This window comes from Lacerta agilis, chromosome 3 (genome assembly GCF_009819535.1).
Source record: "Lacerta agilis isolate rLacAgi1 chromosome 3, rLacAgi1.pri, whole genome shotgun sequence".
Taxonomy (NCBI): domain Eukaryota; kingdom Metazoa; phylum Chordata; class Lepidosauria; order Squamata; family Lacertidae; genus Lacerta; species Lacerta agilis.
Genome location: NC_046314.1, coordinates 85,283,770 through 85,414,385, shown reverse-complemented (window position 1 = coordinate 85,414,385; position 130,616 = coordinate 85,283,770). Strand labels below are relative to the sequence as shown.

Genomic DNA, 130,616 nt, shown 5'->3' with positions numbered 1-130,616 from the left:
GACCAATCAATCTATCCCAGTGGCTATCTGTCCATAAGTCTTGGTGGCTCACCACTCCATTCATGTAAGGCCCTCTTAGGCTGCAATCCTATGAATGGTTGTTGTTGTTGTTGTTGTTGTTGTTCATTCGTTCAGTCGTGTCCGACTCTTCATGACCCCATGGTCCAGAGCACACCAGGCACCCCTATCCTCCACTGCCTCCCGCAGTTTGGCCAAACTCATGCCAGTCGCTTCGAGAACACTGTCCAACCATCTCATCCTCTGTCGTCCCCTTCTCCTTGTGCCCTCCATCTTTCCCAACATCAGGGTCTTTTCCAGGGAGTCTTCTCTTCTCATGAGGTGGCCAAAGTACTGGAGCCTCAACTTCAGGATCTGTCCTTCCAGTGAGCACTCAGGGCTGATTTCTTTAAGGGTGGATAAGTTTGATCTTTTTGCAGTCCATGGGACTCTCAAGAGTCTCCTCCAGCACCATAATGGTTCTTTAGCCCTGCTAAATTCTATGGATCTTCTAAGTAAGCATGCATTGTATTTTGCTGCCAGTCACATACCGTCTACATCAGATGCACCCTTGCCATTGCCGCCCAATGCTGAGTTACTTGAACAAAGGCCTTCTTTGTATCAGAGGCAAACTTCCGTGCCTGTAGTGCCAAAGCTTGTTGTGTTCTTGCCCTTTTATCTAGCTTCTGGTCTTCCCCTTGTTTCCTCCACAATCCATACATCTGCCCACAAACTTCCACCTCCCCCGTCCCACCTTCAGTAGGTCAGGTGTCCCAGTGTGGGAGAAATGAATCTCAACCACAATTGAGAAATGTGTGGTTTGAAAGGCTTCGTTTCATCTATTTCTTTCATTTAGGTTGTCTGCATTCGGTATGATTAATACTGAAAGGTTATGTGCTACCGCCAGCTCAGATCAGAGCTGCAATCAGTAAAAGCAAGACTTGGAGATGGCTGCGGGGGGCTTGTTCGTGCATCTCATGCAATGCAACATTCCCTTGCCTGAACTTGGGGAACTTGGATCTCACTGCCTTGGAAAAACGAAACGAAACCGTGTTTATTTTGACTGATTTTATTTTAAGCAAGTCAAGGTTCGGGACTCAGTGTCTTACGGCCAGTCAGCTAGTAAAATCCTGAAATAGTGGCGCTCAATGTGGTATTCCTGTTATTTGTAAATACCCCCTTCTATGTTTTTCTGCGTCTGCAATCCCTGACACAGTTTGTGACTGCTAAGCTCTTGTTTCCAACTTGTGATCAATTCTGTGCGGCAGAGATACAGCCCGTGACTCACAAGCACTGAGTCACTGAACTGGAGCTCGGTGGTGTTCCAGCAGCAACACTTCAGCAGTGACGGAACAGGCTTGGCAATAAGAAAGCAGCCGCTACTCACTCCCAGCATGAACATGCCACTAGTCAGTGGGGGATCCAAATCCCCTTTCCTCTGATGCTTCCTGCACACCAGCGGGCTCCTAAGGTAGCCTGAGGAGAACTTCAATAACCACTGGGCAGGAGATGATCAGCTTAGATTTTACCTGCCTAATGCTTAGCTGTCTAGCTGCCCATTCCCGACCCCCGACCCCCGTTTCCACATAGCAGTTTATTCTCAGCTGGGTGCTGCTCATGCATGCAGATTTTGCTTGTTGCCCACATGTAAAGGTTAAAAAATAGGTAAAGGACCCCTGGACAGTTATGTCCAGTCAAAGGCGACTGTGGGGTTGAGGTGCTCATCTCTCTTTCAGGCCGAGGGAGCAGGCGTTTGTCCACAGACAGCTTTCCGGGTCATGTGGCCAGCATGACTAAAATGCTTCAGGCGCAACAGAACGCTGTGACGGAAACCAGAGTGCACGGAAGCACTGTTTACCTTCCTGCCACAGTGGTACCTGTTCATCTACTTGCACTGGTGTGCTTTCGAACTCATAGGTTGGCAAGAGCTGGGACAAGAGCAACGGGAGCTCACCCTGTTGCGGGGATTTGAACCGCCCACCTTCTGATTGGCAGGCCCAAGAAGCTCAGCGGTTTAGACCACAACGCCACCCACATCCTACATGACACTATCTTTATCATTTTTACAGTTTAACCCAGATTTACTGCTTCCATGGGTTGGAGGACACCCAGCCCAAGCATCTGAGGAAACTCTGCCTGCGTCCCCCAGTCAGGGACTGTGCCGTCACCTGCAGATGGACGAGCTGATGAACTCATGACAATGCAGACACAGTGCTGCGTCTTCACCACCCCTGTCCCCTTGCATGACAACACCACAGGGCCATCAGTTCATCAGCCCCCTGACACAGCCAGCAGTGATCCCACTATTTAAAGTCCCTAGGCATGGATAGGGGTTCAAAACCCCTTATGTTTTATGCACAGCCACTGTTTTGGAGCAAATCACATAAAAGGAAGGCAGGAGAGTTCTCATGACACATGTGCCTTAAAGGGAGGTAAGGAACCACAGAACTGTAGAGTTGGAAGGGGCCACCAGGGTCATCTTTTCCAACCCCCTGCAATGCAAGAATTTTTTGCCCAATGTGGGGCTCGAACCCACGACCCTGAGCTTTAGAGTCTCATGCTCTACCGACTGAGATAACGGGGGCCATTTCAAATGGGCCCAGCCCCCAGTAACCTGCTGACCTTTTGCGACTTGTAAAGAGATGATGTCCTTTGCATTCCCCTGCAAACTATCCTAAGGCTTGCAGTTCTAGGGGGATGTGAGAATAAGCTGCATTGAACTCGGTGGCTTTTGCTTGTGAGTAAAACATGTGCAGGATTAGGAAGCACGCGTGAGTCATTCAGCAAGCAGGCACTCGGGATAAAATCGAGGAGACCTGCTTGGCAGTCCTGTGCGCCCCCAGCCCCTTTTGCTTTCCATCTGCGTTTCTTCCTGTAAAGATCTGGTGGTGGCAATAGTGGCAATGAAAGTGGGGAAATAAAATCTCTCCTTCCAGATGGCAGAGAGGATGCATGCTCTCCGTTATTGGCAAAAACAAGCTCTTCTCAGGATGTGCAAGTCACAGTATTGCAGCTGGAATAATCCCCCCCTCTCTTTTTTTTCTTTTTAAGGACGAGCACAAGAGAAAGCGAGAAGCAAAAATGATAATTAATTATGAACATTACTGAATTAATATTTGAAATCTCAAGGGATTAATTTCACCAGAGCAGGGGATGTGCCTACTGGTATCTAGTTTATAATTAAAGGCTCAAACAGATAATATTTTTGTCTGTTTAGTTATCTTCCTTCCTCCCCTACCTTTCGCCTTCTTACATTCTTAATCTGCGGCTGGGTTTTCATCCAGAGGAAGCTGAGGCAGGAAATATATTTAGACACTTCTCCTAAGTAGGTGTTGCATTTGGGTGGAAAGACAAAATACTAAGAGCCAGTTTGCATGTTAACACTAAGCCAAGCCGGGCTGGGGGTGGGCTACGGATGAGCCGCCCTGCTGTAGGTTTATGAATCTGGCAAACATGTCCCAAGAATGGACACAGCCTTACAATAATATCTCCAAGGGCTGCACATGGAAGAGATCCACCTTTAAAAACCGATATTGCAAAATACTTTTGTGTGAGAAGAGGCTTGCAATAGTAAATTTACTACCATAATCCATGTGAAGTCACACTGAAAGTAGCATTCTAAGGGGTGGAGTGATGACTGTAACACTTGGGGGGGGTGAAAAATGGATAGCATGGTAGTACCTATTCCTGATTATTACTCCAAACTGAGATAGCACAAGATGTAGCCATGCCCACAAACGTGGTGGCTTTAAAAGGGGTCATAGACAAACCCGTGGAGAATAAGGCTCTCAGAGGCTGCTAGCCAACATGGCTGTGTTCTGTCTACACTGCTGGAGGCAGCACCCCAGTTGCTGTGCCTGTGAAGAACTTATAATTTTATTGTATCGTGTTGAACATATAGTACTATGAACTGAAAAAGCTCTAGCAAAACCTGATTAGCACCCGGAATTCAGGTCTTCTGATCCATTTTCGCTGAGGGACGGTGAGGAGGTGCCTGTCTGCGACCGCCACCACGTATGACCATGTCCTGAAGCCTGCCTTGCGACCGTTCCCTCTTATATGACTTTGCACGTCCAGTTGAGACCTATCTGCGGCACTTTTTGCGTATTTGCACTGCGCTAGGACACTATTGTTATTGGCAGAATTGTGCCGCTAGTTTACTATTTGTTCATAAGTATCTCCAGGCTTCGACATGCACGCTGCACTTTAGTGTGTTTATTTTAGTGTGTTTAATTGAGTAAAATTGTTCCTTATATCTACTAGCCGGTTTGACGTTTTGGTTTTGTTGTATGGGAATCACAAGTGGCAGGAGTGCTGTTGTGCCCAGCTCTTGCTTGCGGGCTTCCCTTCCGCATCTGCTTGGGCCCTGTGAAAAGAGGTGATGTATTGCCTGAAACCGGTCTAAATGTAAAATCGTGAGAGCAATTTTAGAATTTCCGACCAGGCAATGTATCGTGAATCCCTGGCCCCACTCGCTGCCAGTATTGTCCCCTTCAATCAGGCCTCCTGATGGCCACCTGATACCCGCCCACACCCTCCCTCTGCAGCCTAGCCGCCAGCCTCAACAGTGGGGCTTGCCTGCCTGCCAGCCGGTGCCTTTGTTTCTTTGCCTGGCCACATGAAGGCTGGCAGGCTGCCTCCTCCCTCCGTTCCTCCTTGCGCCGAGCGGAATGGTGGCTCCAGGTAGCCACCGCTTGCATGGTGAGACTATCGTCAGGACGAGCCACAGTTGGCAGTTCCGGGGAGGCTGGCGGCTCTGTGGTGCATAGCTGTCAAGTTTCGGATTTGAAAATAAGGGATCAGCACCCTCACCCGTCTACGGTTCTCGGGGACAGTCCACGCCGCGGTAATCCCCCCAGGCTACAACTTAATTTAACCCAGGAAAGAGCTCCCAGGAAAGAGAAATCAGGGCAGAGAAAAGAAAGCACTTATTCACGCAGCACACGGTTAACCTCTGGGACTCCCTGCCACAGGGAGCAGCGATGGCCACCAGCTTGGATGGCATTAGAAAGGGATTAGTCCAATTCATGCAGGAGGAGAGGACCACTGATGGCTTCTGGATAGGTTGGCTCTGCTCTGCCTCCAGTTAGGGGCAGCAATGCTGAATCTGAGCCCCTGTTGCCGAGAAACCTTCGTCTATTTTATCTTCATATATATATATATATATATATATATATATATATATATATATATATATATATATATATATGTGTGTGTGTGTGTGTGTGTGTGTGTGTGTGTCTGTCTGTCTGTCTGTCTGTCTGTTATTAGGTATTCATATTCCACCTTTTTCTCCAAGGAGCTCCCTGGTGTCCTAGTCCTCATTTAATCCCCACAACAGTCCTGTGAGGTAGGCAGGCAGGGCTGAGAAATGCAGGGACCCAAGGAGTCCCCGGACTCCAACTCTCCTTCCCGGAAATAAGGGAAATTTAAGGGATATCAACAATAAGGGATAGCAGCGGGAAATGGCTTGGAATAAGGGAGTTTCCTGCAAAAAAGGGAGACTTGACAGCTATGCTGTGGTGCTGTGCCTGCTGCATTCTGCCCAGGGCAGCGCCGCCCACCTGCCTTCACAGGGAAGAGGCAAAAGCTGTACATGGTGACGCTAATCTGTGGCCAGCAATTGCCCTCTTCCTCCTTTCTGACATCGTAATATACCACTGTATCGCAAAGTTTAGCTGGCGATATTTTACAGTGTTGGGAAGCAGGTATTTAAAGCACTCCTACCTCTTTAGGAGTCATGGCTTCTTGCAAAGAATCCTAGGAGCTGTCGGTTGTTAAGGGTGCTGAGCGTTTCTATGAGACCCCTAGCAAATGAGGGCTTGCTGGATTTCTTTGGGGGAAGCCATGGCCGTTGAAGTAGTGTATGTGTTGTGGTTGTGACCTAGGGTGCCGGGCTGGTGTTAGCTTCTGTGGGTAGCAAAGGAGGAGAATAGGAAAGACAGGTTTGGGCTATCAAACCAGACTCACACCACGCAAGAAAGGTATTTGTGTGCGTCTTGCTGCAACAGGGACTTTTCTCCTTCCTGGGACAGGAAGTTGCGAGTGCGTATCCTCCCACTTAATACTGTAGGGTGAAAGGAAAAACTCGCACAGCCTCCTGCCATGTTAGTTTAAAATACAGCCTTGGCCTTTAGTGCTCTTTGTTATATAAACACAAGTAGCACAGACATATTAATCAGCCTGCCATGGAGGGCGGAACTGAGCAGCAACCTCAAATGCCACCCACTCCTCATTCTCTCTCCCATTTGATGTTGCTATTTTAAGAAACACATTATTTCCTGCTGTGATTTTATATTTTTACCCAGCTTCTAATTCGGGCTCTGAGGTAAGCAGTGACATACATATCCCTCCTCTTTACCTCTCCGACCTCCTTAATTTTGTTCCTCTCATTCTCTCTCTCCCATCACCCACTCTCGACTTCTTTTTTATGCTTGGAGGGGGGAAATTGCTGCCCATCTCCCGGGCAGCTGAGTGTTTCACAGGTCTGTTTGTTCCTCCAGGCCACAGAAGCCAAGCCATACGGTTGTAGCAGAAACCTCTCTCTCTCTCTCTCTCTCTTTTTAACTTCAGGTTCCATCATCCCTGATCATCAACCATGCTGGCTGGGCTCCACCAACAGCTGCAAGGCCACATTCTCCATCCCTGCCCTAGATGCAATGGATTCTTTTAGAACCAGAAAGCTCCAGATCTGTCCTCTAAAGGAGAGGTGGAGAACCTGGGGCTTGCCAGATGTTGTGAGGACTACAACTCCCATCAACCCTGACGGTTGGCCGCAATGGGAGTTGGAGTCCAACAACGTCTGTTCAAAGGGGACACTGGCTGCTGCGAGCAGAGCTGTAAATATTTCCAGTCAGACCAGGACTGCGTCAGACCAGGTTCAAATCCCTTCTCAGCCATGAATCTCACTATTAAATAGTGTGTGGTCATAGCAGACGACACAGTGATTCTCCAAGCAGCTCTGTTTATTCTCAGGCTGGAACAGAACTGAGCTGAAGGGCTCAGCAGCCTGCTTATATAGAACTCAGCTACAAGCAACAGTAACAACTTTCTTTAGTTACCCAATCCCTGAACGTCACTTTCAATCCCTCATTTGCATGTGCGGACCTGAGTGAAAACTGCAGTAGAATGAACTATATACACACACACCCTAGTGGCCTAGGGTGAGAACTTCAATACATAACACTCACCAACTAACCTTAGGCTGGTCACTGTCTCTCAGCCTATTGTACCTCACAGGATTGTTATGAATGTAAAACGGGGAGGAGAACCGTGTATGCCGCCTTGGAGAAAAGGTGGCTACAAATCTGTGATAATAAATAAAATGCAGGAAATAGTGATTCAGCCTAGTAAAGGGTGCCTAACAGTGTGGGAACGATCCAAGAGGTGCAGCAATAAAAACTGCAAGCACATTTGCAAAGTTAAGTAGGGTCCAGTATGACTGCAAACTACTGGTAGATGGGGGACTGCATTGCAAGAGGGTTGCACTAGATGACCCTCAGAGTCCCTTCCAGCTCTACAATTCTATGATTCTTATCTGATTTTACTTGGATGTAAGTGCCATCAAGTTTGATGGGGTTATTTCCCAGTGACTGTGAACGGGATTGCAGCTGATGTAGGCGTCATTTCACACTTTGCACCCTGGCTGTACCTTAAAGGGAAGCTGCAGCCAGTCTTGGCTCTATAATAAGTGTACCTCTGTGATGCACATATTCCTATACCTTGTAGCTTCATATCTTACCTTTTAAGGGTATGTTTCTGAAATAAATATATAAAAAGTAGTATGCCTACAAAATGTTTATTTTTATGAAGAAGACCTAAAATGCTGTCTCGAGTCTGTCCTAACATTCCTTGCTTCCACCAATGCAACATTTTAACTTGTGAAAAAAACTGGACTTGGTTTTTCATGATTAGACTTTAAAGCAGCCTTTCTCAAATCTTTGGTCCCCAGGTGTTGTTGGACTACAACTCGCATCATCCTTACCTAGTAGGACCAGTGGTCAGGGATGATGGGAGTTATAGTCTAACAACATCTGGGGACTGAAAGTTGAGAAAGGCTGCTTTAAACTGTAGATCTGATGCCTGCTGTCATGCAAAAAAAAAAAAAAAAGGATTTTAATAGTCATAAATCAGCCTTTGCCACTGTTGTACCTTCCAGAAGTTGGACTACAACTCCCATAATCCCTTACCATTGGCTCTGCTGGCTGGGGCTGATGGAGGTTGCAGTCCTACAACAATTGGAGGGCACCGGGTTGGGAAAGGCTGCTATAAGCTGTAGGTCTTGTCCTCAAGCAATAGTATTTGTGATGGCAAATGATGCAAGGTCTTCCTACTGATAACACCAGTGTTTCCTGCAACATCCAGTATTTTGGCATAATACCTCCAAACCGGCCAGCTTGTTGACCACTAGTGCCTTCTCTGGAGACAATTTTGTCTACTTCTGAGAAAGACTTGGGGCTGTTCCAGATGCTCAGTTTATTCAGTATTCATTCTGATTTGCTTACATAAAGCTTAGGCGGAGTTTAGATGGTGCCCAGTTTTATTGAGCGTTTGATTTGTTTGCAAAGTGTTTATATGTTTTTCCGTTGATCATTTGTTTGTCCCACACTTCCTGGTCATTTCCTTGTCACTTTCCGAACCACAAAAAGTTGATTTCTTTTGTTAAGTGTATTTTCTGCGCTGGGTTGACAGAGTGTTTTAATCCACTTCTATTGCACAAAACTACATTTCCGTGATGCACCAGAATCTTTAGTGACAGTCTGGTGAAGGCACCCTTAGAAACAATGAAGAAGATGAAGTCAAGGAGCTGGCATCTTGCTGCCAAAGGACAGCCTGTTTGGAAATCGCTGCTGCCTTCAAACAGTCACCATTTTGCAAAGAGATTCAAGCTCGTACCAGAACATTTTGCACGACTGAAGTGCTTTGGTTCAACAAACCCACTTAGAAAAGCACACACCATTTTTTTTTGCCAGTTTGGAAAGTGACGGGGAAATGCCCCTAAAGGTATGGGATGAACAAATGATCAATGGGCAGGTGTATGAACACTGTGCAAGAAAATCAGGTTGAATGCTCATTGTCACATAATGTCCTCATAAACAAATCAGAACGGATGCTCAGTAAAGACCAGACATAGTCTAGCCACCCTGTAAGCTTTCTGTAACCAAAAGTGGATGAATGCTGAATAAACAGGTTATCTGGAGGAATAAGAGTTTGGAAGCACCTTTAGGGTACAGAGTGACAAATAAGTTGGTTTCAGTTTCTTTCTATCCTTTTTCCAGTCTTAACTTCCATTCTCAACCTTTTCGCAACACTTTGCAATTTTTCTTTAAAAAGTCCCTATGAATGAGTGTGAATTTCTCCTAATATGCACGTTTGTGATGTGCTTTTGCCTGACATGCACATTTTTGCAAAAAAATCGTTTCCCCTAATACAATGCATTTTTGCATTTTACATTCACTCATGTGTGCATTTTCCATGCACATTTTACCCTACATATTCCAACACATTACATAGCCAAAGACCTCCACTGCAAAATTTAAGGAAGTGCAAATTTCAAAGGCCAGCTGTGTTTCACTTGGTGTATTGCTTTCTGCTGCTCCAGAGGGTAGGACCTGAACCGATAGATTCAAATTACAGTCGAACAGAATCCATTCTGGAAGTCCGTTCGACTTTGAAAATGTTCGGAAAACAAGGCACAGCCTTCAATTGGCTGCAGGAAGCTCCTGCAGCCAGTCAGAAGCCGTGGAACCCACATCGCATGTTCAGCTTCCAAAAAATGTCCGCAAACTGGAACACTCACTTCTGGGTTTGTAGCATTAGGGAGCCAAAATGTTTGACTTGCAAGGCGTTCAACTTCCAAGGTACGACTGTACAGTAAATGAGATCCCAACTCAACATTGGGAATAAATTTCTGACAGCAAGAGCTGTTTGACAGTGGGATAGACTGCTTTGGAAGTTGCTGGACTCTTCTTCTCTGGAGGTTTTAAACAGAGGTTGCATGCCCACCTGTCAGGGATTCTTTAGCAATGATTCCTGCATTGCAGTGGGTTGGACTAGATGCCCCGGGACCCTTCCAACTCTAGAATTATATGAATTTATTCCTCATCCCTCACCTTATGGACAATGGAACAGAAGGAGAGATCATGGAGCATGCATCCTGCTACCAAAGGGCAAGGAGAAATTATTAAGTAGCTCAAAGCTAGAGAGAACAATAAATCAGAATGAGAATCCAGGCAAGGCCTCATTGCATCAACTCTTTTCCCCAAGGCTGCTCAATCAGCCTTTCCTCCTCATTGCCATTTATACTACTGTTTGTAAACACCCGTTTTTCTGTTGCTGCTTGTAGGGGCTTGGAGAGAGACGACGCTCCTGGTGGTTTTATGAGGTCACGGAGTCCAAATGCTGCCTTCATATTGGCATGCTTGATAGTTAATAACTGCGTGCAAGAGTCAGCTTTGGCATGGACAGGTCTCGGCGTAGTCCTCCTGGCTCTTGGGGGCCGAGAGTTGGTTTTATGAACAAGGCAGTCTCTGCGCATGCAAAGGAAGGTTCTGGAACTCGGAGGCAGCTCAGCTGGCATCGGGGAAAGTGCCGCCACTGCCCATTCCACCCACCCGTCCCGGTTCTCAGACTTAGATCACTCCCTGTGTAATGATTGCCAAGACAAAGGACATGCTGTTTGTGCGTGGCCTGGTGCCAGCGAAATATTGACAACATATCATTTCTTTGCTCACGCACTCGCCAAGTCCTGACATGCACAAAGAATCAAACCATTTTGTGGGGCTCTATCTCTCCCATGAGTTTGGTTAGGCACAAGCCACAGCTCAGACAGGAGGGCGGGGTGTGTTTGAGAGAGAGAAAGAGGGGGTGAAGCAGATGTTGTTCATGTTGAGCTGAAAACAAGCTTGAAGGAACTGTACTAGCAGGCAACGTATTTTTCTGAGTTTGTCTTGCAAGAAGCTTTTGAAAAAGAAACGCTTTGGGATTTGACTCCTTAAGTGTTTAGGCTGCCAACCTGTGCAGGCTTCAGAATAAAAATGAACAGGATCAGGCTGCAAATGAAATTCTAGTAATCCCAGTTCCCCGATGAGTGTATTGCTGTTGTACCGGCTATGATAAGAACATATTTGTTGCACTTTACTTTGGGTTTTCAGTTCTTGGGCGCACACCTGAAATGTGTAAAGATGTCCTAAGCTTAATGGTGAAAATGCAGGGGATGCTTGGCCAACACTCCATCACGTTACAGTAGTCTCCTGTACCAGCCCATTCCTCACTACCTTTCGCAACTGGATGGTAGCTAATGCTCGTAAATTGATTTGCAGCAGCCAACGCGATCATACTTGATGCTTGGATAAATGGTACTGGCAGGATCCCAAGTCAGCAGAATGCCAAACTCTGGAGCCCACCCACTTTGAGGTTCCTCCTTCCCAAGAATGAACATGAACATTCATTACAGCAGAGATGGGAAACTTCTCACCCTCCAAATGCAGTTGGACTACAACTCCCACCATCTCTGGCCCATTGGCCATGCTGGAGGGGAGTGATGGGAGTTGTAGTCTAACAGTTTCTGGAAGGACACAGGCTCTGCCAATTTCTTCAAGTGGCAGTCACCTAAAGCTCAGCTTCTCCTAGTCTTCTATATGAGCAAGATTCCTCTAGAGTTGCCATATGTCCTCTTTTCCCAGGACACACCCTTTTTTCATGGGTAAAATTTGAGACAAAATGCAGTTCTTAGCTTTGAATAGCTGTCATAGCGTCCTCTTTTTTGCTCTTCCAAATATGGCAACCCTACGTATCTTTGCAGTCCTCTGTCAAAGGTTGATGGGGTAGGGTTGCCATATGTCCTCTTTTTCCAGGACATGTCCTCTTTTTCATGGGAAGAGTCGTTATAGCAGTCCATAGTTAAAAGTAGAAGTCGGCATTTCTGATCATTTCTGGAGAAGCATGGTGCAAAGTTGAGGGAGGGCGAGGCTGTTTTGCATGCACAGGCCACTCTGATTTCTGTGGGTGATTATATAACTTGACACCGCTGGGTTTAAATCAGTCCTTGAAGAATCAGTCCTTGCCCTGCAAAGGGAGAAAGCGTTGTGTTGCGGCTCCTTTAAAGTGAGAAGCCTGTAGCTGTGGTCAGATTTACCACTGCTGGGAAATGAATCTCTGGAAACCGCATTTTTCTCAAGAGTGCCTTGCGGGCTGGTTACTAAATTTGGTTACTGGGCTTAAATAATGCAGCATGGCAGGGCCCAGTGGGTTTGAACATTGTCACATCCAGATAATCTTCTTGGTGGCTCAGATCTCTCTCTCTCTCCCTCTCTTCAGCCTCCACGCGAGGCCTTGAATCTGACAAGGAACATCATCTTAAATAATCAGTACTAGCAGAGATGAGTCCGAGCTGCAAAGTTCTGTTTGCTTCGGAGAGAGACCTCTCTAATTTCGACAGTGCCTTTCAGCGCGCTGTCTCGTGCAGCGCAGCCTCCCCGCAGCACACACAAATAGATGCAATGAGGGAGACACACCACGGAAGAGATAAATGTGACATTGCTCCCATGAAAGTCTTCCCCACACAGAGAGTCCTTTTCTTCCCTTTCCTTGTCTGCTGTTGCTGAAGTACACACGAATCTAAGAGGAAGGGAGGGCATAGGACCTACAGTCCCGGTCTGGTCTGAGCCCATAGAAATATAGAAATTATAGGAGCAGAAACCCCTGCCTCGGGGTGATATTTCGTGCTCCAGACCTCACCACAGTATTATGCACCAAAGCATGCATGTCTGGCTAGCTCAGTAGATAAACCCTGAATGTGACTCTTGTTCCAAATATTCACTTTGGTCTCCTCCAGAAGATCTTCTTATTCAGCATTCAGTTTATTCAGCATTCATCCTGATTTGCATGCAGGGTGTTTACAGAGTGCCTGGGGAAACCCAGCCACATGGGTGGGGTGTAAATAATAAATTATTATTATTATTATTATTATTATTATTATTATTATTATTATTATTTATTACTACTACTACTACTACAACAACACATATTCCTGTTAATCTTTCATCCACCCTACACTTTTCTGTGCATTTCTCATCACTTTCCAAATGGCAAAAAGTCAGTTTATTTTCTAAATAAGATTTGCTGTGCTAGGGTGACAGAGCAGTTTAATTGCACAAACCTAAATTTCCAAGATGTACTTGACTCCTACCCACAAAATAGAGACAGTCTGGAGGCAGCCTTATGTACTGGCTATGCTTGCAAAACAATGGGGGTGTTGTGCTGGGTGAGCTTTGCTTTTAAAAAGGTAGGTAGGTAGGTAGGTAGGTAGGTATGTGGCTGTCCTGTGTGGATGACTGGGCTCATTACGAGGTAGGAGAAATGAGGAATGAAATGAAATATTGAAAATAATGAACAGCCCCATGACAAATGCCCTTAAAATATTCTTTTTGTAATTTCATCTTGAATGGATCTTCTGAAACGTTGATCTGAATCTCGCCCTTCCACACCTGAAATTGTCCCCCTGCTGCAAACCTCTCAGTTTGTCAATCCACTTTGTGTGTATTCAAGTGTGCCATCAAGTGACAGATCAGACCAAGGAGACAAGATGTGCTTCACAGCTTGACTCCCACTGAGATATTCCTTAATGTGATACTAAGGTCAATTTCAGATGACTTGTTTATTGAGCATTCATTCCGGTTTGCTTGCGGAGAAGTTAGACTACTTGTGTTAAGCAGGTGTTGTCCTGCACTGCCCAGGGCATTTCCTCATCACTTTTCTTACTGCAGGAAGTCTGAACTTCTGGGGAAGCAGCTTTGTTGCGCAAGACTTCTGAAATAACTGGAGTCATGGGGCTTCATTGCCAGGGGTTCCTTCTGTTCTTTTGAGTGTGGTGTAAAAAAAAAGGTAAAGGTAAAGGACCCCTGGACCGTAAAGTCCAGTCAAAGGTGACTATGGGGTTGTGGCGCTCATCTCACTTTCAGGCCGAGGGAGCCGGCGTTTGTGTGGTGTAGTGCTGAGAGTACTGGACTGTAGTCCTGGGAAACCACGGTTCAAATCCCTACTCTGCCACTAAGCTCACTGGGTGACCTTGGGCTAACCTACCTCACAGGGTTGTTGTGGGGTTGAAATGAGGTGAGGAAGAACCATGTACACCCCCTTGAGCTCCTTGGAGAATTCCTTTGCCTGGGATCCTAAAGTAATCTATGGCAGGATTTGCTGTGGGCTCAAGTCTTACCAACTCAGAATACACACAGTTTCTTACATCCAGCACCCACCCACCCAAGCTCAAAGAATTAAGCGTCACCATTACTGTATCCTTAACTTGCAGGTGCTTTTTGTCCTTTTCCTCGCTTTGCACAAATGCAACTGTCAAGCTGTTCAGGGTGGAAAGCAAAGTCAGGTTTTCAAAACCTCCAAAGAAAAACGTTGAACAAACTCATTCCTCCTCAAAGATTTTCAGAGAGAAGCTAAAGGGTGTGTGTGAGAGATAGAGATTGTTGAAAACTGGTAGCCATAAACTGATTGGGATGCAATCATCTTCTCCAGATTGGGCATGAAGACATGCTCAGAATCTTCCTGCAGGCTGTAGAGCTGGAGCTGTAATGTTATAATTTTATTCCATAATCAATCTCTTTCTGCACCAAAGGTTCCTTGGGTGCTTCCACTGACTCTCCCTTTAAATCAGGTAACACTTGGCAGGAGATTGAATTGACAACGTCTCCTATAAGCAGCAGTTTGCACAGCAGGGTACCATCGCAGTGGCTCTTCGGCTTGGTTAGCTCGGAGATCAACACTTGTCAGAACCCCACCAGCCTCTCCACCCTCTCTCCACTTTCCCTTTCTATATAGATGTGTCCTGTAAGCTCACCCTTTGGTCAACAGACAATGGCTCACCAGATTCAATAAGCCACATTTTTAAAACCTCTTCCCCCCAAGAGCAGCCCTGCGAGAGGTCATTGCGCTAAGTGAGGGCTGTTTTACTGCTCAGTCTGATGCATGTTGACTCAGAAGTGTGTCCCCTTGAGGCCAATGGGGCTGACTCTGAAGTCAGCACACACAGGGTGGGGCCCTAGCCCAGTACTAGAGCACCTGCTTGGCATACAGAAGGTCTCAGCTTCAGTCCCCGTCTGGCATCTCCAGGAAGGGCTGGGAATGACTCTCTGCCCGAGAGAGAGAGAGAGAGAGAGAGAGAGAGAGAGAGAGAGACTGTCAGTCAGTGTTGTAGACAGTACCAACAATCTTCCACAAGATACACTGAGTGGCTCTGGCTATGTAAGTTATTTAAAAGGCCTGGATGAACAGAAAGGTCTCAAAGACCACAGAGATGGCACCAAGCCAGCCTCCCAGGGAAGGCTGTTCCTAACTGGGGTGCCACTACTGAAAAGGCCCTCTCCCTAGCGGTGACCCACCTCCATATGGTGCAGGCACTGAAGCAGGTCCTCTGGAAAGGATCTTAAGTTCCAGGTAAGTGAATATAGAGGTAAACAGTATTTCAGGCCACTTGGTGCCAAGCCATTTAGATCTTTACGGGCTTAACCCAGCACTTTAAACTGGGACCAGAAGTCGACATGGAGCTAGAGCAACTGACAAAACACAGGCACCATATGATCAAACTGCCCAGGTTAAAAACCTTGCTGCCCTGTTCTGGATCAATGGTAGCTTCTGGGTCTTTTTTTAAAAAATGGCAACACATTTTTCAATACGTACTCTTAAATCAGGTGTGGAGAATCTTGGCCCTCCAGATGTTGCTGAACTACAACTCCCATCCTCCCTGGCTATTTGGCATGCATGCTAGGGCTCATGGGAGTTGCAGTTCAGCAACATCAGGAGCAGGGGGGGGGAATAAATCCCCTCTCCTGCTCTAAATGGATGGTTACCAGAGCATGGGTACATGCACCCAAGCAATCGCCTCGCAGGTAAGCTCACGTGTGGTGTATCAGTTGATAAGCTGACAGGGTGAACCCAGAAAAGGTTAGGAATAATCCCAGAGGAGGCGATGACTCAGTGGCAGAGCATATGTTTGAAAGGCCAAGTTCAATCTCTGACGTTGCCACTAAAATCCTTTTGGGTGGAAGGGCTAGGAAAAGAACGTTACCTGGGGAGATCTGCTGCCAGTCAGGATAGATAGCAGCAGGTTAGCTAGATGGCCCCTGGTCTGACTCAGGGTCCCTCCAAACATCATTTTTACTGTGCATTCCTGATGATTTCCTCATGAGGGTATCAGGGCAGTTATACGGGGTCTCACTTTTGATAACTGTTTGTGCCTTCAAGTGTTTCGGAGCAGAAACTTTCCCCTATAACTTTCTTCACCATGAACGTCCCCATTTATTTTTCATCCTGCTTTTGTTGCGCTGCAGCAGAAGAGTGCCTCTCCAGACGGTAACCCTGGGGAGGCATCGCAGAACAACTAATAAAGCAGAATGACGTGCGGACAGTCCAGTATCAATCCACCACTATTGCACTATCAATGGCTTTTTGCAGGAAATGCCTACGGAAAGCCAAACATAAAACCCAGTCTGGAGAGCCCAGTGTAGGCTGCTTTATTAGGGCAAATGGAGCATTGCCCCCTCAGCCTCAGTTTGCTCTCAGCCAACCCCAACCTGCCTGCCTTCTTTTTTTACGGGCAACCAGTTCCAGGAGTGGCACTGCTTGTCTGCTTCCTCTTCCTTGGTGTCAGTTTTGCCCTCAATAGAACTCAGCAGGGGTGGGGGGTGGGGGACAGAATTGCTTGACTCTGCTTGTTATTGGCTCTGGTTCCACCTAGTGTTGATCCTCCTACCTTTTGCTATGCCTTCTCCCAATGCACACCAGCAGGGCCGGCGCGTCCATTAAGGTGAACTAGGCAATTGCCTAGGGTGCCAAAATGGAGGGGGCGCTGGCCAGGCTTGGGCGGGGGGTGGGGGGCTAGCAGCAGCTTCTCCGCTGTAGCGGAGAGGTGCTGCTTGCCCCCTACACCACCCTAGGCGAGACCACCTTCTGGCGCCCCCTGCCGCCCACCCCCCGCCATAGCCTGCTTTGGCGGGGGGCAGGGGGCGGGACAGACGAGCAGCAGCTTCTCCGCTACAGTGGAGAAACTGCTGCTTGCCTCTCCACCACCCCCACCTCCCGCTAAAGCAGGCTTTGGCAGGGGGTGGGCGGCAGGGGGTGCCAGCAGGTGGTCTCACCTAGGGTGCAATAAACCCTTGCACCGGTCCTGCACACCAGCCACCACTGGGGGGGTTCAGTAAAAGGAAGCTCTGTAGCTTCTTTTAAGCTTCATGGAGAGAACTCAGGGAGCTATGCTTTTGGATAATTCATGCCTTTTCTAGCTAATGTTTAATATGAGCTGAACATTTTTTTTTTAAAAAAAAGAGGGTGCATTGAAATACGCTGAAAGAACTTTGACCTTGTAGGGCAGGAGTGGCTCACCTGTGTCTCCCTCTCACCCAGTGTTGCTGGAACTGCAACTCCCATCATCCCTGACTAGGAGCCATGCTGGCCAGGGCTGATGGGATTTGAAGTCCAATCACATTTTGCAGGCCACAGGTGAGCCAACCCTGCTGCAAATAGGTATTTTAGGATCATAGAGTTGAAAGGAACCTCAAACGCCACCTAGTTCAACCCTGTTCATGCAGGAAGTTCACGGCTACAGCATCTCCGGCATGTAGTCATCTAGCCTCTGCTTACACAACTGCAACAGGGGAGAGTCTACCACCTTCTGAGGCAGCCTGCTCTGCTCTTGCTTCCAGCTCTGCAACAGGTAACATCACCTTGCAGAAGAAATCAGTTCTGAATGCCCTCTATACCCTCTTCAGCCCCTTTTCTCTTGTAACTGCATCTACTGGCCGCACAGCAGCAAGCATTAATGTTCCTTTGCTGCCCTCTGGTGACAATTACGCATTTCATAAATTAGGAGTGAGTGTGAAGGTGTCTTATGCTGCCCCTTGCAGTTCGGCACTTCTCATAACAGAAACTTAGAATCATAGAATCATAGAGTTGGAAGAGACCACAAGGGCCATCCAGTCCAACCCCCTGCCAAGCAGGAAACACCATCAAAGCATTCCTGACAGATGGCTGTCAAGCCTCTGCTTAAAGACCTCCAAAGAAGGAGACTCCACCACTTGAACTATGCCACAGGCAGCTTATGTTTGGGTTGCCTTTCCATGTTTGCAATTTACCTGGCTGGAGAGCTTTCCAACATAAAAAACATATGCATTTTGCTCCTGCTGTTTCCTTGTCTTGCGGGTCCTTCAACTGTGGCCTACACTTTTAGAGGAGGTATTTCGGAGGGCAGAAGTTAGGGAGACCAAGGGCAGGTGCCACCTGAGCCAATGACAGGCAGAACCACCTCCTGCTTCTGTCCCGACCCTCCTCCTCCGTGCTGTGTTGTACATAACTGAAACTAAAGAGGAGGAAGCTGTCAGTCGGTGCTGCCGCCCCTTGGAGTTATAAGTAAGAAGTCAAGAAGCCAGAGGTGGAGCAGCTTCCACTTAGAGCTGCCACCATTGTTTTGGCAAAATACCGGGGGGGGGGGCTGCAGTGGTGGATTTTCTTTCACCTGCTGCTGACAAAGCAATGCATTACAATCTATTGCAGCCTAACAGGGTGGCCCCTCTGGAATTTGCCACACATACACACACATGAATTTGATAATCTATCTGTGCTTTGCTACACAGAGCTTAAATACATGGCATTTCACGCACCATTTCACATATATGCACATGTACAGCAATGCATGCAGGCCAGGGCAAATAAGTAAATAAATGGGGGGAGGGAATATTCTGATGAGGGAACGAGCTTTGTTAAATTTCTGAAAGAGAGAGAAAATATTAGGTGGGGAGCAATCCTTGTGGAGAGCTATTTCACCGCCCCACCATCCTCTTTCAAATATCGTGACAGAAAGCAGCTTGCTTCTAGAGCCTCAGAACCTGTTGCTCTCTGAAGGACGGGGCCCAGAGCTCACAGGCCGCAGCTCTTCAGACGACTGCCTTATTTCAGCCAAAACTGCAGGGAACTGGAAGCAACAACATGAAAGCCTTGCCCTGGTTTGGTCCTCCTTAGGGGCAGGATGAGGAAAGGATCCCCTGCTTGGCCGAGAGAAAGAGTGCGCAGCAGAATACAGAGATACAGGACAAACTGTGTCCTGCAATGAATCAATACAGGATGTAGCATTTTACTCTGAAATACAGGACCATCCTGTATTATACGGCATGGGTTGCAACACTACCTCCACGGCTGTCGGGAACAGGAAGAGCCCAGGTTCCCCCCTTTCCTTTCCAGCTAATGTTGTCACACAGGAGAGGAAGAGAGTTGTTGTGGAACTGGGGCCAATGGACGACAATTACAAGAAAGGAGATTCTGACTAAAAATTAGGAGGAAATTTCTGACAGTGAGAGCTGTTCGACTGTGGAATTAACTACCCTGGAATGTGGCTGACTCTCCTCAATGGAGGTTTCTAAACAGAGGTTGGGTGGCCCTCTGTCAGTGATTCTTCAGCTGTGATTCCTGCATTGCAGGGGGTTGGACTAGATGACTCCTAGGGTCCCTTACAGTCCTACAGTTCTATGGTTCTAATAATAAACAAGCATGCAAATAAATCACTGCTGAGGTGCACCTACCATTGTGAGGCCTGAGGAGATTCTGGTGATGCATCGCCAGCAGTTGCCATTGGCTACGGACTACCTGTGACATCACAAATGCACATGGCAACTGGGTGGGTATAAAAGTGAGCCCTTTCCTCTTTCCCAACAGACCACAGTGGGCAACAGCTGGGACAGGAAGTATTGCCCACTCTGCTACTTGGAGGAGGGGAATCAGCAGACGGACAGAAGCAATCGTCTGGCTGTGGGATGCTGTGGAGAGATAATAAGGCAAGTTCACTTGCTGAGCAGAGTTGTGGCTTGAAGGTGGCTGGCATCCATGGTCAGAAACTGGCTCACGTCTAGTGATGGACCTAACTGAACCTAGAAGGTGTTAGTGGGTGGAAGCCCATGGGTTCTCATTCAGATACCAGTGAAATGCCATGAGGCTGAAGCAGGTGGATGTTTGTAGATTTACATTCATTGAAATTCACCTTCAGAAGCCAGTTGACGGAAGCCGGTGGATATTTGTGGGTTGAAGTTGGGGCACAAATAGGTATCAGTACATATGAAGGTTGAACTGTAAATATTTTTTAATAATAAGCAACTCACTGCTGTGGTGCCCCCACAACCGTTGGGTCTAGGAAGGTTGTGCTGTTGCCATTAGCTACAAACTGCCTCTGATGTTACAAAAGGACATGGTGGCTGAGGGGAAAGAGGCAGTTATTAGTGGGAGGGGGAGAGAGGGAGGAGCCCCAGGAGAAGGAGACTGAGGGGAAGCTGACCAAGGGGTGGCAAGGCCTGTTGGTTTCCTCCTCCTCGGTCCTCCTCGGTCTCAGTGGCCTTTGTGGCCCTCAACAGGGAGGAGCAGGGGCGGGAAGCCAAGAGGCACCCCTGGGGGTGGGGCATCGCGGTGCGTGCGTCATGACGCCCCGCCCCTGGGGGTGCCGGGCGGTGGCGGCACCCCTTCGTTCGGCAGCTGCTCGTGCCTGCCGCATAAAGGGGTGCCAGGCGTCAGATTCGGGAGTCTCTGTGGGCTGCAAAGACTCCCGAATCCGCCGCCCGGGCTCCCTTGGCGGAGCGCAAGTCGGGGCAGGGAGAGGGACAGGCCAGCGAGGAGGGGTGTCACCCCTCCTCGCTGGCCCGTCCCTCTCCATGCCCCAGCTCTGCAAGCCAGCCAGCGGCAGAGCTCGGCATAAAGGCAAGGGGTGGGCCAGCGAGGAGGGGGTGGCACCACACCTCGCTGGCCCGCCCCTTGCCTCCATGCTGCAGCAAAAAAAGCCGCTGGAAGGGGGGGGGACTATTTTTGGCACTGCCGGGGTGGAGCCGCTGGGGCGGCCAGCGAGGGGGGGTGACACCCCTCCTCGCTGGCCACCCCTGCGGCTCCACCCCGGCAGTGCCAAAAATAGCCTAAAAAATAAAATACAACAAAATAAAAATTAAATTAAATTAAATTAAAAAGCCCAGGGGGTGGGGCCACCGCCCGAAGTGTCACCCCCAGCAAGGGTGCTGCCTGGGGCCCCCCGCCCCCCTTGCTACGCCTCTGGGGAGGAGGATGGGGACAAAACAAGTTTTTTTAAAAATTGAAGGTGGTTTTATTTTTAGTGTTTTTGCATAAAATGCTTAGAGATTATTTTTTTAACTTATGAGTAATACTACTACTATCCCATGCTTCCCCTCTTGGAACATAAACAGGATGATTAACACTTAAATTTAGGCCCAAACTCACCCTCCACCCCAACTGCTACTTCACTTTTTTGAAAAGCTTTTGGAAACCACAGTTAGGGCCAAACACAACTCTAGTTTCTGCCCTGTCTTGATTATCTCAAATCTGTATTCATTTATTTTTGTGTGTTACACACACACAGCTGAATTTGTATTTTATGTGGGGTATAGTTTGTTGCTCACGACGGGTTCCCATTTTGACGCTTCGAACCGTGTTCATTGACAATGTAATGAATGGATGATGCCGCTAGATGGTGCTTGAGCCCTCTGGCATGGAGAAATTCCTCCCCCCGCCCCCGTCACTTTTTAAAATGTATGTTGTTGTCCTGTTCTTCCTAAAGGCAGAGCAGAAGGATTAGTCAAAAAAGAGGGAAAGAACCCTCAACACAACAGAGCTGGGAGCTGATTTGAATTTTACCTTCCCTCTCAAATGAAAATGCTTTCATATTTTCATATACATCAACAGATGCTCTTACCCTTTTTGTCCTTAAAATGGCAACAAAGAATGCCTCTTCCCTTAGGAGTGAAATTTTCTAGACCAGAAGATGCTTGTTCAATTTCACAATTCCTTTGATTCCCTTGGGATTGGGAGGGGAAAATCAATTAGGAGTGATGAAATGGAATGAACTGACCATGGGTGGCTATAAGCATTGTATCCCTTCAAATGCTGTTGGACTCTGACTCCCATCGGACCCAGCCAGCATGGCTGATGGCCAGGGATGATGGGAGCTGGAGTCCAACAACATCTGGAGGAAATGTCCCCAGAGTAGACTTTCCCTCTTCCATGAGAGCTCTTGTCTTCCCACTCACCCTCCATTAGGCTTGCATGATGATCAAGTGCTCTGTGATGCATGGAGAAGCTGCACCTCTTGAATCACCACCTCCTGATACACATCTGTTAGAGGCTAAGGAGGCTTCTCATAGTGGCATGGTGATTGGCTTAGTTAGAAGTGCCAGGGACTGGATTTTAAGTGTTAGTAGCTGGATTTTAAATGCCCCTCTCTGTTCTTTGGCGAGAGGCTTTTTTCTTCTTCATAAAAAAAATGGCACGAAAATAATCTCTTCTCTCTTTCTCTCCTCTCTTTGGCGATCACTCATAGCCGAGTAAGATTGTTTTCCATAAACACGGTTTTAACAGTGAGTCCATAAGTGACTGTGGAGGCCAATTCTGGATCCACACATCCTTCCACAGTGGGGACATTGGTTTCTGGGCAGTAGTTGATCACGGTGTGGATTTGCCAAGCATGTCTTCCTCTTAGCATGTTTCTCCCTTTCGTCCTGAGTTAGAGCGTCTTCAAAACCCATGACACCTTTGGTAAAGGCTGTTCTCCACTAGAGCGCTTGCAGGCCAGTGTTTCCCAGTTGTCGGTGTTTATACTACTATTTTTAAGATTTGCCTTGAGAGAGTCTTTAAACTTGCCTCCATTTTCTTAGTTCACTACAATTTCAAATGTTTATACAGTCAGCTATTTCGTTAAATCTGATTAGCCTTTGGGAACATCTAGCATTGTATATTGAGATATTTGGATGAACTTTACATTGACATGGTCCTACTTGTAAGGCATTAGAAAATCTGAGTATTTATTTGGGGCCTTTGATTTTCTATTTATTGGGGTGTGTGTAGACAGACACCCTGCCCCAGAAGTCTCAGGGTGAGTAATAACAACTAAAAAGCCAATGTAAAATATTCGCTTGAAATGAAATACCAATCCATCTACTAGCTTATGGGAGTGTTTCCAAAAACAGGAGTGAAACTCCTAAACAGCCAAGGCCTGAACAACAGTGCCCTTTATTTATTTTCTTACAATTATTTCCCACCTTTCATCCTTCATGGAATCCAAGGTAGGATGGTTTCTAGACAGTCATCCAACCCAGGCACTACCCAGACCCAGGTTAGTATAGCTCCAGCAAGGCAATGTCCTCATTTGCCTTCAGGCCAAATCTGAACAACAGAATGGTCTTAATATGCTGCAAGGTTTCCTGGAACAGTTCAGTGGTAAGTGCCTTTGTTCTTCAGCTCAAAGGATCTCAGCTCACGACCTGCTGGAACTCGACAGATGAACAGCCATGATAATAATTACAGCATGGAGTTGCTCCGCTCTGCACAGAGTGCCCAACACCCATCAGATAATAACGGTGCTCAGGGAGTATTCGCTAGGTCATTAGCAAATTTCCTTTGGCGTTCCTGCCTGGGTTCTTCAAGAGGGCACACCACAAGGCTTTGTATGACAAATATTTCTCTGGTGTAACTTCCCCTTTTAAGCCTGCTGTACTTTTGCAATCTGTTAGGGTACAAGTGGAACCCTTTTTCAAGGAAGGAGAATGTCCTTGCTCTGTCCTCCTAGGTGCAGCTGGTTGCCATGGGCATAGCCAGGATTTTTGTTAGGGTGAGCCTTTTTTTGAGAGAGATTGACCCCCAAAAGTTGTTGAGCTTTTGGGGGGAGATGACGGGTAAAAATCTCCCCCAAAGAGGACATTACGGGGGGCAGGCTTCGGCTAGAGGGAGCAGAACCTCAGTAAATTGAGTATTTTTTAAATGCTTTTCAATAATTTTTTAGGATTTCCTCCCCCCCCCCCCCAATGCTGGTTGCCCCAGTCTCCTGAATAAGCAAACTGAGTGTGGCAATGTTCTCTGATCAGAATGGTAGTCAGTCTCTGCCTTTAAAAGGAGCACGTGCACACATATGTAGTTATGTAGAAATGTATCCCATCCTTTCATTTAGTTAAATGTGCTTCTTTAGGAGTAGTTCTGGCATCTTTGGACAGGGAGGTGGGGAATCATGCCAAACACAGGTTCAGTTAGATACCATGGTGAGACACCATGCCCAGTGACAGCTCTACCAGCAGTGGAGTTGTAAAGACACTACTGGGCTAGTCAACATGGTGGCCCCCAGATATTTTGCACTGACAACTCCCACCAGCCCCACCCATTGGCCATGCTAGCTGATGACAGTTGCCGTCCAAAACACCTGGAGGGCGCCCTGCTGCCTTTCCCTGCACTAGAAAATAAGCTCTGATGAATGCAGTGGTGCTTACATCTCAGGAAAGATGCATAGAGTATTGCGGTGCCAGTCTCTAAAAAGCTATCATCTGTATACTGCCTCGCCACAGAACAGCTGGTAAAATGTGGGCTGGATGAAGTAACGGATATGTAGTTGGATGACTGATCCAACCCAAAAAGTGCTCACTAAGGGTTGCCCATCATCCTGGGGGAAAGGGACAAGTGGGGTGCTGCAGGGTTCATTCCTGGGCCCATTGCTGTTCATTGGAATTCATATTTCTTGAGAGACAGTGGAGGAGTGCGCCTTTGGGGGTGAAGTCAAACTGTTGGAAGGCTACAACACCCGCTGTGTCTGTAGAGACTGATATGGGAGAGACATGTTTTGTTGCAGCTGGGGCACATAAAGGCGCCTGGTTGTGCTCCTACAGATGCACCATGGCTTTTATTCTATCTGTGCTCCTTCCAATGGTCATTCCTCCTCTGGTCACTGCTATGGATGCACAACCTGACTGTCAATGTCTTCATAAATGACTTGGATGAAAGGATTGAAGAGATGCTCATCAAATTTGCAAATGATACCAAACTGGGAGGGGTAGCCAATGCCGCAAAAGACAGAATCAGGATTTAATGTAACCTTAAACGGATTGGTGAACTTGAGTCCAAGCTAATAAAATGAATTTCAACAGGGACAAATGTAAGTTTTTGGACTTAGGCAGGAAGAACAAGCTGCATAAATAAAAGATGGGGCACACCTGGCTTCCCAGTTCTACACGTGAAAAGGATCTAGGGGTCTTAGTAGACCACAAGCTTAACATGAGCCAACAGTGTGAGACAGCAGCAAAAGAAAGCTAATGCTTTTCTAGTCTGCATCAACAGAAGTATGGTGTTCCAATCAAGTAAAGTAATAGTCCCTCTCTATTCTGCCTTGGTCAGGCCACACCTGGAGTACTGTGTCCAGTTCTGGGCACCACCATTTAAGAATAATATTGACAAGCTGGAACGTTTGCAGAGGACAGTGACCAAGGGCTCATTCAGATCACACCTGGAGTACTGTGAAGAGGAGGGCGACCAAGATGATCAAGGGTCTGGAAACCAAGCCCTATGAGGAGCAGTTGAAGGAGCTGGGTATGTTTAGCCTGGAAAAGAGGAGACTGAGAGGTGATATGATAGGCATCTTCAAGTATCTAAAGAGCTGTCACAGGGAAGTAAGCTTCTTTTCTCCTGCTCTGGAGGGTAGGACCCAATCCAGTGGCTTCAAGTTACAAGAAAAGAGATTCCTACTAATCATCAGGTTAGGAGCTGATGGTAGGAGCTGTTTGATAGTGGAACGGACTCCCTCGGAGGTTTTTTAGTTGAGATTCCTTCATTGCAGGGGTTGGACTAGATAACTCTTGAGGTCTCTTCCAACCCTACAGTTCTCTGCTGGACTGTAGTTCACTGAAGCTAATGCCATAATGAATTTGTTAGTTCTGAAAGTGCCACAAGGCTCTTTACTGTACACACATTCATGAGTGCTATACAGTGGTACCTCTGGTTACATACTTAATTCGTTCCGGAGGTCCGTTCTTAACCTGAAACTGTTCTTAACCTGAAGCACCACTTTAGCTAATGGGACCTCCCGCTACCGCTGCGCCGCCAGAGCACGATTTCTGTTCTTATCCTGAAGCAAAGTTCTTAACCTGAAGCGTTATTTCTGGATTAGCGGAGTCTGTAACCTGAAGCGTATGTAACCCGAGGTACCACTGTACATATCTCAGCGGCTAACAAAATAGATCAGTTATTGCTAGCAAAGCATTTCAGCTTCTGCCTTTCCTTCACATTGTGCTGGAAATAATGAATCTCTGTTTTGTTAGTCTCTGTAATAAATATACCACGTTTGTGATTCACGGCATCCTACCAGGATCCAGAGCAAACTTTCTGAAGTGCTGAATAAAACTTTTAAAATCGTGTATGCACCAGTGATCCCCAGCCCTCGTCTCAAGGGGGGGGGATCCTTTCGGATTTAAGGATCTGCAGCGACCAGGGCTTATTATGGCATCCGGCGCCTCTGGATCTCCAAGCCCGGAGGGAGGGTGCGCGTGCTACGGACGACTTTCCCCTTCTTCCTTTTGGTTTCCCTTTAAATGGAAGCCCCGCCCACTGAAATTGACACAGTCCTGCTCTGCCGGGCCAATGGGAGCCTCGGATGCGTGTTCTGTTTGTTACAAGTTTCACACAGCTCGGAGGCTGTGGAAGAGAAAAAGGAGCCGGGCCGGGTGCGCGAGGGAGGAAGAGCGCGTGTGCCCAGGAGGAGCGATGCTGCCCAGGAACTGCCGGCGACGGGGAAGTGAGTGAGCGGCATGGCACGTTAGAGCCGCTGCCATGAGCGGAGCCCCGGGCCTCTGCTGGGAGAGCTCGCTCATCTCTTCCTAAGTTCTTGCTGCGCGGCGGGCTCCCCTTTTGCCTCTCTTGCTGAGCAGAAGCCCCGCTATAGCTGCTCCTTACCTTGGCTGCCTCTGCAAATGAAAGGATTTGCTGTGTAATATCTATACGTGTTGGAAGAAAAGGAAGGGGAGGGGGGGACACACCAAAGACTCTGCGTGGCAGTATTTTTCATCAACAAAACCCAGACCCATCCGGGCTGTTGTCTGGAAGGAAAGGGGCGCAAGATCGAATTTCTCTCTGCAGATCCTGCCCTCTCCAAGCTACGAGTTGGAGTTGTACCTGAAGTTGCTGAATGCAAGCTATTCTGAGTTCCTCCAAGCGTGGCGACGGCGGCGGCGGCTAGATGTGCGTGGGTGCTTAACTCTTTCCCGGCTCTCTGGATTTGTACCATGCTCAAGATCCTCACGAAGAAGCTCAGGAATCAGAGTTTGAATGAGATCCAGCCCTTCCAGTTAAAGGTAATAAAAAAGGGAGCGCGGAGTTGGTTGTATATTCCAAAGCACGTCTCGTTTATTTTTTATTTTTGCGGGGAGCTGCACTGATTGCCAGAAACTCTATATATACCCCGTTCTTGTTAGCATGGCCAGGGCTCGTTTTCTCCCTTTTTTTTGCATCCTGCTCGTGGCAGGAGTTAACCGTAAGGGCTGCGTATGCACTTGAATAAGGCCTGTTCCTTTCGAGGGCCAGGTTGTCTTTGTCCACACAGCAAGCAGCTCAAGGGATGGAGGAGGCCTTGCACTTCCTTGGACAGCCTCGAGCCTCAAAAAGTGCACTCTGTGGATGCAAGGGATAGCAAAGTGCATATTTTATGTGTTGTGGTTTATATTTGAAGGGAGACATTTTCCGATGTTGAGAATGGCTCCTGCAAAGAGGGGGCTGTGCCACTCTGAAAATAAATAAATAAAACATTTGGGCAACATTTAGAAGTTGGTGAAGTGCTTTGCTAGGTGCAGGTTTTCGACTGCACTTGTCTGTGGATATTTCCAACTTACTTGAGAGTAATCCTATCTCTCCCAAAGGCTAGGGACTCCAGACACATCTGCACCATATGCTTATAGAACATTGCATGCACATTTATTTAAAAGCTTCTCCCAAAGATTCCTGGAAAGTGTAGTTTAAATTTCACAGAGCCACAACTCCCAGCACCCTTAACAAATGTCAGTTCCCAGGAATCTTTGGAGGAGACCGTGTGCTTCAAATGTGGCCTCCCTCCTGTCTGCAGGGCCAGACTTCTTTTCCTGCCCACCCCCAATATAACATTTGTTTAGGGCCCAGTGAGCTGTGGGTGCTCTAGATAACCCTCAGCCAGCATAGGTGTGCTGAGAGATGTTGTCCAAAGCATTTGGAGGGCACCATGTTGGAGAAGCCTGCCGTAGACAAAGCTCTTCCAGACTCCACCGTGAACTTGGCCGTGCTATCTGAAGTCAAAGGGTTTCTAGGCATCTCTAGGAGAGCAGTGTCTGGGTGGGAGCTAGCTGGGGGTGGAATTATGACTGCCTATTCTGAGCAGTGTTGAGGTCCGCCCTTATACCTTGCATGTGTGGGTCTAGAGTGGGTTTCTAGACCCACCCAGTGTCTATCAAGTTTTTGTGCCGAGCTTTGGTTTTAAGCAGCTGTCCTGAAGGAATTAGCACAAGTTCTTGTAAAGCTGCCACTGCTTCTTCTCAAAAGAACACAGTTGGAGAGGAAAAGGCGTTGGAGACTTGCACAAGCTGGAGAACAGAAAAAGTTCAGCATTTGTTCAAACTTGATTTCTCTCCCCTCTTCCCTCCCCCTCCAGATAAATGACTTGGAAGGGGGAATATATGCAGTAGGCCTCTGGTTCTTAGTATAGCTTCTAGCTAATAGCACTGAATCGGGCTTGGAGTGTTGAAACAAACTTCTGAACATAGGCAAGTAGAAATTTGTAACTTTTGCTTTTTTAAAAAAGCAGATGGAAATAATGATGCTACCCACTTCATAAAGGGACACAGTAAAGTATACACTTCTGAGAACAAAATGGTGCCTAATGTTCAAATGTCTCTTCATATCCAGTGGTGGTGGGCTAGCTTGCATATTAATATGCTTGCAGTTTTAGTTCACTTGGATAAAGGATTGCAGTCCTGGATTCAGTAAATACAATTTGGAAAAAAATATATGTTATGGGACAGAATGTATAATCTCTATTGGGTCTGTTTCATGGAGGTGTGCCCCAAAGTAACTACAGTTGTACACCAAAGTCAGTTTATAGGGTTCTCTGTCTCACCTGAGCATCACACCACGAAGCAGAGCCTAGGCCATGATGTTGCAGGCTTTGTTGCTAGTAGCTGCAAAAATGAACAGTTTGCAATCGTCAAAATGGCCAGAGGAGTAGATAGATTGGTGCTCCTTCACAACCAACTGTAGAAAAACTGAACTTTTGACAACGTGAGATTTTAAAATAAGGACAGGGCCCTTGAATCAACTGGTATATTTGCATGGGGGTGTACACCTCCGGGTATAGGGTGGTGTATAAGTTGAAATAATAATAATAATAATAATAATAATAAATATCTGATTACTATGCAAGAGGATAGACTATTTGATGCCTGTTACATGCTTTTGGTTGTCCAACCTCAATCTGGTCTTGGATATCTCCAAGATATAACCTGCAAAAAAGTAATAGATATGAGGAACATGTCTTTACTAACTTCCTATAAACCAATAGCTGGAAAGAAAAGTGTGCCTCTGAGGAATAATCTCATGTAATCTGAAACCTTGAGGGCGGCTAGACTGAAACCATCCTTCTCTCCTAACACCTGGGAATACATGCTTGTATTCGCATAGGGGAAAGAAAAATATAATAAGCATGAGCCATTAGAAAGTGTGCATGTTTCAAAATCTCTCTTTAGAAATTCATGTTTATATACTTTGCCAAAACCTCATCCTGGAGCAGTTAATTCCATAGGTTAGTTTTCCCACATTCATGTTTTGAAGTAATGTTCATCTTTGTATATTTGTTATTTCTCTGCCCTAATAGACAACTGCTTAAACAGAAAGCATGGGTGACTGTGTGATCCCCAAAAGTGCAAAATGAGCTTGGAAGTGTGGTCCAAATCTCCACTTGGCCATAAACTTTCTGGTGGTGTTAGGAAAGCCACTCCATTTCAGTCAGAATGGTTGTTAGAATCATCTAGGTTACCTTTCTCCAACTTGGTATGCTCCAGATGTTTTGGACTACAATTTCTATTGGCCCTAGGAGCTGTAGTCTAAAAACATCAGGATACAGCCCTCTTCCAAGAGTTGTAAAGAGGGCAATGAGAGCATTTGAGGCGGGAAATATGTATAAATGTCACTGTTCTTACTGCTTTTCCACTTTCCATCACAGTGGAGAGCCTTCTGTGTCTCTGGTGGCTCCCTGCATGTTTTAGCATCCCAATTTTCCATGGATACAGAACACTCTCCATCTCAGACACTTGTGTTCACAAGTTGGAAGGTGACGAAGTTGGTGGTGGAAGGGGTGGAGCTAGCACTCATCAAGTCCTCACATAATCCCATTGCTCTCCTTGCAACTCCTTAAGAGGGCTTAGGTTTTATTAAAGATAGCACCCCTATTAATCTGTGCCTCCATTCCTGCGAGGTCATTCTGCAGCCATGTTATCCTTGTGTGAACTTAAGTGGCATAATTGGATCTCTATGCTATCTTAAGGTGTGGATGTTTGATTCCTTGATCCTAGGGCTCTGGTTTATCACAGTGTAAAGGGAGTTTTCCTGAAAAGAGGTGGAGGGAGAGTTGCCAGGTGTGATGGCCTGGGAGTCAGACTCTGATGCTGAACCTGAGGGATCCCAGCCTGCACAGGATTCCCCGCCTCCAGAACCAGCTGAGCCGGGGCCAGGGCTTGAGCCTGAAGGATCCCCACCTGTGCTGGATCCCCAGGTGCAGGCATCAGCAGAGTCTGCTCTGGCTCCTGATGGGAGGGAGGACCCATTGCCTGCAGGTGCTCCACTCCCAGCCTCTTCAGAGGAAGCTGAGGCATCCCCTGGGTCCAGTAACCCACCAGCCTCTCCTGAGCTACAGAGGCTCAGGGCAGAGAGGCGAAGGGAGTTAAGTGTCTGCAGGAGGAGTGCTCGCCTCCAGGCCCGGAGGAGAGGCGAGTCTCCAGAGGATCGGGGCGGCCCTAAGCATAGGGCCAGATAAAAGCCAGCCAGACCCAGCCCAAGTTGCGTGAGCAACATAGTTGCAAGCGTGTGCTCAACCTGCAACCTTGTGCCTGAACCTGCCTTGGACCTTGACCTGCTCCCTGCCTCGCTCCCCGCCGGACTGACCTCCTTTGGACCCCTAGACCCAGGACTGGACTTGGACCTCGCTTCATGGACAAACCCCTGGGGCCAGCACAGTTTGCTCACGCCACACCCGCACTCCCCCTTCGCTGGGGTGCGTTCGGGAGGAACTAATAGCCATGGCTGACCAGGCGGCTGCGCTGGTGGCATTGGCCCAGGAGAACCAGGCCTTGACCCACACCGTGCAGCAGCTAAGCAATGTGGTTACGGCGCTTCAGCAGCGTTTGGATGCCTTACCGGCTCCTGGGGCCGCCGCCCCAGCTCCTGGCAAGTACCCCGTGGCCCTGCCAGAGAAATTTGATGGGTCCCCAGCCAGCTTTCCCATGTTTCTCGCCCAGGCCAAGCTGTATATTCAGGGGCGAGCTCGGGATTTCCCCGACGACCGCACCAAGGTGCACTTCCTGATCAGCTTGCTGAAGGACCAGGCGGCCAAGTGGGCGTTGCCGCTGCTCCGGCAAGACTCCCCCTTGCTGACAGACTATACGGGGTTTTGCAATCTTCTGGAAACCACGTTTGCCAACCCTCAGAAGGGGAGTCAAGCCAATCGGGCAATTCGGCGGTTGAAACAGGGCAAGTCCACAGTGGCCATCTACGCCACAGAATTTCGGCTGCTGGCGCAGGACTTGACCTGGAACGACTCTGCACTGCGGGACCAGTATCTCGAGGGACTTTCAGACGAGGTACTGGATCAGCTGGCCACGTTGGATCGCCCTGCCACACTGGATGCCCTCATCCAACGGAGTCTGCAGATAGATGATCGGTTGGAGGACCGTCGCCAGGCCCGGGGCCGCCGGCACTCCGGGCTCCCAGCGCCGGTGCTTCCCTGCAGTTCCGTGGCCAGAGCTGAGTCATTGGAGGAGCCGATGCAGCTCGGGGCAGCGCGGCCTCGCCTCTCCCCCTCGGAAAAGACTCGGCGTCGGGAGGGGAACCTGTGTCTCTACTGCGGTGGGAGTGGACACTACGCCCGAACCTGCCCTGAGAAACGCCAGCCGCAGGTGAAACGGCCAACCCCAGTAGCCGATGGCCCAGGCTACCTGGGGCCCCAAGCATCGCATGATGGGCCCTCACCAGTGGAATTGCAACACCTCATGATACCGGTGCGTCTATACCCCCCCGGTGGGCCCTGGATTCTCACCCACGCTCTGGTGGATTCGGGGGCAACCCGCTCCTATATGGACTCTGCCTTCGCCACTCAGCATCAGGTGCCGCTTCAGAACAAGCCGGAACCAGTACAGGTGGAGGCAATTGACGGACGGCTCCTACGCTCGGGCGCGGTTACTCGGGAGACCCAGCCCTTGGTCCTGTGCTACCAGCAGCACCGGGAGGTGCGAACCCTGGACATTGCCACCATGCCCCGGTTTCCCCTGGTGCTTGGGATGGACTGGCTGGAGTCGCACAATGTTCAGATCGACTGGGTCAATCGGACTGTACGCTTCCCAGACCCGGGTTCCCATGCTCAGTCCGAGTTAGTAGCAGCTGCCCCCATGGGGCAGGCTGTGTCAACGCTCCCTGCCGTGTACCAGGACTATTTAGACGTGTTCGAGGAACAGGGAGCAGACCAGCTGCCACCTCATCGGTCCTTCGACTGCGGCATAGACCTCCAGCCTGGGGCGCCCCTGCCTGTAAGCCGCCTATATTCTCTTTCGGAGCCAGAGCGTGAAGCCTTGCAGGACTTCCTTCGCAAGAACCTGGAACGCGGGTTCATTAGGCCCTCTACCTCACCCACTGCCGCTCCTGTACTCTTCGTTAAGAAGAAGTGTGGGGAGCTTCGCCTCTGCCATGACTACCGGGCCCTGAACAAGATCACCATCCCAGACCGGTACCCCTTGCCCCTTATTGCAGAATTGCTGGAGCGGGTGCAGGGGGCGCAGATGTTCACCAAACTGGACCTCCGAGGGGCCTACAACTTGATTCGGATCCGTGCCGGGGACGAGTGGAAGACGGCATTCGGGACCCGGTATGGGCAGTTTGAATACCTGGTTATGCCGTTCGGATTATGCAACGCACCCGCCGTGTTTCAACGGTACATCAACCACGTGTTCCAGGACTTGCTAGACAAATACGTGGTGGTGTACCTAGATGATATTCGGATTTATTCCCGTGACCCAGCCCGTCACGAGAGTCATGTTCGGTCCGTGTTGCAGCGCTTGCGGGAGCACCGCCTGTATGCCAAGCTCAGCAAGTGCGAGTTCCACCAGCGGTCAGTGGACTTCCTTGGACACCGACTCTCCCCTGACGGGGTGCAGATGGACCCTGGGAAGGTGGCTGCGGTTCGAGAGTGGGCAGCGCCCCGGAACCGCAAGGACTTACAGCGGTTCCTAGGGTTCGCCAACTATTACCGGACCTTCATTGCAGATTATGCTCATCGCACCACCCCATTAACCCGACTGCTGCGCCCCAAGACACCCTTCTCCTGGGATGAGGAGGCTGAAGTGGCATTTCAGGGGTTGAAAGCCTGTTTCCAGAGGGCGCCGATTTTACAGCATCCTGATCCCTCTCGTCCCTTCGTGGTGGAGACTGATGCCTCCAGTACGGCTCTCGGTGCCATCCTGTCTCAGCAACACGGACCCGATGCGCCGCTGTTACCCTGCGCCTACTACTCCCGGCAGCTCCTTCCGGCGGAGCGTAACTATACCGTGTGGGAGCGGGAACTACTGGCCATCAAGGTGGCCTTTGAGGTCTGGCGCCATCATCTTGAGGGGGCACGACACCCGGTGGAAGTGAGAACGGACCACCGGAATCTGGAGTACCTCCAGACCACCCGCAAGTTGAACCAAAGGCAGATCCGGTGGGCGCTGTTTTTCTCCCGGTTCCAGTTCCGGATCCGCTACATCCCTAGCTCCCAAAACCGGAAAGCGGATGCCCTGTCCCGGAAACCCGAGGACGTCGCAGACACTGTACAGCAGGCAGTACCGACGACTATCTTACCACCAGCCACATTCCTGGCCACTCAGGAGGCCAAGCCACTGCAGGCTCGGGTGCGAGAACAGCAACGGGTCGACGCTTGGGCTCAGGAACGGCTCCGGGAACTGTCTGACGGGTCATGCCCTCGATATCCAGGGCTGGCCCTGCACCAGGGCCTACTGCTGCACCAGGGTCGTCTATACATCCCACCAGGACCATTGCGGGCTGAGGTTCTCCAGATGTCCCACGATGCCCCAGCAGCAGGGCACTTTGGGCGGTACCGGACCACTCATCTGGTAAGCCGGGAGTTCTGGTGGCCCCGCCTGAAGGCTGATGTGGCACGCTATGTTGCTGGTTGCGATGTCTGCCGGCGGGCCAAGGGTCCTACTGGGCGACCCCCCGGTCTGCTCCAGCCATTACCAGTCCCACCACGTCCCTGGCACACGGTCTCACTGGACTTTGTGGTAGACTTGCCCCCATCTCGTCACTGTACCTGCCTCCTGGTTTTCACGGACCATTTCACTAAGATGGTGCACTGTGCCCCCTGCCCGTCCATACCCACAGCTAAGGAGACGGCTCGACTGTACATGCAGCACATCTTCCGCCTGCATGGCCTTCCCGAGCGTGTGGTTTCTGACCGCGGCGTCCAGTTCACATCCCACTTCTGGCGAGCCCTGCACCAGACCCTTGGGACGGAGGTCTGTCTATCTTCGGCCCACCACCCGCAGACCGATGGCCAGACGGAACGGGCAAATGCGGTGCTGGAGCAGTACCTCCGGTGTTACTGCAGCTTCCAGCAGGATGACTGGGTCGATCACTTGCCATTGGCGGAGTTCGCCTACAACAATGCAGTGAACGCCTCCACCCAGCAGACCCCGTTCCAGGCCTCCTACGGCTACCATCCACGTTTGTTCCCGGATGTGCTGCCAGCTTCCGCGGTCCCCGCAGTGACAGACTGGCTTCAGGAGCTTCAGTCCCAGCAACAATTATTGATGGAGCAACTGCGCCAGGCCAAGGACGCATACAAGGCCCAAGCTGACCGACATCGTCAGGAGGGGCCAGAACTCCATGTTGGCGATCGGGTGTGGCTCTCTACCCGTCACCTGCATCCTTCTCGGCCCTCACGAAAGCTGGATGCACGGTTTGCCGGCCCATTCACCATCACTGCGCAGGTGTCACCGGTGGCGTTTCGCCTCCAGTTACCTCCATCACTCAAGGTTCACCCAGTATTCCATCGGTCCCTACTTAGTCCAGTCGCCCCGCCCGACGAGTTCCACCCAGACAATCCACGACCGCAGCCAGTTTTGGTTGAGGGGGAGCCTGAGTACGAGGTGGAGCGCATTCTCGACTCACGATACCGCAGGGGGAAGCTCCAATACCTCATCGACTGGAAGGGGTATGGGCCTGAGGATCGTTCATGGGAACCAGTGGAAAACGTCCACGCACCTGCCTGCCTCCGTGATTTCCATGCAGCTTACCCCAGCAAGCCTGGTCCGGCCCCTCAGTTGAGGGGGAGGCCTGGGAGGGGGGATGGTGTGATGGCCTGGGAGTCAGACTCTGATGCTGAACCTGAGGGATCCCAGCCTGCACAGGATTCCCCGCCTCCAGAACCAGCTGAGCCGGGGCCAGGGCTTGAGCCTGAAGGATCCCCACCTGTGCTGGATCCCCAGGTGCAGGCATCAGCAGAGTCTGCTCTGGCTCCTGATGGGAGGGAGGACCCATTGCCTGCAGGTGCTCCACTCCCAGCCTCTTCAGAGGAAGCTGAGGCATCCCCTGGGTCCAGTAACCCACCAGCCTCTCCTGAGCTACAGAGGCTCAGGGCAGAGAGGCGAAGGGAGTTAAGTGTCTGCAGGAGGAGTGCTCGCCTCCAGGCCCGGAGGAGAGGCGAGTCTCCAGAGGATCGGGGCGGCCCTAAGCATAGGGCCAGATAAAAGCCAGCCAGACCCAGCCCAAGTTGCGTGAGCAACATAGTTGCAAGCGTGTGCTCAACCTGCAACCTTGTGCCTGAACCTGCCTTGGACCTTGACCTGCTCCCTGCCTCGCTCCCCGCCGGACTGACCTCCTTTGGACCCCTAGACCCAGGACTGGACTTGGACCTCGCTTCATGGACAAACCCCTGGGGCCAGCACACCAGGGTAGTTGCAAACTCTTATCCTTGACATGAATGGGCCAGAAGGCAGCCTGTTTCCTTATCCTTGCAAGAAGGAAGAATGTTCCTCTGCCCTTGTGTCAACTGTTGGGTTGAGGACCAGTGAGCAAACATTATTGAGTTAGTGGGCCTCCTCCTTTTCTAACCTTGCATGGTTCCACCTCTGAGTTCTGAAGCAGGAGTGCTGGGTGCTGCCTGTTGTCTAATTGTACTTGGTGCAGTTCAAGTGCTTGTTTTTCTCAAGATAGGGTGGCGCTGTGGGTTAAACCACAGAGCCTAGAGCTCGCTGATCAGAAGGTCGGTGGTTCGAATTCCTGCGATGGCGTGAGCTCCCGTTGCTCGGTCCCAGCTCCTGCCCACCTAGCAGTTCGAAAGCACGTCACAGTGCAAGTAGATAAATAGGTACCGCTCCAGCAGGAAGGTAAACGGCGTTTCCGTGCACTGCTCTGGTTCACCAGAAGTGGCTTTGTCATGCTGGCCACATGATCCGGAAGCTGTACGCCGGCTCCCTCAGCCAGTAAAACGAGATGAGCACCACAACCCCAGAGTTGGACATGACTGGACCTAATGGTCAGGGGTCCCTTTACCTTTTTATGCAACCGTTGCTAAAAACCACCCTGTGTGAATGCAGAGGTGGGTTGGTTAAATCCACCTAAAACCTAATGGGCACAGGCCACTACCGTATATGGGGAGTGAAAGATTGGCAGCTGCTCTTTAGTCTTACAGATGTTTAGCAATATTTCTCCATGCTATGGATTTAGGCAAGTAACAGCAAATTTACAATTATAAGAGTGAACAAACAAGGAAGAAATCCAATGCCAATCCACAGTTGCCTATGTGACAGAAAAGAACTTCCCATGACGATCTGTTTTCTTGGTCTGTACCCATTAAAAAAAATAAATCTCCTTTATCTTCCCTTACTTTTTCTTCCTTTGTCTGATCTCTCTTCACTTTATTCTCAATTGGCTCTACTGGCCATATGCATGTATGGCAGTCCTTCAGAAAGGGTGTCTTCCACCAATGGCACGGTGACCCAGATAAAACTCACCATGACAGCAGTTGAGAATTACGGTCTATGACCATAAGAGGAGCAGTGCTGGATCAGACCAATGGCCCATCTAGTCCAGCATCCTATTCTCCCTGTGACCAACCAGATCCCTGTAGGAAAATCTGCAAGCAGGACCAGAGCATGAACACTACCTGTCGTGTAGTTTCCAGCAACTGGCATTGTTAGAAGCATTTCTGCCTCTGACGGTGGAGGGAGAGCATAGCCATCATGGCTAGTGGCCATTGATAGCCTTCTCCTCAAATGAATCTGTCCATTCCTCTTTTGAAGCTATCCAAGTTGGTGACCATGACTGCTGCCTGTGGGGAAATAGGTGCATGATCTGTGACTTGAGAAGCAAACATGGTGCCTTCTAGATGTCCTTTGACTACAACACTCATCATTCCTGATCATTGACCATCCTGGTTGGGGCTGATGGGAATCAGAATCCCAGCAACATCCAGAGAGCACCATGTCAGCTACCCCTGGCCTACTCCGTAATTTGGAATAGTTTTGTCAGGGATGATTGGAACACTGGCTTCTGCCCACATACTAATTGGACAAAAGCTTGGAAGGCAGCACTTTCAAGGTTAAACATCTTAGCTTGGAGACTCCCTTGCTGTAAACTGTGACCTTTCTAACCATTTACAGCAGTTTGGCTCCCTGTCTCTCCCAATTCCCAGTCTGCTGAACAATCCTTCCTGTGCAGTTTGTTACTTGGTTCATTTGCAGAGTTGAACAGGATGCTTGGGAGTATTGTTTGGAGGAGCAAGAGTGTTCAGAATTGTCTTTTGGTCGGTTGTGCAGTTGTTGCTTGATCTTTCCGCTGGGCTCTAGGCAGCTTTCTCGCTCAGCTGATGAAAGTCTTGCTCAACAGGATTTGTTTCCATCCTCCCATCTCCCAGAGAGGCTATTTCTCTCACCCTTTTCCTTTTGCTCTTCATCTGTGTTCTAGCTCATTCTCATCCCCCTCCTGTTTAGAAAACGAGTTCCCTTAAGAGGAATACTTCCTCCCTCTTTGCTTCTGTTGGATGAACTTGGGGACTAATTTTAGTATTGCACTACCTGTAAACAGTACTGGAGGCAAGGCCCAGTTCACACACCGTTAACTGTTGAACAGTTGGTGTTAAATGGCAGTGATTATAACTTTTATTTACTCTGTTTGACTGTTTTAACAGTCCATTGTGCTTTGAGCACATTGCCTTTGTTGGGCGATACGTAGAAGCAATGTTGTCTGTGGCTGCATCAAGCATTTAGTGTTCTGTTTTTCAATCTGTAGGAACTTATGTAAAGTAGGGAGTATAGAATAATAGAATCAGAGAATGGTAGAGGTAGAAGGGACCACGAGGGTCATATAGTCCAACCACCTGCAATGCAAGAAACTTTTGCCCAACATGCGGATCAAAAGTCTGCTGTTCCCCACCCGCCAATGCTCCTTCCACACAATCTCAGCATAACTCATGAAAGATCCTACAATGGGTAGCCTTGATTCACAGGTTAGGCCAAGTGCACATGTGCAAGCTTTGTTAGCGAAAAACTAATATGAAGGGGGCAGAGGAACCAGAGACCAAATTGCGAACATGTGCTGGATTATGGACAAAGCTAGAGAGTTCCAGAAAAACATCTACTTCTGCTTCATTGACTATGCAAAAGCATTTGACTGTGTCGACCACAGCAAGTTCTTAAAGAAATGGGAGTGCCGGATCACCTCATTTGTCTCCTGAGAAATCTCTGTGTGGGACAAGAAGCTACAGTTAGAACTGGATATGGAACAACTGATTGGTTCAAAATTGGGAAAGGAGTACGAGAAGGCTGTATATTGTCTCCCTGCTTATTTAACTTATGTGCAGAATTCATCATGCGAAAGGCTGGACTGGATGAATCCCAAGACGGAATTAAGATTGCCGGAAGAAATATCAACAACCTCAGATATGCTGATTACACAACCTTGATGGCAGAAAGTGAGGAGGAATTAAAGAACCTTTTAATGAGGGTGAAAGATGAGAGCGCAAAATATGGTCTGAAGCTCAACATCAAAAAAACTATGGCCACTGGTCCCATCACCTCCAGGCAAATAGAAGGGGAAGAAATGGAGGCAGTGAGAGATTTTACTTTCTTGGGCTCCATGATCACTGCAGATGGTGACAGCAGTCACGAAATTAGAAGACGCCTGCTTCTTGGGAGAAAAGCAATGACAAACCTAGACAGCATCTTAAAAAGCAAAGACATCACCTTGCCGAAAAAGGTCCGTATAGTTAAAGCTATGGTTTTCCCAGTAGTAATGTTTGAAAATGAGAGCTGGACCATAAAGAAGACTGATCGCCGAAGAATTGATGCTTTTGAATTATGGTGCTGGAGGAGACTCTTGAGAGTCCCATGGACTGCAAAAAGATCAAACTTATCCACCCTTAAAGAAATCAACCCTGAGTGCTCACTGGAAGGACAGATCCTAAAGTTGAGGCTCCAGTACTTTGGCCACCTCATGAGAAGAAAAGACTCCCTAGAAAAGACTCTGATGTTGGGAAAGATGGAGGGCACAAGGAGAAGGGGACAACAGAGGATGAGATGGTTGGACAGTGTTCTTGAAGCGACTAGCATGAGTTTGGCCAAACTGTGGGAGGCAGTGGAGGATAGGGGTGCCTGGCGTGCTCTGGTCCATGGGGTCACGAAGAGTCGGACACGACTGAACAACAACAAATATGAAAATAAAAAAACCCTTTATTTGCCCCACCCAATGAATAGAGCCAATATAATTGCCCCAGAGAGTTATCTTAGGGCTATTTTTTATTAATTGGAGGCCTGATCATGAGAAAACAATGATGCTGGCATCTTAAACAAGAACTCCCTTGGACCCATTGCCACCAGCTTAACCTGCTCAATAAATATTTGTGCTCAGCAGGGTTCCCTTGGCAAGAGGCCAGTTCTTCCAACGGTTTTCAGCGACTTCCCAGTGTTCCCTGGGCCCAGTGCCAGATTTACGTATAAGCTAAACAAGTTATAGCTTAGGGCCCCACTCTCTTGGGGGCCCCCCAAAAAATTAAAGGAAAAAAACCCACTGGATGTACATTTCCTAAATAAAAAACAAATAAAACCAACATACAGTTAGAGCTTAATAATTATTTTACTATTAATATACTTCTTAATTGTATTTCAGTTCAACAATTACTTTGATAAAATACATACCGGTATTTTGTTATGTGCAAATGGCTTTAGATACCTATTAGGTCCATAAATTACCATATATTCAACACAAAAAAGCCGCAATTTGTTGTTGACAAAGGAGGGCTGGACATATAAAGGGCCCCATTGCCTTCAGTAGCTTAGGGCCTCATCAAACCTCAATCCGGCCCTGCCTGGGCCACACAATCAGAGATTCACAGCTGTTGTGGACTACAGTTCCCATAATCCCTGATCATTGGCTGTGTTGCCTGGGGCTGATGGGAGTTGTTGTCTGTAACATCTGGAAACATTTAAATTAACTCGGCTTCCCGTTTTTCCCTCTAGGCCAGGGTTCAGCAACCTTTTTCAGCCGTGGGCCAGTCCACCGTCCCTCAGACCATGTGGTGGGCCGGACTATATTTTTTTTTGGGGGGGGGAATGAACGAATTCCTATGCCCCATAAATAACCCAGAGATACATTTTAAATAAAAGCACACATTTTACTCTTGTAAAAACACCAGGCAGGCCCCACAAATAACTCAGGGTTGCATTTTAAATAAAAGGTCACATTCTACTCATGTGAAAACACGCTGATTCCTGGACCGTCCCCGGGCCGGATTGAGAAGGTGATTGGGCCGCATCTGGCCCACGGGCCTTAGGTTGCCTACCCCTGCTCTAGGCTTTCCAGCATGCATTCTTATGGGGAAATGGCACCCCCAAATTGTGATTGGAGGAAACTTGGGAATTTTCCAGCCTTGAGCGCAGACAAGGAGTGAACGAGGCTGCAGCAGCAAAGCCCTCCAGCTACAGTCCAAGTTTCTTCCTTAAATAAACACAGCTGCAGCTTTCTGCTGAGAGAAAGCCAATAGCTCAGGGAATCCTGTGAACAGTAGTAGCATTTCCCTGATCCAGCACATGCGTGCTTCTGGATAGCAGCCTCCATCCTATTTTTTTCCTTTCCCGTTTCTGTGCAAAAGTGTGTACGTCTGCACACTTGATATGTTGGTTTTCTTTGACTAGGCCACATATAAGCAATTGCATGCACACTCTCTACTTTGGGCAATATTTATTTAAAGGTTCTGGGTGCCTTTGTGTAGGAGTAATACTAATTTTTTATCCACCCAATAGACCTGAACACTTGAGGGGGTCTGCAGTGAAGAAGGCGGCCTTTCAGATATTTGGGGACTTTGTCACTTTGGGCTTTAGAAACTAACGTGAGCACCTTGAATTTGGCCCAGAAATGAACGTGCCGCCAATGCAGCAGTTTTTGAACGTAGATTATGTGAGATCTAATGGGATCCGAGTTCTTGAAATAGCATCTCTGTTTGGAAAACCACTGTTCTGTGGGTTCTGGTGTGATCATTCGGCTTAGCTAAGAGCCTATCTATATTACACTATGGCAGTTTTATTTGTTTTATGGCTGTATATGGAACCTTGGGGATTTCATTCTGGTGAAAGTGATGGAATTCTTGGCTATCCCCAGGTCATGCAGTTCCCATGGCTCTCCAGGGAGATGGCATAGATATTATTTAGTTCAAAGAAATGTTAAATCTTGTCCTTCAAATTGCACCCCCCCCCCAAGCTGTTGACATGACATAATAAAAACAATAGCACAAGGGAGGGGGGAAATAGATAAAAGTGACTTGCAAAACTGAAGCAGCAGTGGCAGAAATAGAACAGTCATTTAAGATGCTTGGGTGGGTGAGTGTTTTTTGAAAGTTACTTTATTTTTTATTAATAATCAAAATAAGTCAAAGGTAAAGAGCATAAAGAAATACTGTTAACAGCAGGTTGAAAGCTGCATAAGGATGAGGCAGTATCCTTGATTTAATTTGGTGTTGATTACATGCAGATATCCACTACTACTAGCCCTCGTTCCTTAGAGGAACAATAATCCTATTTCCTTGTCTGACTTTAGATTGAACCACTTCATGTTCCATTGTCATATCCAACCAATAATAGCAAGTTGCCACCTGATTCTTTGTTTTGATTCATTGCAAACTATTTTGATTGCTTAACAAAGTTCCAATAAAAAAGAAAGTCAGATGCTATATAAGTGTGATGTGTGCCTTAAAAACACATAAAAAACTGCTGAAACGGGACAGAATGCATGCGAAAGGGACCAAGGTCAGAATTACACTGATCTGTGCATGCCTGTTTTATATTAAACTATTTCCTAATGTGCTTCTCTCCTAGATCTCCTATCCCCCGAGTGATGAGGAAGACAGTGATGACTCTGAGGGAGAGAACCAGGAACTTGCTCAGATTGACAAAGGTAAACTGGGAAGCACGTAGGGTGCAGGGCTTATCCTTCACTATTGATCTGCAATGCCTGCAGGCTTTGCCAACTCTGTTATATATTGTTATGTAACTTCCACCGTACTGTATACTCCTCCTTCCATTGACCCCCTACTACACAGAACTTTCCCCGAGTTTGGTAGCTGTGAGACTGCAAAATGCACCAAGAACACAAAAAGTTTGGCTTGTTTATTGCCTACATAGATTTCTCAGGGCAGTAACTCTATTTTTATCTTTGTAACAATGGAGGTAGCCTGGGCTGTATGATGGTGGTTGGACCAAGGCCCACCCAGTGAACCCAATAGTCGGGTGGAGCTTCCAGTCCTCCTCCCTCGTTTTGCTGCAGTGCTGCACTGAGCTAAGTTTGGCTTAGCGCAGGGGTAGGCAACCTAAGGCCCGTGGACCGGATGTGGCCCAATTGCCGTCTCAATCCGGCCCGCGGATGGTCCGGGAATCAGTGTGTTTTTACATAAGTAGAATGTGTCCTTTTATTTAAAATGCATCTCTGGGTTATTTGTGGGGCTTGCCTGGTGTTTCTACATGAGTAGAATGTGTGCTTTTATTTAAAATGCATCTCTGAGTTATTTGTGGGGAATTGCCACTCTAGTATACTTTATACTTTTTGTTTAGATTCTTCTGGCTGATGAGCTGCTTCCTTTACTCTTTCATATGTGGAGCTTGAATTTCTGTATAGGGAACAATGTGGTGTTTTGTAAGGTATCATATGGGACGTGGGTGGTGCTGTGGTCTAAACCACTGAGCCCCTTGGGTTTGCTGACCAGAAGGTCGGCAGTTTGAATCACCATGACGGAGTGAGCTCCTGTTGCTCTGTCCTAGCTCCTGCCAACCTAGCAGTTCGAAAGCATACCAGTACAAGTAGATAAATAGGTACCGCTGCAGCGGGAAGTTAAACGGTGTTTCCATCTGCTCTGGTTTCCGTCACGGTGTTCTGTTGCGCCAGAAGCAGTTTAGTCATGCTGGCCACATGACCCGGAAAGCTGTCTGTGAACAAGCGCCAGCTCCCTTGGCCTGAAAGTGAGATGAGGGCCACATCCCCACAGTCGCCTTTGACTGGACTTAACCATCCAGGGGTCCTTTACCTTTACCTTTGTAAGGTATCAAAGGTGTATATTGTCTGTGTCGACAACCCATAGTGCAATGGCTTTGATGCAAATACCTGGCCATGAGATACTGATGGCCCAACCATGTGTTATGAAATATAAGTCACACGTCCTTTGCCACTTTGTAGGGGAAGTACATTGCACAAAGAGTCCTTGTAGCACCCTATGTTGGAAATGCAAGGTAGATGCAAAACATCTGGTACCGCTTGTTGGCGCAGTGTAAAAAATATAAAATGCCAAGTTTCTTCTAACAACAATTCTTACTCTTTACTTTACGCCGTATGCGTTTCTGCCAAGTTGGGGAATGTTGCATTGCTGTTCAAAATGGCATTTGACTGAACCTTTCATTTGCCATTCTTTTCATACCGTTTCCTTTATGGTTGCGGTTGCTTGAAATGTTACGCTATTTTGCAAGTTCAGTTGGTAAAAAGAAGGCAGGATGTAATTTCTAAAATAAAACAAATAGCTAACCATCTTGTGTTCAAGTTTCTACTTGACTTCTTCCCCTACCCAGCCTCTCTCTCCACTTTAGATATGCATGTGGTTTTCAAGAATCAGCCATGCTCTTTAAATGTACTGTGGGAGCTCAAACAATGTATGAGGACCCTACAGGCACCCTGGTTATGGGTAAGGCTAGTGAAGTTCAGGGGCAACAGGAATGTGTCTATTGTATGTATATCTGGTGGCCGGGTGGGTGGGTGGGTGGGTGGAGAGCCTTGGGGAACCTCAATGTTAAATTAAAAATTATATTCAAAAGGGATCCCAAAGGAATAGAAAAAGGTTCGTAATTACAGAATGGTCGAAGCTCAGTATTCAAAAGGCTTGGTGTCTTCACTAACACCTGCAACTCTTGTCTCTTCTCTCACTTCAGCTCACTTTCTTCTTCCTCTGCAAAGCTCTTATCTGAAGGTATAGTGAGCAAGTTGCTGGGTCCTAGAAAACAAGCAGGACCTTTCCTTCTCCACACATGAGCCTTGATTTCAACAGCTGTTGCTTTTGCAGGAGAATCACCAGTGGATTCTTGGCCTCTCTGGCCAAAGTGGGGTGTGTGTGGACATTATCATCATAATCAATATTATTTATTCAATTAATAAATAATCTTTCCCCACCTCCCCTTCCAGGGTCCCTGGTGAAGTAGTCATTTGATGGGAAGGAGGGATATTGGCGTGGTCAGTTTCCCAACATGTGACAGCCATGACCGAGATCTCTTCAGTCACTTTTTTAAAAAATCTACTTCTGCAGAGAGAAGACGGAATTGCACCTTGACCCCCCTGGCAACCAATCAGCTGCAGAACCAAGAAAACCAGTGCTGCAAAGTAAGAGCCCATTTTCCTCCTGGGCTGGACCGCCACAGCTCTGAAGAGGAGCTGGAACGTATTAGCTGCGAATTTGCTGCCGAGAAGCGGAAGTGGTCCCAGATCAACAGGCTCTCCTGCTGCGGTGACAGCTGCAATACCTCCTCCAGCGATGAGGAGGTGAAGAACTTGTGTGGTATGTCGTTCCGGCCGGTGGCAGAAGCAGCGGATGGCTTGCATGCCACCCCTAGCCCAGTGCTTTTCAGTGCCTCCCCTCCCAAGAGACTCCAGCCCTTGGTACGGACCCCAACATCCCGGCCTCTCATCTTCACGAGCGTCGGAGCCAGCTATGAGCAAGCGATGCCTTGTAAGCGGCACCGGCAAGGTTATGGAGACAAAGTCAGCCGGCCCAGCCTTGACCTGGAAAAAATGCAGCAGGTAAGGCCATGTTGCATTGATAGTCGGTGGGTTGATCCACAAAATATTCTACAAATTCATTTAGAATCTGCAGAGCTGGAAGCGCCTCTGAGAACCATCCAACCCAACCCTTTGGGTTGAGGAATCTCATCTAAAGCATCCATAAGAGATGGCCACCCAACCTTTGCTTGAAAACCTCCAATGAAGGATAGTCCACCATCTTTGGAGGGAGTCTGTTCCACTGTCGAACAGCTCTTGCCGCCAGAAAGTTCCACCTGGTTTGATTCCATTTGTAGTTAGTTCACAGTTCACGAAAATAAAGCAGCTTGTTGTGACAGTAATACATATAGAAAGGTATACAAATGAAAAGTGGAAATAAAATAAAATGAAACACCACTGACAATTCAACCATTAAGACTCCTTGTTTAAAATTTACATTTACATTAAAAAATGAACGTTAAAAGCTTACAAATAGGCCAGTCAACCCAATTATGTACTTTCTTATTCTGTATCTAAACCCAACAGGTCTGGGAGGCCACTTGCAGTCGTCCTCCTGGCAGAGGCTCCCCTTGGAAGGCTCCTGGGTCTGGGAGGTGGGACGAGGCAGGTGGGAAGAGCCACCCCCAGATGGCACACAGAGCTTCCCTGCCAGTAGTCTCACAAATTATGTGGGAGAAAAATTGCTCAGACTTTCCCTCCTGGAATGAGGCGCAATTGGAACTGCTTTGACTACCCTGAGCTCCCTTGCTCCCAAGAACCCAATAGCCTTTATTCCCAGGGATGGGGAACCTCTGGCTCACCAGATGTAGCTTCACTAGAAATCCCATCGTTCCTCATCCTTGGATGTGGAAGCTCTTGGGGCTAATGGAAGTTGAGGAGCTCAAGAACACCTGAGGAGCACCAGAAGTTCTCCATCCCTGCTTTAGCTCCTGGTGGTCTAGTAACTACCCTCTGCACTGCATGGAATCTGACTTCCTGTGTTCGCTTGTCAGGGGTTTCGTTTTTTCCCCTAGCCTTCTCTCCTTTCTGGAAACGCTTCATGCTCTCCGCCTGTTAGTTTCATCGGCCGAGGCCACCGGTGTCCCGTTGCCTCGCTCATTGGGCTTGGTGGCGTATTGTTTGCCTGCAACCAGTTGGAGAAAGCAGCTGCCCCATCTGCTTGTCATGCTAGGCTGCTTGTGGTGCCTTTGCAGAGGAGCGTTTGGTTCAGTGTGCATGTTCCTTTGCATTTGTCTCTCTTCCCACCTCGGGTCCCTTTCCATTTTGTTTTTGTTTAAATGGGGCTGAAACAGCTTGGCTTGCCTACAAAGGCACTGATACATCTACAGCATATTCAGTGGTCTCTCTTCCACCCCTTGATTGCTGTCCTTGGGCAATGTCCTAATTACACCCGGGACATGCTGCCAGCCACATGCATTTTAATGAGGCCTTTGTGTTCGTGTCCCAGAAAGCTGAGGGCCGCTGCTGGCTTCTGGGTGGAGGGGGGCAGCCTCTTCGTTTCAGGGAAACCTATGGGGAAGTGCTGTAGGACAGGAGGCAGATGGTGTGTGTGTGTGTGTGTGTGTGTGTGAGAGAGAGAGAGAGAGAGAGAGAGAGAGAGAGAGATCAGAGAACTTGTTTTGGTTGACTTGAGCTGATGGCCATTGCAAAGGGGCAGAAGAGGACAAGCACCTGTAGTTCTCATAGTTGCCAGTTTGTTTCCAGGCCCAATTCAAGATACTCACGTTAATGTTTAAAGCCCTAAACTGTGTAGGCCTCAAACACCCGAAAGACCATTTCCTTCCCTATAGACCCTCTCAAGTGTTGGGATTAGCAGAGGGGGCTCTCTTGGTAGTTCCACCACCCTCAGAAGTTCAGTTTGTGGTGAGAGAGAGCATTCTCTGTGGCAGCTTCTAGGCTGTGCGTTTCCCTCTCCACAGAGGTGCATCTTACACCTTCAGTACAGTCGTACCTCGGAAGTCGAACTGAATCCGTTCCAGAAGTCCGTTCAACTTCCAGAATTTTTGGAAACGAAACCGCGGCTTCTGATTGGCGGCAGGAAGCTCTTGCAGCTAACCGGAAGCCCCTTTGGATGTTTGGCTTCCGAAAGAATGTTTGAAAATCGGAACAATCACTTCCGGTTTCCGATCGTTTGGGAGCCGGAATGTTTAACTCCCAAGGCGTTCGGGAGCCGAGGTACGGCTGTATATAGTTTCCACCATATGCTGAAGATGCACCTCTTTGCTTTGGGCTTTGACACCTGAGAGAGAGATTTTTAAGGACCCAGCCCATTCCTGTGACTGTCATTTGTTTTTAATGTTTTTAGTATTGGATTTTAAATGGGTGTAAGTAACCCATCCTGGAACCTGATGGTGGGGAGTGGGGATTAAAGGGAATCCATAATAACAAAAATAAAGAAGTAATAAATTGTGTAGAAGATGACGTTTCAAAACAAAAATAACAAAAATAAAGAAGTAATAAATTGTGTAGAAGAAGCCACAACTTTTGATGCAGGGGAAGAGAAACTTTGTCACCTGCTGGAATTTCCCTCTGCTGTTGCAACTCCTTTCAAAATTGCAAGAGGACGGTCTCCTTGGAGTCTGGTCAGTGGGGAGAGGAAGGAGCAAAATTCCAGAAATTCAACAGAGGCCCTGGTGAGCGCTTGCTCTTGCTCTTAAGAGATGAAGTAGGCTGGTGCTGATCTTGCAGTATAAACAGATGAAGAGGAGCAAGAAGAGTTAGATTCAAGGGCCTGTAACAGGTAGCCGTAGCATAGCCAGATTAACAGAGAACTGTAACCCTCCCTGCACCAGTTGTATTTTTAACGGGAGCAGCAGCAGGCTTACTCTTAAAAGCTGGAGCAAGCAGGTAGGACACAACCAAACCAATGGATTCAAATAACAAGAAAGGAGATTGTGACTAAACTGTTGTATTGTCTTTAAATGCTGCATTGTTTTTAACACTCAATTGGGAGCCGCCCATAGTGGCTGGGGAAACTCAGCCAGATGGGCGGGGTATAAAGAATAAATTATTATTATAAATTATTATTAAACATTAGGGATATCTTTCTTACGGTAAGAGCAATGGAAGAGACCACCTCAGAAGGTGGTGGCCTCTCATTTCTTGGAGGTTTTTAAGCAGAGGTTGGATGGCCATCTGTCATGGATCCTTTAGGTGTGATTCCTGCATTTCAGGAAGTTGGACTAGATGACTCTTGAGGTCCCTTCCAACTCTACATTTCTATTATTATTAATACAGAAAACAACTGAATGTGTTTAAACAAACAACAAAAAGCAAAGAAGATCTAGTCTGCCTGGCCTGTTTTCTACTTATTGTGCAAGACTTTAGTGGTAGGAACTTGTGTTTGCTTTCCTCCAACAGGAACATCAAAAAAATGTATTTTCCCACCTCATTCTCCTGCATGCCTAGGTCAGGCCTGGCTTGAGCTCCTTTGGGCACTTGGTTGGCCGCTGTGAGAACATAATGCTGGACTAGATTGGCTTTTGGCCTGAACAAGTGGTATTTTTAAGGATGTCCTGTCAGACGAAAGGAAATTATTGGTTAATTGCATGAAAATGATACGATTGGAAACTTCTGGGGAAAGCAATCTTGACTCACTAGCACTGTCCTGTAAGAGATCCCAGCATCTGGCAATAAATAATACTTCTGAAGCTGAAGCCATCAGGGTTTTTATTTTATTTTATGGAATTGGCCTGCTCACTGGAATCTTTCCCGGCTTTGTGGCCACCTTTTGACTCTTGAGCTCAGCAGCCTGGTAAAGAGGGTATTAGTTTTGGGCTGCTGCTCTGGCTGTCGTCCAGAAGGAAAGGTCATGCTGGCGGCCCTTGTTGCACATACTCTGGCATCCGGGTGGTGCCAGAGTGGTGTGTCCTCAGTACTTTGAGGGTGTGAACACTCTCCAACCTGCTCTGCAATTCACTCAGACCACTCCACACACAGTGCTCCTTGTTTAATCCACGTAAACAATGTGCCCATTCTTTGGAGTGCTTGTATGTCAGTATCCACAACTGCTTGGGTTAGACTGAATGTGTGCTTGTGTGCCAAACAAGCTGTTAGCTCTGTTTGTTAAAGCCATGAGGAATGCAGCTAGAGATTGGGTTATCTCGATGACTTCAGAAATTAGGAACGGCTGCTTCATCATTCAAGCGAATGTTGGCAGCTTCCTCTCCTAAATCTTACTGGTGGCCAACCCAGTTGGGCCAGCAGGGCTGGTGTAATATGTTCACTCTGGCATGTTAGGTCTAACATTTCATTTGCATCCAACTGCAGAACCCAGATCTTTAGGGGCAATCCTACAGAAGTGTCCCAGGACTGGCAGATGGTGTTCGGCTTTTTTTTTTTTTTTTAATATACCTGCAAGTTTTCCCGTTCTGTTTTCCAGTGATCAGTCAATGTAGGAAGTGAGAAAGATGTGACAAAAACCTATGCAAAACAGATTTCCTAAGCAGTGGTGCACCCATGAAGAATAAGCTTTGTTGTTGATGTCTCCATGATCCTGGACTTCTTCCAGGGCTGATGGCAATACTCTCTTTACTTTGCAACCAAATCATACTTTGCAACCAAATCATACCCGGTGGCAGCCCCTTAATCAAGGATGGGAACCTGTGGCCCACCAGATGTTGCTGGACTACAACTCTCATCAGCCACAGCCAACATGACCAATGTCAGGGTTGATGGGTGTTGTAGTTCAGCAACATTTGGAGGGACATAGGTGCCCCATCCCTGCCCTGGATGCATTTCTCCCCATATGACAGGATAGATTCCTACAAGTGGTGCCTATGTATCTGGCTGGTGAAGTCTATGTACTTTAAATGTGTTTGTGTGAAGGCTCCTGTCAAATGTGAGCCAGACTTTAATTACGTTGTGTTCTATATCTTGTTGCTGTTTTAATATGCTATGAACTGCCCTGATAGCTCAGGTAAAGAGGCACAAAGTAAAATGAGATGGTCCTTTACAAATGAATGGAATATTTAATACGGAATGAACCCAACTATGGAAAGTTTCTGTTGTCTGTTGAGGAACCTATTTATATTCTGGAAATCTGGCTCCAATATGCTTGTCTATAGTGTTTGTTGTAGAAGTCATGAGGAGTTTGGGTGGATGTGAATTAATGAATGGACTCCTTATATTTACATACAGAAACTTTGGCAGGCGTGTGTGTGTGTGTGTGGGGGGGATTTCCTCAAGCATTTGGCAGTCGACTTGCCACTGAATGACTGACTTCTGTGTGAGAGGAGATGGTGCTGAAGACATTGCAAGATTTCCATTTATTTTCCCAAGCATACAGCCTTTTGTAAAGATGCAATTGTCACAGGGAAATAAAAAACGCAGAGTGAGAGCAATAGTCATATTGGCTAAACATTGTTGGTAAGAGTGCTATGATCTGGTGATGGTGAAGGCAAAATTTTCATTCACCTCTCTCAGGGGCACGGTTTCCTTCAGAATTTATAATGCCCGCTGTGTTTCATTGACATAGATTCCCTCCTCTGGTATACCCTGTCATAGCTCACCCAACCCAGCATTTGCGGTTGAGATGCCACTGAAGTTCATAAATCACAAGTTTGACTATTATTCTTGAGAACTCATAACGCTTACCTTTGATGTGCAAGGAACATTATGACCCTGAGTTCTTCTTTGATTTTGATTTTTAACCCAAGCCGTAGAAGAACTTACTCCAATTAACCTTGCACCAATAGCTGGAGGGCGAGCTCTGCCTTCCTCTCCCTGCAAGATGCACTTTATCTCTCTCCTTTGTCCACGATACACGAAATGTGTCTTGGGAATAATAAGCCCTTTTTTGGGAGGAGGAGACACTGAAACATCCCTTGCACATACACAAACCCATCATTGGAGGGAGGAAAATGCAGTCATTTCAAGAGGTTCGGCGCTCATGGGGGCAACAAATATGGGCAAGGGAGGAACTCTTTAACAGAGAACTCTTATGGTGGTTCTCTGCAGTTGCTTGCTAAGGCCAAACCTAGTTTGAATTGAGTCCACGTCTATTTGTGACTGCAGAATCTCCTGTTGAAGGAGCTTCTGGAGTTTGTCTCCTTTGAGAAGCACAGTGCTACACCAGAGCTATTTTTAAGGCCTAGTAAAACACACTCCAAATACAGTGGTACCTTGGTTTATGGACTTAATCTGTTCTGGAAGTCCATTCTTAAACCAAAACTGTTCTTAAACGGAGGTGCGTTTTCCCTAATGAAGCCTCCCGCCGCCGGTGCCCTTCCACCGTTCAGCTTCTGTTTTTAGACCGAGGTAAAGTTTGTGGGTGGTGCTGTGGGGACGTGGGTGGCGCTGTGGGTTAAACCACAGAGCCTAGGAGTTGCCAATCAGAAGGTCGGTGGTTTGAATCCCCGTGATGGGGTGAGCTCCCATTGCTCAGTCCCTGCTCCTAGCAGTTCAAAAGCACATCAAAGTGCAAGTAGATAAATAGGTACCGCTCCGGCGGGAAGGTAAACGGCGTTTCTGTGCGCTGCTCTGGTTCGCCAGAAGCGGCTTAGTCATGCTGGCCACATGACCCGGAAGCTGTACGGTGGCTCCCTCAGCCAATAAAGCGAGATGAGCGCCGCAACGCCAGAGTCGTCCACGACTAGACCTAATGGTCAGGGGTCGCTTTACCTAAAGTTTGTAAACCGGGACACTATTTCCAGTTTTGTTGAGTTTGTAAACCGAACTGTTCCTAAACCAAGGTACCACTGTATGTAGCTGACCCCACTACCTGGCATCAGGAATAGTACAGGCAGTCAAGCAATTAGCTGGTGAGCATCAGGGAGAAAACCCTCTCCAATCGCAGCCGTTTAATTATATGTTGCATCAGTGGATCAAATCACTGGAGAGCAAGATCCCTTTATCCCATTAGCCCCTCTGTGGCTCCCGTGGGCCCCTGTGTGTCACTCAATATATACGTGATGCTCAGTGAGAACAGGATAGCAGAGATGGAAACTGGAGAATGGCGGGATGGTCCATGATGTTTCCTCTTTGTAATTAATTATTATTCTGCTGTCATCCTCAGGAAGCTCCTAATGATATTAAACAGACTCTTCACCCCGTTCGTCGTCTTTGCTGATGGTTCCAAACAACGCTGTTTATTGATGCAAAAACCTGACTTGTTTGCATATTATACCAATGAGTCTAACATGGCAAAAATAAACATAGCGGTGTGTGAAGATATACTGACTCTCTTAGGCATTTATGCTGCTGTGCTTTAGGATCAGCCTTTCCCAGCCTGGTGCCCTCCAGCTGTTTTGAACTATAATTCCCCATGAACCCCAGCCAGCATAGCGATGGTGTGGCCTGAAATAGGAGTGATAAATTTAATCTGTGTGGTAGAAATGCTTGCTGGAGGGTAATCCCCCCCTTTTTACACAATTTAATTAATGTTGAATAAGAGCATTTGCTTGCATTAGTTATGGTAGAAGCTCCAGGAAATAATTAGGGATGTACTAAATGGGCTAGTCCTTGCAAAGGTTCAAAATCCCCCTTAGCAGTAGCTGTTATAGGGAGGATCTTCTGGTAGGGACCACTAGGGTTCCCCATGGAGGAAAAGGTGGGGTATAAATGCAATTAATTAAAACGAGACATGGTTGGGTCAAAAGGGGATTTGCAGGCACAGCTGATTGGCAGCACTTACATAGTGCTTTGCAAGCCCCAACTGTTGATTGTTTATTGGGGTTTGCAAATCACGATGCCTTTGCCCACACTGTTTGATTTCACAGACTTGGGGGGGGGGGAAATGGGTCACCTGATGCCATTGTGATATTAGCGGTCTGGCAGGTAGATTGCTCTGCCCACCTGTCAAGCTTAGCCCCGGGGGTGGGATGGGATGGGGGAGAGATAAGAAATTGGCCACCCTTGCCAGATCCAGTTCCCCACCTGGGGAACCATTTCCTGCCCCATAATGTACCTTAAAAAAATCTGCTTACCTTTAGAAACGTTGCTTAATGGCAGCTGCCTTGTGTGTATCTGTTTTATTGTTTTATTAATGTGTATTTCATTGACTGTTGACTTAAAGCGGCTTTAAGAGCAGGAAATTGTGATGATGATGATGATGGCGGTAGGGTTCAGCCAGTCCTAATCTGCTGCATGCACATTCAGTGGCAAACACAGCTGTTAGAGTTGTTAAGAGGAAAAGTAATCAGAAAATAGAGGCGAAACCGGGCTCTAGTTCACTGGCATTGGGGCTGGCTGTCCGTGAGATGCGTGTTTTGCTGTTGTGAATTCCATACAGTTTGAAGAAAAGATGCACATCTGTAATAAATAAATAAATCTGACTGCCACTAATGCAAACCCACAAAAAGTGCCCTCTCTGCATGACATAGTGGCCAGAGTGCTGGACTAAAGAGTCGAGAGACCAGGGTTCAAATCAACACTCAGCCATGAAGTTCTTTTGGTGACCTTGGGTCAGTTGCTGTCTCCAACATGCCCCACAAGGTTGCTGGGAGGGGGGCTCTGTTTACACCACCTTGATCGACTTGAAGGAAAGGTGGGATGGAAATGTTGGTTAAATAAAATAAATCAGAGGGAGGAGCTCTCCTGTCACATCTTAACAGGTTGTTCAACTTATGCCTGTCATAAATTGTAACTGGGAGCAAAAGGATCTGAGAGTGGGGAGCTGTTCTTATGTGTTTAGGATTGGCTGTGGGGAGGGAGGGAGAAACTCAGCAAAGAATTCTCCACTTTCAGCCAGTTGCTTGCAGGCAAATAATATGTATTTGGCCCCCTCTCTCTTTGAGCATGCGTGTGCATGTGCATGCATATATATGTGTGCGCACAGACACACAAATATTTGCACACACCTTCCCTGGCCTGCTCCAGTTTGCCACGTGGTGAGATTGTAGGTGGGAGGCCATCAAGCAGAAGCCTCTGGCCTCACAATAGCCACTTTGTCTGGTGGCCTGACCTCATTTGCCCACCACGCTGCAGCTGCTCCCATCCCTAGCCCAGGCATTAACCCCCGGCGTGCTGTGTGCCAGACACAACATTAAACAGGGACAGAGAGAGCGGTGGGCAGGATGTATTTCCTTTTGTTTCTTCACTGGCTCTCCTTTCTTGGGTTGGGTGTGTTATTGCTTAGCTCTGTGTTCTGTTCCTAACAACTGTCACCGGCAGGGGTGTTGGGTAAGACTAAGTTGAGAGCTCCTGGAAACACAGAAAAGTCTTGCTTAGTTCGCCTCCTCCCTCTCTCCTCTTGGCAGATCTGCTTATAGCTGTGAGAGAACATTCTCAATGCTGCTGAGAAAAGTGTCACACGAAAATGGTAGAAGGGCAAGAACTCAGACCACAAAAGGAAAATAATACTTCGCATGATACAATTGTTTCAAATAGTCTCTTCTGTAGATGGATTTATTTATAGAAGTATGTAGATGAAGTATATACACCAGCACAGGGCCCTGTTTAGAAAATTCTTCTTCAGCTGGAATATAGTTAAATATACATTCATTAGAGACCCTCTAAGCATATTGAATTATCATACAAACATATCTGCATCGCCATCTAAAAGATTCTTTAACACATATAGGAAAATATAACAATGAAAATGTATTCTTACCAGATAGTCAACGTGTACTGGTAGATCAAAGTTAGATGACTAAGAGTGTATTTGTAATATATAAGAAGGAAATTGGGTGTGTTCTAATGAAGATTTAAAGATTTAAGGAGGCAGTGATACAAAATATAGCAGATTACAGAAAGGAAGTAAAGTCTTGATTGTTATTTAGACCTCGGGGGGAGATAGTATTAAAAAGATGAATGAATTTAGTCTCTTGTTGTAGCAAAAGTTTGTCAATATTCTTGCGATGAAAACGATCTGGGGATGGGTTCCAAATAACAAAAAACAAGAAGTCATCTTCTGTGTGTTTATATTGCATGTAATGTTCTACCAGCGGTGCTTCCACGATTTTGTTATGTATTCTAGATCGATGTTCATTAATCCTAAGTTTTATTTGCCTGGAGCATTTCCCAATATACATCATTTTGCAAGGGCATATCCATGCATAAATGCAGTTTTTTTGTATTACAATTACTGAAATGTCTAATTTGATATTTAAACACAGATTGTTCATTAGAAAATTCCTTAACTTGTAGAGAGTATTTACAGATGCTGCACCCCCCACATCTGAAATGGCCTTTTGGAAATTCATCAACTGGTTTTGTTGGTACAGTGATGTCCAATTTTATCAGGAAATCTCTAAGGTTTGGTTCTTTTTAATCCAAAAAGTGGTGGTTTCTGGCCTCCAGAAACATTAGAAACAAGGTGCCAATGTTTGTATATAATTGCTTTTATGGATGGGGTGTATTGCAGCGTGGAAACAATCCGATTATCCCATTGACTTCTTAAAGTTGGTGCTAAAAGATTTTGTCTGGTTACCTTTTCTGCTCTGTGTTGTGCTTCGTATAGTACTTTGTGGGAATAGCCACGCTGAGAAAGAGAGGCTGTAAGTGTTTCAGCAGATCTTTTGTAGTCCTTGTCTACCATTTTCGTGCTGAGAAAAGTGTGTCATGGGGTGGACTTCTGATGCACAAGTACAGCAGAAGTCGACTTGTGTTCTCTCTGTAGGCTTCTTGCCCTGGACGCTTTGTTGGTGCCACGCTGTGTCTTCCCCATCCTTTGTGCGTGATGTGCTCCAAAACAGTGTGTGAATAACATTGGGATGGGGGTATTTGAACCCCTGTCTCACTGGCAGGCTGTACCACTGGGACTAGAGGACTGGGGTGTCCCAGCATCGTATGTAGTGCTGGGGACATGCCCCCATGGGTGAAATTCATTGTTTGCAATCCCTGATTGTACTAGTGGGCACTAGTGGGCACTAGTGACGTTCCCAAGAACACTAAGGATGTGTCTGTCATTGCTCACCTTCTTTAATTTTTTGCCTTTTCTGGTTTTTGTTTCCCTCCATTCGATTCTGCAGGCATTCTGCCTGCGCAGCAGCAGCAGCATGTCTTCAGAGTGTAAAATAGCTCCGATAAGGTTGGGATTGGGGTTTCCTGCACAAAAGGCAGTGACTGCCGCAGGTTGGATTTTGCTGAAAAACTTTGCTTTAACAAATTGGTAAGGTTCTAAAACAGTCAACAGGCAGTCAGGCTGTTTCCACCTCACATGGCAAAATTTCCCTTGCTTGGTTTCCATGTTCTATGCCCTGTGCAGCTGCTGTAGCAGCAGGTGTGAAGATAACCAGGCAGCAGATTCCTCATGTGAACAGAAAAAGCCTGTGGGAGCAATTTAAAATTGTGCTAGCGTAAAATCGTCTCAGTGCTGTGTGCTTTTTATTTTAGAAGCAGGAGATGGACTTAGGCTTGACATACTGAGCTTGCAGAACAGAACTGCGAGTTCCTGTCCTTTTTTTTCACTTTTTGGTCTGTAACAGGGCTTCACTTCTTTCTAGCAGCAATTACTATCGTAATTGTGGCTTTCCCCATTACAGTATAGCATCTCTTTATCAGATGATTTTTTTTTTGCCTGCTGCATTTCTGTACCTGTTAAAAAGCAGGAAAGCAGTGACACAAAAATGTTGGTAACTCTAATAGAATGCTGCATTGCAACTGTGGGAAGAGGGCAGTCCTGCTGTGGGAAGGTCTGAAGGGGGGTTGAAAGTGTGTTTGATTCAGTCTGGGAAGGCTGTGGGTAGAGTTGGTGGGCATGGAGAATTCTGTCAATTTCTCTTTCACTCTTAAATTCAGTTTGCCACACTTCTTTTCATATATTTTTTTAAATCCTCACAAAAATGTCTGGTGTGCATTTCTGCCAATATATATTTTTCTATGCTGTTTTTTCTAATAAAATGCATATTTGTTATGTTCACCAATACTTGTATTTTTCACACGTTGACACAAACATACACATTTGGTTCAGGAACTTACTTTACAATAGTTGGAGAAGTGTAAATTTCAGAAATAGCCTGTGTTTGGGGTTTTGCGTTGTTTTGGGAAGTGCAAATGAGTTTGGTTCACATTTTAAAATGGCCCTAATTTCTCCCCTTTTTCTGGGAACAGGTGGAGCTTCTGCTCCCCACACCTTCTTCTCATTACTGGAATTCCCAGTTCAGGCATAACGTCTGTCTGTGTACATCTCACTATGAATTCATGGTAGAATCAAAACTGTATTAGACTTGCCAGCTCAGCGACTCAGCTTGAAGAATGCGGGTCCTACCCACATCTGCAGCTAATAATAATAAATAATAGTAATTTATTATTTGTACCCTGCCCATCTGCGTGGCTTGCTCCAGTCACTCTGCGGGGCTTCCAACATATTTTAAAACATAATAAAACCTTAAACCTTAAATCTGCCTTCTAAAAGTTAATATAGTGCCACAGTTTGCGAGACTCATATTGTTTCAGCTATGCCATTTGTGTGCATGCACATAAACCAATGCTGTGCTGCTTCCCTGAGAAGTGGAGAAAGCAGCCGAAGAAAGCTCTGGAGAGGCAAGAGAGAAGAAGCTGCAGCGGCCCTTTAGAGTTTGCAAGGCAAGCTGCGTGTGCTTCTCACTGCTAATCTGTATAAGGCAATACTCTGCCTGGGAGTTGAAATGGCTCAGGGGAAGGGATGCAAATCTATGTCAATGTAGTTGAATCTAGTTTGTAAAGGGCCACACTTAGTGCATCTTGGCCCAAGAGGATTTCCCCGGGGACCATTTTTGCTAGCAAAAACTTTTGTCTGCCAGTTTCGAGGTGCAAAACTACTCTTGTGCCTTCCTCCCCACATTTGCACCAATCTGACTTGCAGGATTCTCACACAGCATTCCGCCCAACTTTTGGAGATGCAAAACCAGGATGTGAGTCTTCCAGGATGCACTTCTGGGCGAGTCGCATGACCCATGCCTCCCTCCGGCCCAGGAAAAAATGCTTTTTTCGGGGCAAGAGCACAGCAACCAAAATGGCTGCCACGATCTCGCCCGGAAAAAAGGGACATCCCCTTTTTCCCGGGGCTCTTGGCAGGTTTGTAACGCAGTAAAAATGAATGGGGTCAACACCTACTGTTTTAAGTTATCTCCGGTCCAAGTAGAGACGGGAAGTGAACGCAATTTCAGACAAGAGCCTGCTTTGGTAACAGAAAGATTTATGATGCAGCTTTGCAGGCCTTGGAAAAGCCTCAATTTGGTTAAGCATTAAGACCTGTAGAACCTATGCATGTTTACTTGGAAGGTAAGTTGGCTGCGTTTTGAAGGGGTTTATTGCCAGATTAAGTGTTCTTATGGTTGCTCCCCTAAAATTATTTGTGGCTGAGGCCTGTGGGCTTCTGGAATTTCTCGCACTTGGAAACTTGGTTGCGGCCTGACTTGCGTGTGGAGAAATAGCAGCGGGGATCCTGTCGAACCGTCAATGACATGCCCTTGTAGCAGCGTCAGGAGCAGAACGTCGAAAGCTCAGTTCCAACACCTGGTTTAAAATAGAAACCGTTAACAGCACAACGAGGATGGATGAGGGAAACCTCTGGCTTGTTTTCAGCCTGGCTTCGGGCTATTGTTTTCAGAATTCGCTGGGGGAAACCAGTGTAGCGAAATTGTTTGAGGGAAAACTGAACTGAGGAGCTGGGAGAGAAACCCTTCTTAACTTTCCCACTTATAGGATAGCTAGTAGCCGGGACGGGGTTGTCTGCCTCCATTATCGAAGGCAGCATGCCTTGAAATACTACTTTCTGTGAATCACAGGCTGGAAGAGTGCTGTTGTGGTTGGGTTTTGCTCACAGGCTTCACATCGGCATTTGGTTGGCCACCATGAGAATGGGATGCTGGGACTTAGGGCCACATAAAGGGCACCATATATTTAATGCACCATAACACCACTTTAAATTCCCCCAAGGAATTCTGGGTGCTGTAGTTTGTGAAGGGTGCTGAGGGTTGTTAGGAGAGCCCGGTTACCTTCCCAAAACTGCAGTTCCCAGAAGAGGGGTTGGTTGCTAAACTACTCTGAGAATTGTAGCTCTAGGCGGGGAATGGGGTCTCCTGACAACTCTTAGCACCCTTAAAAAACCACTGCTCCCATAATACCTTGGGGGAAGCCAGGTCAGTTTAAAGTGGTACCATAGTGATTTAAACATCTGGTGAGAATGTGGCCTAGATGGGCTTTTGTTCTGATCGAGCAGGGCTCTTTTTACATTCTGGAACACCAGAAGCACAACTGGTGTGGCCCAGCAGCCTGTTTATGAGACTTGGAGAAGAAAGGCATGCAGGGCATATGAGAAGGACAGCTCTTCCCTGACATGAGCAACTGGTCAGAACTTTCTGCTGCCACCTTCAACTTTTGTGGTGTAGGCCTGGGGGCAAATGTTAATCATGGGTAGAAGGCATACCGGTAATCCCAAAGAACATGACTACATTTTCCTCATTAGTACACCAAATTTGCTTTCGGTTCACGATTTGGTTGTTTCTTCATCCAGTGAGTAATAGTGTGTTGTGATACAATTGTTGTTTCACATCATGCTCCAGTATCTTTTGGCTACACAGCTAACAGATGGGGTTTGTAATTCTGGTTTGCGGTGTTTAAATATTTGTCTTTGGAATGATGAAAATTGTAAAATACAGATAGGCGTTGGACTTCAGGAATGTTTTGAACTTAATGGGGTTGTAACTTCTTCACGTGACATTGAATGGGAAACATGTAAGGGCTACATTCAAAGCAGGATTCTAGCCTTCCATAAGGAATGCATTAGAACATTGCAGGATGAGAGTTTTCAGAAAACAGCAAAGTCTCTCTTCTAAATCAATTTGCAACATCCTTTTTCTCAGGTCTTTATAGAAAACATCTGCAACACACTTAATATGAATTAAATTAGGGCAGAATTTGGATTTACATGTATGCACCAAATATATTGGGAAAGTGGTGAGAGACTGGATAAGATAATTGACTTTTCATTTTTTTTAAAGTCAGAACTATATGCTGTTTGCTAGAGTTGAGTGTAATATGGTCTGTTCAGTACCAAAAGGAATAAATTCAGAGTTTCAGAAGTATTACTCCAAATTACATAGGAAGGATAATGATCCTACATGGTGTGTGACTTTGAAAGCATTTTTTTCCCCAGTTGGTTCTCCTACATCTTAAATACACAGCAAAAGGAAATTCCTGCAAAACCATTACAGATGGAAGAAATTAAGAATGCCATTTATATAATGAAGATTGGGAAAGTTCAGGGGCCAAATGTCAAGTTCAAAGTATGATGCATATATTTCTGTTTATCCTAAGTGTTGTAAAGATCATACTATCTGGGTAAATTATAAGCCGGTTAATTAATGTAGATGCTACGATGCTAACAGTGAATTTGGCAAATGGAGTTGAAGCAGTGATAACAGCAGGATGTTAGGCAGTGTACGTCAGAATCTACATACATGTCCACCATGCACATGAATCCAACCTACACCCTGAGAGGAATGGAAACGTGTCGGAACTTGTTCCCATTTAAAATAAATGCACCCAAATTCACCTTCTTAGCCGGTAAAGAACACATCACACACATCACGCCAGGAAGCAGGAAAGATTGGTTTATTGCTCAGATAAGAAAAAGAGAGCATATGTGCTAATTTGGGCAGCAAGTTGATTTGCATCGAGTAGAAAGCAATGTGCCTAAAACTTGCCCAGATCTGAGGGACTTGGAGATACCGCAACCCTAGGCAGTGTGCATCATGCTGTTGCGCACAAGAATTTGTGGATAGGAACATAAGAAGAGCTCTGCAGGATCAGACCAAAAGCCCAGCATCCTGTTCTCACAGTGGCCAACCAGATGACTGTGGGAAGCCCATAAGCAGGACCTGAGTGCAATCCCCACTTGTGAGTCTCGGCCGCTGGCTCCAGCCATGGACGTGGAACATACCCATTGTGGCTAATGGCTATAGATAGCCTCAAACTTGTCCTCTTCTCTTTTAATGCCATCCATGTCAGTGGATTAGCTTCATTGGATGACCCTGAGTTCCAGAGAGGGGCAGAACTTCTCCCTACCCGTTTTATCATGTACTCGCCTGTTTTCTAAACTGAAAAGCCATAAGAGTTGTTTTTTGGCTCTCCCCCACCCCCACCTATGTTGAAACACACACAACCTTTGGCAATGCTGTCTCCCTTAGACACTGACCCAAAGGACAGGAACTGAAGATGCTGGGGGAAGAAGCTACTGCTTGATGAGCTCCATTCAAGAACGAGTGAAGGGATCCCAGCAGCTGTTTCCTCTCTCTTTAAAAAAAGCCGCGTTTTGTCTTCCTTTCAGAGTCCCACGCTTGAAACTGCCATGCAGGTGTTTCTCTCTCTCTCCCCATCGCCTAGGCCTCTGGTGTCCACCCAGATTTTGAGATGCCAAGCAGGAGTGAGAGCTGGGCCTTGCCCTTGAGTGACAAAATGATTGCCTTCTCATCCAGGGGAATTTCCAAAGAAGCCCGTGGTTTTGTTGCAAGGAGAAAAAAAATTGTAAGCCTGATGACCTTTTCTCCCGATGATAGTATTAGTACTGGCATTTTTGTAAGGGGAAATCTGCTTCCGACTCTTCAGAATCTCGTCAAATTAATACTGAGGGAGGTTTTATTTATTTACATTGAACAGCTATGGACAGTACATGCCAACGTCAAGTTTCTTCGTTTCTGTGTAATCACCCGCCTTTCCACTATATATGTGTGTGTGTACACTACATAGATATATAGATATAAATACACACACAACAATTTTTTATGTGCTGTAAGCTGCACAGAGTGGCTGGGGAAACCCAGCCAGATGGGCAGGATATAAATAATAAAATTTATTATTATTATTATTATTATTATTATTATTATTATTATTATTATTATTATTATTTTACACTAGGGCCTCTGCCCCTGCTCTCTGTGCCCACAAACCCCTCCTTTGGCTGAGCTTGCCCAGTAAATACCAGCTTGATGATACTTTTCACAGCAGCGCTGGAAACAAAGCCCAAGTTTGTTTTATACAGGCATTTCCAGGAAAATTATGTTCAGAGTTGGCTGGTTGCACGCATGGATTGGGACAGCACTCTTCCCGCTTGGCGTATTTTGCCTGGGAACCCCTTCTAGTGCTGGAAGCTCTGGGGACAAATTTAGCCCGCAGGCTTGGAACTCAAGTTGGGATGAGGGGGAAGAAGCCACTGTTCTTGCTCTAGTGCCTTTCGCATAAGTTTAATTTGCAAAAATCAGTAGGTGAAACTCTGCACGGCGTGGCAAGAGGGATTATCATGTGCCGCTTGTACATACACACCAAGCTGCTGTTAAGGGCACAAGAGCTAGGGATGTATTCAGCTGGCAGTCCTATTTGGGTCCAGGAGCAAGCTATGTTTTGGTGAGCCTATGGAGAGAGGCTCCATTGGGTGATCAGGAGGTGGAGCTAACTGGCAGAGCAGATGTTTTGTGCTAGTAGTAAATGGTTTACTGGAAACTGCCTCGTGAGCCATAGTCTGTCATCTACCCTTCCCTGCCTTTTAGAACGCTGCTAAGGTAATAACTTGATATAAGTTTGAGAACTGATGGGCAAAGTTCCAAATGCTCGTTAATTTGGTGCACACTGATAATTGGTTTTGCAATGCTATATGGGATTCATACTGGGTGGTTCGCATTTCTGGCTGTCAGTGTTGTTTTGGTTTGAGAAATCTTGCTTGATCAGACTTCTAATTAAAGAGACTTCTGAACGCTGAATTGCTTAAGTTTGAAGTAGAGTCTTTTGACAACTTGATGGTTTCTGGCTGTGGAGTTTTCTCTTGTGCTCAGCTCGCTTTGATCCTAATTGGGTAGGGATGTTTTGGGCGTGCCGCTTCTGAAGGATCTCATTTGTATTGGAGTGTTTTGCTGAACAGTACTAAACTGTTCTGTTTCATGCTGAAATGTTGTTATGTCACCTTTGGAATAGGGCTGCCATTTTGTAATGGGCTCAGAATAAAACTGAAAAGGATATATATTCATTGCTTCTGTAATGCTACATTGAGCAGAGGCAACGTGTGGGTAAAAGACAGATGTAGGTTAACCTCATAATAGCAGAGTTTGCGGTTATGCTGGTCCATTCTTGTATCTCTCGAGTTTCTTTTCTCTTTCTCATTATGGGATCAACATAACCACAAGCTCTGTATTTTACTCATGCATTGCAGCGTTGCAGAATTGTTTTTAAATACATCTCAGTTTCACTTGCAGCCCATTATGCTATTCTAAAAGTTACATTAGAATACTTCACAATAGTAGAACTTGCAGTTCTGTTGGTCCCAAAGAATGAAAAAGACAAGATCACACTGCTTTTAGGGTTCCACAGATCAAACAGACAAGTTCCCTGCTCTAGGGAAGGAACAATCTGTGCCTTGAGTATCCATGGTGCTTGTTCAGCCCTTACGTTAAAAAAAATTAAAACAAATGTGTTAAGAGTTTCATCATCACAATGCTAAAATTAAGACTCAATAACGGTAGTCTTGGAAAGGCATTTTAAATAGGTTTTCAGTGAATATATTAACGCGAAACCCCAGTAAAATGTTTCCAAAATTCCTACACAGCTTTTTATTATTGCTGATTCATTCTTACAGCATATCTAAGCCATAGATTTACACGGGTTTAATAGTTCATCCTTCTCCCCCTGAGAACCAAACCATTTGGGATCATTTATGGGTATATTAGGATATCAAAATAAACAACTCTGTGAAAAGGGCTAGCAACATCAGCATTTGCCCAAATAAAATTATCAGTGATTCTTAGGAGAAACCGATACAGTTAACTATATGTCAGTTTTTAATACACTTTTAAAATGTGTCGTGCCTCTGGGTGGTGATGTAAGGGTTCGTGGTGCTCCTCACGAGTAAAAAGGCGGTGACTCAGCATCTGTATATTTACAGCAGTTTATTATACAGATATGTACAAATCAGACCTTGAAATTCCATGACCGTCTTAGTCACTCTCAGATCCCAGAAGTGGTGCTTTGCGAGAGCGCCTCCAGCAGAGAAACCTGGGGACCCCAAGTCTCCTCCTTTCCTCCTTCCGTTTGAGCCCCCTACGTAATTGGGGCGACGGGACTACCAGCTCACCCTCCGTTCCTGAACTGCTTATTGGGTGTTCGGACCCCGCAACATCCGACAGCCCTTCCACCATGGAGCTCTCTTCCTGTCTCTCGCTCTCACAGGATGTCTCAGGGCTTCTCGGGCGGTGCTGGGTACTCTCAGCATCAGGGGTCCCTCCCTCAACCTCCGCTGGCTCTCCGCTGCCTCCAGAGGTTACCCTGACAGGTGGGCATTGCAGGTACAGATCAGGTGCTTTCCGGGCCCTGTGCATCACTCTTACGGGAGAAGCTGCATTTGTGAGCCTAGTACATGTCATGCAGTTTCTGCAACAACATGAACCCATCCTGTAGCTTAATCTCTTGTAAAGACACCACTGTTGGTTGGTAATGAAGGGACCTGTCTCTGGTGGCCTGCTATTCCATAACTCTTTGTTATGAGGTTTCTCAGAAACTCTCAAGCAAGGTTCTTAACCTTTGTGCCTCTTAAAGTTAATGGTCAGGAGAAATTCAGCAAATGCATTCTCCCCCCCCCCCATCAGATTTAGCAGTGATGCAAGTTTGTCCTGTGAAATAACTGCCTGCCATGCACTTGCTCCGAAAACAGCAACTTCCTTTAAGAGCAAAGTATTTAAGGGCTAAACTAAATGTGTAGTTTGCTATTGCAAAACTCATTAAAAAGCAGAATAAAATAGCCAGTATGCCCCCACCAAGCCCCATAAGAAAGAGGGGGAGGATTTTTTTAAAGCCTTTGTTCTGATTGGATGCTACCACCTATTAATAGGAAGAAAACCCCAGTTGGTACCATGGGTCTCTGGAGTGGTTCTTAAATGTTTGTTTGAACTTCCAACTCACTTCTAGCACTCCAGCATTATTTAACACCCAAATTAATTGTGAAGCTACACTGCTTAAATCTTGCATATTTGCTCGTTCTTACCCTATGATTCTGCTTCTTTTTCAGAAGATGCTGTTTAAGAAGAATTGTGGCACGAAGACGAGAATCATCAAAATTCGGGTAAGTGGCTATTGCTTGATAGTTCTCATTTTTGTCTTCTTCCTCCTGGGGTTGGGCAATGAAGTTTCCTTGCTTGTGGGATGGTAATATAGCAATGAACCTTCGTCTTGCATTCATCCTGATTTCCTTGCAGCATGCTTACATGTCTTTCACTTAACTCACACTTTTCATTATATTTCCATGTCACTTTCCAAACTGCAAAAAGTCTTGTGTATTTTAAAGTGGATTTGTTGTGCTCTGGTGATGGGGGCTGTTCAATCCACTTCAGTTGCGCAAACCTAAAGTCCTGGCAGGCAGCTGAATCACTCCCACAAAACACTTTCATATAGTTTGGTTGCTTTGTTCTGTCCACAACTGTTAACCCAATCCCAAAGAAGAGCAGTGCCAAAGAATGTTCCAACTACTGCACAATTGCGCTCATTTCACATGCTAGCAAGGGTATGCTTAAAATTCTACAAGGCAGGCTTAAGCAGTATGTGGACCAAGAACTCTCAGAAGTGCTAGCTGGATTTCGAAGGGGCACAGGAACCAGAGACCAAATTGTGAACATGCACTGGATTGTGGAGAAAGCTAGAGAGTTCCAGAAAAACATCTACTTCTGCTTCATTGACTGTGCAAAAGCATTTGACAGTGTCGACCACGGCAAACTATGGCAAGTTCTTAAAGAAATGGGAGTGCCAGATCACCTCATTTGTCTCCTGAGAAATCTCTATGTGGGACAAGAAGCTACAGTTAGAACTGGATATGGAACAACTGATTGGATCAGAATTGGGAAAGGAGTACGACAAGGCTGTATATTGTCTCCCTGGTTATTTAATTTATGTGCAGAATTCATCATGCGAAAGGCTGGACTGGATGAATCCCAAACCGGAATTAAGATTGCCGGAAGAAATATCAACAACCTCAGATATGCTGATGACACAACCTTGATGGCAGAAAGTGAGGAGGAATTAAAGAACCTTTTAATGAGGGTGAAAGATGAGAGCTCAAAATATGGTCTGAAGCTCAACATCAAAAAAACTTAAGATCATGGCCACTGGTCCCATCACCTCCTGGCAAATAGAAGCCACTGCGAGCATTTGAGCCCCAGAGCTATGTGCTGGTGATAGTCTGGTCCTATCAACACTGTAACTGCAGTATTTTGCACCAAGTGGAGCTTCTGAATGAGGTGCAAAGGTAGCCCCACATAGATCCATAGCTGTCAACTTTTCCTGTTTCTTGCGAGGAATCCTATTTGGAATAAGGGAATTTCCCTTTAAAAAAAGGAAAAGTTGACAGCTATGCATAGATCACATTGCATTGTGGTCACTAGTGCATGAATCACCACCAACAGGCTACCCCTGTCGAATAATGGACGTAGTTGGCACCCTAGCTCTAGCTGATAAAACACACTGCTAGCTATTGAGACTAGTGACAAAGAGGGAAATACTGACTATAATTTTAAATAGAAGCGCAGCACCTCTCATCGCAGGTAGGAAGAAGACTGTAACAAGGTGATCTGTGTGCCTGCTCAGTTTGTTCTGCTGACAGCTGACTGGCAACTTCCAGGGCCCCAGCTGTCCCTTATTGTGGCTTTTTGCCTTTAACCCATACTTGGCTTTGACAAGTGGCCACTCTATTGGTATTATTGCCATTTGGGAATAACACCTGAATATCCTTAGATGGTGGTTTGCATTAATCACAACATTAGTGCTAATTGTTTCATCGTTGGATGCATGCTTAATATGTAGATATGCGGTGTATACAATCAGTTACGCATCAGTTGTGCCCATTAGGAAGAACTGAAATAGATGGTTATCACTTCATTCAATAATAAGGATAATTGGTCGTTGGTAGAGTATCTGATTCACATGCAGAGAAGGCCTCACATTCAATCCCCGACATCTCCAGGCCGGGCTGGGAACGTCCCCATTCTGAAACTTTGGAGAGCTGCTGACATCCAATGTGGACAATACTGAACTAGATGGACAAATCATCTGAATTGGTACCATGCAGCTTCCATTTCAGCCAAGCCACACTCACCTGGCTCAACTGAAATGGGGTTTGCAGCCACTGCTGATCAGCTGATTGACAGTGCCTCCAAAGCTCTGTGCACTGATCAGCAGGTCTTGGGAAGCTTCATTTTTAGCACTCTCCAGGTGCTGATTGGGCAATTGTTGGTGCTTCATGGGCTGTGCTTTTGCTTGCAGAGTCTGACATAGAACCAAGTGGGCAAAAATGAGTCACCTGATGCTATTCTGATGTCAGGTGATTGGTAGGTGGGAGACCTTGCCCACCTGACATGCTTGGCCTTCAAGGGGTGGGGGAGATGACTATCTGCCCCTCCCCCGCCGCCTGAACCAGTTCCTTACCCCTGTGGTAGAAGGAGGGATCTAATTCCAAAAATGGAGAGGAGGGGGTGGCAAGTGCCAGGTGGACATGTGGATGCTGGGGTGAGCTGGAGAGGGAAGTTGGGAAGCTAATACACATTTCTTCAAGGCAGTGTGGATACCTGCGTGAGAGCAGGTAAGAAGGAAAGAAGAGAATAGCTGAGGAGCAGATAATTCCTTCAAGTCCTTAACTGAAGCACAAAAGTGTCTTTTTAAAAAAAGTACTAGATTGGGTTGGTCATGATGGCAAGAATATTTTCTGCAACCCCTTCCAGTTAACTAAAACAATAATTTGTTATAGAGGTAGCATTTTTGTGGCCAGCAATGCCACAGAAGAGTTGTGTTCTTGGAATGTTTCTTTCATCACATAATATCCTCCTATTGTGATAAGGGCGGGGAAGCGAGAGTTAAGATGTGAAAGTAATCTTCTCCTATGCGCTTCCCCAAGAGGAAGAGCATGCATGTTTGAAATGTGCTGGGAATCGACTTGGCAATAGTTTATTTCCTGCACCTGGTGATTTCTGCTTCTTTCATCTTCTCAATGTGTGGTACAGCCCTCCTTAATTTCTGTAAGCATTCTTCTTAGTAACTGACTCACTATTGAGAAGAGTTAACTTAAAATCCCATTTGCTACTTTGCAAAACATTCCCCTGATTTTGCTGAATTATCCAGGCAAAAGATTTGGAAGGACAGATCCTGAAGTTGAGACTCCAGTACTATGGCCACCTCATGAGAAGAGAAGACTCCCTGGAAAAGACCCTGATGTTGGGAAAGATGGAGGGCACAAGGAGAAGGGGATGACAGAGGATGATATAGTTGGACAGTGTTCTCGAAGCGACTGGCATGAGTTTGGCCAAACCGCGGGAGGCAGTGAAAGATAGGGGTGCCTGGCGTGCTCTGGTCCATGGGGTCACGAAGAGTCGGACATGACTGAACGACTGAACAACAACAAAAATTCATGAAGTTCTAGCCAGCATGTACCTCCTGTGTATTGTGGGGGGTGGCGGTGGGTATCCCTTTCACAAATGGCACCAGAAAATAATTTCTTAACTCTGCATATGCACTGAAGCACAAAAATAAGGAAGATGACTGATATGACCTAACTCTCCAAGACAAATAAACAGGAAGTTTGTGGCTCATTCATGTAAATCACATCTCTTAAACAGCTTGTGGGCATAAACTGAGAGATCATAAAGCTGTAAAGTGGCTGATAACCACTAAGCAAACTAAAAACAGTATAACTTAGTACATGATCACTGGCAGTTTCAAAGGATCCTCTGAGAGGAAATGACTATTATTTCTTTAAGAAACTTTCCAATGCAGAATTCTAAATGGCCAACAGTTTAACAACAAAATAGCATTTCATCTTTTTTATCACTTGTTTAAAAACAACAGAAGTCTTTTTTCCAGCTCCTTGTTGCAGACACCAAGAACTGCAAATTATAATGTTGAGTCCACTTGATTTTTCAAAATTGAAGCATGTGTTTCATTGTTCTTTTCCCCCCTGTAAGAAATAAACTCCTTCCACACAGCAAAATTTTACTCTGGTTTTGTGATCCCTTTGATCATACATATCTTGATAGGTAAGCTTTTTTGCTACTTTACCAACTCTTCTGGCGTGGTGCTATCTTCACAGAAATCAATCATATGCCTTATGTTTTAGATGTTTCACATAACACTCTATTCAGCACCTTTCTACCTCTTGACTTTCTAACCAAATATATATATATGTCTCCTTCCCCACCCCACACCCTTTCCAAAAAATTATTGAGACTTCTTCTGCGTGCAAAAGGGTATAGTACCATCTATGTAACATTTTCATAGTATTATTTTATCCAGAATGTATGCCAGTGCAAATTCATTGGCTTCATTACCCACACGTGGGAGAAAAAGTAGTGTAGCAAGATGGGAGCTCTAGCCTTGTGCAGGAGAAAGGGAGAACAGGTGATGCCATTTTGAGTAACCCATAAAATTCCAGGTTTGAGTTGAAATAGCAAAGTTATTGGAAATGACCAAATGGATAAGGCAAGAGCTGAGGAGCCTTGAAAGCAAGAACAAGAAGGATGCAAAATAGGAAGAGAAGCGCCATCTCCTTGATGGATTTACTGGAAATGAGCCCAATCTCTGGTGAGAGTTGATATACAGTAATTATTGAAATTCATTTCATCTTCCCTGGATCCTGTTTTGTAGACCTGCACTCACTTTCAAGCTCTTCATTCTCACAGAATTGCAATCTGTTTCCTGCAGTTCCATGGGTTGCCTTGCAAATGATACGTAGTTCTTGAGCACCAGCTCTAGTTCTTTCTGTTCGGAATAGAGAGCAACTTTAACAAAGCATGGAATCCTTAGTCCTCCAAACAAGCCAACTGGCTAAGTTAGATATGAGGCAGAAACTTCATGTACAAGAGCTGAAATGCTCTTGCTAACAGAGAAATCATCAGTATCAGATAATGCTCCATGGAAGGGGCAAATATTTGGGTGCCCTACTTTGCTCTTCCGAGTTTGAGGTTTGACCTTCGTGGCTTATTTCAACCAGCAAGGTAGTAATTAGACTTTTATCATTTCATTACATGGGTGGAGGATGGGAGTTGAATCTTGTCTTTTATTTAAATTTTGATATTATCTGTCTGCCTAGAGGCTTTTTGAAATTTGTCCCATTTGAGGCCTTGTTAACAATTAAATTAAATGTAGCAATAGAGTAAAAAAAAAAAAAGGTCATGCTGCTGTGGAAGCAGGAGATGTAGATCAAATCAATGGCTCTCATTCATATATATTTTTAAAAAATGGGTTTCCCCGCCAAAGACTGGGTTGCAGGGAGGTTACAGTTTTCCACACCATAGTCTGTCAACAGATCTCTTATATTTGCCTTTCTTTCTGATGAGTGTGGGAACCTGGATCTCCTTTTCATTAATTCTTCTGCTGTACAATGTGCCCATGATTCTCATCCTTGGCCTCTGCCAGGGAAGTGATTTATCCAGAGGCAAGGGCCTAGTGTCGGCATGTGTAGTCCCTGTGCCAACAGCCTTGGTTGGAATAAGATGATAAAGATGCACTTTGTTCTTTTCAGTTTTGATTCTTTCTACATGCATAATATTGCCTTGTGTTGGGTTTGTTAGCTGTGAGCAACTGCAGTGCCTGGAGCCTAATGCAAATTGCAGGGTGTATACAGGGTGCTTGCATATATTCTCTCTCTCCCCCCCCCACCCCCTTTTCACATTTACTCCATAAGGCAACCATTCATTCTGTGTATTGCAGTTCCCGAGGCTAGCATCTGATTTGCATTAGACATAAAGGCTATAAAGTCTTACAAGCACATGTACCAGCAGTACCCGTTCAAAGCGACATGTGCCTGTGTTGGCGGCAGAGTACTGGTGTTCCAAAGATGCCGTAGCTCAGTTGCAGAGGGCACATGCATCACATGCTGATGGTCTGTATTCCAGCTCTCCAGGATCTTTCCCAGCCCTAAGTGGAGATTAAGGGAAACCAACTGCTGATCAAAGTCATTCTGCTGACTGGCAGCAGGTCTCCAGCGTTTCAACAGAAGGATTTCCCAGCCCTGCTTGGAGGTTCCGGGGATGGAAATGGGGACGATTTGCATGTGTTCTGCCACCGAGCTACAACTCTTCTATTGCTGCCACTCCCTACAGATGGTTCAGAGCCAGATGGCTTGACTTGTTGTAAGCAGCTTCCTATGTTCCTATGCTCTATATCCAAGGCAGCTCCATCTGGTACACCGGCTGAGACCCTACCTGCCTGTGCATTATCTCGCCAGGGTCGTACATGCCCTGGTTATCTCCTGCTTGGACTACTGCAATGCACTCTGTGTGGATCTACATTTGAAGGTGGCTCGGAAACTACAACTAATCCAGAATGTGGCGGCTAGATTGGTGACTGGGAGTGGCCGCTGGGACCAGATAATACCCGTCTTAAAAGAACTACATTGGCTCCCGTATAGTTAAAGGTCCGTATAGTTAAAGCTATGGTTTTCCCAGTAGTAATGTACGGAAGTGAGAGCTGGACCATAAAGAAGGTTGATCGCCGAAGAATTGATGCTTTTGAACCATGGTGCTGGAGGAGACTCTTGAGAGTCCCATGGACTGCAAGAAGATCAAACCTATCCATTCTCAAAGAAATCAGCCCTGAGTGCTCACTAGAAGGACAGATCCTGAAGTTGAGGCTCCAGTACTTTGGCCACCTCATGAGAAGAGAAGACTCCCTGGAAAAGACCCTGATGTTGGGAAAGATGGAGGGCACAAGGAGAATGGGACAACAGAGGATGAGATGGTTGGACAGTGTTCTCGAAGCTACTAACATGAGTTTGGCCAAACTGCGAGAGGCAGTGAAGGATAGGCGTGCCTGGCGTGCTCTGGTCCATGGGGTCACGAAGAGTCGGACACGACTGAACGACTGAACAACAACAACACATTGGCTCCCAGAACAATTCAAAGTGTTGGTGCTGACCTTTAAAACTCTAAACTGCTTCGGCCCTGTATACCTGAAGGGGTGTCTCCAGCCCAAGGGACTGAGATCCAGCTCCAAGGTCCTTCTGGTGGTTCCCTCATTGCATGAGGTGAGGTTACAGGGAACCAGGCAGAGGGCCTTTTTGGTAGTGGCACCTGCCCTGTGGAATGCCCTCCCAGCAGATGTCAAAGAGATAAACAACTATGTGATTTTTAAAAGACATCTGAAGGCAGTCCTGTTCAGGGATTTTTTAAAATTATTATTATTTTAGTGTTTGATGTTGCATTGTGTTTTTACTAAAAAAAAATTGTTGGGAGAAAGGAAGACAGAGAGAAAGACTGCAGCCCCAGTTGCATATGCAGCAAGTCTTTGAAGGGGAATTGATCAATTAAAAGCACAATAAGCTTAGGAGCATTGAGTGGTACTTTATGTCAAGTCAGATTATTGGTCCATCTACCTCAGTACTGTCTCCTCTGACTGGCAGTGGCTTTCCAAGCTTCCAGGCAGACGTGTCTCCCAGTTTTACTTGAAGATGCCGGGGATTGAACCTGGGACCTTCTGCACACAAAGCTTATGCCCTGCCACTGAGCTCTGGCTCTTCCATATTGTTGTGCGTTCTACTAGTGCGGCAGTACCAAGAGCTTGCTTTTTGAGAGATCTATAAAGACTGGCCAGATGGAGAGACAAAATAAGCAAGGTCAGTTGCTGTAGGGATGGTGTAGCCTATTTTCAGGGGCAATGCCCCCATTCCCCAAGTAAGGAAAAATCGGAAAGTGAATAGGCCACAGCCCTTCTGATTTCCATGCAAGTCAATGCATGAAAAATTGTTCACCAACAACCAGAGTAATTCATGACTAAATTACTTTTTAGAATGGTGTTCGTCACCTGTACTGCTATGCTCTGTAGATAAGTAAACAGTTTTTATTGCATGTAAGCCTTCAAACGCTCAGCACATGGGGTTTATTTAGCTGAAACATGTAAAGAAAATGGCCTTTTGAAAAGCTTCCTTTGCAGCATAGGACAGTGGAAGTGCTTTATTAATGCAAGAACCATGCCAGAAAGAGGGCATTAGGGGTTGAAATGAGACTATCATGAGTTGGCGTCAGTGAGAACCCAGATCTGGCTAATTTCCTACTATGCCTGGTTATGTGCAACTGAGCATAATGCCTCTCTTTGAAGAGCTTTTCAAAGAAGCTTGAACATTGTCTGGTTGCCCCTTTGTACAGTTGCCAGTGGCCACCTGACAACTTGGTAAACACACTTGTGCTTCTCTCTCCTCACCACCCCCTTATAGCGAGGACACTGGTATGTTTACTTGACCTTTTCAGATGGCGCCACCCCCTAGCAACGTTGCAGTAATACAAAGGGGGAGTTGAGCAGCAATTTGTTCTCTGCTTATGGCACTGGCTTCAACAATTTTTCTAAAGGTGGCAGCAGGAGGGAAAGACACTGGGGTGTCAAACCCGAGAACAGAAAGACCTTAGGATGCTAAACTCTAGGATGAGCCAGAAGCGTTGGGTTGTAGCTTAAATATGCGTGCCAGTGTTTAGAAAGTGTTCAGGTAAGGAATAAGTTGAAGAGCCACGTTATCAGCAGGTAACCAGATTGCCCACAGGAAAGGGAGGCAAAGCACTCTGTGGAACATTGAAAAAGTCCAGCTGTGCAGTTTAGGGATGGAATAACTTTGGGCTTACTAGACCTACTTTATACCTTCTCATTCCCCAGGCAAGCTCAGGGCGGAAGTTAAAACAAATGCCATTCTAAGAGAACATTAATGCTTCCGGTGCCGGCGCCATTCTGAGCAGTCGGAGGTCGTTTCCACGGAGAGACGTCCTCGGTGTTTTTCGGGTTTTGGAGCAACCGCAACCGCGCTGCGGGCTCCCTAAAGCCACTGGTGGAGCGTCCAGTGGACTGGGGTTCTAGCGGGCGCCAGATGTGTCGCCCCGGTTCTCAGGCACCCTCGTAAGAGGGAGGTTTGAGTGAACCGGGCAACGGCACGGCGCTGAAGAACCGAGACAGACCGAAAACACAAAGCAGCGGAAACTGCCAGTTTGGAGCGCCTGCATTTTCCTCGATTGGGACAGAGAAAAAAAGGAAACTCCGTGAGTAAAGGAACCTAATTTGACTTAAATTTTAAAAGATTAGGCTTGTGGAGGGAGATTAAAGTGAGGAAGCCCATCTCCCCTAGCTGCAACAGTGGAGCAACGAGCTTGGAGCTGCAGCCGCTAGACTGTTTTAAAACTTTTACGCTGTTTCCAAAGTTTTTAAAAGTTGTTGTGCCTCCAAGTTGGAGGCTTTTGTGACTTCTATTGCTTCCAATGTGGATTAATTAGCTCAGGAAGACACCGCTTCACCCTCTGGATTAAGGAGAACCGGGTCAGTAAGCGGGCGGCGGATACAAATGGCGATTTTGTTTACTTCTTTGTGTTTCTGACTGGATACTTTTAACTGACTTTTTCTGCTACTATTTAAACTGCTTAAAGATACACTGTGGATTGGATTACAGTAACATTACTTGGATTGACTTGTTTGTAAAACTTTTCTTGACTTTGGAGGACTTTTTAAAACTTTTTTTTTTAAAAAAAGAAAGTCGTCGCTACTTGGGAACTTCTGTATTGGTGGGATTGGCTTGGCTGGCTCTGCTCTCTGGCCTTGGACTGTGGCTAGCCACCTGGTGTTGACTGTAGGAACTGTTTTGGTTAATCCTGGAACTGGCTTATCTGGGAAGTACTGTAACTGAGGTGACCTTGAAACCTCAGCTGCAGATTGTTTTGGAAATGACAGATACAACACCCTCTGTTACTACTAGAGCACAAAAAAGGGGGAGCAAGGAGAGACTAAGAGGAAAACTTCTACCTCTAAACCGCTTGAGGAGCAAATGATTGCTGCAATTGAGAAATTTAATGCCAGCCAAGCTGTTCTGCAGGCTACTGTAGAAAAACTACAATTAGAAGTGAGAGACTCTTCGGACCGGCTGGAAAAATCAATTTTGGCTATTGACCAAACGGTCAAGGAAAACTCTGCAGCGATTGGTCAGATTGGACAAGAGGTGAAGACACTTAAGAAGGACTCAGAAGATTTTAGGGAAAAAATTAAGACTGTGGAACATAGATTGGAAAATTTAGAACCTGATAGAATTCAAAGGATTGAAACACAACAAAGAGATGTCCAAGAATCTCTTGCCTTCTTACAGCTTCAAGCAAGGGAGAACAACCTGAGATTGAGAAATTTGCCAGAGTTGGAGAAAGAAAATTTGAAAGACTTTATCGTTAAGGAATTCTCTACATTCTGGCAATTGGAGGAAGGTGAGCTGGAAACCTCTATTGTGAAAGCCTATAGATTTGGAACCAAAGGGAAAAAGAATCCGAAAAGAGTCAACGATTGTATGGTGGTGTTCCAGAACCGAGTACAAAGAGACAGGATCCTCGATCTACACTACAAGAAGAACCTGGTGGTCCAAGAAAAAGGCGTGGTCATCTATAAAGATATCCCAAGGTACTTTTTAAATTTGAGATTTAATTACAACGACCTATCAACAGAACTGCGCTCTAGAAGAATCCCATTCAGTTGGGAGTTCCCGCAGGGCCTGACATTTAAATATAAAGAGAGAAGAGTGAGAATAAAATCGGTGGAAGATAAAAGGAAGTTCTTAGAAAAGCACGCAGCAGATTTCAAAGGATCGTCATTGGACCCTGCGAGAGTGCTGCCAGCTGGTGGAGGAGGGTCGGATTCAGGAGAATCATCGGAAGAAGAACAAGGTGCGGTAGGAGGCGTTGGAAAATAAGATGGCGTTGAAATTATTAACTTGGAATGTTCACGGCCTGAACCAGAGGCCGAAGAGACGCAGAGTGTACCATGCATTGGAGCAGAAAAAATTGGACATTGTCTGTTTACAGGAGACCCACGTAGTGCGACAACACAGACGGATATTACAAAATAAAAGATTAGGCCAAGAATTCATCTCGTCAGACAAAGTCAAGAAGAGAGGAGTAGTAATTTATGCTAAAGAAAAATACAATCCAAAGCAATTGTTTAAAGATGAAGAAGGGAGATATATCGCAATTGAAATTAACGTTCAAGGCGAAAAAATTCTAATTCTGGGACTTTATGCACCAAATGATGCGAAGGCCAACTTTTATAAAAGAATACATGACATATTATTGGACTATTTGGAATATAATATTGTTTGCCTCGGGGACTTCAATGGTGCAGTTTCCACTCTTATGGACAGATCTCAAAGGTCTAAAATAACTAATGAAGGGAAACTGCCAAGAACTTTTTTTCAGATGGTGGACAATCTAGATTTGGTGGACTCATGGAGATTAAAGAATCCTATGGAGACTGAGGCAACATATTATTCTGATTCTCAATTGTCGTGGTCCCGTTTAGATTACATCTGGATTTCCAGAGGGTTGGCCCCAAAAATACAGAAGGCCGTGATTTGCCCCAAGTCTTGCTCGGATCATAATCCGGTACAATTGGATTTGACAATCTCATCCAAGGGTTCTTTTAGATGGAGAATGGATGATGGACTGTTGAGAGACTCTAAGGTTGTACAAAAAGCTGCAGCAAAAATGAAAGAATATTTTCAGTTCAATTTGAGTACTCAAGTGGAAAAAAGAATTGTATGGGACGCAAGTAAAGCAGTGATGAGAGGTCTCCTCATAAGTGAAAAAGAAAGAACAAAATCAGGAAAAAGAGAGAATATTGAAGCAAATCAATTTATATGAGAAAAAATTGAGAGGACACCCTAAGAACCAACAAATTCAGAAAGAAATAAAAATCTTGCAGTCCCAATATGCTAAGCTATTAAATCAGGAAATTGAATGGAAAATTAAAATGATGAAGCAAAGGACCTTTGAATCAGCGAATAAATGTGGAAAATTGTTAGCATGGCAACTGAAGAAGAGACAAAAATTGAATACCATCACCGATATAAAGGTCAACGGCAAAAATGTAGAGAACCCGGAAGAGATCAGGAAATATTTTCAGAAATTTTATAAGCATTTGTACAAGGAGGAAAAGGTAGAGGAGGAAGTAATTAAGCAATTCTTGGAGAAAAATGGTCTGCAAAAAGTCCCAGAAGAAAAACTGACAACTCTCAACCACCCTATTACGATTCAAGAGTTGGAGGATGATGTCGGAATACGTTTCACGGATCCGCCATGGATTCATATTTAATTGGTTATTCTATGGGTTTTTCAAGGTCTACTTTTGGTATAATTGCGCGCAAAAGTGAAAGTGAAAGCATGAATGAATAGTGTGATTCACTTACAAGATTAATCCGCCTTTATTTTGTAGATCCGGTCATGTTCAAAGTTGTTAATGAGCGTTAAACTTGCTTCCCGCCCTTTTGGAGGGCAGCAACAGTGATTTTATTGGTTAAGGCATTATTGATGATGTCACGTTTGTTCCCTAATAAAAGGCAGAGGCACCCCGCTTAGGCAGAAGAGGAGGAGTAGTAGCACGAGACCGCACGTTCTTATGTTCTTTTAGTTGGGTTTTAGTTGAAGTCAAGTTTAGTTTAAGGGGCTAGGAGCGGGCTGGACGGGTTGGATGGGTTTTTCTTTTAGTTAGAGTTAGATCGCGGAAGATCATTCGGTTTAGCCTTAGTTAGGTTTTCTTTAGGTTTAGCCTAGGGCTAGAATTGCAGAAGATATTTCGGTTTTAGTTTATTTAGTTAGCCTCGCGGAAGATCGGGCGCGCAGGGACGTTAAGCTTAGGAGAACTTAGCTTAGGGGACGAGCCTATGCGGGTTCTGCCGAAGCCACTAAAGATACAACCGGTGTCTGTCTTCCTTTGGGGTTAAAGGGGGGAGTAAAGTAAAATTTTTAATTTCTTTAAACTGGTCCGCCTATTCAGAGTCAGGGTATATATTTTATTTCACGAGGCAACTGTTCTTTAAAGAAGGCAATTAGAAACTCACACTTCATCGGAGTCATCAATGGGCTTACTCAACATCCTTCAGACTGTGAGGCTTTGGCCGGCGACCGTGCTCAAAAGCACGCGGAACGCTGGCCGCTTTCCCCGCAACTGGTACCTCGTGCATAACCAATCCAAGGCCGTGCACGAGGAGCTCCAGCACCCAAACCCCGACAAGTGGTGCCCCGTGTGAGGCAAAGCGCAGTCGAAAATTGCTTCCACGAAGACTCCGGTTAAAGGCAACATATCGGAAGTGGCTCGGAAACAGACATTGAGAGGTGAGGTATAACGGCCCGGTTTATCCAGGATTTCGTTGCAGTAGCGCGAATCCACCGCTTGCCCAAAGTAGTGTAAATAGAAGTCGCGCGCGTATATTTTGCCCCAAGGGGTCCCCGGGTAGAGCGGCAAGGAGTTTAGTGTAAGCCTACGGGCAGAGTAAGGTCTTCCCTAAAGCCTACGGGTGGGAAGGGTTCTGGCAAAAGCCTACGGGTGCCAGGGTCTGGCAAAAGCCTACGGGTGCCAGGGTTTTCGGTCAAAGCCTACGGGTAGGGCCGGTGTCTCCCGAAAAAGCCTACGGGTGGGAGGGAAAGGTTTTCTGGCTAAAGCCTACGGGTGCCAGGGTTTTCGGTCAAAGCCTACGGGTAGGGCCGGTAGCCCCTAGTAGAGGCCCACGGGTGGGGGCGGAGGTTTTCTGGCTAAAGCCTACGGGTGCCAGGTTTTTCGGTTAAAGCCTACGGGTAGAACCGGTGTCCCCTAGTAGAAGCCTACGGGTGGGGGAGGAAAAGTTTTTGGAAAGTGTTAAAAATGGGCTCCTCACTCTCAACTGCTCAAGTTAAATTTTGTGAAGATTTATTGTACCTTTTGAAAAGAAATGGTCACCCTGTCTCTGAATCAGAAGTAGAGCTTTTAGTTAAAACTATTGGGGAAGTTTGCCCTTGGGTCCCTAAGGAAGGAACGAAAGATCTAGCTTCATGGGAAAGGATCGGGTTAGAATTTATGGCCAACCCGAAAATCGGAATTCCTGTACAATTAGTATGGAGCAAAGTAAGAAACTGCTTTCAACAAATCGCTCCAAGAAATGTTTTGCTTAATGGAACAGTGAATTTGGGAAATACTGCTTTTAATAGTGCCCCTGTGCTGCCGCTTGCGGTTGTGCCATTTTCGGCCCCTTCGCAGCAGCCAGTTCAGGCCCCGTTGTCGTACACGCACTCGCCCTTGTCCAATTTGTCATTGCCAGATTCATTGCCGCCTGTGCCGGTGCAGCAGACGCCGTCGGCCTTTCAAGCCCCGCCGCGGACTGCCCCACCGCCAGTCGCTCAGCAGTCATCGCAGGCCCTTTACCAGCCAGCGATCTCAAGCCAGCAGCAGCCGCGGACCTCGCTCCAAGCAACGGTCCCGCTTCCTCCATCGCAAGCCGCGCTTTTGCCAGCGATCCAGCAGCAGCAGCAGCAAGCAGCCCTTTTGCCAGCAAACCCTGCTGCCCTGCAGGCCGCGCTCAAGCCAGCAGCTCCAGTTTTGCAGCAAGCTGATTTCCAATCAACAGCAATCCAAGCTTCAATGCAAGCAGCTCAACAGCAATTTACCAACCCTTCAGCACCTCCAATGCCAATGCAGATTCCAAGACAAGAGCAAAGCCAAACAATGATGATCCAGATGCCAGGACTTGCAGTACAGAGCCAACAACCTTATGCTCCAACTTCAAGTCAGCCATCTTGTCTTCATCCAACTTCAAGTCAGCCATCTTGTCTTCATCCAACTTCAAGTCAGCCATCTTGTCTTCATAGTCAGCCATCTTCAAGGCATCCAGATGTCAAAGACTCTTTAGCACCATCTAGTGGCTCATCATTTGGAAAGCATCAGCAAGATTTAAACTCACTGATGCCACCTACAGATCCAACAGCAATGCAGCCCATCTGCAGAACCCAAGCTTTGGAAGCAGCTTTGGGACAAATAGACTTTAGTGCTGATCCAATGCACATCTTTCCAGTGATTCGTGCCAATGGAGGACAACCTGCAAGATATCAAGCTATTCCTTTTGAAACACTACGTGAACTGCGAAAAGCCATACGCGAAAATGGACTTCAAGCTCCTTACACTAGAAGTTTACTTGAAGGACTGTCCACTAGTAGACTTCTGCCATCTGATTGGAAGTTGATTCTTCGCACCTTCCTGTCGCCTACAGATGCTCTTCTGTGCCTGCAAGAGTGGAAAGAAGTAGCAGCCAGACGTGCAACGCCACTCGCCACAGAAGATATGCTCACAGGATCAGGACATTACTCCAATCTCAATCAACAGCTAGCCATACCTGATGCTGCACTCGTCACCATAGCAGACATCGTGGTCAAAGCTTGGCGCAGATTACCCAATCGCACAGATGCCAGCTCAGTATCAGGATTCGCTGCAGTTAGGCAAGGTCCAAAGGAGCCTTATGGGGACTTCGTGGATCGCCTGATTGTTGCAGTGGAACGCCAGATAGAAGATCGTCATGCCAGAAACATGCTGACAAAACAACTCGCCTTTGAGAATGCTAATGATGACTGCAAGAATGCCCTAACAGCAGTTGCAGCTCGTCCAGATGCCACATTGACTGAGATGCTACGCGTCTGCCAGAATGTTGGTACCCACTCCTACAAAGCACAACTCTTGGCAGCTGCGGTACAGATGCCACGTCAAGACAGCTCTACGCCAGTCAAGAAGTGCTATGGGTGTGGAGGCGATGGGCATTTCCGGTCGCAGTGCACAACAACGCCAAGGCCTTCTGCCAAGCCGCCAGAGAGATGTCCCATCTGTCAGAAAGGATTTCATTGGGCGAATGATTGTCGCTTGAATCCACAAAACACATCACCTACCTCATCTCCAGTTCAGGGAAACGGTTCTGCGGGCCGCGCCCCGGCCCCGGTAAAACAATAGGGTGCAAGTTCAAGAACATCATGAAGGTCAATCATCCCAGAAAGGTGAACAACGCTACTCCTTATCCAGGTCATCATGAAAAAAGAGTGATCCAGAGAGATATCTACTCTTCAGATGTCCAGAGAGAAGATGTGACCTCATCAAACATTCAGGTTCCAGAGGTTTCATCATCTGCCTTACCTATTCAAAGGGTTCCAGTAGAGAACACAGCATTCAGTTCACCTTCTGCTAACCGCCCTTCAGTTCCTACTGATGTCACCCCCGCTTCACAGCAAGCAATCACAGTCAAGTCTCTGATCGCAGAATTGCCTTTAACGTTGAGAAGACATCCTACTGAAGTCAACCTTGCAACACCTGAGCTTTATTCACCTTCAAATCAAGGTCAGCCTATCGTTGAAGAACATTTGCCCTTGGTGAAACAGCAGTGTTCAAATTGCAACCCAGCTGATGATCACTTTCCATGTGGCCAAAGAATACAAGTGAGTGAGCCAGCTCCCTCTTGTGGAAGTTTAAACATCACTCCAGTTAACAATGTCCACACCTTTGTGTCACCTCCAGCTTTTAAGCTCAGCCCGCCACAACCAAGCAATTATCATGAACAACAACTTCGATTGCCTTGTGTCAAAGAAGAAGTTCCATCCTGCCAGTTTGATGCACAACTGACTGAATGCCAGTAGGTTCAACAGCATCAGCAACTCTTACCAACGGAAGAACCTCAAGTTTGCCAACTCAACGCCAAGCAGCTTCAGAGTTGCCAACTTCAGCAGTGCAAAAAACCCGAAGCCAAAAAGATGTCTTCAGACACTACCAACGAAGAACAAGAAGCTTCTTCTGTCCCAGGTATACCACTCTTCTTAACAGAGGACTGTTACTTTTCAAATCCATGGTTTGCTCAGCAATTGCCAACATCCATTCGTGGTCCATTCCCAGACACCTCGATTTGCCTTATCCTGCCTAGGATGGATCGCCTCCCTGCCACAGTCACATTGACTGCAGGCCTAGTTCGAATTACGGATTCGTCTCAGTTGCTGATTCCAGGATTTTCAACTGTTCCTTGTGTCCTAACAAAAGGTTTGGAAATTGCCAGACTCTATTTGCTTACTTCTACGCCTACAGCTCCTGTAGACTCTTTGCCTCCTCAGGCAGCAATGGCGCTAATCAAGATTACAGAAGAACGCCCTCGAATGACTTCCGGCTGGCGACGCCATAGCGGGTGGTCGGGGCTGCTTCGGCTGCGAGGCGCCCGATCCATCCCGGGGGTTAGGAGCCCCGCAGCCGCAAAGCGGGGCTCCGGTTGGGGTGCGGGAAGAGCGTCCCGCACCCTGGGCTCCCCGGCTGCGCCCACGGAGGCTCCGAACCCTTCCCTTGCCCCCCCTGTAAAGGGGGAGTGGGGGTGAAGGGACAACGGAGCCGGGCTTACGGGGATATGCCCCAACCGGGATGCAAATGCGGCGACAAAGCCCGCGGTGAGCGTCTTAGTTCTACCTTTGAAGAATGGAGCCAAAGGAACCCGGTGGTCGTGAGTAACTAATTTGACCAGAAAACGAGCTTTTGGAACGATCCGGGGGGAAGGAGAAAGGCAGCCTGCCTTCTTCCCTTCGAGTTAAAGAAGCTAACCAATTTGAGCAGCTGCTGCTACTGGACTGTTACAATGTGCTTAAAATTGATACATGAGACTGGCAACCTTTTTTCTTGGGAAGTAAATTAGTGGAAAATATCTCCATTTAAAGTTGCGGTATCTGCGCTCCAGTTTAGGAAAATGGCGATGAACAGAGAGGCAGGAGTAGAAATTTGATACCCACTTCCTCCCCCTCTACCAGTATGCTGGGCTTCGTCCTTGAACTGGTACTGAACTCTGGACTAACGGACGAACAGAGGCTCACTGCCTTGAAGGTGGAACTGCTGTACAGGAAAGTCAAAGTCTTGTGTGGGGGTCTGAAAGAGAACCAATTGCCCACAGAGGAGGCTTTTAAAACTTTTAATACTTTGGAAGAAAGTCTTGCCAAAGAGCTGAGAGGATGTCTGGGAAGATGGAGAGAAATGAGTGAGCTACTTCGGAGAAGAAACTCGCCTTTTGGGGGTGGCAGTCCCAAGGCGACGGTAAGATTTGTTATATCCAGTCCCCGAGGTGTGAGCTCGGGGGCCAGGGACAGAGAATTATGGTTTTTACAAGAAGAAAAGGAATGCTACAAAGAACCGGAGAAGCTGAGAGACGACGAGATGGACATCCTGGAGCTCGTGGCAAGGAGAGTCTTGGACTGTGCCTGGATCTGTGGACGCTTGGAGAGGGAAGCCACAGGGAAATTCAGTGTTGATGCCACCAGGAGAAGAATAATGGACAGAGGGGGTGTGGGGTGAAACACTAAGCAAAATTTGAAGTAGCCTATCACGGAATTTTGAAATCGGAGGGTGAATACTGTCAACAATCTTTCTGTTTTATTTTTTGTTTGAATATGAAAGGAGATATTTTGAGTTATTATGTTATTAGCAGCAGTTTAAAGGATAGAAGAGATAGATATGATATAAATGATTGGTGAAGATTTTAATGGAAGAAGAATTATGATGAGATATTACTACGATGATGCATTGTTAGTTAAATGTTGAATATATAATTGTGTGTAACTATATAATTGAATTTGAATTTCAGGAGAAATGGTTATAAAATAGATTAAGGATATGAACTCGAAGGAGAAAGGGCAGGGGAAGTCAATGGTCAAGATATGGAAATAGAAATTTTCTTTTTTTAAGAAAAGATGCAACAAGAAAACTTGACACTGTTTGTATTTGTTTTATCAGTGTATTTGTTTTGTATTTGTTTAATTGTAGGTGTGGGTGTGGGTATATGTTGTTACAAGAAAAAGGTCAATAAATTCTTATAAAAAAAAAAAAAAGATTACAGAAGAACGCCCTCATCTCGTCTTAGAAATGGGTGGACGAAAGATCAAGGGTCTTCTTGATACAGGCGCAGATGTCACAGTGATCGCCAGAAAGGATTGGCCTGACCAGTGGGCAACGACTGTCACCCAGGAAGTCTTCGGAGTCGGAGGTTTCGAACCCGCCCACCAGAGCGTGCATCCGATTACCTTCCAGTCAGACTCAGGCTCCATGGTGCAGCTCCGTCCACTTGTTATGGATGTGCCTATCACCCTTTGGGGTAGAGACTTATTGTCTAAAGCAAGAACTGTTGTCCATACGCATTTTTGATGTGGGCCTTTGCATCAGCGCCAGTACATGCTCTTCCACTCACATGGAAGGAAGGACCCCCTGTATGGGTCGACCAATGGGCGCTGACGTCAGAAAAGCTCGCTGCAGCAGAGGCCCTAATCAAAGAGCTGCTACACCAGGATCGCATGCAACCCTTTACTCTCCGTCAGTACCTCATGGATAAAGCTCCACAGTCATTGACCTTAGAGCGTTCCCTTGATAGTCTTAAAACTGTCCTTTGCAATAAGCCTATTGCAAAGTTCCCCTGGAAAGTTTCACTGCTTGGTAAGGTGAATTCTCCTGTCTACAAGTTCTGTTCAGCAGCATCTTCAAGCGCTCTCACGCCGTTGAAGCTTTCCTTTGTCTCAGTGATCCAATCGTCAACCAAGGGACGCTCCTTGCTATGTTCCGTGCTGTCTTTTGCATGGGCATTCTGTTGGCTGGTTTTGAATGGTACTCACCGTGCCTACAGATTGCTGCCATCACTTCTTGCAGCATACCTGTTTCCAACCAAAACCGCAAACCCTTTTCACCTGCTTTCTGTTGCTCTCTACCTGATTGCAAATATGCTCCGCATCTCCCCAGGTATTCTTCTGGAGTATCTTTTCCTGCATCAACCAAGAACTCTACTACAGGCTCCTCAGGCGGTTCCTCCTTGTGCTCAGAAGTACTGTCTTCCGCAAGGAACTCTTTACCTGAAGATCAAGTCATGTAACCCTGCGTGGTACTTGCCAGCCTGCATCTTCAACGACAGCCCTTGTTGCTTAATCCTTCTCAGCGGAAGACTGTCCTTACTTCTGCGGAAAGAACCCCTATTTCCCACACCTGTTTGTGTGTTCAACTCCTTTCTTCACTCAAGAAACACGCTGGACAAACTTTGCGTGAAATTCGATACTCCCTTTTCATCACAAGCCGTGATGTCTAACTCTGGTTGTTAGCTATTCGCTAACTTCTCAACTTCCTGTCAAATGCAGTAACTCTTCAAAAAGTGCTCAACAAACAGCACCAGTTGAGTTCTAGGCAGTTTGCCTTACCCTCCTACTGCCTAGGCCTTTTGTTTGTCTCTGGGCAGCCCCTTGGTCCCTGGCTGCCTAGATTTGTTCCAGTTATTCCCATACCTGCATTCACTAGCAGATCACCCTGATTTGCTTGCTTAACCTCCTTTCTTCTACAGGTATCGTTGTTTCTTCAGAACTCGATGTTTCAGTACTTTCCTGAGCCCCATGAACTTTTCCTGAGTTCCAGGACTATTTCTTCTACATGGTCGTGTGTAGTCGGAGAAGAAGACGACCGGCAACTCATTCATCGTCTTCATCCTCCTCTCCAACACCATTTTGCAGTTCTAAACCTGTCTTGTACTTTATATTGTACTTGTAAAAATTGCATATTTGCCTTTGTATGCTTCTTGAAATATCCGCCTCGCATATTACATGTGTTTTCCATATAGCTTGGTAATTAATGATATAGATGTTTATTTACATGAAAACTTTTCTGAAATGGTTTCCATTTAGAGCGTCACAATTTTGATGATATGGAAATGTTTATGTAAGGTCAAAGCATCGTCTTTGTGCAGTTCTAGTCATAGACATATTTATACATATATGTTTTATTTCAATAATCCTAAATCTCCACGTTGTGCTTGCAAAAGTTGTAGTTCAAAATGTGGTAACACTTATATGCCTTATTTGAAATATTTCCTTTGGTCAAAGTATTGGTCATTCTCGGATTTGTTCAAGATATATATGTCAAGTCTGGTGGCGTCCTACCCTTTTGGTACCCCTATTTTCTTTTAAAGAATCCCCCTCTATATGCTACCTTTTGGCAGTAAACCAGGTTCCCAGCTTTTCCTTTCACTCTATTTCCTGCTGTTGATGGGAGACCCTTATGTAGTTGGTTTAAATCCCATCTCGTTTCACTGGAAACCCTTGCGTAGATGGTTTAAATCCTCATCGGAGTCATCAATTGGCTTACTCAACATCCTTCAGACTGTGAGGCTTTGGCCGGCGACCGTGCTCAAAAGCACGCGGAACGCTGGCCGCTTTCCCCGCAACTGGTACCTCGTGCATAACCAATCCAAGGCCGTGCACGAGGAGCTCCAGCACCCAAACCCCGACAGGATGCTATAAGAAATATGAAGACTGGAAAGTCTCCAGGACCGGATGGACTAACTGCAAAATATTATAAGACTTTGAAAGATTGGCTAATACAGCCATTGAAAGATATTTGCAATGGATTACTGGAAGGAGGTAGGGCACCAGACACGTGGAAGGATGCGTACATTACATTGATATTAAAACCAGATTCAGATAAAACACAAATGAAGAATTATAGACCCATCTCGCTTTTAAATACGGATTATAAAATTTTTGCAAATGTCATGGCCACAAGATTAAAAAGGGTGTTGAAAGAGTATATCCACAAGGATCAAGCAGGCTTTCTACCTGGAAGATACATTAACAGAAATACAAGAACCATTGTGGATATATTGGAAAGATTAGAAAAGAAGATAAATACGGAAGCAGCTTTGATGTTTATCGATGCTGAAAAGGCCTTTGACAATATATCTTGGACTTTTATGAAGAAGAATTTGGAAAAGATGGAGGTTGGCCAAAAAATTTTAAATGGCATAAATGCCATTTATAAAGAGCAAAGAGCAAAGATTCTCATTAATAATGTGATGTGCGAAGAAATTAAGATTGAAAAAGGTACAAGACAAGGGTGCCCTATCTCCCCATTACTTTTCATTACGGTCCTGGAGGTGTTGTTGGAAATGATCAGGAAGGAAAAGCAAATTAAAGGAATTAGGGTGGGAGAGAAAGAATATAAATTGAAGGCCTATGCTGATGATTTGGTTTTATCCCTACAAGATCCGGAAAGCAGTGTACCTAAAGCATTGGAGATAATAGACTCTTTTGGAAGAGTAGCAGGATTTAAGTTGAATAAAATAAAGACAAAAGTGTTGACAAAAAATATGTCACCATTGCAGAGACAGAAATTACAAGAGCAAACGGGACTTAGTTTTGTTAATAAGGTGAAGTATCTGGGAGTGAATTTAACTTCAAAGAACCTAAACCTGTTCAAGGATAACTACGAAAAACTGTGGAAAGAGATTAAGATGGATTTGGAGATATGGACAAGATTAAAGCTGACTTTAATGGGCAGAATAGCAGCCATTAAGATGAATGTACTACCAAAGATTTTGTTCTTGTTTCAAGTGCTTCCAATTATAGATAAAATGGACTGTTTCAAAAGGTGGCAAAAGGACTTATCGAAATTTATTTGGCAGGGGAAGAAACCGAGAATTAAATATAAAATATTGACTGATTCAAAGGAAAGAGGTGGTTTCTCCCTGCCGGACTTGAGAATATATTTCGAAGCGGCCGCCTTTTGTTGGTTAAAGGATTGGTTTAAGCTGGAAGACACTGATGTTTTAGATCTAGAAGGACATGATAATGTATTTGGCTGGCATGCTTATTTGTGGTATGATAAGGTGAAGGCCCACAAAGCTTTTAAAAACCATATTATTAGGAATGCCTTGTATCAGGTTTGGATTCGAAACAAAGACTTGTTAGAGAGAAAAACCCCCAGGTGGTTGTCTCCAGTAGAAGCGAAGGCGTATAAGAGACCTAATATGTCTGCGAAATGGCCAAAATATGCTGATATTTTGGAACAAGAAGGCCAGAATTTTAAATTGAAAAGTTATGAACAATTGAAGGAGGTTATGACAGACTGGTTGCAGTATTACCAGATTAATGAAGTTTTTAAGGTTGATAGGAAACTAGGTTTCTCAACCGAGAAGTCCAAGTTGGAAACAGAACTTATTGAACCGAATAATAAGAATCTCTCCAGAATGTATAATTTATTGCTAGAGTGGCATACAAAGGATGAAATGGTTAAATCAGTCATGATTGGTTGGGCAAAGGATGTGGGACATAATATTATGTTGGAGGATTGGGAAAAATTGTGGAAACAAGGTATCAGATTTACTGCATGTAATGCTTTGAGAGAAAACATTATGAAAATGATGTATAGATGGTATTTGACACCTGTGAAACTAGCTAAGATGTATCATGGAGTGAGTAACGAATGTTGGAAATGTAAGAAAGTGGAAGGTACCTTTTTTCATATGTGGTGGACATGCCCAAAGGTAAAGGAATTCTGGGAGAAAATCTATAATGAGCTTAAAAAAGTGCTAAAAAGCACATTTAGTAAGAAACCAGAGTCCTTTCTGCTGGGCATGGACAATCAGGAGATTACCAACAGAGACAAAACTTTCTTTATGTATGCCACAACAGCAGCTAGGATTTTAATAGCAAAGAACTGGAAAAGTGAAACTCTACCGACAGTGGAAGAATGGAAGATGAAGCTGATTGAGTATATGGAACTCGCTGAACTGACTGCGAGACTCCGAGACCAGAGGGAGGAAGCGGTGCAAGAAGATTGGAAGAAATTCAGAGACTATTTGAAAAAATACGATAATATAGTGATTTGAATTGGAAATCAGTTGAATTAAAGGCAATAGCATAAAGTATATTAGGAGAAGTAGGATATAATTGTTAGAATTGTTAAGATGTATTGGAATGATATAAGTTGTTAAAGCTAGAAATAAGATGATATAAATAAGGTATAGATTAGTTATGAATGATGATATTAAATTGTTATAAAGTTGCTAAAATTAGAATCACAATGAATGCAGCATAGAAGATGGGAGGAAGCTCATTAAGTAAGATTAAATAAGTATAAGGATGTTTAGAATTTATTTTTGTTGTTGTTGTACTTTTTGATTTTGTAGTGTTTGTATTTTGTTCATGTTTTTTGTATTTTGTCTTTTCTTTTTCTTTTTTTCTTTTTTCTTTTTTCAGTCTTTTTTGAAATATAATAAAATTTATTAAAAAAAAAACACTAAGAGAACATTAATGATAATCCTGTAAATGTAGTCATAAGACGCTAAAACAGCTCAACCAGAAGTTGTGTTGAGTACCAATCAATGGATTGGGGGTTTCAGATACAGAAAAGTACTGAAAACGTAATAGTCCTTATCTCATGCATAGGGACCCCATGTGGCCCTCCAGATGTTGCTGGACATGCCAGCCTTGGGCAGATGGGAATTGAGAAGCCTCTTCAATATCAGAATGAGCACAGGTTCCTTATTCCTGACATAACGTGTTTTACCAATACAGTGGTTTCACTGTTTTGTTTTATTGCTTTGTTTTACTATTTAAGCTATCCAGTTATTTGAAGGCACCTGTTTCTGTTTTGAAAAATAAATTAACAGAAAGCTTTGTTTAAGTTTATCAGTGATTAGTGCGTAGGTGCAAATGACAGAAAGAAGCAACAAAGAGCCTGTAAAGGAGTTTGACTTTTGTTTTAATAAGGAGCTGAGATTCTCTGTATTCCAGTCTAAGAAAACGTTAGCATGGCCACATAATGGCACCCAACTCTTTAGATTCTACATAAGATATTCTGGACCAGCAGTGGCTGTTGTTGACATTGCCATTAAAAGAAAGGGAATTGGTTCAACCTTCATGGAAATTGCAAAAATGCTTTGAGTATTGCTCCACTAATACTCTCAATGTGATGAAGAAATGTTAAGGGTTGTATGTGCAACTGGTCTGTTCTCTAAGGCTGCAGTCTTGCATAGACGTAATGTGGAGCACAATCTTATTCATTCGTGTTACCTTGGAAATAAGTCCTGAGTTAAATGGGACTTTCACATAAGACAATGCCCACTTGGTAATGACCAACTTGTGGTTTTGATTTTAATAGTCACAGTGAGAACAGTATTTGCAAGACATTGGAGGAAAGGCAGCTAAACCCTCTAAAAACTGAATGGGCTACCAAAGGTCTGGGAGGTACTACAAGCGGTGGACTTGACAGCATACAAAACTTTCCAAATGTGGTTATGAAAGGCTGAATTAAAAAATGGGACACTTTGTACAGCGATGCCTTAATAGGAAAGAACTTGAGCAGGGAGAAAATTGGCCTTGTTTTACTTTCTTTTTGAACTTTAAAAATAGTATGTGTATGTAAATAAACAGCTGTTAGTTTTGCATGGTGTTGCTTTGAAATACTGGCTTTCTAAAAAAACAAAAAACTGGTTGTTGCTTAGACTATGTGGTCCTTCACAGTTTTGGCATTCCTAGCTCCTTGTTCCCTTCTACATCTAGCACAAATCCCTGGTTCTTACATTTATAGCCTATAGTCTTGCTCCTTGTTTTCTAATTTATATCCCTGCTAATTACATTCATTCTTCCAACTCCTATTTCATTAATAATAGTTTTATTGTACCTGTTGCAAGTGCTGCAGCATGCATAATTCAGTTTGTAATTTAAGAATTAATTCTACTAGTGTCAAAGTTCTGCTAGCCTAGGGGGTGACAGGTGGATGTGTTGCTTAGCAACCAGTGTGGCATGCTGCTTGCTGATGTAGCACATGCCCTCATTGGCTGTGTGGTTCTCAGGGAGTCTTTCCTCTGTACATTTGATTGAATGTCTCCCTGCTATATACAAGGCCTAAAGTAAGAAAGACAAAACCTCTCTGTTCCTCAAATTATATACTGCTTTGGTTCAGTCTTGCTCAGTATAGTGTTTATCATGATTTCTTTTCTCTGTGGACTCTCTCTGTGTTATACAAGTGGTTTTGCTAACAGTACCTTCAGCGTTTATGACACTTTGCAGTATGAGAGGACAGGTCTCTGTTAAGAGGGCTTGCAGTGTAATCACAAAGAAGATAAAGCAGGAAGGGAAAGGAAGAGCAAACTGGAGAATATGCATAATGTCAATAATGAGAGCATGATGGCTAGGTGAGCTAGGATGTTATGCTACCCAAATGATTCCACTTATTCTTCTTCATTGGTCACCAAACCTAGAATTTCTTTCTAGAACACTTGCCTGGGGCCACAGCCCTTCTCTTCAAAACCACACATCACAATGCCTGTTTCTGTATTTGGCTGTGGCTGTAGTTGCCAGAGAAAAATGCAGGATTGCAACCCACCCCCCCCCTTACTGGGAGTGGGGGTGGTAGAAAAGTAAAACACAAACTGGGAGAGCAGGCTAGTTCCTTGCAAAACAACAAAAAACGGAGTAAAATAGTGCCTGTGCATTTTGCTGTATATGTCAGGGTCTACAAATGATTGAAACCGTAGATTCCTGGCTGGCATAGGTTCTCTCCATTTTCATCTTATTATGGCCTGTTCAGGATACCCTTTGAAATCCTCTGGGGACTGTGGTGTGTTAAAACAGGTGGCCATGTTTTGAAGACTGGAGAGACCTGGTAACCTTCAACATGATGCCCTTGGTGAAGTGATAATTAGCAAAAAAAAATTGAATAGTTGAAACTGTAGAGGCCTGATAAGCAGTTATCATCGCAGGCCGTCTTCTGCTGAAGCCTCTCCTTTGCTTTTGCCATCCCTTTTCACCACAGTATGTGGTTGTTGTTGTTGTTGTTGTTGTTGTTGTTGTTGTTGTTTTTGTTGTTGTTGTTTTGCCAAATTAGATTTCCTGCTGTGAAGACTTGTTTCCCATTATCGGGACCCTATGAGAGCTTCCAGACCTTATTCTGCCTTACGTCTTGGAGTTTTGAGTAGTTTATAAGTGTCATCCTTGCCTTGCTTGTCAGCTACGTTGTCTACCTGCAACTTTTTTTATAAAAAAAAACCCCCACATACTAACAAAAAAACCCACAACCAGCTGCTGCATGTTCACTGATCCTGATTGGTTGGCATTTCAAAATGGAGGGCAGTGCCAGCCTCTTTGTCTATTTCCACCCCCCCCCCTCTCTCTACTGGCAGGCAGCTTCGTTGCTCAGAAGAGGGACAAATCTGTCTGATTAATTCTGCCCCTTTAGCTCTGAATAAAGGTTGCTATGTTACCCTCCCACTCTGAGGCCTGCCAGAGCATACAACCATCCATAATGCCACAGCAGGCAGCTGGTGAGTGCTCTCGAAATGTGCCTCTCCTGCTGTGTTCTTGCTGTTCGTCAAGGATACAGGGTGTGTGCATGTGGGTGTTGGGCATGATTTTGGGGGGCAGAGCTATGGATAGCCAGACGTTGCAGCACTAGGATTTTCCTTCATAAAAATGCCAGTATGGGAGGATCTCGCTCAAAGCAGGTTTCATATCGGAATCCTTATAATGAAAAGCTGCTGCTTGACCATGCTCAGTAGTGGACAAGAGTAGGCCGGATGCCCACTGCCACCCTCGCTGATATTGCTAGTTTATGAAAGCAGGGACCTGTGAGCCCTCAGATAATCTCTCAACATTGGCTGTGGTGGCTGGGGCTGCCAGTAGAGTGGGTGATACTGCTTTGGAATGCAGAATGGGATTATTATTATTATTATTATTATTATTATTATTATTATTATTTATTAAATAAGCTGTAAATTAATAGCAGAACAAAAGATGACCTCGTCACAAGTGAAAAGACAATAGGGAAGTAGCTGAGCCAAAAACATTGTCTTTGTAGTGCTAGATTTTTGCTTGCAGGGAGGTTTCTATGTGGAGGAGCGCTACAAAAATTGCACCCCACCCCATGCTACCTGAAGTGCTGCATTCATTCAGCCATCTGTATGTGCAAACCTATGGTGATTCTAAAGCTGGAGGAAGATTTCCATGCATCAATTTACAGGTCAAATCCCCCTATCAATCAGGATTAAAAATATATATATATACTACTCTGCTTTCAAGTCAGCTAAATTTTTGCAGTCTCTAATAAATCAGGTTTAGTGTAGTTGTAGATTCCTGTTTGGTTCCCAGATTTTAATTATAGTTGATTATTTGCAAATGTTTGTACAGCCATAGCAGAGATAAATGGTATGCTCCCACTGGATGTTACTGAATGCTGTAGTACAGGATGAAGGAAATACTTACAACGTCTTTCAACGATCTTGCGATTACCAGCTTTCGGTGGCTGCAGCAAGTAACTAAAGTGGTGCCCTCCAATTTTTTATTTATTTTACTACAACTCCCATCAGCCCAAGCCAGCATAGCTAAAGGACAGGAATGATGGGAATTGTAGTCCATAACATCTGAAGGGCGCCACGTTAGCTACCCTTGTGCTATAGAGAAATAGACTAATTCCTAGACTGCTTAATAGTTCCCGTTGGATTGCAACGATTGAAAACTTAGACTTAGTTTTAGTTAACGGGGAAATGGGGGGGGGGGGGGGAATGCAGCACATCTTTGACTCTCAGAGCAGGAACAGGTTATTTCCACCCCCCACAAGCTCTTACAGAGAGAAATGGAGACTGTTACTGTTTAATCAATATATTCAATTTATTTATTTTGTTGTACATATTTTCAAAAAATACCCAAGTGGTGCACAAACAGAGAAAGTGAGTCATAGTGTAAATCATAACTGAAAGCCAATAAGTATTAAAAGCTGCAGAAATAAAATGGGCCAATTTGGGAAGACTTGAGGGGCGGGACAAAATGTTTTCAACAAACATAAAAAATTTACGATGTTGGGGCTGACTTCTCTTGTGGTGACCAAAATTCCAGAGACATATGCCACAACACTAAAAGCATGTGTGCTCAAGTCACTGTGTGCTTTACTGCAATTGCGCCACCTTCTGGTGCAGTTTCACACACAACCCCCTTTTACTTCAGATTTAATATCCACTGAAAAAGTCTTAATCTGCAGCTATAAACTCCAAGGATTTACTCCTTTGAATCTGTACATTATTTTTACATGCACCAGCTTGAAGGTTACAGATTTCAGAGACCACTTGGAGGAGGATCAGTGAAGAAAAATACAGCAAAATGCCTCTAACTCAACTATCCACACAAACCTGCAGGAAACACTTTAGAAATTGTTTTAATCCTTGTTATACAAACCTCATTATGTTACATAGAATTCACAAACAGCATAACCTGAATCTGCTGCATAGTGTGTGGACATATGGGCCCTTTTTCATACTTAGTGTGAGTGCCCAATAGCATGAGATTATTGGGATTTAACATTTTATGTAAATGTGGTGAAGATCCAAGGTTTACTCATTGCATCTCATTGAGCAGGATAATTTTCTGAACTCTGGCAAGGACCCTCTATACATTGAGAAAGTACATATTTGTCCTTTCCCCCCTTTGATATGGGGAGCATTATCAAAAATGAATGGATAAAATAGCTATATTGAATCTATTTTTTAATTATTATTAATTTACATCCATACACAAACTTAGGTCTATATACAGCCTTAAATAATTATACCATTAAATATTTAAACTTTTATTTGTACATGCTCTTTTCTTATAATTTCTAACTAAACCAAAGTAAAAATCCAATAAACTAAATTGTATGAAAACAGACTTCCCGTCATTTCCCGATGTAAGTTACATTTACGACATTGAATGTACTTATACTTCTTACCTTACTCTTACTATAGTTTCTAGTACTTTCTTATAACACATTGTACCGTGTTTTTTTTTAAATCTTGCTTTTTATCTTGCTTAAATGTCTCAAAGAGCTGGTGGTATTCTAGCCATCTTGATAATTGATCTTTTATTTCTTCATATCTCTTTAATTTTATTTGATTACCGTCTTGTATTAATAACGAATTATAAGTCAGCCAATTTCCTTTCATATTTTTCTTTTTAACTGCCTTAGCCTCTAAAGGAGAAATCCAACGTGGGGTTTTTGGTTCTAACAGGGCTTTATATTTTGCCCATACTTTAAACAATGAATTTCTTATTATGTGGTTGGTAAAGCTCTTATGTACTTTTGACTTGTCGTAATTTAAATAGGCATGCCAACTGAAACAGAGATCATGCCTCGAGATCCAGAACATCTGTATTCTTAAGTTGACACCAATCTTTTATCCAAGAGAGGCATGCGGCTTCATAATATAATTTTAAATCAGGAAGGCCGAATCACCCGCTCTTCTTGATATCAATAAGTAGAGTATGTTTTATCCTCGGTCTGCACCCCTGCCATATAAACTTGGATATTTCCTTCTGCCATTTTGTTATACATCCTGTGCCCCCGATAATTAGCACTTCCATCACTAAGATTAATATTAACTGCGAGAGAGGACATCCCTGCCTGGTCCCTTTATTTATCTCACACTCTTAATAATTATTCTTGCCTTTTGTTTAGTATAGATTGCCTGGATTCCATTACAAAAAGTTCTCCAAATTCCATTTGTTGTATCATGGTTATCATAAATTTCCAAGAAATTTTATCAAACGCTTTTTCCGCATCAACAGATACTAATAAGGCTGGTTTATCAATTCTTGTTTCCAAGTATTCCAGAATATTTATAATGTTTCTAATATTGTTCTGCATTAAGCATCGAGGGAGAAAGCCCGCTTGATCTTGATGTATAATGGTTTGGAGAATATTCTTTAGCCTATCAGATAATATACTAGCAAATAGCTTATTATTTAATAGTGATTTGGGCCTATAGTTGGAGGCCAGGGCTAAATCGGTTCCCTGTTTCGGAATCAGGGTTATTAACTTTCCATCCATGATTCTGGCATCCTACCATTTTCCAAGATATTATTCATTATTGTCTTTAATGGTTTGGCTACAACCTCTTCTGATTTTTTATAATAAATTGCTGGGAGTCTGTCGGGTCCTGGTATTTTCCCTAGCTTAGATTTTTTAATTGCTTGGTGGAAAATAGCTACTGGTATATTGAATCTATAGGAGATGCTGCAGTAGGACTAGTCAATGTGGTGCCTTCCTGTTGTTATGGACTACAATTCCCATCATCCCTGGTCATTGGCCATGCTGTATGGAGCTAATGGGAGTTGTAGTCCAAACTATCTGCCACTTCTGAGCTAGAGAAGGCATCAAAACCATATAAATGGACGGTTTTGGGCTAAACCTGTTTCTTCAAAATTGGTGTTGAAAAAAACCGCCCCCCCCCCCGAAAATGGTGTATCGTGCATCAATGTATAGGTATAGGTATACCTAGACATTGTTTCTTACATATATTTTTACTCACCCCTGTTCTTATACTATGCCAAGATGTTACCTATTTGATGTTGCTTATTAATGTAGTTTGTACAAGTGAAAAAATAAAATGTGATATGGGTCTCATCTAATGTAAGTCATTTTCAAAATCGACCAACTGAAGTAATTTGAGTCCCCTTGGTCTACTCTGAGAATGACTCACATTGGATATCAACCAATATTCTTTCCTTAAAGGTCCCCCCAAAAGTGTGTGCAACAAAATCCGGACTCATAACTCTTAACTCAGCTGATAACCCTGTGGGGTAGCAAATGCCCATGCAGAATTCTGTATGTTTAGGTCAGTGAGGCAGAATGCAGCAGTGCTGGATCTTTGTCTTCCATTGAACCAACGGCCTCTCCCGTTTCCTATGTTAAGAATCAGGGAATGAACCGGATAATCTAATGGACCCTTTCCCCTGCTGACAAAGGGATTTGACCCTGTTGGCAGGGTCAGCAACAGAGAAGCCCTTTCTGTCTGTGACCTTTTTCACTGTTTGATTGTAAGTCAGAATCCATTAGGGAAGATGCATGGATCAAAGACTGAGGTTCCGGATACAGTGACCACCTCTTGACAGACATGGCCATGAAGTGTCAGAGGTCACTTTGGGATAAAAGACCTGCTAGTTGGTTCTACGGAAAAGGAAAGAAAAATCCCAATACTTAGCAAAAGGGCCGTCTCTTCAAGTTGGTTGAGTGAACACTAGCATTTAGGAACACTGGTGTGTGGAAGGGAGGGAGGGAAGGAAGGAAGCAGGAAAAGAAACAGCAGGGTGTCTAGAGTCAACATGACGGCAGCAACATTATGGGATAGGTGTTTCCAGTTGCCTTACCCCCCTCTTCATCTTGGAATCCTTATAAGAAACTGTTGCAGGAGAGGGGCTGTGAGCAACACCACGGGAAAGGTGTTTCTAGGACCAAGGTGAAACTCAAGTGCCATTGCTATTTTTGCTGTTGCCAGAAAGGGTGATGATGTTGCATTTATAGTACTGAAATGTTGTTTTCTGTATGCTGCTGTATTTGCTTTTATATTGTTGTTTTATCACGTTATTATGGAATCGTTCTTGTGACTGTTTATTTGGAAATGTATTTCTTTTTTCCCCTTCATTATAAGCTGCTCTAAGCACGATCCTTTTTGTGGAAAGACAGCATACAATTAAGATGATGATGAAGCTGTGCCTTGCTATATCCCCTGCATAGCCCTACGTGTTGTCTTCACTTCCCTTGTCATTTATTTATTTTTCCAATTTCCATTTTAAAATATGTATAACCCACCTTTTCTTGGCAGAGCTCATGCCAGCTGATGACAACACATTTATTTATTTGGTTATTTAGTTTTGTAAGATTTTTTCTCCGCCTTTCACCATAAAAATAAAATATGCAGTTATAAAACAAACGAAACAGTCAAAACCAAAACACTAGTGTAGTAACCAGTGCTGCTTTTCTAGAAAAATAGGTGCCGGAACTGAGTTCTGGTAAGTTCTGGCTGAAAAAGCCCCGGTAGAAAAAATGGAAAACAATGCCTTATATTGAAAACAGTACAAACATTTAAGACCGACTTCACATAAAAGAACAGTTTAAAATAATTTCAGTGCAAATGCAGACTGGGATGAAGATCTCCACTTAAATGGCTTGTTGGAAGAGGAAGGTCTCTGGTAGGCTCTTAAAAAAACAGTGACGATTATGCCTGGATAATATGTGGCAGGAGGGAATCGAAGGAGGGTAGGTGCCTTCTTGGTGGTGGCATTCAGGCTATGGAACTCCTTGCAACAGGAAGTACAGCTAAACCCCTGTCTATGCCTATAGACATTTTGTTCAAAGCTCCTTTGTTAAGATGCATTTTTCAGTGGTGCTGCCTGAATATCGGCTAGTTTTATGGCTGGTGTTCAGCACTTCCCTGCTTTTTCATTTTTACCCTTTTATGACTGCTGCTTCGCTGGTTTTCTTTTGTATTATAAAGGGGGCGGGCCACCTTGATTCTTCTGTGCTTGTTTAAATAAATAGGGAGCTCACTGCCAGCTTCCCTTGTGCACGCTAGTCTCATGTGCTCTGATACCTGTCCTTCTCTCCTTTATCGTTTCCGTGCAGCACATCCATGGGAGCCGACCACCACCTCACTTTGTGTATGACCCCTCGGCCTTCGCATTCCGATCCCTGAGCACCTTGAAGCCTCTGAGCCCGATAGCTCCAGTTGAAGAACCATCATGTGCCTACTGAAGGAGTTAACGCCAAACTCTCAGGAATCCTCATTCCAACCAACTTCCCAGCAGGGACTGGGTGTGGGAGGGCATGTTTTTGTTTTTTTGTTTTGCAATAACCACCAAGATTGTTGGTAACAGGAGATGGGTGGCTTTTCTCTTGCCTGTTTTTCATGCCGTCATAACTTCCGAAGATTTGCAGAAAGGGAATGTATGTGCATTGAGCAAGCGCAGCTCATAAGCCATAGTACAGTTATCAAGATGGTGTCTGATAATGCAGAAAGCTGTTTTTCTTACGATTAATATTTGGCATCTTGCCCTAATGAATGTGGTGGAATGTGAAGAATAAGCAGGGTTCTATCATTTCCCTCCCCAAATCTAATGGGAGTTGTTCTCTGTAGCCCAGTGGACCTTGCCAATAATTAGAATACTCTCTGGTCTCATCAACTAAAGGTCAAAGTGGATCTGGCTTAGCTGCCCCTGGAGGGTGGACCAGATCTTCTTTGTGCAACCACATTACAAGGCTGGAACAAGAAGCACATTGAGGTTGTGCAGCCCCAGGGTCACCTTGAGACATGGCACAAACACACACTTCTAGAGTACGTCCCAAAGGATTTTCTCATCTGCAGAGTTCACTAACGTCACATGTTCTAGAATATGCCATGGAGCCCCAGGATGTTTTCTGTCTGGGCAGATGTTAGCCAGAAGGTACTCAGGAAAGAAGATGGGGCGGGAAGAGGCACAATTTCCTCTCACTTCGGCTACAAAATCCCTTATTGAGCCATGCAGGCATCACTTCCTTGGGCGCCGTCCCCATCTGGCTGGGGAATATGTATGAAAACCGTAAGTGCATGGTTGGGTTCCCAACCATGTGTTTGGCTCCATCCATGTGATCACACCACTCACATCCTGCAGCTGCATGGGTTAGCACTGCAGGGGATAGAATAATGTGTGCTTGGGTTGCCTTTGATTTATATTCACTGCACTAGTTGAGATATAATAGGCACTGGGAGCAAACGCCAGCTCTCAGCTGGCTGTTCAGTTGACTCTTTGTAGATATGAGTGAGGGAGAAAGAGGAAGACAACATATATTTTACTAGCAGCATCTTTATGGGGGCCGGAATGCTGCTTTAACACGACTGCAGCCCCCTCTGCTCCACATTGATGATCTTTCTTCTTGCTTGTCTGCATTGACGTAAGAGGGGCCAGTTTTTGGTGCTGTTAAATGGCCCAGATTTCACAACAGGGATGGGAACCTAGGATTCTCCAGGTGATGTTGGACTGCCATCAGTCCCAGCCAGCATGGCTAATGGTTAGGGATTATGGGAGTTGTAGTCCAGCCAAATCTGGAGGGCCACAGAATTTGCTGCCTCTGTTTACAGGGTCCCCTGCAAACCAGATGAAATCTACAGTGTCTCTTGGGCCTACACTGTTTTCTCTAGTTATGTGATTTCAAAGATGTGTATTCAGACATCTGTCTTATTAGCGTACTGTAATAATATGGTGTACAATCGAGCAACAGTTTCTGATGTGTAATCACCATTTTTAATTTTGAAAAAAATGTATGCAAAACAATATTTGGGAAATGTGAGTCTGCCATAGCATGAACAACTTCTCTGAAACTTGGGGAGGAATTAAGTGTCGTGCTGTTCTGATCATTCCATCAGCGCAAACTTTTCTGCTTGCCAGACAAAATTACCCCCTTCAACCCACACACTGTTCTAGGAGGTTCTCCTCCTGACCCCCCAGAGCAGATTTGGAGGAGGGGGGGAGAGAAGCCCCATTGCACTAGCAGGAGCCTTTGCACTAGCTTCTGCTAGCATGCTGGGTTAATTGAACCTGGGCCATAGATCTTAATCTTGGCCATAGAACATTCCGTATAGAAAAAGCCAACCTCAGTTGCTCATGTTCCCTTTGGAATCTCAAGTCCAGAATCTTTCCAAGCTGCGAGTATGAGTTGACTCTGATGCCTTAAGTCCTCCCTGCACATAGGTGGCAGTGGATGGAATGTTTGTGATAACGGAGTCAATGCTTTGGGTTGTTTTTTTTACTGCCCCATCCCATGAAAGAAAAATTCGGTGGTGCGCACAGACTTCTTTTCACCAGCATCAATGAAATAAAAAGCAGGCTGCTTTCTGTCCGCTGGCTTGCTCTCATAAGAACAAAATCAACAAGGAATGAAATAAGGCAGGTCTTTTTTTGAAACATTTCCAGTTAAAAGAGCGGAAATTTGCTTCCTTGTCTTTTATTGCTATATTTGCAGGCTCTATGGTCAACAATGCATGATGGGATTTGTAATCTTTATGGGCTTTAGCCTCCCTATATGACAAGGGCAAATGTAACCTAGTTTGCCGTTTCTGCGAGTTAGGTTTGGCCTACAAACAGCCAGCATGAATCGTGGTCAGGAAAGGTTTGGGGTGCTACTTCCCCTGCCTAGAGCCAACTGCTTGTCCCACAGACACTACAGAGTGCTCCCCCCCCCCCTTGCTAAACAGGACGACTATTTCTGATTGGCCCCGAATATGCCGTCTCAGATGATGCTCCAAGATGAAGGAATGGAGGGGAGACGAACCTCTGTTAATGTTGCCTTTCTTTAGTACTTTTGTAACATTTCTCTCTCTGTGGTTTTTCAATCAAAACAATAAAGTTACATTTTAACTGCTGCTATATTCACTGCTGGTTTTCTTGTCTCTGAGTTCTAAGTCCCTAAGGACATGAAAAGCAGGGTTTTAGTTTACAATTTCAAAATAGACAGGGCCCCCGGGAATCCCATGTTTAAAATATTCCTCATCCCACAACAAGGAAACCCGAGCAGCTTGACTGGAATCAGTCATGCAAGTTCAGGGAAGTTGCACAGGCTTGACCTTTGCAGTTTTTGCTGTAATAAAAGAAAAGGCCGCTTTTGCCACATTTTGCTGGTGTCTTTTCCTGGTCAGCCTTGATGAGCAACAATTCTGCCCTGCCCCCAAAGGGAGTCAGCAACCCTATATGCAACAGCAGATTTGGTATTTCCACAGCATTGTGAGGTCAGTGTGAGCGACTAGGTTACACATCTCGCATGCACGAAGCAAGAGCCTGAAATGACCGGACACTGCCCTGCAGTGAGGAATTTGGGGTGTGGGTGTGGGTGTGCAAGGGTGGGGGTGTTCAAGGACTGGTTCACACAGCACTGAGAATGTAGTGATACTCCCTGTAGCTGATACTTAGAAAAGATTAGCCGTCTGCCAACAGTTTGCTGTTGAAAGAAGAGACATTGCTGTGAGAACAGAATTATGGTCTATAGGCCAGGGTGGCAACCTGGGCTGTACTCCCTTGATGAGAGGACAGAAATCGGAGATCATGTACCAGAGTTGTGAAGAAGTGACTCTCATGGTGGGTGAGGCCAAAACCAAAAGTTGGATGGGCCACCCCTCTTCTCTCTTTCCCTCTTCCCCCTTCACCATCCATCCCCAGATCCAACCATTCACTCAAGAGACAATTATTCATCCCGTTCACACAGAAGCAGTCTGAGGCATGAGAAGTTTGGCCTGGAGTTGATCAGCACATGACTACCCGGTAGCTGCAAGCCTCAATTGTGAAATTTGGTGAACATCTTTGAACAATTATGAAAGATAGATAGATAGATAGATAGATACACACATACTACTCCCTTTTTTAGGAGAATAGGTCTATGGGTGTTAGCTGAGTCCTTTGTGTCCAGAAGTAGTGCATGCCATCAGCAAGAATTGCAAGATGTTGGCAGCAAATCGACTGACTCCTCACCTGTACCCACAATCTGTATCTGAGCGCCAAACTATACATTACAGAAGGCATAAGGAACTTATAGCCCTCTAAATGTTGTTGGTCTTCAGTTCCCATCAGCCCCAGCCAGCATGCCTAATGGTCAGGATCTGGGATAATGGGAGTTCTCATCCAGCAGCATTTGGAGAGCATCAGGTTCCTTATTTTCCCATGCACCACACGGATCCCACCAAAAAATACCCCCAGGAGCTGCTATTTCCCCCCCCCCCAGTGCTGTTTGCAGCTGGAGGGGCATTATCGAAAGGAATAGGAAACTCTTCCAAGACTGGACTGCCAACAACTGTATTTTGTTTAAAATAAAAGTTTTCCAGTTGAGCACACTTTCTAAAAAGCATGAATAACATAGTTTTATCCGAGTGTCCCAGGTATAGCTGAATGGCTGTTACTGGAAAGAATGCTGGACTGCATGAAAATCTGGCCTGAACCTGCATGATCATTTTAATGCCAAGTTAATATGGTAGCTTTTTGGAAAAGGCTAAATTAAAAATAAATAAATCAGTATTTATTTTAAAGGCTAGTTGTGCTGGCAGCAGTTTTAGATTACCTTTCCCACCGTGATTCGCTATGATGGCATTTATGATATTGCTCATCTCCTGACTTCCATCTATGATGGAACTCAAGGTGGCATATGTCAGTTTCCCAGGAGGTCTTGTGCAAGGCTGCTGCTTCATATGCCAACTTCGGGTTGGGGTTGAGAAAGTCCTCTGCTAATGTTCAACTGCTAAAGGATGAATGACGTCTGGGTGGTACTAACATAGGAGCTGTAGTTCAGTTAATTTGTGCAGCTGCTCATATGTATGAAATCTACTGCATGTGCCCAAAGATGACAGTTGTTTTAAATGCCTTCTCTTCTGTTCAGAGAAGTTGCTTCATGATGTAAACTGAGCACAGCTGGTTGGCGGTTGAGCTTGCGGTTAACAGCCAGAGCAGTTCCAGTAACATTTGAGTGCCAGCCCTCATCCTGTTGCCTCTGCTTGCAGGTGTTTCCCTTCAAAGGTGAAAGCAGCTTATTTAGATTCCGAAAAGGGGATGGATACTAAGAACATAAACAGGGGCTTCTGGATCAGGCCAATGGTCCATCGACTCCAGCATCCTGTTCTCTGGGGGGTGAACCTACAAGCAGGACCACAGCATAAGAGCACTCTCCTCTCCTGCTGTTTCCAGCAACTGGTATTCAGAAGTATTACTGCCTACTGACTGTTGAAGCAGAACACAACTATCATGGCTAGTAGACATCAAGGTAAAAGGTAAAGGACCCGTCGACAGTAACATCCAGTCAAAGGAAACTATGGGGTGCAGTGCTCATCTCGCTTTCAGGCCTAGGGAGCCGGCGTTTGTCCACAGAAAGCTTTCTGGGTCATGTGGCTAGCATGAATAAACCGCTTCTGGCACAACGGCACACCATGATGGAAACCAGAGTGCACAGAAACACTGTTTACCTTCCCGCCGCAGTGGTACCTATTTATCTACTTGCACTGGCATACTTTGAAACTGCTAGGTTGGCAGGAGCTGGGACAGAGCAACGGGAGCTCACTCCTGGCTGTTGAGGCAGAACACAACTATCATGGCTAGTAGAAATCAGTAGCCTTATTTGCCATGTATTTGTCCAGGCCTCTGTTAAATCCATCCAAGATGGTGGATTTCACTGCTGCTTGTGCAAGTGAGTCCTATAGTTTATGTGCCATGTGCAGAAGTAATTTCTTTCCTCTGTCCTGAATCTTGCAATCTTGGATGTTTTACCAGTTTTAGTGTTAATGAGAGCAGGAGAAAAACTTTCCTTTATGCCTCTTACTCGCCTTTTCTTTAAACCATAGGTAGGCAAACTAAGGCCCGGGGGCCGGATCCTGCCCAATCGCCTTCTAAATGCGGCCCGTGGACAGTCCAGGAATCAGCGTGTTTTGGCATGAGTAGAATGTGTGCTTTTATTTTAAATGCATCTCTGGGTTATTTGTGGGGCATAGGAATTCGTTCATTTCCCTCCCTTCAAAATATAGTCCAGCCCCCCACAAGGTCTAAAGGACAGTGGACCGGCCCCCTGCTGAAAAAGTTTGCTGACCCCTGCTTTAAACTAAAAAAGACTTGAATGCTGCAACCTGTCTTCATAAGGGGGTTGCTCCAGCCACTTGATAATTTTGGTTGTCCAGCCTCCTCAGCTCTCTGTACCTCCTGATACACAACATCTTCTCCTAAGCTTTAATTTGAAATGTGGGAAGCCAGGGAGGCTGACTACCGAGTGGCGTAAGATTTTGTTTTAAGGCCTCTCCTAAAAATAATAATAATAATCATAATAAACTGGATTAAACACAGCACTATAAACATGATTCTTAACAGGCTCAGGGATAACTCTCAGTGAGCCCTGGCTTAAATGGTACCTTGAATGGTTTTACAGCCATAGAGTTGCTGAGAATCGAAATCTTTTGCGAGCATTTCAAAGGGGCGAGTGCATTTATATTTATTTCCTTGTTGTCGTGTTCTTTCTTAATGAGCTCCCTCCTTGCACTTGCTGAAAAACTCAACAGCTACTTGCAGCCACTGTTTTCTCTCTTGCATCCAATGCTGCTAATCAAGCCACTTACGCTCCTAGACTCGACAGCAAATCATTTCAGCAATTACTACCCAAGAACAATAAAATGCTACTGTTCCCCCCCCCCTGGTGTCATTAGCGTGTCCCAGACATTGTGTTCTCCTGCTTTGACGTGCGGTAATAGTCCCGTCCAAATGCAGTGCCGGCCGCATTGCAGCTTCCCAGCTGTGCCAGCTTCCCAGCCACAATGGCTCCTCCCTCCTCGGAGACGCTGTTAATTTTCAATTGGAGCCCTCCAATCCGCTCCTGCTACTTGGGGAGTTGCTGTTTAGCCTGTGATTTGCCTAATTTAGTATTCTAATTACTGAATTGGCTGGGCAGCCATCTGTCTGCTACGTGAAGTTCCTTGCAACCCCATTCTGAGTATGAGGCCAGTGAAGTTGTAGGGAATATTGAAGACCCATTTAGTCTCTGTAAGGAAAACGAACCTTGGAGCGTTGTCAACAATCCAGAAAGGGCGGCTTCCTCTTACGTTTCAGGAGCTCTTGACCTTTCTTCTGGGCTCAGGTTGGTCAAATTGTCTCTGTCTTCTGCACAGGGTGACCACCATCACATTGCCAAAAAGGAGAATTTGTTCCTGGTAAAAGAGAACAAAAGCGGGGAAGATTTGCATATAATTTGCATATGCTAATGTGTATGTATACATGCATATTTCAATGTAATTACTGTAACTTAAACATCGTTCAGCCCTGACACTGAGGTCCGGAACCAAGGGCCTTTTGGTGGTTCCCACACTGCAAGAAGTGAAGCTACGGGGAACCAGGCAGAGGGCCTTCTCGGTAGTGGCACCCACCCTGTGGAACACCCTCCCATCAGATGCCAAGGAGATGAGTAACTATATAACCTTTAGAAGACATCTGAAGGCAGCCCTGTATAGGGAAGCTTTTTAATGTGTTATGTTTTATTATGATTTTAAATATGTTGGAAGGCGCCCAGAGTGGCTGGGGCAACCCAGTCAGATGGGTGGCATAATATTGTAGTTGTTGTTATTCAATAGTAAATAATAATAATAATAATAATAATAATAATAATAATAATAATAATAATAATAATTATTACAAGTCAAAAGCCAAACTGTTGGCACTTTCAAAGTGCTCAATATTAAAAGCATGTCTTTGTGTGGCATTGGAAGGACAACAAAATTGGTGCCAGGTAAGCGTCACTTGAAATAACAATGGGCGGACATCACAGAATCTACTTGGACCACCATTGGATCCCACTGACTTCACAAGGTATCCTATATGTGAAACTGTATATATCAAAGTGCAGTTAGGGCCAGTCTTTGAGATGCCCTGAATGGAGTTCCATTCCGTCTTTGGCTGTTGAGTCTTCATCCCTGAACTCTGTAGTCTTCTTAGCACTGCTGCAACCATCACTGAAGAAGATCCATTGAAGTCCAGATTGGTCTCTTTCAGTTTCCAGGTGTTTCTTGGAAGCAATCCTCATTTGCCTTCTTCAGCCCTCTGCTCAGCTCCTCTGTAGAGCTAGCACTCGGAAGCAAGTGCTCCACTTGCCCAATGGCTGGGCCAGCTGTGGCATTTAGATATTGTAGCAATGGAAACTGAATGAGCTGTTGGGAAATTAAAATATAACCTCAGTGTTATGAAAACTAACCAAATGAATCAGGCCTAGGAAACTTGCAGCATTACAACAGTTGGCGTTTGGGCCAAAGAAAGATTCCCAGCCACCTACACCCTGATTTGGATCACTGAAGGTTCTTTCCCCCCCTCTTCCAATTCCTCAAAGTTTCTCAAGAGCAGCTCAGACAATTGTGCAACTGAATTATAGTTGACCTGTCTGTTTTTCCCCTTCAGGTTCACATCTGCTTCAACACATATGTTAATGGTTATGTAGGAATCAGATTGGGCCAGCAAGGATTCAGTAGGCTTGCTGCTGCTGGCTGGGTTCAAATCTAGCTTATCAAGCATGTATTTGTCAACGTAGACTGTTAAAAGCAGCATTGTGGAGTTCATATTTGATGTATAACACTTATGTAGAAAGTACAGTAAAATATATAGATTCCCCATAGTCCAAGTTGTGTACATACCATGCTTTGGAAAAGGATGGAAAGAAACAGATTCTGTATTTGAATTCTTCTTTTTTTTAATGAGAATTTATTAGTTTTTCATTACAAACAGACAATCCAACACCATCACCAACATTGACCCAACACTTACCCATCCCAACTAAAAATAAACAAATACAAACATATCAGTAGTTCTTCTTCTTCTAAAAAAAAAAAAAGTTCTTGGTCGAATCTTTGATTTTGACTTCCCCTGCCTATTCTCCTTCGGTTCCAATTCCAAATATTACTTTAATAACTTCATATTCTAAAAAGAAAAGTTAAATACATTTTAAGAAATTTAACACTAAACATTCTTCTTAAAAATCTTATTTTCTAAATTACAATGTTTGTTCTAATTCTTAACTTAACTAAAATCAAATCATATTGTAACTTCGCAATTCATCACAGAATTCAATATCTTAACACATTATTCTTAAAACAAATCATAACAAACATCTTCTTTCTCTTAAACTGCTGCTAATAAAAAAGATCCAAATATCCCTTTTCTAATTCAAAAGCTTAAAGTCTTAACACACCGGCTTCAGGGTACCATAATAATCCATTTTTGCTTTACCCTTAATACAGTTCACCCTATCCCCCTTCTGTCCATTTTTGCCCGTCTTGTTCCGGAACCGCTCCTCGAGATGTCCTCTTTCCTTATAAGTCCACAGATCCAGACAGAATCCATAACAGTCCTTGCATAGAGCATCAGGGTACGCACATCCTCTTCTTCCAGCTTCTCCGGTTCAAAATACCATTCTTCTTTTGTTTGTAGACATATCAATTTTTTCGCCAACACTCCCGAGCTCTCACCTCGAAAGTTAGATATAGAAATCTTCCCCGTCCTGGGTCTGCCACCCCCAAAGGACGTTTCTTTTTTCCGGAGTCGCCAAGCCATTTTATTCTGTTCTTCAATCATCCCTTTCAGCTCTTTGCCAAGGCTCTCTTCCAATACAGCCATTTTTTGAAAAGTCTCCTCTGTGGGTAGTGTCTTTTCTGACATATCCCGATTCAATATCACCAATTTTTGATTAAGCAGATCCAGTCTCAAGAAAGTAATCCTTTGATCATCAGTCAATCCATAGTTCGTAACCAGCTCAAAAACGAATCCCAGCATGGCAGAAGCGGGCATAGGTATCAAATTACAGTTTCAATTTCAGAACTTTCCCACCTTAGTGCCAGTAAATTTCCACTCAGTCACAATCTTTCACAGCCATTTTCCCTGTAGCCAGGGCGCCAAGAGAACAATTTTAAAGAGAGATATTCTCCACTAACTTGCTCCCCAAAGGGAGATCGAAACAGTCTCACTTGTCAAAATTAAAATACTTTGTAACCATCGTTATAACAGCAGTCTCTTAAAACAGTTATTTTCTATCCACCAAAGGGAGGGAGGCAGACTTCCTTTTCATGTAACCTCCCGGATCGTTAAAAGCAAAATGCAGATCAAATCCAGTACTCACAACCACCGGGCTTCTTTAATTTCCATCCTTGCAGGGAGAACATTGACGCTCGTCGCGAGCGGCGGCCGCCGCTTCGCTGACCCGGTTGGGGCATGTCCCCTAATGGCCCAGCTCCGTTGTCCCTTCACCCCCACTCCCCCTTTACAGGGGGAACGAGGGAAGGGTTCGGAGCTTTGACAGGCCCGCCGGGGAGCCCAGGGCGCGGGACGCTCTTCCCGCGCACCACCGGAGCCCCGCTTAGCGGTAGTGGGGCTCCAACCGCCGGGCCAGCCTGGGTCGCCTCGCTGCCGAGGCAGCCCACGACCGCCCGCGATGGCGTTGCCGCCGGAAGTGCTGTATTTGAATTCTTCATCCAGCTTCTGTAATTTGAATAAATCACTGCCATCAAGCAAAATTGAAAATATTCAGGGCAACTTCCAATTGCCTTGCCACTTCCCCCCAGGAAACAAATGGCAATCAGGTTTTCTGCAGATTACTGTTTGTTCCAATTTGGTGCTAAAGAGCAGGTTTTCCGGGGGAAAGTGGCAAGACAAGGGCAAAACTGCTTAGGCCCAGGACAAGTGGGAGTATGGCTGAGCCCTCAGTGTGCATAATGCATCCTGCTATTGATAGGAACAATACTGAACCTCAGTCTCACCACTCACCCACAGAAAGTACTACTCTGACCTCATCCATGACCAACTTCTGATATATCGCCATCCACTGCTCACATGTCGTCAAGCTAATATTTGCAGAAACGCATACTTGCTTGAAAGAGCAAAAGCTGGCATTCTTAGCATGCAGAATTTTGTATCTGGCACAGAATTCCATGCTTGCACAGATCCACAGAACAGACAGATCACTGGAGCCAGTTGTCTTTGTTAACTGCTGACAGAAATAATAGAAACCTCTTAACAACCACAAAGGGGTATTGGGATTCAGATACATGCATGCCAGAGAGATCTCTAGCTGTCTGTCTTCTTCTTTCCAGTGCTGTGTTCAGTCTGGAAGGTTGCTGTGTCTAGCAGTTGCCTTTTATACCCCTACAGAGAAATTGATGGCATAAATCAGAGTTGAGCAGCCGGCAGTCCTCAATGTTGATGGACTCCAACTCCCATCCTCCCTGATCATTTGCTAGCCTAATTAGGGATGATGGGAGTTGGAGTCCAAGTACTTCCGGAAGGGCACAAATTTCTTAACCTCGATTTAGATGGATAAATAGGCCAGGTGCTGATAATAAGAATAATGATGATGATGACGATTGCTGGAAAGGCCAAAGGTGTATTTGGATGGCCACAAAAATTGCTCATGGAGATGGCCTTAGCTTTCATTCCAGTGGTTGACTACTCCTGTGATAGAGAGTTATTTCTTTATGATCCTTGAAAACAGGTATCTCAAGCACGCTCAAATTAACTGCTTCAACCCATTAACGGTATAACACAATATATATTACAACTTGAATCTAGCTTGTTTGCTGGGGGTATGTGGTAGCCAAATTCAGGACCCCTGTTCATTGCAGTCACAGAAGATAGGAACATAAGAGCTGCCTTATATGAAGTCTGATCACCTGTCCATCAGTTCGGTACTGTCTACTCTGACTGGCAATGGCTCTCCATGGTTTCAGCCAGGGGACATTCTCAGTTTTAGCTGGAGATGTCCGGGATTGAACCAGGAACCTTCTGCATGCAAGGCAGATGCACCACATCTCCAGATAAAATCAAGAATATCCCATGGCTGAAAACATTGAGAACCATAGCAAGGTGATAGCCTCCATGTGCAGACAAATACAAGCTTTCAAATTCCACAGGAGTCTTCATCATTCATCTACGTTCTAGGAAAGTGTGCATTGAAATATCTGCTTTGTTTCACTTGCACGCCCAGTGCTTAAGAGAAGATTTAAAGCAGCCAGCCTGTTTGTTGGAATTTGCAGTTTGCATCACTCAGCTGGCATTGTGCGTGATGTCTGGCTTCGGAAAGCCATAGCAGTGTCTCCCCTCACATGCTGCCCTTGAACTGCCGCAAGTGTGAGTGGTGACGGGCCGCTCAAGCTGGCATTTCACCCACTTGGCTGCAGGAGAGAAGAAATGGATCATGGGGGGAAAAACAGCCTCCAACTGGCTGCTGTCAGATTGGCAGCCGTTTCTCACATTACAGTGAAGAGAGCAACGCTGTAAGCTGCCTTAGGTCCTGCGCTGAGAGAAAGGCGGGATATGCAAGGTAATGAAATGAAATGAAATGAAAGCAGCAGCACAGGCTAAGTGCATCCTCCTGTCTTGTCTTTGGGATCACTGTGGTAACAGTCAGCCCTAAAGGACATTAGAATGATAGATGGGCCATATACCTTGTGCTCACCTGCTGGAGGTGAGGTTGCAAAATGAATGATGAGGAAATTACAGCTGAGCAAGCCTTGGCTCTGCAGGGCATGGCAGGGCGCATTCCTAGCAGACAAGGTAAATAAATCCAGCCCTTTGGTTATCTCCCCGTGCATAACCCCAACACATATTTCTGCTCTGCACTCTGCTTCTGGGGTTATGATGTGGGCAAACCCATTGCAGCTTTCCTTCATGTCATGAGATACACACTGCTTTTACTTCCCCTGCTTGTAGATCGCAATGCCATGACCAGCTCTTGCTCCAAAAACAGCCTGGCATAATGGGGGAAGGTTCCTTTGAGCAAAAGCAGAGTGCCATTCTTCCCTCTGAAAATACTCATTTCTAAAAGTTGTAGGGGGATTTGAGGGTCAGAGCTTTAGTTACATTTATTTAGAACCTGAGAACAAAAAGCACTGTTGAGATGTAGACTTGATGCACTTCCAGATGAGGGCTTAATATTGTAAACAGACCATTCAGGTATCACACATGGATCATTGGCAGCAATTTAAAACACACACACACACACTTTTTGCATTTCTCTCAGAGTAAATCTGGATTGGATTTGGAGAGGATGGGAAAATAGGCTGAAGTTTTAGATGGCAATGACATCATGTGGGCTCTGCAAAACAAAAAACAAAACACCTTGCATGGATGAGTAGCACCCATCCCACAATAAGCACCTGTCTGAAACTGCCCTTGGTCTTGTAAAAACAAACAAACCAGTGGCTTGGAGGAAACTGCACCAGCAGGAGATGAAACAGCAGAGGGGCTTATCAAACAAGAAAAAGCCTACTGGTGCATCAGTGCCTGGGGACAATGATGCAGACACATGTCTGTAGGGCAGGGGTGGGGAGCACATAAAAGCAAAAACTGAGCAAGGATGGGGAAGCTGTGACACACACACCTGTGAGACTGGGGGGAGGAACGGAGCTGGTCACAGCAGGAAGAGGAGACTCCTTGAATTCTTCAGCAACCTGCCTCATCTCTTCCTCTTGCCCCCCCCCCAGCCTCCACTTCTGCCTGAAGTCTGGACTGCTGTCTGCCACAGCCTCTTCCAGCTCACTAAACCCTGTTGCCTCTTCAGCATCCGACACCTCCTGCTCCCAGTCTGCCTCCCCTTCTCCCTCTGATCACTCATTGCCATCCCACCAGCAACCCCCTGGCTCTGAGCCTTCTTCCCTTGCGGGTTCCCTCTGGGGTTCCCCAACTGCCTCCCACCACTTCTCTGCATCCAGCCAGTCTATGACACCGGCATCTCCAGGTACGTCTGGGAAAGGCATCCATCGGAAAACCTTGAGAGCCATGGCCATTTAGACAATACTGAGTCAGATGTAGAGAGCACTCAATGTAACTCAGCTAACTCAATGTAAGTCAGCTGCTGATGTTCCCAGTCTGTTAACAACTGCCTCTGAAAGTGTTAAGTGTTCTTTTCGAGCTCTTGTTCCGAACAGTTTATATAGCACATGGTACGAATGAGCAAACATGCTGCCCTAGAGAGGCGACAACTTATCTGGAGGGTGTACATAATCAGGCATTTCAGTAGGAAAAGAATGCAAGTTATTTACCATTAAATCTGTTGCTGCAGGGAAAGAATTCTAAAACCCCGTCGCCAAGCAAGCTCCTTCCCCACTCCTGCATTTCTCCCTGGAAGGTTTCTCCGGCTTCAAAACAGCACCAGCTCATTAAAAGGCAGGGCAGCCAGGCTTCCATTGCAATCTCACACTTTTTCTTTCAGAGTTTGCGGTTTTATATGGGTCTCCCGCAATCCCGCCCCCCTCCATCCCCAAAAGCATCCACTTGACTGCCCAGGAACGTACAACACCATCGGCTGAGAAAGCTGTGGTGAAGAAGAAACTCCCTCAAGTTTGGAGCCCTGGAGGGCAGCCATGTTGAAACTATCATTGTTTCAGCCCATGTCTTTCATTAAAGGCTGCCAGATAAATATTTACAGCTGGTCATGGGAGGAGGCAAGCTGGAGGGACCTCGGCACATTTTTCTTCATTTCGCTGCTCATCTGGCGTAGGCTTTTGCATCTATGCAATATTGCATTGAATTGGTCATTGTTGTCATCTTTATGCATTTAGAATTGTGAGCTTTCGTTTCAAAATAAGCCGAATTTGAATCCCACTGTAGTACCAACATGGCAACGTCTTGTAGAGGTTTTAAGACACATGCCAGAACATAGTCCTTGGTGTTTAATGAATCCCAAATTTCAAGGGAGCTCCTCCCTGCCTGGTTTTGAATTGTGTTACATCTGGTCATCTCCCGCTACCCTGGAAATTTGAGATGCCCTGTGTGTCAGTGTGGCTCCCAGCCTTGTGGTGCTGCTATGGAATGCCAGGTCAGTCTGTAGTATGTTCCTTCATACATAATTGACAAAGTGGGTCTCAGTCCAAAAAAACATATTCTACAATAAATAAATCTGAGTCTTTAATCCGTGAGCCTTTAAGGTGCTTTTGGTGTAACGGACTATCATGGCTACCACTCTGGAAATTGCACTTTGTTCTTGGCTCTAGTGGGACAGGTTGGGAATATTGCTGGTGTTGTGCCCATCCCACACCACCAAACTGTCTCCCTCAGATCATCAAGCTGTTCTTGGATCACATGTTGAGGACCCGCTGGATGATCGCCCTAGGTGTCGTCAACTTCCATGCCAAGGCTGCCTCATCAGAAACAGCCCAGGACTTGAAAGTGCACACTTAGAGTGTGCTCCAGAGTCTTTCTTTTGAAGATGGGTTACCTGACATCAAGGTAGTGTCAGGTGATCACAGTCTCACTAGAATGGCTTCAAGGCTGTGCACCAATGTTAATGGGGAGGAACAGGAGAACCTGAGGTGGACCCCATGCCAGGACATAGCCTTCATTGAGTTCCTGAGAGTCCTGACCACTGAAATTGAACACAGTCTAACCTACTTTGCCTCTCCATGGATGACATCCTTAGGATGATATATTTGATACATTTATAAATTTGTACATGGCAACAAGTTAATCTGATCAAGCTGCATTTAAAAAAAAGCTATTTTGATGTGACTCTGATGGTTCTGTGATGGGATGCAGCAATTTTGGTTTCCTGACATGGCTATAACCACAATTTTCAATCCATACAGCTTTCCGCGAGTCAAAGTGTTCATTGAGCATCAACTGGTATAAAAGAGCTTTGGAGATGTTTAAAAGGAGCCTGGAAAACTGTCATGGAGAATGGGGGAGGTAAAAACAATCCATAATAGACAGCCGGGGATTCAGCATACTGTTTAGGTCTCCTGTCTGTGATATACAACCTACATCTGTCCAAACATGGACCCCCTTCCTTTGCTTGCCGAGATGAATCAACAACAGCTCAGCAATGATCGTTTCCAGCTCACACTGAGGCCTACAGATTAGAACACTCCGGATTCCACTTGTCAAACTGCCTCGCTAGGACTTGGCCTGCGTTGGGTTTCATGGTTTGTTTTTAAAACTCCCTCAGAGATATTTGTATGAAATTGACTTGTGTTAGAAAGTTTATTTGGTTTTGGGATCCAGTAGGCCAAGACAGGGAAACTGGGAGGAAAGCGAAGGCATGTAGGGATCCCACAGCCTTAGGGGAAGGCATCCCACAGCCTTAGGGGAAGGGTAGCTCAGTAGTTGAGCATCTGCTTTGCTGAGGTGCTGAGTTCAATCCCAGCATCTCCAGAGAGCCCTGTCTGAAACCCTGGAGAGCCTCTGCCAGTCAGTGATGGGAGAACCATATACATACACCACCTTGAGCTCCTTGGAGGAAAAGGTAGGATAAAAAAGTAATAAGAAATTAAAAAGCAAGCAAGGCAATACAGCATCTCTTTTTCCATTCATGCTTCTGTAGGCAATATTAACCCAAAGCACCCCTGACATAGCAATTCTTCTGGGATTTAATTACTGGATTGTTTTATTTGTGTGAGAAATTCTTCATTCAGTGGATAGGGAGGAGGATGAATCAAAGAACAGGGTTAAAAGTTGTATAAATATGGGCATTTTGCAACTCCCAAGCGCTTGACATTCCAAGTGAAATAATGTTTGCCAGGCCTACTATTTGGTATGTGGTTAGATATTTACCTGTGCCATACCAGAACTGTACTGCGTTAACTCCTCCATGGGTCAGCAGCAATGTGTTAATTAAAGTATGTGATGGTGGCAAGGAAGGAAGAATTTCTTGGGGGGGAAGGGTTCATGCCACATATGAAAGGAAGAATGATGCTTTGATCTGTTTATTTTAGGAAATATATTGCTTGCTTCACCAGCACCCATTTTCTTCAAAGGGCCTCAGACTCATTGTCTCAGCAGAAATCTGGAGTTGTTTGTAGTAGATTAACAAAGGATGGATTAAGAAAGGCAGAAAGCCATGCAGTGGAATAAATATCTAAGGATGCAGTCAACGGCTGTGTTGTGTTTTTATTTCCCCTGATTCAGAAATGCTGTGGTTTCTTTCCTTGCCTCTCCGTTGAAATCCAACACCTGTTTTGCCACTTTATGGAGAAGCCAAAATTGTACAGTCAATGCGCTCTATGCATGTTTACTTGGAACTAAATCTCACTCGGTGCAATGGGACTTAGCACATAGCACTAATCTTTGCAACCTTCTTCGAAGGGAGACTTGGCCTGCTGGCCAAATGCAGCCCTCCAGGCCATTCTCTCTGGATCCCAGGATGCTCCCCACACCATGCCACTCACTAGCCTTGCTCCACACTTCCCTCATTTTCTCCGGTTGGAATGTTTCTTTGAACTGTGATGATGCTTCTTGCTGGACTTGACTGAGAGACTGATGGGTGGCAGCAGTGTAGAAACCGCTGGCTTTTGCGCAGCTGCAGTGGAGCCCACTGGCAAACATAAGAGCCACATGTGCTGTTCCTCTCCCCTTTGCCTCTGGCTGCTACCTTGCACTGGCCCCTGGCAGGTTCCCTGCAAGGAAATGTGGCCCCTGTGCTGGAAAGGTCCCCTACAACAGTTTTATGGGTTGGTCCCCCTTGGTATCAGTACAGATGGAGAGTGGGCTATATAAGCAAGGGCGCAAATAAATCGGTGCTGACGTACATCCACAATTGCGAGGTGTCACAAACTGCTACCATTGTTGAAGTAAGGGCAGCGTAATCACAGCTAAGAAGCTCAAATCCTATACAGTGGATCCTCTAGTTACGTACTGCTCTGGATACGTAACTTTCCAGTTACAAACCCGGCAAACCTGGAAGTGTATACCTCTGGGTTTCGTTGAGCGCGCATGCGCAGAAGCGGCACCTCTGCCTGAGGGCCTTTTGATTTGCGGATGGACTCCCGGAACGAATTTAATTCGTATCCGGAGGATCCACTGTATATGACTGAAACCCTTCTTTGGAAATTAAACCTGTCCAGACTTTAACATTCAAAAACTTTACTTGCAGAAACATATAGTTACAGATGAATCAAAACATATTTACAGTCAAGCATGGGCTTACAGTCTCCTCTTCTAACTTCCAAACAACTGTATTTTCCTTCTTTTCCAGAGCTCAGCACTGAGCCTTCTGTATCACAATTAGGCCATGCCTTGCAGCTCCTTTGAGAGATAACCACCTTTACCTTCTCCTGCAGCTTTGCTCTCTTTCAAGCAAAGAAGCACTCCAACACTCTGTGGAACTTAGCAGTGTTTACAGTGGATTCTAAAACACAGTAATCTTGCTTCACATAAAATGGAGTCTCTCTTTCACTAGATACTTCCCATGTGACCAATGTTAGCCAATCACATGAGAACTACTGGAGAGAACTCTCTAGAATTCAGTTGCCAGCCAATCAGATTTAAACACATAGTAATGCATACAAGCATTTACAATTTCAGTGAACTGAATTACTAAACTTAGCAACCATTGGCTAGGGACTACCTCTGATGTCACAATAGGTCATGGCAGATGAGTGGATATAAAAGGGGCCTTTTCCTCTTCCCTAACGACAATGCACAGTGGGCAACAGCTGTGATATCCAGCATTGCCCAGTCTTCCACCTGTAGGAGGCCCATTCGCAGATAAATGGAGGCAACCATCTGGTTGTGGGATGGTATGGAGCACTAATAAGGCAAGTTCACCTGCTGAGCAGGATTGCAGCCTGAATGCAGCTGATATCCATGGTCAGAAGCTGGTTGATATCTAGAGATGGACCTAGTGGAAGATGGAAGATGCTGGTAGGTGGAATTTGTATTTGAAAATCAGTGGATGCCACAAGGCTGAAGCAGGCTGATATTTGTGGATGTAAAATGGCTGAAGCTGGTCGACACCAGCTGGTGGGTATTTGTGGGTTGAAGCCCAAATGTTTATGAATGGAGAGTGAATTATCAGTGAATATGTATGTTGGCGTTCTTCATGGATGTTGGTTGGAATATGCTTGTGGGGTGGGCAGGCGGGGGGTTTCAAATTTGGCCATGGTGAATGGTGTATGCATATGCATGACTGTGATGTCTGAAAGGAAACTGGTGGATATTCATGAACAGACGAAACCTGAAAGCTGTGCTGGTGCCTCTCCAGCTATTGCCTTTGGCTGCAGATGTCCGGAGTCCAAGTTACCAGCTTGATAACACGGTAAGCGTAGGTAATTAAAAAGGAGGATTTATTGCAAAAACAAACAGATAGCTTTGGGCGGCTCAAACGAAGCCGCCAACATTATCATTCAAGATGACCTTTCTGAAGACTCCTTCCAGTTCCTAGAGAATATGTCAAATCGTCACCCCTTATGTCTCTTGTTTTGCTTCCTGTCTAGCAGTCCTCCCATTCGCTGACTCTTCGGACTTATTGGATCAGCTCCAGCCTCTTCCTGTTCTGAAAAACTGTCTCAGTGTCTGTTCGCGTCTGTTTGAGCTTCCTGAGAGCTTTGACTGTGTTCCAGCCTGCTCTCAGCCATTCCCTTGGCAACCGGCATTCCAATGTCTGAGGGAGTTACACTGGGCACTGGCTGCTGTTCAGCCTAAGTCAGATCTAACCCTCTCTGTTCTGCAGCCGGCTGTAAAGTTCCACCAGGAGCTGGCTCATTCCTGACAGCAGACCACCTATGTGGTCACAAAGGGGCATGGTGACTGGATGTGGGGGGAAGACTACTTGTATATCACAGGAATGGGGGACCTGTGGCCTTCCAGGCATTGTTAGACTCCAAATCTCATCAGCCCCACTCATCATGGCTAATACCAGGAACGATGGAAGCTGCAGTCTAGCAACTGCTGTAAGACTACAGGTTTCCCATCCCTGCAAACCCATTCTTTGTGTACAAATCCATATGTAGCCAAGGGACAATCAGCCAAAAAAGGCTGCTATTGTAGTCAAGGCTGACTGATCAATAAGATGAAGAGTTGCAGCTCATTTTCTAGGAACCAGCAACCAACTGCACCATCTTGCTTCCTGTGCCTTGGAACATTCCATAGCTTTGAATGGGGGAAGAGCTGAGCCGAGTGATTGTGCATGTATGGGAGGGAGAGAGAGCTGAAGTTGAGAGTGAAGAGGTCTAGCCTTCAACAGCTTCTGCTACTGTGCAAATATTCATGCACTTTTTAGTATTGTTGGCACCCCTTTTGAATTTAATTTTAAATCCAGTACTGGAGAGCCTTGAGTCTCCCCTACTCTACCTTATAAACACTTTGGGGGGAGGGCCTGGCTAATAAACACTGAGGAGAGATCTTCCAATTCTGCAGCTTCTTATGCTGGTTCCTGTGTGGGTCAAAATGATGTTCAGTGAAACCAAAAATGATTTGTTTGAGAAGTGCTATCTCCATTGCAACTGCTCTTTCTTGCTCTGCCTCAACCTTCCTATTTCTTTCAAGGTAATCACTTCGTGTGGAATGACCGTTCCAAGTGAGGTATTCTTTGTTTCTTTTTCATCTTAAATTTAACAACACAGTAATAGCTTGTAAATGAAATGCTGCTCATTTATTGAAACCACATTCATCAAGGCTGAGCTCCCACGTGAGGGAGGCATGTGTGTCCAATTGCTGCAAAACCTTGGCAAATATGCTTTTAATAAAGCCCTGGTATTATTTAATGCTCAGGGAGCAACAACTACTGAAACCCAGAGCCAAGACCAAAGACTGAGAAGATCAAGTTTTGAAAAGTACACCAAGCGGTTTATTTCTTTGCAGCTGAAAGGGACTCCACCCAGGTTTTAATTTGAGTCCTGCGGATCATCAGAGCTTAGTTTGGGATCAACCTTGGAATATGTGAAGTAAGAATATTGGCGAGTGCTTCTGAACTTGGGCTCCTGGATACCAAAGTGGCATTTGTTAACCAGAGCGCACTGCATGGCCCACCATGATACATTCCTTGGTGACCTCTAGATGGGATTAGTGTAAGTGGAGCTGCCTTTCAAAAGAACTGCAACGGGCACAAAATACAACTGCTTTCAACAAGACCTGGCAGACAATGCAATGCAATGGAACACAGGAAGCTGAATCAGATCATTAGCCAGTATTGCCTACACTGGCTGGCAGCAGCTCTCTAGGTTTTCAGGCAGGATCTCTTTAACCTATATCATGAGATGCTGGAGATTGAACCTGAGACAGTCCACATGCAGAGCAGATACTGTCACTGATCTCTGGCCATTTAAAAAACAATCACTGATTCTTTAAATTCTTTAAATTTCTTTAGATTCTTGGTATCTGAAGAAGTGTGCATGCACACGAAAGCTCATACCAAGAACAAACTTAGTTGGTCTCTAAGGTGCTACTGGAAGGAATTTTTTATTTTTTATTTTGTTTTGACTATGGCAGACCAACACGGCTACCTACCTGTAACTGATTCTTGTAACTGATTCTTTAAAGTTCACAGTAGTGGTCTTCTTGACCTTTAATATCTCAAATGGTCTGGTGCAGACAAAAGACCTCCTTGGACTTTGAGCACTTAGATGAACCTCTGCTATGGGTTCTTTTGAGGTGCAGGGTGAGAAGGGATTTATGTAGAAGGCTATCGACAGCTACTAACCACATTCTACTTTTTGATTTGGGATACTTATGGACCACACTTCTTCGAAAGGAGCACAGACAACAAACACAAAGCAAAACACATCAGCCATCAATACACGTATGCAATATAAAAATCATATATCAGTTTAAAACTTAACCCGCAGCATGGCTGCTAAACATTTACCATTTCCTTTGAAGACAGTAATGGTGGTTATAATCCACCTTCAAAGTACTATGCTTCTGAATACCAGTTGCTGGAAAACACAGCAGGGGAGAGCGCAGTTGCATTCAGGTCCTGCCTGCAAGCTTCCCATAGCTATCTGATTGGACCCTGTGAGAAAAGGATGCTAGTTGAGATGGGGTTTTGGCTCTGATCCAGCAGCGTTCTTCTTTTTAAGAGGAAGAATGTGGATTCTTTTTCCACTTCCTGCTTTAGAAATTCAGGAATTCTATATCTCCCACCTACCAATCCCATCAGCAGTGTACCTATACTGTATATAAGTAAAACATGCCAAACTTCATCTCCCTAGCTTATCTTGAAAGTAGTTACAATTTAGATATAACCACAAGGATGTGTTGGTTCTATTGCTTACATCTTTCAGGCTTCATGTATCTTAAAGGTAAAGGGACCACTGACCATTAGGTCCAGTCACGGATGACTCTGGGGTTGCGGTGCTCATATTACTTTACTGGCCTAGGGAGCCGGCATTTGTCCACAGACAGCTTCTGGGTCATGTGGCCAGTATGACAAAGCCACTTCTGGCGAACCAGAGCAGCGCACAAAAACGCTGTTTACCTTCCCGCCGGAGTGGTACCTATTTATCTACTTGCACTTTGATGTGTTTTCGAACTGCTAGGTTGGCAGGAGCAGGGACTGAACAATGGGAGCTCACCCCGTTACGGGGATTTGAACCGCCGACCTTCTGATCAGCAAGCCCAAGAGGCTCAGTGGTTTAGACCACAGTGCCACCCGCGTCCCTCATGTATCTTAGGCTTAGTTTAATCGTGCTATTATGACCACTTCCCATGCTGCTCCAAAGAATTCCACCACCCCCTGCAGCAGATTTTTTGGTCTGCAAGAGGCTGCAGAAGGAGGGGCTTGGCAAATATCACTCCGCCCCCCCCTTAGTGCTTATGGAAGCCTCTTGGGTCTGGTGTATCATAGCTTTGCATCAGCAGCGGGGAAACAATTGGATGCAGTACTTTTCTTTCCCAGACTACAGAAAATCTCTCCCCATTCCATACCTAGATAATTGCCCATGGGTTGTGTGATGGATTGGCCTTAGGGTGGAGGAGTTATTACATCCTGGCTCAGAAGGAGTTAAGCCACCTTCATCTTGATGGAAGAAGAGGGGTGTGTGGCCAGGATAGAGGTGGTTAGGCTAGGTTAGGATGAAGATCAGTCAGTTATACTGAAAGAGTTTATAATTTAGATGTAACTAAGCTGATGAACTATTGAAGTACTTGAAACATGATGTTCTGAAATAAATAAAGACTTGTTTTTGTTGAACCAAGATAAAAGAGGCATTCATTTGGTCCAGCGATATATGGATGCTCATGAGGAGGTGAACACAGGGAAAAGACAAAACTGACCTGCAGGGTGATAGTTTGTGTCTTGGAGTTTCCCTCAGGAGGGGCAAAAGGGCAGAAACCTTGGTAAGGCTACACAGTTGCTAAAAGGGTTTAGCTAACTGACGCAGTGGGGGGATCTAATGAGAGAGTGACCTGGAACTGATAGAGCGGAGAGGTATTCTTAACCCAGGAGCCCAGAGCAATATATATATATATAACAGGCCACGACAGCTGGACAAGAGAACTCCGTTACTAAGTTATCCCTAGTTATAACAAAAGGGGATTATCCACAGAGACGGACCTCAAGGCATTGAAGAGAAAAAGTGACCCGGAACACCTCAGAAGTAATACACTTAGTAACAGAGGGGTAGTTAGCAGGGAGGTTCATTGCAGGATGTTCCTCATGGAGGAAGAGGGAGCCTATTCCTCCTTCCTTCTGCAGGTCCCTGCAAAGTTCCTCCAGAGAGTTGGGGGAACTCTCTTGAGCAACATGGGAAGCGGCCCAAGGAGAAAGGGGAATCAGTAAAATAATCTCCCCCTTCCTCTTCTTGAAGTCAGTCCCTCCTGCAAACTGAAGGGTAATTCTGGATCCAACTCATAAACCTTAGTCTGTGAGGGGCCTAGTAATCGGATGAAGATTGGGCACAGCTATATGTGTTTGTGAAGAAAATAGAGGAAACTTCCTCTCTGGCCAGAGATATGAGAGATGCAAACGATAAACCCAGGCAACCTAGCGGAGACATGTTTCTTTAGCCAACTCCCCTTTGAAATATTTCAGTCGAAGTTGCATTAACATTCCCTTCTTGGGGCTATCTTGATATCTGCCAGGATTCCTGCAGGCAGAGGTTCTGAACCCAGCTACAAGGCTCCAGGAAGTCTTCGGATGAACTCATTTGGCATCTTGAATGTACAAATGACAACAAGGGAGTTCCCGAAGAATTATGTGGCCCTTTTCAAAGTGCTGAGACCCCCTGCTTTCTTCTTAAGGCTCCTCTGAGCTCTTATCGAGCCCTACCTTTCAAACCTTAGGGGGCTTTTGTTGAATTGTATGCATGCAAGCCTTACAGGCATGGAGACAATCCAGAACTTTCATAAGCTTGAACCACACCATCGAGGCTGACATCAGAAATTCTATCATCACAACTGCATCCTACAATTCCGGAAAGGAGCTCTTGGGTAGCATATGCGGGACCATTCAATTTTATTCTCTCTTTTTTTATAAGAATTTTATTCCATTTTCCAAACAAACAACAATATACATTTTACATAAAACAAACAACAAACACATCACAAATTACACAAACACAATCAAATAAAAAACAAAAACACATCAATCTTCTTGCTATAACTTCATTTCTAATCTTATTTAGGGGACTTCCTCCGTTCTCTCTTCAGCGTTCAGTTCTAATTTACTTTAGTAACTTCTTGACTATTTTAATAAACATTCACCATAATTCTTCATCTTAACCTTAACTCATCTTATCTCTATCACTATCTATTAATCTTATCACTTTAATCTTAACATCTTATACTGTATCTTATACTTACTTCTAAACTTTCCTTCAATCTTTACTTCTTATATACTACTTCAACCTAACATTGTATAGCTATCGCCTATTATATTCACTGATTTCACTTCAAGTCCAGTTTTTCACATTGTTTCAAATAGTCTTTAAATTTCTTCCAATCTTCTTGCACCGCCTCCTCCCTCTGGTCTCGGAGCTTCGCGGTCAGTTCTGTGAGTTCCATATAATCATTTGCCATTCTTCCACAGTTGGGAGCTCCTCCCCTTTCCAGTATTTCGTAATCAAAATCCTAGCTTCATTCAATTTTATTCTCACAACATCTTTAAGGTAGATTAATTTGAGAATACAGTGGAACCTCAGGTTGCAGACGTAACTGTAAAAGGTAAATGACCCCTGGACGGTTAAGTCCAGTCAAAGGCGACTATGGGGTTGTGGCGCTCATCTCGCTTTCAGGCTGAGGAAGCCAGCATTTGTCCACAGACAGCTTTCCGGGTCATGTGCCTAGCATGACTAAACCACTTCTGGCGCAACAGACACCGTGATGACTACCTAGTGAACTTCATGGCTGAGACTGGGCTTCAAATTCAGTGGCAGGAGTGAGGAAAAGGTAGATCTGGAACTACAGGTAGATTAGAACTCACCAAATATCTCTAGATAGCACTGAGAGCAAGGCCACTGACATGGATCTTCACTCATGAGCTCCCCTGTATGGGAGCAAGTGGCTTTTTCTGCGGCAGCAAAACCTGTGTCTGGACTGTACCACATCAGACTGCAGAGGGGGATTCAGAGGAGGGGATGTTCCTTCATAATCGACTCCAATCGTGCAAATCAAAACTTCTAGTATGCTCTTGAACCCCTCTCACAAAATACTGGCAGATTGGAGGCACTCTATTGTTCAGTTACACGTGTAGTGTTTGAAGCAGTATGACACAGGTTTGCTACCTCTCTAAGAACTCGGCCTCTGACATAGCAACCAGGGTGTGGAGAGGGCTTAGACGATGAGCATGTGCTGTCAGATGGGGCCAGCCATTGTTCCAAAGAATGTATTTCACACAGGCCAGATGTTAAAATAATCTCCTCTGCTTGTGCCCTCTCCCCGGTTTTTAATTGATCTCTCCGCATTTGTCTGTGCTTTCCGTGAAAGGACTGGAGGCCTTTCCTCATATTAATGAATCCCAGAGCAGCCCTTTCATTCCTGCAGCTGGAGATCGTTACAAACTGTTATGGTTTCTTAATCAGCAAAACTCTCTTGTCCCATCTCCCCCCACATCTAAAGGGGGACTCGCTATTGCCTTTATCTCTTGCCTCCTCAAACTCCCTTCATTTCTTCTCTGCCTGACCTTTGATTGCATGGAATTAACTCCCCCCCCAACCCTTCTTCTTGTACACCTTGTGTATCACCTTAGTCATTGTGTGTGAAGTGGGCAGGAGTGGGAGGGAGAAACAGGAGCAATGTGCCCCGATAACTACCTTGACCATCTCTGTTTTTATTCCTTGATTAGTGGTTTTTATTTGGGTCTGTTCCGAGAGTCCCAACAACCCCACTGACCTTGCTCCAACCTCTGCATTTGTTTACACACCCAAGGAGCGATTAGAGGCTTAAAAGATTCAAGCTTTCAATCCAAAACAGAGTATATATTCTGGCAAGGAGCATGGGCAAAAAGACTATGAAAGGAATACGTTTGCCTGAGTACAATGAACCTGAAAACTTTGACACAGAGTAGATTCTAATGTGGAACCTGCACACATATTAAAAAATGCTGTGAAAATGCTTTTTAAAGAAGATATTTTTTTTTTGAAAAATACATTGAATTTGGCATAGCTCACTATCGCCATCTAGTGCCACACTTTCCAACACATTTAAAATGTTTTATTTGCAGCTGTATAACTGAGTCCTAAGTACTTTATAGGCCCACCAGAAAAGATTGTGTTCTTCTTGTCTATGAGTGTTATGTTGTGGAACCAGCTGGTTTACAACAAGCTGCTCCTTTTGGGCCTTAGCATTTTGCAAAATGTTAACAGTCTTGCAGCTCCAACAGCTTCTGCTTGTTGTAGAAACCTACTGAATTTTCCCTTCCTTTAACACATTCTGAGCTTGACATTGGGCTGACACAGAGGACCCAGGACTCCTTCATTGCTCCCCTGATTGGCAGGAAATGTTCAGTGCCCTATTTCTGTCCCAGTTGCTGGCCAAATAAGCTTCTTGCCAAGCCAGGAATCCCTAAACAGCGCACTAACAGAGAACTGCTAGTGAGCTGTAAGAAATAAATCTCGGTGTGGACAGGAAAGGATGCTTAGGGTTTCTAGCTGTGAGGGGTTGTGGTCGAGGGGTTCAGTATCACCCCTTATGACTTGTCCCTTTCTAACTGGACAACAACAATGAAACGGATGACGGGAAAGGGCTCAGTGGTAGAGGAAGAGCTCATGTTTTGCATGGGAGAAGGTCTCCAGTTCTAGCCCTGCCATCCCAGTGCAAAGGGTCTCAGGCCAGGAGGACTAAGAAATCCCTCCTCTTAGAGAGCTCTCTGCAGGATTTAACATGAAGGTTAAATAGGTGTCCTAGTCTTACAAACGTGCAAGATAACATGCCACAAAATTCTGCCATTTTGGATGCAGAATTTGATATCCATCTCTCCATCGTGAAAAATAACAGACCCTGCAGTGTAAGTTTACAACGAAGTTTCCCATAGCCTAGTATTATACAGACATTCTAAGTCTGAGCTTCTCTTTTTGGTTTTCTCTATCAAAGGTCTCAAAGCCCAGGAAATTAGCAGTCAGGTGAAATTTATATCCACAGCTGGACAGGATGTTGCCTACTAGTCCTGTCCATCAACTGGTCATCCAGTTGTTCTCGCAGAGGTAACTTGCATCCTTTCTATTCATCAGCTATACAAACCCATTATTTATTTCTCATTAAATGCATTTATGAGGGAAATCCCCACATTCCTGGCTCACCAGGTTTTCCTTTCTGCAACGCCTATCCTCAACTGTTTCCTTAACTGCGCAGCTGCCAGCTTTCACTCTCTCAACAAACTCTCTCTAAATTCTTTTCCTTACTCAGACTGATCCTTCATTGCTTCATGAAGGTATTTTGCACAAACCAGTGGGACACTGTGTGCTTCTGGTAGACGGCTCTTTCCTCTTTTGGAATCCATGGAACTTATTCTCAGTAAGCATGTTCAGAATCCAGATATAAATACCCTGTGCGAATCATTGGCTTTGTAATTCATGTCTCTTTAAAACCAGCCTTTTGAAAATTTCTTGTCATGTCACATTGACATGGTTATTTATTTGTGCCAGCCTTCAGACACAGGGCAGATTATCTGGAGGTAGCAGGAACGTGCTCTCCTAAGAGAGACAAGCCACATGTTGAGTTTTTTAAAGGAAAACCTGAAAGTTGTTGAGCAATCGTGATTTTTTGATGGACTTGCCTAAGATCCAGGACAAAGTGCTGCCTTTCGGAAATTCCCCCCAGCTGTCAATTCCGCCTTTGAAATACCAGTAATGTCTGGGAAAATCCAGTTACAGGTGGGTAGCCGTGTTGGTCTGCCATAGTCAAAACAAAATCGAAAATTCTTTCTAGTAGCACCTTAGAGACCAACTGAGTTTGTTCCTGGTATGAGCTTTCGTGTGCATGCACACTTCTTCAGATAGGACTGCCATATGTCTGGAAAATCCAGACATATGGCAGTCCTATCCTGTGGTCTCTAACAACTCATTTTTCAGCCCATAGTTCGGCACCCTGATCCTTGTCGACTGACTCTAGCTACCTCAGGGACAATCGGTTTCATCTGTGCTGTAGTAACGAAAGCAGGTCATTCTGCTTGCAGAATGCAGGCAAAGATAACTAGTTCAGTCCCATATATTCCCTCTACACAGTTGCACCGGGACAGCTAGCTACAGGATTAACTAACAGGATGTCATATGGATATGCCACCATTAGCTCTCTGCTGGAAAAGTTCTTTGTGCAGTTCATCAACAGAACCACACATGATCTGGGATGCAGATGAAGTAGCACCAATGGTTGCTCTGGAGTGGCCAGATGTCAGATTCTGCACGGGAGGACAGCTTGGAATCCATATATTTGATCCTATGAATTGTTGTGTGTGTTTGTCAGGCCACAGTCTTTCTCCTGCTTTCTTGTTAATTGAAGAACAGCCACCTTCATCAAGAAGTACTGCCATCACATCAATCTCCTCGCCCTCCACAGAATAAATAATACACTCTCACCATGATGCTGGAGGGACTGTGGGGAGTGGGACCCATTCCCCCCCATGTGGTGGTTGCATGAAGATACGTCTCCATTTTGGATGGATGTCTCCCAAGAAATGGATAAAATGACCTGCCAACTCCTACTCTCGGACCCACAGATGGCACTGCTGCTCATCTTTGATGGGCAGCCTAAATAATTTCTAAAGCTAAGTAATTTATAAAGATCTTGGAGCCTTTCTTTTTGTTGCTCCACAACTTAGGATCACCAAGAACTGGAGATCTCCCTCAGTCAGTCTCTTCCATTGCTGGTAACATGAGGTTTGGAATCTGGCACTGATGGAAAAGCGAACACTCAGAGTCAAGGCACTAAAGAAAGGATCTGAATCATACAAATTCCTGGATATCCAGGATTCATGACATACCTTTACTATAGAAAAGGTAAAGGTAAAGGAGCCCTGGACCGTTAAGTCTAGTCAAAGGCGACTATGGGAGTCAGTGCTTATCTTGCTTTCAGGCAGAGGGAGCCAGCGTTTGTCCACAGACAGCTTTCTGGGTCATGTGGCCAGCATGACTAAACCGCTTCTGGCACATCAAGTGCCAGAGCGCACGGAAACACCGTTTACCTTCCCGCTGCAGCAGTACTTATTTATCTACTTGCACTGGCATGCTTTTGAACAGCTAGGTTGGAAGGAGCTGGGGCAGAGCAACAGGAGCTCACCCCGTTGACAAGCCCAAGAGGCTCAGTGGTTTAGACCACAGCGCCACCAACGTTTTACCTTTATTATATACACCACTGAAGAAGGGGATGCTAGAAATCCTCTGGTCACATACGGAGAACTGTGGCTGAGTATTCTGGGTTGAATGAAGGTCAATTGATGAACTTTCCATACAACTTTGAACCTGATTACATTATTCTCTCCATTGTTGTTATTTATTTTTGTAGTTTTGTACCAATTTTTTAATTTAGGAAAAGGAGTTGTTTGGGTCAATTATGGTGATTCACTGTTTCGCAAGTGTGACTTTGATGGGGAGAGGGGATATACCCTTAGCATACAGGGAATTGTTGAACTAGTCCATCAGTCTGTAAAGATGGAAATGCATGCAGCCCTTTCTATTTGGACAAGAGAAGGTAGAACTAGCCTATCAAGACTTACACCAAACATGAGCTTCAGGAGGGCAGGGTTGCTTGTCAGCCATGAGCTCATGCTTCTCCTAGCTGCCCTTCACACTGCTGTAGGAAATATGTTTCATACTTTGAACAGCAGAGTTTTAACAGGAAGGGCAGAATTAAACTCAGACGTATAAAAGCCTAATAACACTAAGCTAAACTGAAGATCAGATGCCAGGCGATAAAAGGATTTGTTCAGTATACAATGAAATTCTACCTCTTTTAGTGTTAATTGCACACACATTGCTCTCTGCCTGCTGAACTGGTTCCTATGATTCATGCTATTTGGTTGCCCACTTGACATTTCCAAACCTAGCCTTACAAAAACAGCATTTTAGAAGTTAGCTTCCCTTCAGGGTTGGGGAGATGTGTTTTGAGTCAACGATAAATCCTTCATGGTTTGTGGAAAGGTCAAAGCAGTAAAGCCAAATTGTTTTTAAGAAAAATATATGCTTATTTTATTAACAGAGGGAGATGAAAATTTATGAGGGTGAAATTCACACTGGTTGTTTAAAGGGTTCTGAAATAACAGCTTCCCACCCACTCACATGGGAGGAAAAAGCAGAGCTATGAAACACACACTTTTAAGTTTCGGAAGATTTCAGAAGTTTGTATGCAAAAGGACAAACAAAGCCCATGTGATCTGAGTTTAATGGGTAGCAGTTAGTATAGACAGCAAACTACCATTTTACTTACAGCAGAGAATCAATAGGCCTGAAAAGTGTCTGGATGGCAATTTGCCACTAACAGGCAAGATTACACATTATTGACTTAAGTACCTTCACAAATAAAGGGGTCTGCTACATTTGTCTGTTCCTGCTTGCTCTGCTTTTAATGAGCCAAGGCTTCTGGCTCGGGACAAGTATCTTCTTTTCTAAACATGAATTTCCCTAGTACTCATTTTAAAAAGAACTCTTCCAAAAGCACAGTTCTAATCTATCATCTTTGGTACGGCATAGTATTTTATAAATATTTAAGTAAACAAAGTCTGGAATGATCAGTGGGTATTATTTGACCCAGGGACACTGCTGTCTGGATTAATCTCAGTCCTGGTCCTCTTACCCCATGTTAATGTTCAGCCACTAACCTTTCCTCCTCCTCCTTTACTGTGGGGCTCCAGGTGGCTTCCATTTCCTTCCTGATGGATGAGGTTGCTGAGTAATATTGTGCAGAGTTGAGCTATAGGCGATCAGGAGCTCAGTCTCCTTTTCATTTAACTCTGTGCTCTCGTTACACAGCTTCCAGATACAATTGTGGCCTGGAAGTGGGCGAGTTAGCTGAAGCAGAGCTCACAGAAGGCAGAAAGACAAAGATAGCTGGCAGCCCCTGTTGTGTAAGAGAAGCAGGAGCATAACAGAATGCTAAGCCACCCAGGAAAGGGATGCGTTATTTAGTTATTACATTTGCATCCCACCCTTCCTCCCAAATGAGTCCAGGGCAGCACACAAGAAATAATGAAACTTCTCAAGAACAATTCCAATATAGACAAAGGCAGGCAAAGATCTCAACTTACAAGGTTTATTGAAAGAACAGGGTCTTCAGTAGGCACCAAAAAGACAGTGCCTGTCTGATATTCACTTATCACAGAAGTGGGGAATCTTTGGCCTTCCAAATGCTGCTGCACTACAACTCCTGTCCCCACTGGCAATTGGTCATGCTGGCTGGGTCAGATGGGAGTTGGAGCCCAATGTCTGGATTGCTGCAATTGTCTCACCTCTAACTTAAAGAATTGGGCCAAGAGGACATGCTTCATCCGAAACCAGTTTCCCCTCACCAGATCACACCTACACATTGTAACTGCTTCAATACTATTCAGCTAAACCAGCGCTAAAGTATCTTCTGCGAGCCATGTTCATACCGTGCTTTGACTGGAAACCGGGGGGGGGGGGGGGAGCTAAAGCATGGAATTCCCAATATTGTGTGAAATTCAGATGCACTGCTGCCAATATATGGGTTGGTCAAGGTCATGTGATATGTATTTACCATTTAAGGTGGTTAAAGCATGTTACTTCAACTATGCTATCTTGTAAATCTGAATCAAACTCTGTATTGGTTAGTTTGTTGTTGCTTAGCTGTTTAGTCGTGTCCGACTCTTTGTGACCCCATGGACCAGAGCACGCCAGGCACTCCTGTCTTCCACTGCCTCCCGCAGTTTGGTCACTCATGTTGGTAGCTTCGAGAACACTGTCCAACCATCTCGTCCTCTGTCGTCCCCTTCTCCTTGTGCCCTCTATCTTTCCCAACAGGAGGGTCTTTTCCAGGGAGTCTTCTCTTCTCATGAGGTGGCCAAAGTATTGGAGCCTCAGCTTCAAGATCTGTCCTTCCAGTGAGCACTCAGGGCTGATTTCCTTCAGAATGGATAGGTTTCATCTTCTTGCAGTCCATGGGACTCTCAAGAGTCTCCTCTAGCACCATAATTCAAAAGCATCAGTTCTTTGGCGGTCAGCCTTCTTTATGGTCCAGCTCTCACTTCCATACATCACTACTGGGAAAACCATAGCTTTAACTATACATACAGACAAATAGGTATTTGTGAAAGCTCCCTTCGGTCTGAGTCAGCTGAGTTCCACTGCTAACAGTACCAAGATTCTACCTTTATGAACTGATGAT

General features: G+C 45.3%; 1 protein-coding gene across 2 annotated transcripts; it reads left to right on the top strand.

Moving 5' to 3' along the window:
- The first annotated feature begins 26,798 nt into the window (after positions 1-26,798).
- LOC117044140 lies at positions 26,799-101,018 on the top strand. 2 transcript variants are annotated; one of them, XM_033144603.1, is made up of 5 exons: positions 26,801-27,143; positions 42,438-42,516; positions 44,903-45,393; positions 65,285-65,338; positions 98,242-101,018. In XM_033144603.1, the coding sequence occupies exons 1-5, from the start codon at positions 27,075-27,077 to the stop codon at positions 98,368-98,370; spliced, it is 822 nt and encodes a 273-aa protein (XP_033000494.1). In that variant the 5' UTR covers positions 26,801-27,074; the 3' UTR covers positions 98,371-101,018. The 2 variants fall into 2 exon arrangements, with proteins under 2 accessions (XP_033000495.1, XP_033000494.1); XM_033144604.1 differs by lacking the exons at positions 65,285-65,338; positions 98,242-101,018 and adding an exon at positions 52,388-52,481 and having other exon boundaries at positions 26,799-27,143.
- The last annotated feature ends 29,598 nt before the right edge of the window (positions 101,019-130,616 follow it).

Coding starts and splice junctions, on each gene's coding strand:
- LOC117044140 (XM_033144603.1), top strand. CDS start 27,075: ATGCTCAAGATCCTCACGAAGAAGCTCAGGAATCAGAGTTTGAATGAG. Junction 42,517..44,902: donor ACTTGCTCAGATTGACAAAG/GTAAACTGGGAA, acceptor CTACTTCTGCAG/AGAGAAGACGGAATTGCACC. Junction 65,339..98,241: donor CGAGAATCATCAAAATTCGG/GTAAGTGGCTAT, acceptor GTTTCCGTGCAG/CACATCCATGGGAGCCGACC.